Source organism: Carya illinoinensis, chromosome 13 (assembly GCF_018687715.1).
Source record: "Carya illinoinensis cultivar Pawnee chromosome 13, C.illinoinensisPawnee_v1, whole genome shotgun sequence".
Classification (NCBI taxonomy): domain Eukaryota; kingdom Viridiplantae; phylum Streptophyta; class Magnoliopsida; order Fagales; family Juglandaceae; genus Carya; species Carya illinoinensis.
Genome location: NC_056764.1, coordinates 12,010,389 through 12,154,567, shown reverse-complemented (window position 1 = coordinate 12,154,567; position 144,179 = coordinate 12,010,389). Strand labels below are relative to the sequence as shown.

General features: G+C 35.3%; 9 protein-coding genes, 1 long non-coding RNA gene and 1 pseudogene across 16 annotated transcripts; 6 read left to right on the top strand and 5 right to left on the bottom strand.

The window, feature by feature from the left end:
• Positions 1-6,127: 6,127 nt before the first annotated feature.
• On the bottom strand, positions 6,128-9,128 carry LOC122291347 (laccase-17-like). Its single transcript, XM_043099033.1, has 6 exons — positions 8,954-9,128; positions 8,628-8,779; positions 8,227-8,471; positions 7,865-7,993; positions 6,690-7,664; positions 6,128-6,490 (listed from the first exon to the last, which is right to left on the bottom strand). Exons 1-6 carry the CDS (start codon positions 9,074-9,076, stop codon positions 6,360-6,362), a joined length of 1,755 nt encoding a protein of 584 aa, XP_042954967.1. The 5' UTR covers positions 9,077-9,128; the 3' UTR covers positions 6,128-6,359.
• Positions 9,129-15,168: 6,040 nt separating this feature from the next.
• Positions 15,169-18,006, top strand: LOC122292618 (embryo-specific protein ATS3A-like). Its single transcript, XM_043101060.1, has 2 exons — positions 15,169-15,328; positions 17,336-18,006. The coding sequence occupies exons 1-2, from the start codon at positions 15,170-15,172 to the stop codon at positions 17,810-17,812; spliced, it is 636 nt and encodes a 211-aa protein (XP_042956994.1). The 5' UTR covers position 15,169; the 3' UTR covers positions 17,813-18,006.
• A 6,095-nt stretch (positions 18,007-24,101) lies between these two features.
• LOC122290953 (uncharacterized protein At4g02000-like) lies at positions 24,102-24,881 on the bottom strand. The gene has a single exon (XM_043098613.1). It carries the CDS (start codon positions 24,879-24,881, stop codon positions 24,102-24,104), a length of 780 nt encoding a protein of 259 aa, XP_042954547.1.
• A 31,092-nt stretch (positions 24,882-55,973) lies between these two features.
• Positions 55,974-57,860, top strand: LOC122292603 (WUSCHEL-related homeobox 3-like). The gene is made up of 2 exons (XM_043101035.1): positions 55,974-56,669; positions 57,362-57,860. Exons 1-2 carry the CDS (start codon positions 56,295-56,297, stop codon positions 57,599-57,601), a joined length of 615 nt encoding a protein of 204 aa, XP_042956969.1. The 5' UTR covers positions 55,974-56,294; the 3' UTR covers positions 57,602-57,860.
• Positions 57,861-61,444: 3,584 nt separating this feature from the next.
• On the top strand, positions 61,445-62,822 carry LOC122290952 (uncharacterized mitochondrial protein AtMg00810-like). The gene is made up of 2 exons (XM_043098612.1): positions 61,445-61,534; positions 61,875-62,822. The coding sequence occupies exons 1-2, from the start codon at positions 61,445-61,447 to the stop codon at positions 62,820-62,822; spliced, it is 1,038 nt and encodes a 345-aa protein (XP_042954546.1).
• Positions 62,823-64,575: 1,753 nt separating this feature from the next.
• On the bottom strand, positions 64,576-69,095 carry LOC122291302 (putative respiratory burst oxidase homolog protein H). Its single transcript, XM_043098976.1, has 14 exons — positions 68,561-69,095; positions 68,297-68,462; positions 68,165-68,213; positions 67,958-68,071; positions 67,048-67,854; positions 66,375-66,470; positions 66,176-66,291; positions 65,988-66,090; positions 65,702-65,793; positions 65,462-65,621; positions 65,232-65,369; positions 65,018-65,146; positions 64,852-64,930; positions 64,576-64,747 (listed from the first exon to the last, which is right to left on the bottom strand). The coding sequence occupies exons 1-14, from the start codon at positions 68,949-68,951 to the stop codon at positions 64,638-64,640; spliced, it is 2,550 nt and encodes an 849-aa protein (XP_042954910.1). The 5' UTR covers positions 68,952-69,095; the 3' UTR covers positions 64,576-64,637.
• A 2,357-nt stretch (positions 69,096-71,452) lies between these two features.
• Positions 71,453-78,408, top strand: LOC122291300. Of its 2 annotated transcripts, XM_043098975.1 has the most exons (4): positions 71,453-71,875; positions 72,067-76,268; positions 77,498-77,530; positions 78,184-78,408. In XM_043098975.1, exon 2 carries the CDS (start codon positions 72,177-72,179, stop codon positions 76,254-76,256), a length of 4,080 nt encoding a protein of 1,359 aa, XP_042954909.1. In that variant the 5' UTR covers positions 71,453-71,875; positions 72,067-72,176; the 3' UTR covers positions 76,257-76,268; positions 77,498-77,530; positions 78,184-78,408. The 2 variants fall into 2 exon arrangements, with proteins under 2 accessions (XP_042954909.1, XP_042954908.1); XM_043098974.1 differs by lacking the exon at positions 78,184-78,408 and having other exon boundaries at positions 77,498-77,738.
• Positions 78,409-80,744: 2,336 nt separating this feature from the next.
• Positions 80,745-84,036, bottom strand: LOC122291299. 3 transcript variants are annotated; one of them, XR_006236590.1, is made up of 5 exons: positions 83,884-84,036; positions 83,292-83,447; positions 82,546-82,657; positions 81,071-82,016; positions 80,745-80,849 (listed from the first exon to the last, which is right to left on the bottom strand). It is a non-coding gene; the product is annotated as an uncharacterized LOC122291299 (long non-coding RNA). The 3 variants fall into 3 exon arrangements; XR_006236589.1 differs by having other exon boundaries at positions 80,745-81,845; positions 81,915-82,016; XR_006236588.1 differs by having other exon boundaries at positions 80,745-82,016.
• A 294-nt stretch (positions 84,037-84,330) lies between these two features.
• LOC122291298 lies at positions 84,331-90,714 on the top strand. The gene is made up of 3 exons (XM_043098973.1): positions 84,331-84,757; positions 84,955-89,180; positions 90,443-90,714. Exon 2 carries the CDS (start codon positions 85,067-85,069, stop codon positions 89,141-89,143), a length of 4,077 nt encoding a protein of 1,358 aa, XP_042954907.1. The 5' UTR covers positions 84,331-84,757; positions 84,955-85,066; the 3' UTR covers positions 89,144-89,180; positions 90,443-90,714.
• Positions 90,715-91,915: 1,201 nt separating this feature from the next.
• LOC122291297 (kinesin-like protein KIN-5D) lies at positions 91,916-99,781 on the bottom strand. Of its 4 annotated transcripts, XM_043098971.1 has the most exons (24): positions 99,637-99,781; positions 98,884-99,140; positions 98,668-98,797; positions 97,805-97,960; positions 97,243-97,719; positions 96,915-97,012; positions 96,654-96,810; positions 96,479-96,548; positions 96,057-96,133; positions 95,903-95,956; positions 95,705-95,785; positions 95,473-95,584; positions 94,920-95,006; positions 94,647-94,822; positions 94,403-94,564; positions 94,216-94,323; positions 93,970-94,128; positions 93,802-93,885; positions 93,458-93,663; positions 93,263-93,364; positions 93,073-93,182; positions 92,833-92,984; positions 92,231-92,477; positions 91,916-92,028 (listed from the first exon to the last, which is right to left on the bottom strand). In XM_043098971.1, the coding sequence occupies exons 2-23, from the start codon at positions 99,045-99,047 to the stop codon at positions 92,253-92,255; spliced, it is 3,147 nt and encodes a 1,048-aa protein (XP_042954905.1). In that variant the 5' UTR covers positions 99,048-99,140; positions 99,637-99,781; the 3' UTR covers positions 91,916-92,028; positions 92,231-92,252. The 4 variants fall into 4 exon arrangements, with proteins under 4 accessions (XP_042954905.1, XP_042954902.1, XP_042954903.1 ...); XM_043098968.1 differs by having other exon boundaries at positions 91,916-92,477; XM_043098969.1 differs by having other exon boundaries at positions 91,916-92,477; positions 98,884-99,162; positions 99,637-99,779.
• Positions 99,782-130,657: 30,876 nt separating this feature from the next.
• LOC122290950 lies at positions 130,658-132,523 on the top strand (annotated as a pseudogene).
• Positions 132,524-144,179: the final 11,656 nt, after the last annotated feature.

Genomic DNA, 144,179 nt, shown 5'->3' with positions numbered 1-144,179 from the left:
GGAGGAAGATGCTTGAAGCATATGCATTGGATAAAAAACTGAATGGTATGGTGAGTGAAAGAGATATGAAAATCTTGAGAAATTGGAGGAAGATGCAGAGCAGGAAGCTAAAACTAAAAGCATAAAGACAAAAGCTGATTGGCTGGTGGAAGAAATGTCACTATTTTGGCTGTCGAGCTTGGCGTTGCTGGAGTATGGCACGAAGAATTGACACTATCACTCTGGACTTGACTAATAACCATCTGGCTTTGAACTTCACAAGGGGCATACTATCAAGTGTATTTTTTCTGGTGACAAGTCTTTCAAACCTTGTTCTCTCACTTTCATTTACATAAATTTGTTCAGAGCAACTGCTTTATAAATATTTGTGGACTGTTTGCTCTATTACTACAAATTGTTACTATGGTAGTAATCTATAGCATTTCTTGATATGCTGCATTCGGAATTTAGATAAATAATCCATTGACATTATAGGTGGAAGACTTCATGCCATGACCTATGCCTTTTGTTTGTAACCGTTTATTGTATTGGTTTATGCTACCTTAGTACTGTTGCGCCTCTGACCTGTCCAAAATTACATAAAATGATATTTAAGTGGTTCAGCAAATTACCTACGTTCACTGGAGCTTCTTTTATAGAATTTGTACAAGATTTGCAAAAACTCTACAAATTCACTTTCTCTCCCTCACGTACTCTATTCCTCTTTATTTTCCCCACTCCCCGTTTGCTCATCTAAGCTCTCTCTTTTATAAGAGAGAGCAGCTACCATTTACAATTCGGTGCAGTGATTTACAAAAGAAATTGAGGAGTCACTTGCTGCAGACACTGTGGGTGTCTGTGGGTGGTGCCTAATATGCCAAGGAAGAGAACGGTGCACATTGCAGGTGGTTTTTCAACAATCACCCCCTCCACCCAAGTGTGCCATACTAGGCTGCTTGCAAACTGATTCATTCTTCAAATGAATGTACCTCTTTCTTTGACATGAGAGACTTCTGCTATCGAATACGCTTCAATACACCCAAGGGTGCTTAGCAGTGTACAATATTGATCAAGTCCAAACAGTGTTGGAACTTGATCCCTGTGACGACTTTCGTCAACATATCTGCTGGATTATCTTCAGTGCCAATCTTCTGAAGTTTGATGTCCTCTTCTTCTAATATTTCACGTACAAATGAAATCGGACATTTATATGTTTTGTTCGAGAGTGATACACTTGATTCTTGGCCAAATGAATTGCACTTTGACTGTCACAGTAAACGGTAACCTCTTGTTACTTAAAGCCCAAATTTGTTACCAATCATTGTAACCAAATAGCTTCTTTCACGGCTTCTGTTACAGCCATGTATTCAGCCTCAGTTGATGATAGTGTAATTGTCAACTGCAAAGTTGATCGCCAACTAACTGGTCCTTCAGCCATAGTGAACACATATCCAGTTGTTGATCGGTGTTTGTCAAGATCACCTGCATAGTCTGAGTCAACATATCCAGTTACTAGATTATCTTCACTCCTTTTGAATTTCAAACCAACATCTACGGTCCCTAAAATATACCGTAGAATCCACTTAGCCGCATGCCAATGAACCTTTTCAGGATTATGCATATAGCGACTAACTAAGCTAACGATCTGTGAGATATCAGGTCGTGTACACACCATGGCATACATTAAGCTTTCAACAATACTTGCATATGGGACATTCCTCATGTAGTCCCGCTCTTCATTGGTTTTACGAGACTGCAATGCATTGAGCTTGAAATATGGGGCCATAAGAGAACTCATTGGCTTCGTCTTCGAGTCGATGTTGAAGCGTTGCAGTATTCTCTTCAGATACTGCTTTTAAGTAAGGTGAACTGTACCTTTCACCCTATCTCTACTGATTTCCATCCCCAATATTCATCGAGCTTCTTCCAAATCTTTCATTTCAAACTCATGACTTAACTGAGTTTTTAAACGATTTATCTCCCCTTGCTTTTTTATGCAATTAACATATCATCTATATATAAAAGTAAATAAATGAAAGATTCATTTGCAAGTTTTCTGAAATATACACAATGATCGTATTGGCAATGAGTGTATTTCAGATCCATTATAAAGCGGTCAAACCACTTATACCATTGCCGAGGTGACTGCTTCAAGCCATAGAGTGACTTCTTCAAACTGCATACCCAATTTTCTTTTCCAGCTTCTTTGAAACCTTTTGGTTGAGACAGATAAATCTCCTCTTCCAGATCACCATGTAAGAAAGCTGTCTTTACATCAAGCTGTGCTAACTCAAGATCATATTGTGCAACCAAAGCTAGCAATATCCGAATGGATGAATACTTCATAACAGGAGAGAATACTTCACTGTAGTCAATTCCCTTTGTCTGAGCGTAGCCCTTGGCTGCCAACCTAGCTTTGTATTGCACTCCATTTTTAGCTGCTTGATCATCTTTTTTATTAAAGATTCGCTTACAGCCAATTGTCTTCTTTCCTTTTGAAAGCGGCACAAGCTCCCAAGTTTGATTCTGGTGAAGAGATTGCATCTCTTCATTCGTCGCCTTTGTCCATTTAACTTGTTCATTGGACTGTATGGCTTCTCTGTAGGTGGTTGGGATCTCACCCCCTTCAGCTAGTAATGCATATGTCACATAGTCTGCAAAACGTGTCGGTACACGTTTCTCTCGTCTCGGTCTGTTGGTTGCTATTGATTCAGGTTGTATTGGAGGTACTGTGACTGGACTATCAACCTCATCTCATCCATGCTCTCCATTTGTTTGTCCTGAATCATTTTGAGTGGAAAACTCCACCTTTTGCGAATCACCAGGTGTTTCGCTATCATGGCTGTCTTCATTGGAATCTTTATGCTTATGTAACTTAAGTATCTCAGATTCGTTGAATGTAACATCTCTAATGATGATCACGTTTTTAGACTCTATGCACCAGAGTCTATACCCTTTTACACCAGTACTAAAATCCAAGAATTTTGCTTTCTTAGCTCTAGGATTAAGCTTACTTTATTTAGCATGATAATAAGCAGGACATCTGAAAATGTGTATAGAGTTATAATCAGTAGCATGTGTACCTCTCCATATTTCAGTGGGTGTCTTCTTGTCGTTGGCAGCTGCGGGTAGTCGGTTGATGAGGTGGCAGGCATATGTCACAGCTTCAGCCCAAAATTGTTTACTGAATCCAACATTTAGCAACATACATCGCACTTTCTCTAGTAAAGTACGATTCATTCATTCTGCCACACCGTTCTGCTATGGTGTACCTCGTACCGTGAAGTGTCTGACAATTTTCTCTCTCCGGCATACTTCCATGAAGGGGTCTGAAGTGTACTCACCTCCATTATCAGATCTAAGCCGCTTGATCTTTCTGCCGGTCTGAGTCTCAACCATTTTCTTCCAATCAAGGAAGATTTTCAGCACTTCATCTTTATTCTTCATCGTATACACACACACAACGAGAATAATCATTCACAAAAGTTACAAACCAATGCTTACCTCCCAAAGATGCATTTTGGGTAGGTCCCCAAACATCAGAGTGCACATAGTCAAGTATCCCCTGTGTATTGTGTACAGTGGTTCCAAACTTGATCCGCCTCTACTTTCCCAATACACAGTGCTCATAGAAAGACAGTTTACCAGTCTTGGCACCTTTGAGTAAGCCTTGCTTCACCAGTGTTTGCAAAACTTTTTCTCCTGCGTGTCCCATACGCATATGCCAAAGACTGGTGTTGTCGGCATCAGTCTCATCTAACTTCTCACAACATGTGGAAGCTCTTCCATCAACAGTACTTTCTTGCAAGATGTACAAGTTTCCTCACCTCAAACCCTTCATTGCCACCTGAACTCCCATTAGTACTTTGAGAGTTCCATCTTCAATGGTAATTCTAAATCCCTTTGAATCCAAAGATCCTAGTGAGATGAGATTCTTCCGCAAGTCTGGAACGTACCAAACTTCTGTCAGAGTCTTGACACTGCCATCGTGCAGGTTTAACCAAATGCTACCTATTCTCTGAGTCTTACAGGTACTATCATTGCCCATAAGTACTACTCCACCTTCAATCTTTGTGAAGTCAGTAAACCAGTCTCGATTTGGACACATGTGATAGGTACATCTGGAATCTATAATCCATTCATCGGAATGACAAATAGATGATGAACTTATCAAGAAAAAATTTGAATCATCATCTATGTCCACGACATTGACTGTGGTTGGTTGATTCTGCTGTTGTCCCTTCAGCTTGGGACAATCCTTCTTCCAGTGTCCTTTGTTGCGACAAAAGGAATACTCGTCTCTGGCGAGCTTTCTTCCGACTGATGAACCACGTGATGTGGCCTGAGTTTTTGATTGAAAACCTTTCTTCTTTCCAGGATACCTTGACTGTGGTCTCCCTCTTGCTGTTAGCGCTTCACTTGATGTATCTTGTTGTACCTGCTTATCCTTTTTGCGGTACTCATTGCTAATTAAAGAACTAGATACATATTCAAAACTAATATTTTCCTTCCCATATAGTAGAATAGTAATTAAATGCTCATATATATAGGTAAGGAATTTAACAAAACTAAAGCTTTATCTTTATCTTCAATTTCAACATCCAAATTTATCAAATCAGCAAGAATTTGGTTATAACTATTCAGATGTTCGGATATAAAAATACCTTCACGAAATTGGAATCTGAAAAACTTTTTTTTCAAGTGCAAACGGCTCTCAATACTCTTCTTCATGAACTTATCCTCTAATTTTTGCCAAAGTTTCTTAGCATTTGTCTCTCTTATGACAAAATACTTCTGTTTTTTGATAAGGCATAACCTAATTGTACTACAAGCTTGGGTATTAAGTTTCTTCCAATTATGTTTAGTCATATCATCTGGCTTTTCATCCAACGCAATATCCAACTCTTGTTGGATTAAAACGTCAATGACTTCATACTGTCACATGCCGAAGTTGCTTGTTTCATCAAACTTCTCAACTTCAAATTTGGCATTTGATACTGTGGACCGACGCCCAGAGCAACTGGCATTTTCAGAGTTCCTATCTTTTCCAGATCTTTTCATTTGAATTTAGAAAATTTAGATACAAAATTTCAAAATTCTAACCGTACGGATGAGTCCGGAATGATCCAAATAGTTAGAAAGCACTATTTGATTGTTGAAATCAGACTCTAAATGGCTTAGATCAAGCCCAAAATGGATCTGAAAAATGAATGGTCCTGATCGTCTGGCGCGTGAGATGCACGCGTAGAAGCAGTGCGAGTGGAGAGCGTGGGAGCGTGTAGGATACTCGCAGATTCCTCTCTAGGGCGCGTGGGGGCGCGTGAGCGCGTGTAGTTCACGTGTCCTCTGCCTTCTGGGCGCGTGAGGGTGTGTGTCTGCGCATGGAGCGTGAGTGGCACTCGTCTTCAACTTCCAGATGCGCGTGGAGCGCGTGTGTTCACACTCCTAGCTTCTACTGGCGCATGCGACTTCGTCCGACCTCCGTTTTCGATTTCGTTTGCGGCAACGGATTCATCTCAACGCGAGGAACACCCTGGAGTTGTCAAAAGTTGATTTCGAACAACTTAAGTTTTGGACAGCGTTAACCAGAGCTCTGATACCAATTGTTGTGCCTCTAACCTGTCTAAAATCACACAAAATGATATTTAAGTGGTTCAGCAAATTACCTACATTAACTGGAGCCTCTTTTATAGAATTTGTACGAGATTTACAAAAAATCTACAAATTCTCTTTCTCTCCCTCACGTACTCTCTTCCTCTCTATTTTCCCCATTTCCCGTTTGCTCATTTGAGCTCTCTTTTATAGGAGAGAGTAGCTACCATTTACAATTCGGTGCAGTGATTTACGAAAGAAATTAAGGCGTCACTTGCTGCAGACACTGTGGGTATTTGTAGATGGCGCCTAATATGCCAAGGAAGAGAACAGTGCACACCGCAGGTGGTTTTTCAACAAGTACCACTTGAGTCCTCGACAATACTCTGCCTCCCTCCCTCCCTCGTACAGTCGTACTTGCATGTACTGAGGTTCCCCTTTTTAGGTCCTGAATAACCTCCTGAAGCTTGTTGCATGATTGGGAATTAATATAAATTAAGTGAATTCGAGATGTCTGTCATTAAAAACATAACAACGGCAAGATAGTTCCCAATAATGCGACAATAAAAAATATAGTAGAGGCTTTTCGCATTAACATTTGAAACCCGAACGTTACAAATTAACAAGATTGTTCACTATTCTTCTATCCATAGCTCCTCATACAATTTATTGAAGATCAATCTGCCAATGCCAAATCCCGAGTAAGGGTAAGAAAAATTTGAAAAATGGGTTAAAAAAGATACAATTTAGGAGAATTTCTAGTTGCAGTGAATCAAGTGAATCGAAGGTCAACACTTGGGAAGATCTGCCGGAGGAGGAAGCAGCTTCTGGTTTGGGAGTTTTCCATCCAAGACAACCCAACCCATCTTTAAACCCCAGCTCGTGTGGATCTCAAGGTGGCAATGCATGAACCATACACCTGTTGTCACATTTTCATCGTCACCATTCAAACAAGTCAGTAATATAATCCAAAAAGAACAAAAAATTCATCTCTGACTCTCCCACTTATAATAAGCTTTACTTTTTGGATTTGTGTGTTCAAATTTAGTATTACGTATAGAATCCGTGTAATCAACTTTGTTAGTTTGTCAGATTATGTCCTGGTCTTAATTCCTCACCTGGGTTATCTGCTTGGAACCGGATGGCCACCCAACCTCCCGAAGGTACGCCCACAGTGTTTCTTTCAACAGGATCAGCAAGATTGTAGTTTGCTGGGTCCTTATTTGGATCAAAGTTCCCAAAACCTTGCCCAATCACAAAGAAATTAAAGCCATGGAGGTGGAGAGGGTGGCTCTCAGCACCAAGAATGCTTGTATCCTGCATGATAAGCTCCACGCTAGTGTTATAAGGCAGAATCACCATCTTTGTCCCATTGCTCACCATAGTGTTGTTAGGTGGGTTGCCGGTGTAGTTAAAAGGAATTCTTGGACTGCTCGGAAAGTCGGGGCTATAAATTCCATTTGACTGCCCAAAGAAGTGAGCCTGGAGCAGGGCAGTGGTTGGGAGTGAAAAAGAAACGTTATTAACAGAAGCTGCAAACCTGGTCCCGTTAGGACCTTGACAAGTATGGTTTTGCTGATCACAGGGGCTTGTTCCAAGTCCTATTGTGAAGAAAAAACGCTTATCAACTTTATGGGGGACATTAGCGGGGAATTGAAAACTTGCTAAGCTTCGGAGTCTGCTTGTGAAATTTGCAGCAAATGAAGTATCATTGAGAGGCGGAAGAACTGGTTTGTAGAGTGGAAACTTTTTAATGGAGATGGTTGAGAGGGTTTTAGATGGAAATAAGTCATATTGTAAGATCCCAGAGACAGTAGTATTGTCGAAAGTGCCAAGACCAGTAACGTATGGCCTAGCAGTCATGAAGAATGTGGCATTTGGGAAGTGGGATTTGGTCTTCAGAAGAACATTTGTGGTCTGTCCCGGGGCTATAAGAATAGTGTCAGTCTCAAAAGGTTTAACATAAACAGCATCGGCTTCGACGACTGTGAGGGTGTGGTTTGCAATGCTGAAAAAGAGCTCGTCATTGAGTGCTGCGTTGATTAAGCGGAGGAGGTATGTCTTCCCGGGCTTCACCTTCAGTTTGAATGTGTCTGCAAGAACCATATATGCATTTACATATCATACGTAACAGAGTCAAATACATGAAAAGTTGATGCGTTGGTACACTGCTTACATGGAAAGACTTGATTTCCAACACAAATTTATATCTTACAAATCAAATCATATCATATCAGCAGTGTAGAGAGTATGTTTTTTACATTAGTTAAAACGTAGAAGGACTATTTGATACCTCTGGCGGAGCAGTTATACAATGGCCCTGGAAGTCCATTAATAGTATAGGCATCAGAGACATTTGGACCACCTCCTGTTTGCAAGGCTTGGCTAATGACTTCCTCGGGATCTGCATTCCACCACTCCCCTGAAATGTTTTGGTGCCAAATTAAGTTTGCTTTTGTTTGAATATCATTAATGGGTAATGAGAGGAGGGGGGGTAAGAGATCCTCCCCGGACTGAATTGGATGATCCAATATAAAGAGATAGACACGACATTACCCATTTATCTCTTTCCAAAGTTGGAATATCCAATTCACTCACTTAATAGAGAATCTCTGTTGGAGAAGAGACTCAACCATATATGGTTGTCTAGCTTACCGAAGATAAGGGGAACTTCCTTGTAGGGTTTGGCAAATGGGTAAGGGACACCACGCTTGGGAAGAATGATTAGAGGACCATAGACAGTTGACCTTAGCCATGATATGTGGGCATGCCAGAAAAGGGTGCCTCTCTGACCAAAGATGGTGAAGTTGTACAGATAACTCTGGCCAGTTTGTATGGGACATTGAGTCACATATGCTGGCCCATCAGCCCACCCTGTTTGAAGCTGTCGAATCCCATGCCTATTTCAAAAAAATTGCATGCCATAATTACGACATATTAGATCATGGAGTTAGATTTAAGCATGGAACTATATATATTTATAATTATGTTGTTTCCTATTTCTTTAAATGATGGCATGCATGCATGCATTAAAAGATTTAGTAAAGATTCATTACCAATGAATGGAGATGTTGTTCTGGACATGGTTAGCCACTTTTATAAGAAGGTGGTCACCCTCCCTAGCTACAATGCGAGGCCCAGGAAATTGCCCGTTTATTGTAACTATGCTCTTCGTGTGGCACAATCGTGTTACATTTTGTAATTTGACCTATAAAATAATTCTCAAGTACTGTTAAATAATGAAGAAAATAAGAAACAAAAAGTTTAGTAAAATGCAAATTTCTAGACATATATGCAACTACATATATTTGGTTAATTTCATATATATATATATATATATATTATATATAGGCCAGAGCTGAGTTGTACGTGCAGAACTTACATCAAACTTGTAGTGCCTGGTAACGCCTCCTGCAAGTGCAAGCTCAGGAAGGAGACACCATGCAATCAATGAGAAGAGAAACACCCTGGGAATTGCTGGTGAGCAGAGAAGAGAAATACCCATTTTCTGTGTCTCCAAACTGAAACTGCACGTGTTTTCTGTTCTCTGGGTGCTATCAAAGTCTGCGTACCTCAATGCAAATCTTCTAGGTGTTTATATAGGGGTGAAGATAAAAAAGGTTGGTCGAGTAGGTGACAGAAGTTTAGTAGGGCAAAAAGGGTAAGCAGATCGAAGAGAAAATTACCAGAAGAGATAGGTACTTCCATGATTATTTTAATACTAAATTAGGACCAGTTGTTAGAACAACTTTAGAGTGGTGTCGAAGACAATCAATTAAGTTCTTTTGACGCGCGGCCTCCTTTCTGTTCAAGTCAAAACTTTTCCTTTCTATTATCAATGTGTTGTAGTACTGGTTCTTAAACCGAACATAAGTGATTCTTTTAGAAACAACTGTGGAATAAAGAAAAGAAAAATAAAGGATAAAAAAAAGCTCCCTCCAGTACTTGATATTTGAATGCTATCAAGCATGCAAATTAGTGAAAAAGTTATATATATATATATATATAAAAGAACTTCTATAGATATAAAGAGATTACATAAAAGTAAACTTACAAACTGATATGACTTCATGTGATCCGTTAGACCTACTTTATACTAAAAGTAACTTTACATTATTCTAACTTACTACATTAAATCACGTTTGTCTATGGAGTTCCTTTTGTATAATTCATTTGTGACTAACGTATTTTTCATATGTATAACGAACGTACGTACCTAAATATGCAACCACATATTATATGCAAGTGCTGCTATATATATACATGATCTATATATATAAATTCATTACATTTGCAAGGGCATCCAAATCTTCTAACAAACATTAATTAATTGATAATAATAATATATAATTAAATCAATTAAGCAAGTTTAGAAGTTTTTTTAAAACCTCTTTCAATTTCTGTTAGTTTAATTTGATGCTGATTTATTTGTAATGTTTTTTTTTTTTTTTAAATGATCTCTTCCACCAATAATATTGAAGCATTAATCATGCATGGAATGACGGACATTCATGTTAGGATCGATGTAACTTTCTCAACCGTTATTCTTAATTATTACGAAAGCAAAATAGAGTATTTTTATACATGTAGCTAGTACGTAGTAGTCGTTTTAAGAGGCAGACGTATGAAAGAGTTTAAAGATATTCATGAGGCGACAGATGATCGTCGACCAAAAACTGGGAACCTCATCAATTCACGCTATATGTGTATATATATATATATATATCTTCTCAAGCATATATATATACATACACACACACTGTATATATATATATCGAACTAACTGCAAATGCTTTTTATTGAAGGAGATCGAGTAGTACTGCGCAAAAATTGATTAGATTTGGAAAAAGCTCTATTAATCAGATTTGGAAATAACCGGTCATTATTTCATTTTGAAGCTTCTTAAATGATAAACTTTATATCAAACTTGGCTAGACTAATATATATTTGTAGAAAGTCGTATAACTTCGTATTTATTATTATTTTTATGGTAAGAGAATATAGGTTTACAATGCATGTAAACGCTAAATCCTTTAGCATTTACAAAGATAAGAATAAATTATGTAACTAATATGATACATGTTTATATTATTACAAACATAATAAGTAATATACATACATTATATATGAAGCACCACATATATAAAGATATTTACAAAAATCTATAAATATTTTTTTTTTCCTCAACAAGTAGATTTCATTAGATTCATTAGGAACAAACTGATTTTGTTGCAGAAAATTAAAAATACAACTTAGCAAAAATAGGTAAACTCGGTAGGTGAATCCTTTCTACTATGAAATTCCAACAAACATTGTGGAATTCTATTTAGAGGTATGCTACCTAACATATTGTTGGTTGCTGCCCATTGCACAATAAATGAGCACATCTATTTTGAGAACGATGTAATTTTGTTGCATACCTCAAAAATTTGTAGAAGAAATTGTGTATCATGAATAATGCCCTCGATTATCCAGTCAGGGTTTTGTTATGGCTGTTGCAAAGCTATTATGACTTTTTGTGAATTCTCCTCAATGATGATCTTTTTGAGCTATCTCGAGTGCGCTTCTTGCATGCCTATAAATGCTACCATGGCTTCTCCTTGATTTGGATTGCAACTGGTTGAAAATTATGTTATTAAAAACTAGATTGAGCCATTGTTTGCCCTGTATACTGCTATCGAGGTGCTACCATTTGATCTTACTGGTACATCAAAAGAGATTGAGAAGTGTTCTAGTGGTGGGAGGGAGCTTTCAGGTATGTTGTTCAAGGTTTTCCAATCCCAAGTCTTGCAGTGGTCTTTATATGTGTTTAGGACTTGTGTCACAAAATGGTCAAATGAGAGTGTTTTGAGATTCATGCATGAGGTACCTGATGATGGTCTCACAGATGATTAGGTTTGTAACCTTGTGCGAGACCCTTCGGCTCCTCCATATGATGGCAGTAAAGTGATCCAACAGGCCGATTGTAAAGCATTTTTCAAAATGTTTAATCTGATTGTTGGGTATAATATTGATCCAAAAAACCACAAGACTGATTTTGGGATCAAGCAGGCTAGATTTTTGTTACGGTTAGCACAGGGAGCTGATTGATCTGGCATTATATTTCTTCTTCTGCATTCGAACATAGTCACTCTATTTGGGTGGAGGTAGTCTACCATTTGCACTGCTGATATCTAACCTCCTACTCCAATCGGGGGTTGCAGTGACTTCGACTGAGCAGAGGTTGCCACAGATAGGGTCATTTAACAAGATCACATTCAGTAAGAGCAGGGGTCACTTGCCAAAGACTCATGCAGTATAGGATCAGCCTCTACCTACTAATCCAGCTTCTATTGCTGCCCCTGTTGAGAGATAGCCTGCTGGGGCTACTCCAGATGAGGTACTAGCTATATTGGCTGATCACCACCAAATTATATTGAGGGACTTCATTCAGCCTATCATGGAGAAATTTAAGGACCTGGAAGGACGCTTACATACCTTACATGAGGATTTTGATTTATTTAATAAATAGATATTATTAGATATTATTTTAATTTTTTTATATTGTATATATAGAACGTCTAACTCTTTTTGGGATGTAAATAATGTATGGTTTTTATTTTTAGTGTTTGCTAGATTTTCTTTTCGTTATACTTAATGTTCACAATAATTGAAAAAATGACACTATCTTTAAAGTAATATTTATTTAACTAAAATATTTTTAAATTAATTACATAAAATTAATTTATGAATTTGTAAATATTTTAATTCATTGTAAATCATAATATATAATATATAGACATTCTTATTTACTTTGAAAATGATAAAAAATTAATAGAACAAAATATGAATTATTACAATTTTAACAATATATCTTTTCAATTAAATAATACCGTTCAAACAAGGTAATATTCATTCGAACCAATTATATTTTATTCGAATAGATTAATCATCTGTTTGAATTAAATTTTATTAGTTCGAACGGTTTAGATTTTTGGAGACGATCTAATTCGTTCCAGAATCTCCGGTTCAAACTAATATGTATTAGTTCAAACGGATTTATAAGGTTCTCTATGTTTTAAGACGAAATTAAATTTTATCTCTAAAAAGTATTAAATTTCGTCCCTAACAAATTTCGTCTTTAAAAATTAAATTTCTTGTAGTGATGGATGATCCGATTTCTACAAAACAACAAATTGTCCATGGCAATGACTGCAAACAGTTGGAATTTATGGGTATCTTGCAGTGTGATGTGCAGTCTGTTTCCAGGGTCCAAGATTGACAATATCCATGTGGATATGTCATTTGTTCCTGTAGTGGAGATGTCTAAGAGCCATAGTGATTGTCTCCAAATGATTTTAGAGTAAGGACACTTTACGAAGAGATGAGAAGTGGTTTATTCATCTATATTGCAAAGAGGACACATGGTTTGATCTTTATTTAATGTAATGCAAGTCTTGAGCAGTGATCTAGAGGGCAAGATGTTACTTAACACTTTCCACAGGAATAGTTTCGGCTTATCTTGGATTTTCAGGGACCAAAACTTTTTCTAGGTTGTGGGGGAATGCACTAAAGGTGAGATATTAGATTAAATCGTCAGAGCCACATATGTAGATTTGACAAAGAATTCCCCTGTGGAGGGGTGGAGCCACTTGAGCTTATCTCTGATGTTGTTGAATTAATGTTGTGCTAAAGGGATTTTCTCTATCTCAATGATAGTGGTTTGGGAGAAGAGAGTCTAGAAGAGAATTGTGTTCCATCTCTTGGGTTCTTCTAACACTAATTCTGACACTTTCATATGGGGGACCATCCTTATGGTGTTTGATGAAGGCTTTGGGATTTTGTGGGGGGGGGGGGGGTTGAGATCGTGAGTAGCTTCATACCTACTTACATGATGTCTAGCACCCTAATCCCAAGAACAATCTCGAAAAAAACATTGACAGAATGTACATGAGGTTTTGGTCGGGCTTTGACACACAAATTCCATAATTTCATTCCTGAGTCATGGAAATCAATTTGCCAACCAAAATCCATGGGAGGATTAGGGCTAAGACTCACCTCTACTTTCAACAAAGCACTTCTGAGTAAGTTTGGGTGGACTCTACTAAGCAACAACAAAAGTGTGTGGAAAACCCTGTTTTCTTATAAATATGTAAAAGGCTCATCTTGGCTGTCCATCCTGCCAGTTTTCCTTAAATCTTGTCCAACATTCATTGAAAATATCACTATTAGGCCTATCATAGCTCAAGGGAGTCCTAGGTATTTTATTCTAGAAGATGAGATCTTGAAGTTTAAAGTGTTTTTAATAGCTCAGATAGTGAGGCCAGATGAGTTTTTGCTAAACTAAATGGAAAATTTATAAATGTTTTAACAAAACTTTTAACTTGTGATCAATAAATCTGAACTTGTACAATAAATAATAAACCATCATGAACATAAAATATAACTTATTATAAATAAGTTTGAGCTGAACAATTCAATCGTATTCGAACAAAAATATTTAAGCAAACTGCAGAGTACTTTGTGGCCATGTCCATTTGCTGGTTCAAGTTTGGCTCAATTAACCCTAGTGAGACGATGAGATATGACATTAGACTGTTATATGACGATGAGATATAACATTAATTAGTTGATTTATTCATAACCCTAAATTAGTCTTCCCCCTAATAATTATATGTATGGTCTTCTCGTGTCTAAATATTAATGCATTTTCTATTTGCTTGGCATGCATGAAAATAAAACGGAAAGGATAAGCCTTTAACTTCTTCTTTTTTTAATAGTTTTTATCAGTTGATTCTCTTCAGATCGAATATATATATATATTCTTTGTTAATTACGATAGTGATTAAGTTTCTGGACGTACACAAGACCACCTTACATGAAATCTTTTGATAGACATGAATTAATATCATTTCCAGCCCAATAGCTTAATATATATATATATATATATATTTATATATAATTCCATTTTATTATCCTATCTAGCTATATCTAGCTCCATGCATCCCCACGCGTCCCGCCGAAAAGAAAAAGAAGAAGAGAAGATTTAGACACAGGTTAGCTAGCTAGGTATACTGCAAGAAAATTGTTCAGTTGTGGTCAGTTAATTCTTGTAAAAATGACTATTTTATGCCAAAATGAAATTGCTTTAGTTGCAAAGAATTATTCTCATCACGCGTATAGAATTTGTTACAAATGCTCATTTTTCTTGGAAGTGGCCGCATATATATATTGAAAAGATCGAGTATCCTATTTTTATCTCATATATATATATATATATATATATGTGACCCTATAATCAAGCAAGACAAAAAGTTAGAGAATCTAGCTTTAACCATCGTGAAGATAAAACACAAAAAAGGGATCATTAGGATTAACAAAAAGATACTTTGCCCAAATCAAGAGAAAATTAATAAGATAGCCCTAATAAAGCATATATACGAGGATATATAAGTAGTGCGTAAAAGTTAAGGAACCTATCTTGCAATATTATATATACAAATTTGGGTCTAACATATATATAAAGCTTAAGATCATTAAGTACTTTTTGTGAGCATCAAGGAAAGAATGAACTAGACAAGTTTCTTAAATACTTCCAAATTACTATATATATATATGCATGGAAGGTACTGGCCTGCCGGGTCATATGTACGTGTTTTGGCGGCAAACGAGAACGACGAAGATGAAGAATTCCAGGGGATCGTTCTTGTCATACTGCTGCGTGTTATTATTGCTTTCTTTACTTGCCGGAGGTCAAAGTCCGCCACCGGAAACCAAGGTATATATATACATATACATGCATGTGTGTGATCAGAGACGTTGTGCATGTTAACAAGAACAACTAATTGTACGTTCATGGCCGTGCATTGTGTAGAAATTAGAAAAGCAGATGCTTATTTAACTGGGATTCAGGGCCGGCCATGTATTGACAGGCCAGCTTATGTCCCGCGCGCCGTTCTCCAATATATATTACATGCTAGCTATTTGTATCCTTTTATATATATATATATATATATATATATAAAAGATGAGTATTCATAATCCTTTTAAACATTAGTTTTGGGTTTCAGATGATCAATCAAATTTCTTTTATCATTTTCGTTTTTCTACTGGTAATCATTTGATATCATATCGATAGATAATGAAAAGATAATTGTTAAAAGAATGATAAAATATTGTTTTTTTCAGATTTAGATTTTCTTGATTTATTATCCGAATTTTAGGTTCTAAAGTGAGAGAGAAATAGATACATAAATTGAGTCTTACAAATTTTTTTTTTAACAGCATTAGATGCATAATAAATATTGTAGAACTCACTTGCATGTGTGCTTATCTTTCTCATACTCTAAAACTAAGTTTATACATTAACTTCAGAGGATCTAAATCTGCATTTATACGCATGTATAATATATACACACACACACACATACCTTAACTAAAAAGTTAAGGCTTTAAATTTAAGTTAATTTCAATCACGTACTCACTTTCAAAAAACTCAAAAACTAAAATATTCCACAATATATATAAGACTTGGCCACGTAATTAGTTTTTTATGGATGAAATGTTACGCAATCTTTTGATCAATTCAATAGTACCCACCATGCGTAAATGTTACGCGTGTGGCTCTACGTACCCACCATGCATCCCACTGATTTAATTGCATTAATTCACTAAATCCCATGGCCGATTTGATCAAGATCTTGTTGGAAATTGGTATGTTCAAGCAGTATTAAAAGCCTTAGAAAGGTTATAATTTTTGAAAAATACTCTAGTTATATATAAAAGAATTACATAAAATTAATTTAATAAATTGACATAATTTGATATGATTCTTTAGATTGTAAAATTATTTTTATTATAAACTAAATCTAAAGTATTAACTGAAAGTACCACACCAATTTGTATGACTACTTTTATATAATCCATTTTAAACTATAGTAGTGCATGCTATAAATATATATATATATATATATATATATATATATAATGGTAGATAATATACCTCCGTACGTATGGAAAGACAATAATATAGAAAATAGGACTAGAACATGCATGGGATAACATGATACACGATTATAAGATTATCTTATAATGCCTATTGATGTATGCATGCAAACTTTAAAAAAAAAACATTTAAAAGCTGATAAATAGAATTTTTTCCTTTCTATTGTCTATTATTAGGGCTTGTTTAGATTCAGAGATGACATAATACATGATTATAAGATTATCTTATAATGCCTGTTGATGTATGCATGCAAACTTTAAAAAAACATTTAAAAGCTGATAAATAGAAATTTTCCCTTTCTATTGGTTGTTACATGGGCTTGTTTAGATTTAGAGATGAGATTAAATAATTTTAAATAAAAAATGAAAGTTGAATATATAAAATATTGTTAGAATATTATTTTTTAATAATATTATTATTTTAGAATTTAAAAAAGTTGAATTGGGATTTGAAAAAATTGAATTATTTATTATATTTTATGTGAAAATTTGAAAAAATTATAATGAGAAGATGAGATGAGATAAGATAAGATGAGATGAAATATTTTGTGAATCCAAACCGGCCTTAATAAAAACTGAAAGCGAATTAAGATTGCTTGGTATTGACTCAAAGAATCGTATTTTTTATTTTAACTTTTGTATGTCACTTTTTTTTTAATACTTTTGTATGTCGCTTTATGAGTAATGGGCGCGCAGCCGAGAAAAAGAAAAAGAAAAAGTTCCAATATTTTCACGTAATGATATCTCATTATTTCTTCCTAACTAGCTTTTAAAATTGCAGAACAACTGCACCTACGCAGTCACCATAGAGACAACTTGCACAAGGGGAGCCGAAACCTCAAACCATGTGAGCGTAAGATTTGGTGACACAAATTCAAATGACATACTGGTCCGGCACCTCAATTCCAAACACGTAGGGAGGGTTGATCCATTGGAGCCTGATGTCCTCGACGACGTGCCCATAAAGCCATTTCAAGCATGCGTGGTAGACGAATTCCAAGTTAAGAGTCAGTGCGTAAAATCTCCCATTTGCTACCTATACCTGAAGCTCACCGGAGCCGATGATTGGAGACCAGGTTTTGCACAGGTTAGGGTGCTAGAGGGCTCTCATCTCAGCTCGGATTATTTCTATTTTCGTGTATACTTGCCTAGGAATGCATGGCATGGTTTTGATGTGTGCGATAAGGAGGTCACTCTTTTTGGGATCAAGCACAACAGGAAGGTCTTTGTTAAGAAGCCATATCAAGTTCTATATTAACGATTCAACCTAGCTAGAGCTATTGGCCTGGCCGGGAATATTGTTTCTAGCTAGATAGATAATGCCTCTAGGTTTGTATTTGATGTACGTCTTCGGTCTTCTTTCTGTTAATTTGGACCTTGATTATTAACAATATCCAATTTATATTTTGGTTACAACATTTGAATAAAGTTGAAAAAAAAAATAGTTTTATATATTCGGAAGATCTAGCCAAAAGTCTTTTATATCGAATGGCATTTAACATATACTATATATATATGCCTCATCACCCATAAGCATCATGCATGCACACCCCAGGCAATCAGGGATTCAGAAATTATCTTGAATTATCTATATAAATATATATATGTTTCTTTTTATAAAATTATTCTACATAAAACTTATATATATATTATATATAATTTTTTTATTATAATGTAAATTCGACCGTACTGCATGATGCGTCTCGTGACAGTAACTAATTACAATTATAAATCATGATTCTGATGATCACTCTCCTGCAACTCAAATTAAATGTTTGTATTCCAAATTATGATTTTGAAAAAGAGAAATTAGAAAGGGTTGAAGGACTTAGAGATAATGGATAATATATATATATATATATATATATATGTGTGTGTGTGTGTGTGTGTTGTTGGTTTTAGGAAAATACACTATAACAAAATTAAAATTTAGTGTCGCTTTAGAATTAGTGACAGTCCCCAAACTGTCACAAAAAATCGTCACGAAATCTAGATGAGAATTCGTCTAACGTTCGAATGTAGGAAAATTTACGTTCGAACGCTATATGAACGTTCGAACATTAAATATTTTTACGTGCAAACGTAATATTTTTTGGCGCCAACGTTCGAACATCGAACGTTGAGTGATGTTCGAACGTTAATCAGTGACGTTCGAACGTTAGTGGGTGAAGTTCGAACGTTAGATATAATATTTCGTAAATATGACTATAATTTAAAATTTTATGTAGTTTTTAAATAAAATAATGCATCCTTTGTGAACAATTATTATAAATTTAAAGAAATTGAAATTTAAAGCGCAATGATTTAATATTAAAATTGGATAAGTTAACTGTAATATATAATACACTATATTATATACTAGTTAAGTATATAATATATATTATATATATAGTCTAGTGCTATATACTATACTATATATAGTCTAGTATATATTATATAATATATATAGTATATATATACTCATTATATATTATATCTATAGTCATTACATAATAATATATTATATAGTTAATATATATAGTATATATTATAGTATATAGTTAATATTATATATAGTTAATATACTATATATATTATTATATATTATTTATAATAATAGAGTACATTTCTTTCACATGCGTTCGAACGTTAGTGGGTGAAGTTTGAACGTTAGATATAATATTTCGTAAATATGACTGTAATTTAAATTTTATGTAGTTTTTAAATAAAATAATGCATCCTTTGTGAATAATTATTACAAATTTAAAGAGATTGAATTTGAAGCGCAATGATTTAATATTAAAATTGAATAAGTTAACTGTACTATATAATACACTATATTATATACTAGTTTTTTTTTTTTGAAAAGAATACCTCACATTCTCATTTCATTCCTTGATCAACTGGTTACACACATTATCAAGTACAACTTTCTGTATAATATCAGGTGGAACACATTCCATCCAAACTAACTCTTTATCAACAAGTAATCCCTTCCTTGCTAAACTATGTGCAACTGAATTTCCTTCTCTATGTATAAACTGTAATTTCCACTCATTGCAGGCCCCAATAACAGACCTCAAATCCCCAACTAGCTGCCCTTTCCACGAGTCATCCTCTGTGTTAGCCATCACTGCATCCACCAGCAGCTTTGCATCACCCTCAAAGCAGACGTTTATAAACCTTAACTCCCTGCAAAGTTCTACAGCCCTCCATAAAGCATGGTACTCAGCAACAAAAGGTGAAACAACAGCAGATTTATATCCACTCAAAGAGACTAGAACATCCCCGCTGGAATCTCTAATCACCACCCCCATTCCCATCCTTTGAGCTTTTAGGTCCAGGGCAGCATCAAAATTTACTTTAACTTGACCCACCTCTGGTGTCCTCCACTTAGTCTTCTTCTGCCTCTCACAACCTTCTTTTAAATTCACTTCACGGAAACTACTCAAACCAACCAGAGCTCTCTGCACTACACTTGCTGGGCTTAAGAATTTACCTTCAAAGACCATTAAGTTTCTTCTACTCCAAATCGAGTGCAGTATTGCCACCACACATTCGGAATCTGCCTCTTCTAGATTACTCAATAGCCTCCTCCATAGATCTTCAAAGTCATCTATCTCTGAGCTCCATTTCTGCACTGGACTTTTTTCTGCAGTCCAAACATCCGAAACTGCCGGGCAATTCCATAAAGCGTGGATAACAGACTCCTCCTTCTTCAAACATATTGGACACATTGCTTCTTTCACTACTTTTCTCCTCTTTAAATTCTCCCGAGTTGGAAGAATATTGTTTAAAGCCCTCCAAACCATATGCTTCCATGCTCCTGGAACTTTAAGGCCCCACAGCTTCTTCCAATGGTTTTCTTCTTCCTTTATACAAGAGGACTGACCCAGCATTTCTGTTACTTTCTTGTTTTCTGCATGATAAGTCCATTTCACAGAAAATTTCCCATCTCTTGACAGCCCCCAGTATCTTTTGTCTTCTGCCCCAGTTTTACTTAGAGGGATGGTGCATATAATCTCAGCTTCTTCAGGACAAAAAACTTCTTCAATCAATTCTCTCTTCCATTCCCTTTTTTCAGTATCAATTAATTCACTCACACACGATTCTGCACTTAGACCTCTGACAGGAGATTGGACTGAATGTGTTGTGGGGGTTGGCAGCCATTTTGACCCCCAAATTTTAATTTTCTTTCCATCACCAACCCTCCATCTTACCCCGCTGTTAACCATATCTTTTACTGACCATAAACTCCTCCAAATATAAGAAGGCATATATCCCAACTTAGCATCAGTAAATTCTGCACCCTTCAGGTATTTCTCATCATATATCCTTTTTACTAGGGAATTCTTCATAGTCATAAGCCTCCACCCTTGTTTTGCAAGCATGGCTTTATTAAAAATCTCCATATCACGAAAACCAAGGCCCCCCTCCATTATAGCTACCCCCAATCTCCCCCATTTCCACCAATGAATACCAGTCTCTTTTTTCCCCTGCTTCCACCAATACCGAGCCATTAAAGCCTCCAACTCCTCACATAACTTTTTAGGAAGTCTAAACACACTCATTGAGTATGTGGGAATGGCTTGTAAGACAGCCTTGATCATAATCTCCTTCCCAGCTTTTGATAGATAAAGGTTTTTCCAATTCTGAATCTTATTCCACACCCTTTCTTTTATAGATTGGAACGTCATATACTTGCTTCTACCCACTACTGCTGGGAGCCCTAAGTACTTCTCATAGTTATTACAACCTGTAGCTCCAATCTCCTTAGTAATCAATTTCTTCACTCGGCCTTTTGTGTTATTACTGAAAAAAGCAGCAGTTTTCTGCTTATTTATGGTTTGTCCTGATGCTGACTCATAAAGATGTAGAATGCCCTCTATTCTTCTCCATTCTCCTATCTGGGCCCTACAAAACACCACACAGTCATCAGCAAACATGAGGTGATTTACTTTTGTTCCCCCTCTTGCCACAGATACCCCTTTGATCCTCCCCATACCCTCAGCCTTATTTAAAAGTTGACTCAAACCTTCAGCACATATGAGGAATAGATAAGGGGACATAGGATCTCCTTGTCTAATTCCTCTAGATGGGTATACCACTCTACTAGGTTGGCCATTTACAAGAACGGAATAGCTGACAGAACTTACACATTCCATAATCAGACTTGTTATCTTCACCCCAAACCCCAACCTTAACAGCATAGACTTTAGATAAGGCCACTCAACCCTGTCGTAGGCTTTAGCCATATCAAGTTTCACTGCCATACTTCCCACTTCACCCCTCTGGTTTGTCTTCATAGAATGTAGAAGTTCATAAGCTACCATTATGTTATCTGAAATTAGTCTCCCTGGGATAAAAGCACTCTGATGATAAGAGATACACCCATCTAAAGCCTCTTTAATTCTGTTTGCCAACACCTTTGAAATCAGTTTATAGATCACATTACAAAGGCTTATGGGTCTGAAGTCCTTCACTGATTGGGGGTCTTTCACCTTCGGAATTAAAGCTATAAAAGTATGGTTTAACTTTTTGCTTAAACTTCCACCATTTAAGAAGTCCAATACAGCTTCAGAAGCTTCCTTGCCTACCAATCCCCAATGATTCTTATAAAACCCAGCCCCAAACCCGTCTGGACCAGGTGATTTTAAAGCTGACATTTGCTTTAAGGCCCTTTCAATCTCCTCTTGTGTGAAAAACCTCTCCATTCTCCTTTTCTTTTCTTCACTAATCTTTGTCTCTACATTCTGGACACATCTTTCAATCTGTCCCCCATTAGGATTAGCAGACAAAAAAAGCCCCTCAAAATAGTTGCAAAAAGCTTATTCTAGATTTTCCTTACCCGTCACCCATTTTCCTTCAATATCCTGAATTCTTCCAATATCATTTTTCCTCTTCCTTTGATTAGCACAAGAATGAAAATACCTAGTATTTCTGTCCCCTTGGCTTAACCAATGCTTTTTTGCCCTTATTTTCCACCTCAAATTCTCTTGCTCAAGTAGTAATTCCAGCTCTTTGCTTTTCTTTTTAACTTCATCAAAATGCCATAACCCCTCGGTTTCTTGTAAGGCCTTCAATTGTTCAGCTTTTGCTTTTATCTGCAGCTCCCTCTCCCTTACCACATACCTACTCCAGTGGCTTAGAGATCCCCTACATCCTTCTAGCAACACTTGGATATCAACCTGAGGTTTCCCACCCCTTCTACCTTTCCCCCATTCTGTTTGTATCAACTCTTTACACCCCTCCATTTGATCCCAGCTAATATCATACCTAAATTGCCTTCCCTTTCGACACCCCATACTGACATTTTCATCCCTGCAATTCAATAACAAAGGAGAATGGTCTGAGCACACAGCCACCAATACTTCCACTTTAACTGCAGAAAAAGAGCTGACCCATAAATGGTTTGCCACTGCTCTATCAAGCCTCTCCCTTATAACTGATCCATCTTCACTCCCCTTAAACCAAGTGTATTTATTTCCCACCCAGCCTAGATCAGTTAAACTACAACTTTCCAACATTTTCCTGAAATCATCCATTTGTTCTTCTCTTCTAAGTCTTCCCCCTGTTTTCTCACTTTGACACACAATCTCATTGAAATCCCCCACCACACACCAACCCTGGTTACCTTTTGGCTCAAAGGAAGCCAACAACTCCCAAGAACCCCTCCTCTTACTTGATTCGGGGTGCCCATAAAACCCAGTCAGTAACCATTTCTGTCCACTCCTATCATCACTAAACCATGCATTTATATGTCTTTGTGAAAAATTAACCAGCTCCATCATACTTTTCTGTTTCCATAAAAGCATTAGCCCACCACTATACCCCCTTGAATCCACACCCACCATCCCTTCAAAATCCAACTTCCTTAATAAAACCATAGCTCTACTAGCCGACATCTTTGTTTCCATAAGAAATACAACATCTGGCAACTTATCCTTAACAAGTAAGGAAAGAATTTGAACTGTACAGGGGTTGCCAAGCCCCCTACAGTTCCAACTTAAGATTTTCATAACTCTTGGCGGGGCTGTTCAACAGCCTCCGCCAATACAATCTTCTGTTCCTCCCCCAAACAGTCTTCAAATCTCTTTAATTTTTTCTGTTCCATCTGCAAAGTCTCTCCCACTTCTTGATCCTCCTGCCTACCTCTCTTGTAATTCACCAATTCTCGAGAGGCAGATAGTGATCCCCTTTCCCTTGCCCTCCTCTTCCACGTACTCCCTTTTGCCACCACACCCTCTCCTCTCACTTCCAACTCCTTGCTAGCCATTTCTACCCGTGTTTTAGGATCACTCAACACAGCCTCCCTCGTATTCAACACTCCCCCCTTCAACTCTCTCATGTCCAGTGGAACTATCTCCCTTCCCCCTTTATTAAGAATCCCTTCCCCCACCTTATCCTCCTCTTCCCCATTCATCTGCTCTATACCCTCCTCAGAAGTTTCTTTCACCACACTCCCCTCCCCCTTCTCACTCATAGGCACCTCCACTCCTTCTCTCTCCCCCTTCCTCCTACTCCACGAATTATCATATTTTTCATTTCTCTCTTTCCCCCCAGGATTCTCACTCCACTCCCCCTGCACCGCAGGCTTTCTCCTTCCCCATCCTCTCAGCCCGTAACCAAGCCCCAAATTGAGACTTCTCCTCCTTCTCAACACACTTCATCCTACATCCTTTCGAATCATGGATCAACCAACCACAATCAAAGCATAAACGAGGCAACTTCTCATACTTAAATTTAACCCATACCTTGTTGCCTTCCACATTGACAGTACGTCCACGAGCTACAGCTTGCCGAAGAGGCACCTCAATCCGAACCCTGAGTGATCTTCCCCATCCAATTCCATCCTCCGGGACATCAACATCCACTACCCTCCCCACCGAGCTTCCTATTTTCCTTCCACAGTCTTCATTCATTATTCCTAACGGAAGGTTTAGCATCTGGATCCAGAAAACCTCTGATTCGAAATTCACCTCTTGCGGCTTAGACATTCCATCAAACAGCTTGAGGGTGAATAACTGGTTATCGAATAGCCACAGCCGGCCATCCATAACCCTCTCCTTATCTACATGTGTCGCGAAGGAGATTACAAATGAGTTGCTTCCAAGGTCTTTGAAAATCGCAGGTTTGCTCAGCCTCCACACTCTTGCCATTGTCTTCTCCACGATATCCTTCCCAATCTGCCGATCAACCCACACCTTCCCAATCAAACTTCTACTGCCTTCCACTCGTATCTTCGCATCCATTTCTCCCAAATCGATCTCCGAACACTCTTCCTCCGTCAGCTTTAAGTTCTCCCATAGATCCTCGAGCTCCCCCGTATCGCTGCCCTTCTCCTTCATCGGAACCCTAGAACCAAACCGTTCCTCACTCTGTTTTTCTTAACAACTTTTCCCTCCTAGAACTTCACCTCTGACTCGCCACAGAGAGAAGAGTTTTTAGCCCATCCCAACATTGTTCTCACCCATACTCTGTTTACCCATATTATATACTAGTTAAGTATATAATATATATTATATATATAGTCTAGTGCTATATACTATACTATATATAGTCTAGTATATACTATATAATATATATAGTATATATATACTCATTATATATTATATCTATAGTCATTACATATAATATATTATATAGTTAATATATTAATATTATATAGTTAATATATATAGTATATATTATAGTATACAGTTAATATTATATATAGTTAATATACTATATATATTATTATATATTATTTATAATAATAGAGTACATTTCTTTCACATACGTTCGAACATTAGTGGGTGAAGTTCGAACGTTAGATATAATATTTCATAAATATGACTATAATTTAAATTTTATGTAGTTTTTAAATAAAATAATGCATTCTTTGTAAACAATTATTACAAATTTAAAGAGATTGAAATTTGAAGCGCAATGATTTAATATTAAAATTCGATAAGCTAACTATAGTATATTATATACTATATATAATATATAATACACTATATTATATAGTAGTTAAGTATATAATATATATTATATATATAGTCTAGTGCTATATACTATACTATATATAGTCTAGTATATATTATATAATATATATAGTATATATATACTCATTATATATTATATATATAGTCATTACATATAATATATAATATAGTTAATATATTAATATTATATAGTTAATATGTATAGTATATATTATAGTATATAGTTAATATTATATATAGTTAATATATTATATATATTATTATATATTATTTATAATAATAGAGTATATTTCTTTTACATATGTTCGAACGTTAATTTTAACGTTCGAACGTTATTTTTTAAACATTCGAACGTTCGAACGTAAAAAAATGCGAAAAATTTTTCACTCATTTTTAAATAACATTCCAACATTAAAATTTAACATTCGAACGTTACTTTTTAAATGTTCGAACGTATATGCATGTACGTTCGAACGTGAAAAAATGTGAAAAATTTCCCACTCATTTTTAAATAACGTTCGGACGTTAAAATTTAACATTCGAATGTTACTTTTTAAACATTCGAACGTATATGCATGTACGTTCGAATGTGAAAAAATGCGAGAAATTTTCCACTCATTTTTAAATAACGTTCGAACGTTAAAATTTAACATTCGAATGTTACTTTTTAAATGGTCAAACGTTACTTTTTAAACGTTCGAACGTCATATCAAATCAGAGTGATTTTAATGAAGAAACGCACGGGAGGAAGCAGAATCATTTATTCTGCTTCTCCCATGCGTGAAAGAGAGAGTGAGAGTGCGAGAGGGTTGTGGGTTAGAGAGAAAGTGTGTGTGTTAGAGTGAGAGATGGTTAGAAAGAGAGAGTAGAGTGAGAGATGATTAATATTTTTGCTCTCTCCATTGATTTTAGTAAGGAAAAACTCTTTTTTCCTTTAAATGTTTTGCAATTTTATGATATTTATTTCGTGTTTATATATATATATATATGTCTTTAACTAATTAATGTTGTGATTTTTTTGAAGGATTGGTTTTGTGACTTGTTCAAAACTTGTGATTTGTAAGATGATATTGTGAGTGATAGCTAAGTATATTTCTAAACTTTATTAAGATGTTTATATATTTTGTTGTGCTTTTGTTGTGGATAATGATGAATATTTTGATGTGTATAATGTGAGTTGATTGTGGATTTTGAAGGATTAGATATGGTTATAATATTGTGAGTTGAGTAGTGAATTTTAATTGTATATATTGTGAATATGTTTTGAATTGGATATTATTGATGAATTAGAAGGAATTGAATTGTTTATGTTGATGAATTAAAAGCAAATATTTGTGATATGAATTATGTAATATGATGAATTAAAATGAAAAATTGTGTTGTGTGTATGCTTATTCTTAAAATGAAAATATAAATATTTGTGTATATTTATAGATTAAAATGAATATGTTTTACAATTATATATGTGGATTTGAAGCATATGTTGTGGTTATTTTTTTTGGTATTTGTGAATTAGTTATTATTGTGCATATGTATATGTGATTTGTGAATTAGTTTAGTCTATGAGAAATATGTTTATATATTGTGAATTTGTGTATTATATTATTTATTAAAATTGTTGGGAATATGTAAAATATTGTAAATTTAGTTGTGAATATGTTTATATATTGTGGAAATATATGATATCATTTTGAATAAATTTGTGAACTTTTATTGAATATGTTGGGAATAATTTATTAAATTAAGCAACATGTCATTAATTTAATTTTTATTTGTATTTATTTTAAATGTTACTTATTTTGCAGCATTTGTTTTTTATCAAATGAGTATATGAGATCAAGACAACAAGAGTTGAAGTCTCTCTTAGAGGAACAGTCTGATTTAGAGATATGTTTGCAGGAGCAACATATAGACCAAGAGGAAAGAATGTGAAGTGAAGTTTAAGAACAAGTGCAGAGGGAGATGAGAGTCCAGATAGGGCGTGTTATGTCACTACAGTAGAATTGTGGTGGGCGAGGAAAGAAGAAGAAATAAAATCAATTCAGTTTTCTCATTGTATAGAACTTTTAATATCTAATTTTACAACTATATAAAATATTGTTAGTTTATAATTTGATGGTGTCATATGATGATAACATTTGTATATTTTTTAATTTTATGAAAATAGTATTTTTGATCTATATGTTCGAATGTTGGTTCACATTAGAACTAACGTTTGAATGTAATTACACAAAATTATGAAATAACGTTCGAATGTACAATCCAACGTTCGAACATATTCACTCTCAAAATGAACATAACGTTCGAATGTTTAAAGGATTTACGTTCGAACGTTTTGTTTGACATTCCAACATAAATATGATACGTTCGAACTATAACCAACGAACGTCAAATTTTATCATTCGAATGTCAATCAGTTGGGTTAATGTTCGAACTCTCTGTTGGACGTTCGAACGTTACATTTTGTGACAGATTTCAACTGTCACAAAAAATCCCACGTTGGAACGTGACATCAAATGGAAGATCTCCAACCGTTACGTACTAAAAATGTTTTTTGTGACGGTTGAATAGTAAACTGTCACCAATTGTTTTCTGTGACGCACATTAGGTGACGGTACTCGTGACGGTTTCGAACTGTCACCAAATGTCTTTAGTGACATTTTAGTCATTTTTTGTGACGTTTTCTTCTGTCACAAAAGACCAATTGTGTTGTAGTGACATGAGTTAACAATTGAATTCGAGTAATTTGTAAACTGTCAAATTGCATGAGATTCATCTTGGATTGTATGGAGAAAGGTTCCTCGAAAACCTTATTCAATAATCAATAAAGGTATTCTTGGTTTTCTTTTCATTCTTTCTTTCTTAGTTCTCGGTCATTTTTGTTCATTCTTGTTTACTATTTCTAACTTCTTGTTTACTTGTATTCTGAGAGGTATATACCTTACAATATGATCAATTATCAAGTTACATTATCAAGAGTTTTTCAAAGAAATTATGGACTATGATCTATGCTAGTCTTTTCAAAACTACATTCGTTCTCAATTCTCATGATCATGTTCTCTCTGGACAATCTAAAAGCTAGCAATGAATATCATTAAAAACCGGCATGCATGCTTGGAACACAACCTGCATGCAAGTTTGTAACTATAAATCCATATGTACATGTGTTATCCTTGATCATGAAAAGAAGCTGCGAGCGAGTTCAAAGTTTTTTAATTTAAAAAATAGTTGAGTCTATTATTAAAAAAAATTTTGAGTATTGTATTTATTCACTTTTCTAAAAGAATTGCACGGTACTTAATTGAGCATTTTACAACTATAAATATCATTTCTCTTAATTTTATGATCTTTTAGTATTGCTAAAAAGCCCCAATTAAGTAATTAATATATATTAATGGTACAATAATCACTACGACATAATTGGTCTTTTGTGACAAAGGAAACCATCACAAATAATGACCAAAACGTTACTAAAAATATTTGGTGACAATTCGAAACCGTCACAACTATCGTCGCCTAATGTGTGCCACAGAAAACAATTAGTGAAAGGATTTTCGAGAGGATTCGTTACGAGGTGAGTATCGTCTCAAAGAACAACTTCTCATACGAAGTCCTCCTAAGCCGGCTATTATTGGCCCAGAAAGTGCCACTCTTGGCAAAGGAGTGGGTCATAGACTAGATGAGCCCTCCCAATGTCAGCCTGGCCCTGTAATAGATTTTATTCCACAGACCCAATTTGGGCTCAATGTTGGTCCCTAGACTAGGAGTACTGGTCAACAGCTGATGGGTGCATCTGTGGGGGATGTCCGACCAGCTTGGGTTGATGCAGTCATCTCAGAGATGACGACGCATATGGACCTATAGATCGATAGGTAGATTGCACAAATAGAGCAGATTGTCTCACATATTGCCCATCGTGTCGATGTCCTAAATCAGAAGGTCGAGACACTGATAGAGGAGTTTCATACATTTGTGAACAGCACCTTCTAAGTGTTGTTTACAAAATGTTATTATCTTTTGTATTTCAAGATCAAAATATGTATGGTTAATATTGTTTAATGTATCTATTATTTTTAATTTCAATTCTCAATTATATTTCGTGTTAGCTTATTCAATTTTAATATTAAATCATTGCACTTCAAATTTCAATCTTTTTAAATTTGTAATAATTGTTCACAAATGATGCATTATTTTATTTAAAAACTATTTAAAATTTAAATTATAGTCATATTTACCAAATACTCTATCTAAAGTTTGAACTTCACTCACTAATATTCGAATGTCACTGACTAATATTCAAACGTCACTCAATAACGTTTGAACGTTAGCACCAAGAAATATTACGTTCGCACATAAAAATATTTAATGTTCGAACGTCCATGTAACGTTCAAACATAAATTTGCCTATATTCGAACGTCAGACGAATTCTCATCTGGATTTAGTAATGGTTTGTATAAATAGACACAAAAACTAATTTTTTGTGACAGTTTGAGAACTGTCACCAATTCTAAAGCGTCACTAAATCTCAATTTTCTTGTAGTAAAATGAACTCTGCAACTCGATCTATTTATAGACATAAAAACAAATGGTGATAAACAATGTCGTTACTCTACTCGAAGGCTTCCCTTCTTGGCAGTCGAAACGCACTATTCCACTAAAGACAGAAACTCACCGTTCCACTATTCCCTTTCCGTTAATTCTGTTATACTCTATGTGCATGGTTTTACTTAAAGTGTAGCGCACTATTTTATCCCACTATATTTAGCCTTCCTTCCCTTCTCGATATGAACTCTAGAACCCAACTTCCTTCTTCAACTTTAGATCCAAGTTCCCTTACAATCCCAACCCCTTAAGGACCTTGTCCACAATGGTCAAGGCTCATACATTCCCCTCAAGTTAAAGAACCTTGCCCACAAGGCAATTCCCATGAGCTATCCTCAAGTGGTGCCCCAAGCCATTTAATCAACATTTTTGTTTCTGCCTCATTGCCAATCTTCTTTAATCTCCTCTCCAATTTGTCTCAAGCTCAGGTTGAAGTTTGCCTTGTGTATCAACTGGAAGCAGCATTGGTAGTGGAGAGACACCCTAGCCCAATTTTCTTTTTAAGGCAAGACACATGAAAAATAGGATGGATTCTTGAGGAAGTTGGTAAATCCAACTTATAAGCTACTGATACAATCCTCTCAAGCACCTGGAATGGACCATAAAACCTTGATGAAAATTTCAGGTTATGCCTTATAGCCACTGTTTTCTGTCTGTAAGGTTGAAGCCTTAAGAATACCCAATCTCCCACCTTAAAAACTCTCTCAGTCCTCTTCATATCAGCAAAGAATTTCATTCTTTATTGAGCCTTCTGTATATTGTTCTTTAACAACGACAACGGTTCCTTTCTCATCTTCAATTGGATCTTCAATTGATAATCCACAACTACATTAGCAGTTGTTCCAAGAACATATGAAAGCAACTTAGGGGGAACATACCCACAAAGGGCTTCAAAAGGAGACATACCAATTGCTGTGTAAAGAGTGGTGTTATAACACCATTCAACCATAGGCAACCAGGTACTCACATCTCAAATAGGCCTCCATTAATTTGCTCAAAATTTCAGTTTGCGCATTTGATTATGGGTGATAAGTATAAATAAAATGAAGAGAAGTGCCTTGAAGCTTGAACAGTTCCCAACAAAATGAACTTGTGACTACAAAATCTCGATATGAAACTATAGTTCTGGGCATGCCATGCAACTTAAAAAGTCTTGCAAGGAATACTTTAGCCACCTTATTTGCTCTGAAGGGATGAGATAAGGAAAAAAATGAGCAAACTTTGTTAATTCGTCAATAACAGAAAAAATGATAGAAAAAACATTAGATGAAGGCAACTTTGCCACAAAATCCATGGATATGTCCAACCATGGAGAATGGGGAATTGGTAGAGGCAAGAGGCCAGCCTGCTGGGTGCAAATTCTCATGCTTACTGATTTGACATGTAACACACTCTTTGACTAATTTTCTAATGTCACCCCCTATACCTTCCCAAAAGAACTCCCTCTTAGCTCTCTGCGATGTCTTCTTGTAGCCCACATGACCAGCTTAAGGATCACTATAGATGTGCTGCAAGACTTTAGCTTTAAATGGAGAATTAGGAATTAAAACCATTTTGCCCTTCCTTAACCATTGACCATGATGCATACTATAGTGCCTAGGGCCGTCAAAACCTTGTTGCAGTTTAGACACAATGTCATTGACTACAATAGACAGTTGGTAGCTATTTTTTAATTCCTCAATCCATATTGGAGTAAGAAAACTTATCAAAGCCAAAACAACATATTCTTCCTCAGCTTTCCTCAAAAGGCCATCAACAACTACATTTTCTTTGCCCTTATTGTAGTCAATGGTGAATTAGTCCATCAACTTGGACAACCATTTCTGCTGAAATTCTATCCCAATTCTCTGTTCTAAAAGATATTTCAAAGCTTGCTGGTTTATCTTTATTTTGAAATTTTGCCCCAATAGATAAGGCCTCCACTTACTCACTGCAGACACAAGAGCCAAAAGTTCTTTTTCAAATGTGGACAACAAAAGAGCCCTACCCTTCAAGGCTTTGCTGTAGAAGGCAATTGGTTGACCTTCTTGCATAAGGACAGCTCCCAACCCTACACCAGAGGTATTACACTCAATTTTAAAAATCTTGAAAAAATCAAGTAACCTTAATACAAGAGGTTCAGTCACTACTTGCTTCATTTTGTTAAAGGCCTGAGTAGCAAATTCATTCCACAAGAAGGCATTTTTGTTTAAAAGATTAGTCAAAGGTGCTGCTATTGTTCCATAATTCCTTATGAAATTCCTATAATAGCCAGTGAGACCAAGAAATCATTTTAATGCCTTTAAGGAACTAGGTATTGGCCAGTCAAGCATAGCTGATAACTTTGTAGGATCAGCCTTTACACCTTCAGCAGAGATTACATGCCCTAAGTAATCAATTTCTTTCATTCCAAACTTGTACTTGGACCTCTTTGCATACAAAGTGTTCTATTTCAGCACATCTAGAACCACCCTCAAGTCCCTTAAGTGATCAAATAAGTTCCTGATGTACACCAAAACAATTTTTCTCAAAAAATCATTGAATATGTCATTTATCAGCCCCTGAAAAGTTGCAGATGCATTAGTAAGGCCAGATGGCATCACTAAGAACTCATAATAGCTGTCATGAGTTCTGAATGTTATCTTCTCAATATCTCCTTTATTCACTCTTATTTGATGGTAGCTTGATCGAAGGTCCAACTTAGAAAAATACTTAGCACCAAATAATTCATCAAGCGACTAATCAATAATAGGTATGAGAAACTTGTCTGTGATGGTTTCTTGATTCAAAGCACAATAATCAACACACATTCTCTACGTTCCATCAGCCTTTTTCACCAAAAAAAAAAATAGGTGAAGAGAAAGAGCTTTGGCTAGGTCTCACCACTCCTGACTTCACCTAGTCCTTCACAATATTTTCTATCTCGGTCTTTTGGCAGTGTGGATACCTATAGGGACCAATGTTATCCTTCAAAGGAACTTGATGGTCAAAAGACCTTTGAGGAGGCAATCCTATTGGTTCAGCAAAAATGTCAGCAAAATTATCAACCACTACAGTGACTTCCTCAACCTCACTGGTTACTTTTTGTTCAACATCATGTGCCACCAATTGTAAAAACCAAACTTGCTGGTTAACTAGGTTAGACTTCAAGCACCCTTCCCTCTTACTAAATTTCAAATTTGCAGCTTTCAGACTCTGCATCACTACCTCTGATTGCCCCACCATGAAAGTCAGAGCCATAGTTGAAAAATCCCATATAATGGGTCCCAATGTTCTCAACCATCGAACACCGAACACTATATCACAGCACCCAAACTCAGTGCATGAAAATGAATTCTAAACTTAGATCCTTGGATCTTCAAAGTTTCTTCACACTGACCTTGACTCAGCATAGTGTCGCCATTGGCAATCTTCACTTGCAAACTTGCCACTTTTTCAACCCTTAACTTGGCTACTTTGATTATTAGTGGATCTAGAAAATTATGAGTACTTCCAGAATCCACTAGAATTTCTATAAAAGAATCACCAATTCTACCCAATACCTTCATAGAATTATTGTTAATGCATCTTGACAACACTTGAATAGAGACTTCCATGCTCTCCTCTTCCTTGTTCCCCTTATTCCCTACAACAACTTCCTCCTCTTTGTTTTCTTGTACTATAGAATCTTCAGAAATAGAATCTTCCCCATGCAACACATACACCTTATATTGCTTACATACATGTGTTGGGTTCCACTACTCATCATAGTGGTAACACAACTCTCTTTTCCTTTTCTATCTCATCCATTTAGATAGAAAAAAACCTTTTTGATTGGGTCTGCTAGTTTCTGAAACCTATTCATCTCATATGATGTATCGAACTACCCTCTCTCAAAGCTACTTCCCATACCCTTCACTGACCTCCTGGCTGCCCATATATACTCATCTTGGATCTTGGCTAATCTAAATGCTGCATTGAGATTAATGGGATTGAACATTTGGCCTGCAACCGAGTTTTATCCTTTAATCTACTCAAGAAACAGCTCAATTTATGCCTCTCTGACAAACCCTTGAGCTTATTTGATAAAGACTCAAATTGGGCTTTATAATTGTTCATAGAACTGACTTGCTTGAGGTGTGTCAAAGCCTCCATAGGGTCATCATAGGCTTTAGGGCCAAATTTGACTTGTAAAGCCATGATTAATGTATCCCACCCATTAAAGATTCCACCATCTAAAGCATCTTGGTACCAAACCAAGGCCTCCCCCTCCATATATCCTGCCATTGTAAGTCTTTGATTCAAAGGAGTCTAATGAAACTCAAAGAATTGACTAGCTTTAAAAATCCACCTCGAAGGGTCATTTTCATCAAAGTGTGAAAAGTCCAGCCTCACCCCACAAGGCAAAACTGATCTCTCTTCCCCACTACCATTACCACTACCAAGAACCCCATCAATAGGAGGAACAAGTTGTTTACTTTCATCCATAGACTTAAGCCTCACCCCACAAGGCAAAATTGATCTCTCTTCCCCACTACCATTGCCACTACCAAGAACCCCATCAATAGGAGGAACAAGTTGTTTACTTTCATCCATAGACTTAAACATGTTCGCAAGTTGCTCTAACCTGTCTGCAATATTTTGAATTGCCTAATGATGATCATCTAGTTGCCTTTGAACAACTTCTTGTTGCTTCTGTGTTCCTTCTATCTGTGACTTTGGAGCTTCACGTGTACCTTCTGCCATGAGAGGATTGGCCTCTCTAATACCAATTGTAAGGTACCTATGAGAATACTAGTAAACAAGAACCTAGAAATAGTAAACAAGAATGAACAAAAATGACCAAGAACTGAGAAAGAATGAATGAAAGGAAAACCAAGAATCCCTTTATTGATTCTTGAATAAGGTTTTCCAGGAACCTTAAACCTCCATACAATCCAAGATGAATCTCATGCAATTTGACAGTTTACAAATGAAGTTTGCAACTCTATTTATAGATATAAGAACAAATTAATGGTGATAAACGATGTCATTACTCTACTCGAAGGCTTCCCTTCCTAGCAGTTGAAATGCACCATTCCACTAAAGGCATAAACGCATTGTTCCACTTTTCCCTTTCGGTTAATTCTGTTATACTCTATGCGCACCATTTTACTTAAGTGCAGTGCACCGTTTTATCCCACAATATTCAGCCTTCCTTCCCTTTTTTTATATAAACTCGAGAGCTCAACTTCCTTCTTCTACTTCAGAACTAAGTTCGCTTACACATGCATGGGGTACGCATGTCCGGATCATACTTTCCTGTCTCCAACTATTTGGTTACAATGTGATCAGTAATTAATTGAATTCATTTCAATTGCTCACCGCGTACTACATGCATGCATGTGAATTTACACTTTATATGTTTAATTATGAATGTTTTACAATCTGACGTATTATATAAATTTATGTCAATTTATGATTGTAGCATTTCTGATCATGCTCATGAATACATATTTAATTTGGAGTGTATTGTGATTTTGGGTTTGGTTTAATTGGTCATATTTACAATAAGTTGATAATTATGTGTAAATATATTTATCACTTGTTGTGGAGTCCATTATAGTTATAAAAAATAGTTATTATATTCTCAAGTCGGTATATAGAGCAGTACACCACCCACATTATTTAAATGGTAAGATTTAATTTATAAAATTCAAATTTTAAAATTTATCTTTCAAATCAAATTATGTCATGTAAGCATTTTACCATGTGTGTTCTACACATCTGCTTGAGAATAGAGTATTTTTTCTATAAAAAAAAAAAAGGGGGGTTAAGATACGAACCTTTCTTATACAAACCGATGTTGAAAGCTTCCATAAAATATAAGTACTAGTTTATATTTAGTAAATAAATTAACATGAGCAGAATATATAACAGATTGATCATCATTTACATGTTATAATCAAATTCCATAATTTGGAAGTGTGCGTTAGAGATGAGGAAACCATTAACGTACTTTCTTCCTTTAATTTTATGATTGAGCTTAATTAGTATGAAATAATTGATCGAGTGTTTAGATTTGTCACCTTCTGTCAATGAGGAAATCTAATTTTTAGTAATTTATAAAGATTTCTTCTTACAGCAAAGCTTTGGAACAACTATGGTCTTTGTATGAATGCAAGGAATCTTAGAATATTGAAAATACTTCAAAATCGAAACCCTCGAGATCAAAACTCTAAAAACTTACCAAAAAACCTCCATCTTGACAATCTATTATTAACTAATGCAAGTGCTTAGTCAAGCCAAATCTAGTTTGTGCTACCTCCATCAACGAGGACTCAAAAAGTTTTATATATGCATGGGTGCATGGTTATACGGAGACCGAAAGGCCTACCGATAGAATCTACTGATTAGTGCATTGTTTTTTTTTTCCTTAAATATATTTCTTAATATTTAAGAAAAAAATGAATTCAGTCCCTTTTTTAATATTTTAAGAGAACAAAAAAATAAAAATAAAAATAAAAAACCTATCGGTGCAAATGCTCGTTGGACAATCGGTCTACATAGTAGTTTCCTTTATATATATATATTATATATATGCTCCAATTTCTTTTCAGTTTTTGTAGTATGTAATTTGTTAATCCATAAATTGATGATCATGCAATACCTGGCTTATTTTAAATAGGCAATCCATATTTGAATCATGAAAATCTGAACTTTTTTTTTTTTTTCCCAGAAAAACACATCCACATTTATTAACTTAGTAACAAATTAGATGTTACAATTCTTCTTAGACGCTTAGGGACAGACCCTATATGCACAAACTTATACATACAAAGCAAAGCAATTTTAGCAAGTGCATGAGATGTGATTAAAATCCCTTTTTACATAATAGATCTGTCACTTATCTAGATCATTTAGAACTGCTTAATTTCCTTAACAATGTGTCCAAACTTGGAGAAGTTTTCCTCAGTTCTCCTCATAGCATCAACCACTAGTTTGACATCACCTTTAAGTATCACTTGATTAAAACCATCTCACAGCAAAAAAGACTAGCACTCAAAGCAGCTCTGGCCTCTGCTATGGTAGAATCAACACCAAAACTAACACAATCATGCAAAAAATCCAAAGCTTTCCCATTCAAATGCCTTATTATTGCCCCAATGTCTATTCGAGAATGCACTTTGTCAACTGCTACATCCCAATTTGCTTAACCTTGGGTGGTAACCAATCATGCTGTGCAGTTTGTCTATTTTCCATCTTAGCTTTTCGGTATTCTTGCAAATGCTTTCTTGCTTGACAAACCAGAGTTATAGGATGAAGGAATGATCAATCAAATGTCACAGCATTTCTCCTGAGCCACAATTTCCTCAATATCATAACCATTTCACTAAATTCTTGTTTATCTAATAGCTCATACATTTGATTCATTAAAGACAAAAAATCATGACCCCAAAAACTCATCTTTTGTAGCTTAATACATCAAAGGCTCCAAACATCCCTTGCTACCTCACAATTCCACAAGGCATGGGTTACATCTTCATAATATTGGCTACATATTGGACATAAATTTGATGCAAGCACTCTCTTATTCATTAAATTGGCTCTAGTTGGTAGGGCATTATAGCATGCTTTCCAAATAAAGACTTGACATACTTTTGGAATAGGTAGAGCCCATAAATGCTTCAGAACATATCTTGATTCGATCTATTAGAAGGTTCACCAGTGTTTCTAGAAATAACCGTCTTCTGTAAGTGATAAACACTCCATTAAGAAAACTCCAACTTGAGTATACTGCCATATATGCTTATCTTCCTTACACATCATACCCAAAGGGATCTTCAATATAGCTTCAGTATCATCTGCACTAAAATTACTTCTCACCAATGTCTCATTCTAACTCCAATGTTCAATATCCATCAACTCATGAACTTTAGCTGTCATAGGCAACTCAGTGGGAGGAGTTTGAGTTTAAAAAGTCCAAGGTTTAGGAACCCATCTATCTTGACATATGGGCACTAACGTTCCATTACCAATTCTACAAACTAGCCCTTCTTGCAATAGAAATTTAGTCCCCTAAATCGATCTCCAAGCATATGAAGGCTGACATCCCAAGCTAGATTGCGGAAAATCTTTATTTCTATAATACTTTATCTGCATGACTTTTGCTACCAAAGAAGTTGAATTCTGAAGTAATCTTCATCCTTGGTTCGCTAGGAGAGCCTTATTAAAATATTCCAAATCCCTAAAACCCAGCCCTCCAACCCCTTTTGTTTTACTAAGAACCGACCAATTTATCCAGTGAATACTCTTTCCCTGTTGTTTATGGCTCCACCAAAAATTTTGAATCATCTTAGTAATGCCTTGCAAAATACCTCTTGGTAGTCAAAACACAGTCATACAATAGGTAGGGATAGCTTGAACAACAGCCTTTTTAAGCACTTTTTTTGGAACCTGTGACAAACACTTTAGCTTCCAATTACTTACTTTATGACACACTCTATCCAATATGTAGTTAAAGGATCTTGTTTTACCTCTCCCTAGCATAATAGGCAACCCCAAGTACTTTTCATAACTTTTAATTGTTGGCACCCCAATGACATTGCTTAAGTAATTTTTTGCCTCATTATGGTATTCTTACTAAAGAAAAGTGTTGTTTTATCTCTGTTAAGCTTATGTCCTGATGCCAATTCATATTTATTCAATAATGTATGTAAACACTACCATTCCTTCACTGTAGCTCCAAAAAATTAGACTATCATCTGTAAAGAATAGAGGACTTAGTCTAAATCCATCTCTTCCAATAGGAACTCTAGTTAAAACACCATTTTGGCCAATAGAGGTCAAAACACAAATAAGCACCTTAGTACAAAATATGAACAAATAAGGAGAAATAGGATCTTCTTGTCGAAGGCCTCTAGAGGGGAAAAACTTCTAACTTGGCATTCCATTTACTAAGATAGAATATGAAAAAATTTCAAGCAAATCATGACTGCCTTTGATGCCCATCTTGAATAAAATAGCTTCAATAAAAGGTCATTTTATCCTATCATAGGCCTTACTCATATACAGCTCCAAAACCATGTATCCTTCCCTTTCCTTCAATTTAATTGACATAGAATGTAGAGTCTCAGAGGTCGCTACGATATTATTTGAAATAAGTATATTAGCAACAAAAACACTCTAATATGGACTCCTAACATGAGGCAATATCGATTTTTCAGTCTATTTGCAAGTATTTTAGAACATAACTTATATAAGAGATTACACAAACTTATTGGCCTATAGTCTATCACCTTCACATGATTCTTCTTCTTTGGAATCATACATAAAACTGTAGCATAAATACTTTCCTAAGAACCATGCCCATCAAGAAGATTAATAATAGCTGTACTAACCTAGTCTCCCACAATATGCCAGTATTTCTAATAAAAACATGCAGAAAACCCATAAGGAATAGGGGATTTTAGAGGATCCATTTGGAAAAGTGCTTGCTTGACCTCTTCAGTTGTATAATTTTTCTCCAATTCACCTTGAAACACAACCGGTATCCTTTTATTAAAATCTTGAAGAATATCCTGCACACCTACTGGATTAAAAGTTGCATAGACAGATCTTAAGTGCCTCATGGAAGCCTTGGTTATATCTGGCTAAGTAGTATATGAAAAACCCTATCATCCTTCACATAGCCAATATGATTAACCTTCCTTCTCTAATTAGTACATTGATAAAAATACCTTGCATTTTTATTCCCATCCTGTAACCAATATTGTCTTGCTCTTTGCTTCCATGCAATCTCTTCCTATTCTTGCTCTTTGCTTCCATGCAATCTCTTCCTATTCTAAAAGAGTAACTAGATCTTTTTTAGCTTGCTGCATTTCCTCCACACCATAAGCATCACCATTCTCATACTAAGATAACAATAGTTATGTATTCTCCTTAATTCTCTTTCTCATACTTGACCTAGTAGCTATACTTCATCTTTGTAAATGAGACCTACACTGTTGCAAATGATTTTGTACTTGCTGTATGTGGTCCACATTTTGATGCCCAGATACTATCAACAATCTTGTTACATTCCTCAAATAAGACCCAATTGGCTTCAAATCTAAAGGGCTTGTTCTTTCTAGTAGATGTAATCTGAGGATTCAAATTGATCCACAAAGGACAATGATCTGAGCTCTTTGCTGGCAATACATTTACATCCACATTTGGATAAATAGCAAACCAGTTCTTATTAACAACCACCCCATCCAATCTTTCTTTAGTAAAATTGCCATCCTTTCGATTGTTACACCAAGTATACCTTGGCCCTTTATAATCTAGACAACTCAAATCACAAACGTTCAAAACTTTTCGAAAGCCTGCCATCTGTATAGGAGATCTCCATGCTGCTCCATACTTTTCAGCTTGGCATAAATTCTCATTTAAATCACCAAAATATAACCATGGCTCAGGATCACAAGACTTCAAATCTTTGAGTAACCTCCATCCTTGATCTCTTTGTCCAACCTCAGGGTATCCATAAAATCCATTCAATTTTCAATTACAAACAAGATCAATAACTGCAACCTCAGCATTGATATGGTGCAAGGAATAGTTTTGAATGCTTATACCATTGCCATCCTTCCAGAATAAAGCCAAACCACCCTTACTGTCAACACTATCCACAACAAATACATTATCATAACCAAATTTAATCTTTAACTCGACCATTCTATTTTATGGGATTTAGTCTCCATCAAAAATAGAATGTTGGGACTAAACTCCTTCACCAACTAATGAAGATCCCGAACATGTCAAGGAGTCTCGAGTTCTCGACAATTCCAATTTAGAAGATTCATAATGTTTGGCGGGGCTATTTACCAGCCTCCTCCATTGCATTAGAAATAACTTTCTTTCTCAATTTCCAACTTATAGATGGTTCTTCAGTAGAGTAGCTTCTATCCCTGACCATATCCACTGTCTTCCTTTTGAACTAAGTAATAGACCGAGTATTAAGATCAGATTCAGAATTATTTGAGATAAGTCTAGCCCTTCTTTTTCAAGATCTTGTGACTATTGTCCCTATTTCCACAACACCCATAGCACCCACACTTTGTTTTTCTATCTTATCACCATGTTCATTAATAGTAGGCCCCAATTCAAGCATTATTACACCATGTTCATTTAACAAAATCTTACCCTCATCAACATCACTGTGAAGCTTAACATTATGCTCCAGGCTTCTTCCCACTATGTTGAACACTTTTGACAACTTCCTTCAAGTTCCCTCTTGAACTTTCCCCTGGATTAGTTATTGATTGATGACATTCAAATCTTGAATGTTAGTGGAACTGCCAAAAACTATCTCACTTGTCCCCTTTGATTTTAGCGTATCCTTCAGCTTATAACTCTCAATAGCTGTCATACCTGTTATTTCTGATCCCACAACATCCTATAACTGATAATTGCTATTAACTGTCATGCCTATCTCTTCTGGGATCATGTGATCCTTCATTAGAGAACTACCCTAAACTGTCATTCCCCCGGTGTGTAATTGCTCACCACCCACCATCTTTATTCAAACCATATCTTGTTAAGACTGCTCAATCACTCTAGCAATCACATAGTGCAACAACGTAGATTGCACTGCTCTATACACCATATGGCTTAGAAGAACCTAACTTTGAAGAATGTAGTGACTCCATAGGAGCACAAGCATTTGAGCCATAAAGGATTACACCACAAGAAAAATAAAATTTTGGTAGTCTTTCAATTCATACTTGCAAGTTACCTAGAGATTGCTACCACCAATATTAATCATTAGACCCTGTAGTTATGGCTTACTCAGATCCATTAAAATACATACTCTCAGATACTTTTCCCATCCTACACCATGTTCATCAACATCCACCAATGTCGAGATACCAATGGCATATCTCAATCTCTCCCCTACCAATTTGTTTATTCCACGCAAAGGGAGATTATGAAATTGCACCTAGAAAAATTCTATGTCAAACATCATATCCTTTATAGGTTTATAACCATCTAAGTCTTGGAGTATCACCAACAGTCTATCAAACATCCAAGGACAACCAAGTTTAACTTTCCACACATCCTGATCAACTAACTAAAACTTCAAAATAAACATGTTTGCACCCATATCAGAAAATTTTATAGAACCAACTACCTTCTAGATCTTATGCATGGTATTTTCGAAGACATAAAAAGGGACTAGTTTTTTAGATATCACTTTCTCAATCAAACAATGCCTACCCCGCAACAGATCGGTTTCCTCAACTTCACCCACCCCTATCACTACCTTCTCTTGTTCTTTCTTTGTTAACGTCAGATTACCATACTTCAACAACAATTCATCCTCCATGTTAATACCCCACAAACCTCCATTGGTTTCACCCAAGGAGATACCTTACCCGTGGCAAACTCAAACTCTCACCTTTGTCACCCGGCCAAGAAAGCCCAAGAGAGATACTTCCAACAACAACATCACATATTATAGTTGTAAACTGAAAATCTAAACCTTTAGTATATATAATCAAATCTGTAGTATTTGATATATATTTTGTGCAAATGAGTGAGCACTACAACAGATGGCACTTTTCCCGGCGATTATAAATCGCCGGAAAAAGTGGAAAAATCCCCGCCAAATACCTATACCGGCGATTACAAAATCGCTGCATATTCGCCGGTACTATTTAGCCATTTCCTATATACTGCGGCGGAAACTAAAAATCGCCGCTAAAACTAAAGGATTTCCCGGCGATTTTTGAATCGCTGGCAAAGGAATTTAAAAACAGAAAGTCATTTACCAGCGATTAAAAAATCGCTGGGAAATCCTTTGCCAGCGATTAAAAAATCGCTGGTAAAGAAATTTAAAAACAGAAAGTCATTTTCCAGCGATTCAAAAATCGCTGGAAAAGGATTTGGCAGCGATTTTGTAGTCGTTGGCAAATGACTTTCTGTTTTTAAATTCATTTGCCAGCGATTTTTGAATCGCTGGCAAAGGATTTCCCAGCGATTTTTTAATCGCTGGAAAAGACCTTTCGGTTATTAAATTTCTTTGCCAGCGATTCAAAAATCGCTGGCAAAGGATTTACCAGCGATTAAAAACGCGCCGCCATTAAATACCCTTTGCAGTTTTATCAATCTATTCCCCACGAAAAAATATCCTTTTCCGGCGACTTTTAGTCGCCGCAAATAGTATTTTAAAAAATTAAAAAAAAAATTATAATATAGGTGAACCTATATGGCTGTCATAGCTAGGTTATATCTTATAAATTCATCAAAATCTATATTCATTCCCAATTGACAATTGACATGATTCGGCAGGAGAAATTAGGGAACATTCAGACAATTGTGTAAAAGGAAAAAATGATATTCACCCGATTCATCTTGTGTAAAATTGACCACATACAACATGAAAATATGACAAAAACAACCAACGAAACATCAAACAGATCATGGGCACGAGTTTGACCAAAAGTTGAATACTTCTCATATCCAAAGCCCGCAAATCACTTTTCCTGTTTTCCATGTCATATTTATGTCCAACAAGGGTCCCTCCCACATTTTTAAGTGTCCTTTTCACCTAATAAACTTAGGAAGTCAACATGCCTTGTAACCTAGCTGTCTATTAGTACTTAGGTTTATCAATAGCAATCCAAATAAGGAACCAAAGGTGGCTGAAAGAGATTATAAATCTATGGGCGGAAATACATACTTGTGGCAAGCTATCGGCTGTTCTGTTATCACCCATAATGGCCAATGAGTCCCTAATTTGATTAACCTGATAAAAGTCACAGAAAGAGTAAGCTCAGAACTCCAGAGTGGACATACTATACCAAAATTGGCAAGCAGCAATCAGGAAGATATTACCATTTCAATGTTTTTGTCCCCTGCCATTATGACAAGTGCACCACAACCAAAACTTTGATATAAAACTGCAGTGAGGGTACTGTAACAGAACTTATTCAGTGATGAATGCAATCAAGGTTGAAGCTTACCATCATTATTTGGGACATGTCGACAAGCTTCATCCACCATTTCTTGCACAGACTTCCCTTCTGTAAAACACCAACAAAGTTCTTATTTTCTTCCTAAATAAGAGACACATCATGCTAGCATTATCTCCCAAGCTAAAACTTGTCACGATCCAACCTACAATGAAACATAAAAATCTTGAAAGCTAAGGAAAAAGGTAACGAGCACAAATAAAAATCTTGATACCATGGGGCTTCCTTACTTCTTCAATGAAACATATTCTAGGAAAGCATTTTTTTACTTAAATAGAAAATCACGCTGGATAAGCCACAAATGACAATCGCTACTTGTTCAAAGGCAACATCTTGCCCCTATGAAAGTATGCAGCCATTCAAATGCATAAAAAAGTATTAGAAGTAAAATTCAACACAAGAAAAATAACAATAAAAGCGACAACAGATGGGCTAAGAGATTACCTTCACTCTATTCCCCATGTGAGTATTGTTGTAATTCAAACCAAATAAACAAGTTAGTCTAGTATCTAAAAGTAGGGCATCCAAAACTAATTTTCAGCAATACTTCTTTTTTTTTATAGGTAGATTTTCAGCAATACTTTTGACAACATACATCCTATAATGACATAAAATGTTGAATAAGTTGACAAGTGACTTTAATGAGTACTATCTTAGCGATTGTGTTACTTTCTCTGCTCAGCTGTGGAATGAGTAGAGAAAGTTTATATTGCAGGATGCACTTGTGCCGTTTCTTCTACCTTCGATGGAGAAAGAAGCAAGATCTTTGTTGACTAAATGAGTGAAAAAAACAATAAACCTCTCTAATGCACAATATCCCTTGATCTCTGTTGAATATCATTAACTTCAGTATGGGAAAACCAGTGGCAAATCAAGACATATAAATGAATACTTCCCTTCTTGAACATCATTTTGAATTTCAGTTAATTGATCAGACAATGCCTTGTTGTGGCACTTAAATTTGCTAAGGTTGGGCACGAGTAGTCATTTTTTCATAATTTCAAATCTTTTGAGTGACTCAGTAAGTGTTTCATTATCTCGTTGAAGTTTTTCCAAACTGAAGAACATGGTTTTAAAAAAAAAAACCAAAACTGATGCAGTAATCCCAGGGGTGCATAGATAAAAAAATCAAGGAGTTTACCTACTTTCTGCATCTGATTTCTCCTGCCGAGTTTCTTCTTATATAACAGAAGTACTAGGTTGAATCATGTCATGTCAAACCGAGTTTCATTCCCCAATGACCAGCAGCATTGGGGAACATTCAGACAATCATGCCATACTCGAGAAAGCATGGCATGATTGTTGTGGAAGGTGCTTTTTGTGTACGAAAGCTGCAGAATTTGTGGACCATCTTCTTATTCATTGTGATGTGGCTAAAGGGTTATGGGATGGTGTGCTTAGTAGATCGGAACTGTCCTGGGTTATGCCTAATTCAGTAGTAGAAGCACTTGCATGTTGGCCTAGACCTTTTTCCTTGCTCTCAAGTGGCAGCTGCATGGAAGATGATTCCTTTGTGTATTATGTGGTGCATTTGGTTGGAAAGGAATGAGAGGTGTTTTAATAATAGGGAACGCAATGTAGATGAAATCTGGGAATTCTTTATATGTTTTTTGTTTAGTTGGTTTTCAGCTATTGTACTTAATGGTGGGGCAGTACATGAGTTGCTAGTTCTCATAGCTTGAAGGAAGTTGAAAGACATAATTTTTCCATACTCTGGTTTCTAGTTCTCTTATATGTAAACAGTAGCAAGTTTTAAGACTTGAGGATCAACTAGTTTTCTAAAATTTAACAGAATGCGTATAATCATGGTCATGCTTATCCATGGAAATACTAAAAAGAGCAAAAAAATTGTATTTTAATCATCTTTCTTGGCTATTCAATAATAATTCAAACTACAAAGATGTTAGAGAGTCTAACACAAGAATGCATGGCTCTAATAAAATAAGACATCTGAACTTACCAAAAGGGATAAACATGATACATCCCAAAGTCAAATAAATAATTTGTATGGGTATATATTCACACACTAGACGGCGGTATCTTAACTACCTTCCAATCAGTGAAGAATATCTAAGTTCTTACAGTTGCTGGAAGTCCTAGAATTGAGAATTACGATCATATTTTGGAAACCTTAAATATGAAATTAGTTTTCTGAGCAAAAATTAAGTTGTTAAAGTGAGGAAGTCTATATCGACACCAAAATAAAGCATACATAGACCTTAAGCAGGAGTTTCCCAGTGCCCAACACAAAACCTGCATCAGTGTTGCCAATTCCAGTGGCAAATTGGCCAAATGCTCCAATTTTACAAGTGCAAGAGTCTGTACCCAGCAGGACCTGAATGCAATGAATAGGGTTTAACAACATTGGAACTTTAAGGCACAAAAGTGACATGAATTATTTATTGACTTTGCAATGTATTTGATAAAAGAACTTACCTCTCCAGGCCTAGAGTGACCTTCTTGTGCAAGAGCAATATGGCATACACCTTTGTAATCTGGGTTAGCCTGAAAAGTTAGGAAGGAAAATTTAGATATAACCTCTTGAGGATAATGGATTAGCAAAATGGAAAGAGAGCAAATGAGAGAGTAGAGACATACCATAAAATTACCAAGATCTTTAATATCATAAAAGTACTTGATGTTTTGCTCCATGCAGAAATCCCTTAGTATATCCACATTACGGTTTGCACGTTCATCACTCGTGAATATGTAATGGTCTGGTATTATTACAATCTTCTCCCGATCCCAAACCTCAAGGGACCATACCATCCCTAGGACTTAAGCTATTAATCTTGGGGAAAAGTGTTCTCAAAGTACATTCCCATAATACAAACCAGTTTTTATTTATTTTTTTCTGTGATGAGATCAGACAAGACAGATAATACAAACCATTACTAAAACATTAATTCAGTACTTGAGGCACATAAATTAAAGAAGATGCACAGGTAATTCATTGGCCTCCTTATACCAATCACTATCAATATTAGGAAGATTAGCTTTAATAAAACACCAGCTGTGAGATGGAGAAAGAACCATCTTTAATTAATTGGCACAACTTATATTGCATTGATCTTTTTCTTTTGCTCCATAATCAACACAAACTTTTTAACAGGTTGATGATGAGTACCATCACCTCTCTTTTCTTCACCAGCCTACAGTAGTTATATATAATATGATCTCTTTGGTAAATTTAAAATATGATCAGTACTATTCTAAGACCCCATTTCCAATAAGAATCAAGCTGAAACAGCTGTGAACATTTTATTTTGGGGGAAGGATAGGTAGGTTTTAGTTGAGATGGTTTTAATATAATGAAATGGGTAGATTCATGTATATTTCAAGTTTAAGGTCATTCATGAGAATATTTTTATTCATATTCTCCTCCGTGGACTTCCTATATAAGAATATTTTTATTTTTTAATAATGATTAATTAAGGTTTTCAATGAGACTATGCAAGACTTATACACTCTAATATAGTTAAGATATATTTAATATTGATCCTAACTAAAATAACTAGAAATCAACTTTTATGATCTTCTAAAATTAGAAAAATATGAAGAAGTTAGTAGTCTAATAAATCTGAAACAGTATTTAAAATCCATCAATTTGTCAGTTATATGAGCTAGCCCTACCTGAAGTTGGCCTATTTTTTCCTTTTAGGGGTTTAATATACGAAATTCATTCTGGCATAATATGTAAGAGTTGGTTTTTCCCCTTTACCAAATTAATATTTGTTCTTGTAGTTTGGTACATTTTCCTATAGGATTTTAAAGGTGAACTCAAATCTGGACAAATTTTGAACGGTTGTTTTGCAACAGTTCAAAAAACAGTTCGACCTTAAGCTTGCTCTTGATCTAAATCTATATATAAACACTAAATACAGTAGTATTACACAAAGAAAACCAAGCCTTGTTTTCAAAATCGGCACTTAAACTGCAAAAGGCAAACACACAACATTTTGAACCAAACAGAGGAACTAATGCATCAGTTTCACATAAACAAAAATATTGACCAAAAAAAAAAAATACAACTTTTGCAATGCAACCTACGCATGAAGGGGGAAAAACAAATAAATTGGCAACAAGAGATACCTGTTCGGCTTGGAAATATTCCAAGGAGCAGACGACGATTATACTGGACTGCGGCATAAGTTCAACTTGGGAAATAAAATGGAGGCACAGAACCTCAGTTGGAAGGGAAGGAGACGTAGGGACAGCATCGTTACTAGCCGAAACAAAGGGAAATTGATTTTTTCATTTTGGAGGTCGAAAATGGAGAAGCAACGACGGAAGGGAGAAGAGTGTGGGAAAATAGGATAGTGAAAACGAGGTATGGCTGAAGACGGAGGAGGTGACGCTATGCGGAAATGCTGGGAAGGGGCCAAATGCAGGTGCTCGCAATCGAGGGTCCGTCGAAGTGGGTGTTGGGGGGAAATGTGTTTGGTGGGGAGAAAAATGGGGGGTCGGGGGCGGCGGGGGGAAAATTAAAAGTATTAAGAATTGGCGTCCCGTACTAAATCAACGCGTGAAGATAAGATATGTATTTTTTACAGCGATTAACCATCGCTGTAAAAGTTCAAATTAATGAGCCATCAACTGAATCGCTGGATTTTCCTTTAAAAATTACAGCGATTTTTAAATCGCTGCAAAAGAATGGATTTCCCAACAATTTTATTGGCAGCGATTAAAAAATCGCTGGAATAGGTCATATTTCTTGTAGTGGAGGAAGCAAATGAAAAAAATGCAATTAACGTCGTACGTACGTAGACCCACTATGGATGGATCCGACACAAATGTATCCGACATGATCTTTGCTTTTTACAACTGAAAAATGTCTGCAATTTTGAAAAATGAAAAAGGAAAGACTGATCCAACATGAACTTGATCGAGTGACTTGAACCAATCCCGAATGACTCAAATTCGACTGATATAACTATTAGGATTGAGTTAGGGTTAACTCAATAATATTAACAGAATGACCATTTTATCAAAATTCAAAACATTAAACCCAAAGAGCAAAAGAACTAATTAATTAGACTGTTGCAGACTGCATATAAAGGACTATATTTTTTCAAGAGGGTATATACATAAAGAGTAACAGTAAAGAACTAATTGTTACGTCCTTTTTTCAGAACAAGAAGTATGTGCCATATATGGTATTTAATATCAAAGAAGTAAAGAGATTGAGCTTCTTGACGATAGGCTTTAAATGTGATCAACTGGGACAACAAATTAAATTGCGTGACATGAATATGATCCAATACATTAATAATACAAGATCATAAATATAAGAAAAATTATATTTGTAAGTCAGTATGGATAATGCATCCAGTAAAATGCTTATATGTTAACGTTATAATTTGATTTAAAAAATTATACGTTATAATTTAATTTAAAAAATAAATTTTAAATCTTATAAATCAAACATTATCATTTAAATAATATGAATAATGTGCTATATATATACCGATTTAAAAATAAAATAACTAAAATTAAGATATATATATCATGTTCAATTGCCATGGCAAAAAAGAGTACTATTCCTTTATCTTTGGATAGAATAATACAGATTCTGAGCCCTATACAAAAATATGATATGGTAAATGAAATCTATAAATTCTGAAGAGCTCGGTGTGTCTCGGCCTACACGTCCGTGACACTGAAATGGTCCATGCATGCATGCAGGACGTCAGACTTAATTAAGGACGCATGCATGCATGTACATATATGGACCATTTTATCTTACTGTCCAGCTCATGACTTGCCTTCTCAACGTCTGAAAAGTGGGGTTTTGTATACGTTTGGGTAGTAATTAAGACATCGCATATCTTTGAGAACATCTTTTATATATATACATATATATATATGTCTGTCGATCGGTAGCCGAACTACCTTCTTGTCTTGCTGATGTGAAGACAAACCCAGTACTTTCCAGTACTACTACTGCTTATTTTCTTGTGTTTAATATATAATTAACAATGATATAGGCACAATTTTTGTTACGATTATATTTATAATCAAGTTTTAAAATAAAGATAATTAAGTGATCATGTTATTTTTATAAATTATTTTTTAAGTTTTATTACGTACAAACGAATTTAGGTACCAATTTGTGTGTTAATACTATTTTTTTAATATTTAAAATTTAAATTTATATTATTTTTATTAAAATCTGACGTTCTGATCAATCACAATAAATAAGTATACATAAAATGACTTATAATCAGAATTTTTCTTTTTTTTTTATTTAAAATATAATTATATAAAAAATTAGAAAAATAATTACGTGCATGGCTGTCATTTTTCTTAATACATAGGCATCAAAGGCAACGGCCAATATACATGCATGTCAATCTCTTTGCGTAAAAAAATAAAAAATAAAAAATAAATAAAATAAATAAAAAATGCTTGGAAGTCGATAAGGTTGACCAATCATTATTGCCTAATTAATTTGCCAGAGTTTTAAATGCATTAGATGGGAGTAAATGAGATTAATGTTAAGAAGTACAAGTACTTGTGTGAGATGACCTAATACTGATTCACAAAAGTACACAGGGATCAGTCAAATCAGCATCCTTCACCCCCGGCCCTGGTTCGTATGAGCATGCAAGACAGAGATTTTAGATCAGCATGCAGCAGCATCAGTCTTGAGTTGACAATCTAATCGTCCTTTTTGTCGGGCGATGGAAATTATCTCTTTAAATTGGTTTGGGTACATGAATGTGACTAGACAAAATAAGTTGGCTAGCTGCACGCTCATTATGGAATCATCTTTAGCACTCCCGGTGCAAGTGTTCCCCCTCAACCTTAATTCCGATATCTATAAATTTTCCTCGATTTCTACCCTTCACAGTAGTTGAAATTCTTTTACTGTGTTTTTGCCGTGAAAGTTAAGAAGGAATTTTTAGAATATAGATGATTTAATGGGAGTAACATTTACTTGAATTTTGAGATTACTGAATAATTTCTCCAGCTTCAAAGTGGATCAGATGATTCCAATGAAGGCAATTTCATAAACGTGGGACGTTGCCAATTCATAGACAAAAATGCTGCTAGTTCCCTACATGAACCATTAATGTTTATTGACAAAAATTAAATTATAATTATTAGAATACTTTTTTTTTTTTTTTGGCATAATTGTGCTTTATGATAGATATTGACGGCTGTTAGGATAGTCAGATAAGATCATGATATGATTTTTAATAAAAATTTAATAAAATATAATTTTTTTAATATTATTATTATCTTAAAATTTGAAAAAATTGAATTAGAATTTAAAAAAGTTAAATTATTTATTATATTTTATATAACAATTTAAAAAAATTATAATAATAAAATGAGATGAAATAATTTCTGAATCAAACAATTTCTAAATATCACATCCATCAAAATAATTTCGGGTCATTATGATTCATCAAACTCTTAAACTGTCTTGTTGGTGGAGTTCAAGTGGTTAAGATATTTTTCCTTTTTCATTTTTAACATGATTTCAGATTGAGACTAGACACTTTAATTGCAAAACATTGCTCAAAGTTAGAAATTGATACAAAGTTAAAAATTTGCAATTACTATTAGGTATAACAATATAAGATTGACATTTGATATTAGTATATGTCAGTCTGTGATATTCATTTCACATATGTTTCTCTCTCATACTCTAGACTTTAAAATTTGGATAAAAAGTTTAAGGAATCTAAATATAAAAGAACATGTACATGTGAGTATCATTATCTAAAAATTTATACTATTAATTTAAAAGTTAGTATATAATTACATTATTTATTGTAGAACTTATCACAATTATAAAAAAATTAAAACATATATAAATATTGTTTTATGCTAACTCATGCACGTGAGGAGCTTTCATATATCTATAATGTCTTTAATATGTTAATCATGATCATGATCGAACTTGAGAATTAATCTTTTCTTACCCTAATATATATCATGTAGAGAGAGAGAGAGAGAGAGAGAGAGAGAGAGAGAGAGAGAGAGAGAACTTTCTATGGATATTGTCTACTTCCGTTGTGCTTCCGGCAAATCAAAGCTGCCATTATAGAAAAAGGAATCTTTAGTTCTTCAGGAGCTGGAAAATACACAGTAATTGATAGTTTTGGTAGTGATAAAATATATATAATAAATATGTCATGTTGGGAATGTTGACATGACAGAGTCACAAAAGACAGGCATGTACCGATCGGATCTCCTTATATGCAGCATTTATGACTTTTGAAAGGTCTGCATATCCAAAAGCTTACGTTTCTTGCAGCAGTTAGTCATGAACTGAATATATGTGTGTGAGAGGGAATGGATGAGGCCGACAGATATAATTAAGGTTTTGGGTTTTGTTCCGCATCATTTTCCACCACATATGATTTTATATATATATTTTTAAATTTTTTTTATTAAATTAATTAAATTTTTATACTCTTCATCTATATTCTACATATTTAATAAAATAATAAAAATATATATATAATGAAGTATAAAAGTAATGTGTAAATTTTTAAAAAAAATTTACGTTCTCATGAACCTAAATCGCCAAACACAAATCTATGCAGTGTGCACGCGCTTCAACTATCGTGTGTGTATAATATATATTTACATATATATATATATATATATATATATCGCTAAATCAATCCTAATGCATGTCAGCGGAAATGTATGGTGTGCAGCTCTTGAAGTGTCAATTAATGCATGGGATCAGGGCAAATTTTAGGGATAAACAATATGAGAAATGTTACTCTCACTGCTCAAATTTACCGTTCAGTATTATCGATCCAATTATATTATATGTCTAAGGATAAGTTTGGGGTAAAAGAATCGGACTTTGCTAGATGCAGTCGGTAAATACAGTCGACATGCAAACGGCTGTACAAAATGAATAAAAAAAATTATAATTTTTTTTTTTCATGGTTGTACGGAATGAATAAAAAAAAATTATAAAAATAATTTTTTTTTCATACAGGTTCCATATTAATTTATTTTTTTCAAAGTGACTGCACGCCGACTACATTTGCCGACTGCAAAAATCATTTCTCAAAAGAATCTCATCTCTAACTTAAAATTTTTATCTTAGTATTATAATTTTCTTAAATTTTTATACAAAATATAATAAACAATTTAACTTTTTCAAATCTCAATACGACTTTTTCAAATCTCAAAATAATAAAAATATTAAAAATAATATTTTAAACTCTCATCTCAAATTTAAAATTCTCATCTCTAACCCAAACCTCTCCTAAGAATTTGGAACAAGATGGCTAGACATTGAAAAAATACTATGTATTGAAGAAGATAAATTCTATCTATAGTACTTTTGATCCGTGGGAGATTGCGTGTACAATCTTATTAATGAATGGGGTAACAAAAAAAATATTATTTTAAAAAAGATATTATTGTAATTTAAAATTTTTTTAAACATAATTATATGAACGAATATAAGCAGTCCTCCTATTTGGAGACTAGCACGTAAACTAACTCATTCAAGAATGATTGCTCCTCTGCTAGTACGTTTGTTCAGCGAAAATTGCATACTTCCCTAGCTATCTTCTTAAGTTCTTGTAATCAAAATATGCAGGATTTTAAAATTATAATATGTTATATTAAATTAATATTTTTATTATAAATTTAATTTTTAGAAAAAATCTTTTTACCATCGCAACTCTCAGTATACAATATTAATATATATATATATATTTCATAACAGTACTTTTAAAAATGAAAAATATGGTATACAACTTTATATCTTGCTTTACTTTTATCTGTTCTATTATTGATATGACACTAGTAGATTTTCTTATATTGCTTGTTCAGAAACCAGGCTATGTTTTGATTCACATATCATCATTGGTTTGCTACCTTTGCTACTATCGATTTAAAGTTACCTTTTATAGTTGACAAAACTCTAAAATACTTTCACATTGTTTGGTTTGTTATTATATTAACAATTAGTATTTTTTCTCGATAGTTCTCATTCTTAATGATTAGTTCTAATTGATATGAATTGTAAAGATTATATTTTCCTACATAAAAAATTGGGCAACACCTTCACTGGATATACATGCATTGCACAGCACAGTCCGACCAACACATTGCCCAATAATTGTTTGAAGACCAGTCCGACTAACACATTGCTTGAAGATTGACATGTTGCTTGGTAAGTCTGAGCATCGTAAGAAAATAAATATTGTTTGGGATCGCCGAACAAGGCCATTTCAACAGAAAAATTGCTCGATAATTCCAGCATTGCAAGAAAATAACTCTTGCTTAAGATCACTGAACAAGTCCAATTCAACAGACACATTGGTCGGTAAAACCGAGTAGGGTAATTAAGAATTTAACCTATGTGAGATTACCGATTAAGGCAAATTTGACTGATACATTGCTCGAGAATTTCGAATTTCGAATATTGCAAGAAAATATGTAGGACTATTTTAAATTGAAAGCTCTAGCATGAGGTTTTTCTTATTTCGAAAAGGGGGAAATGCAATCTAACATGCTATTATATTACAGTTTTGATCCACTAGTATAATTAGTTTTACTACATACCGTTATGTTTTATGTATTCTTTGCACACGATTTATTGATGTAATTAGCCAAAATAATTATTTTATATTTTAAAAAAATGACATAGCCAATCATATTAATGAAGTATAAAAAGAACGTATAAAGATGATTACATATAAAATTTTTATAATTTATAATATCTTACGTACGGATCTTGGGTTTAAAAAAAAAAAACTAATACATGTACAGTACTGTCATGCAGTAAACATACTCTCTTGTTAGGAATTAATTTTTTAGTAGAGAAGAGAAGTGACAGGTTTACATAAAAATTTTATAAAATTCTATTTATAAGTTTGTTTTTAAAAATATTTCTATATTAAGGCCAAACATTTTCCACAATTTTGTCAAGGCGTCAAAGCATAGGCCTGTGCAAGAAGACCGATGACCCGCTCAACCCGAATGGGCAAACTCAACAAAAGTTGGTTTCATAGGTTCAAAATTAAATTGCGGGTTGTAATATTGGCACTAAATGTTTTTCAGTTGAAACCATGAAACCGATTAACCCATTGAGTTGCAGGTCTCTAGATTCCAGAAGAAAGAATGCGAGTATGACGTGTCCAGATCAAGGACGAACTGGACGGTGGTAGATCATAACTTATTGGTGTGGACTGCAAGATTATTGCGAACAGCGGCTGCCATAGGTTGGTGTGCTGCAGCTACGGTCGAAACCGATCACTAATAGGCAAAATCTCTCTTCTCCTTAAATCGATTATCCTTTCTCTCCCTTCCGGACTATCTCCATTCGCCGTCTGAAGGACCTTCAGTTGTTGCTCCCTTTGTTGCTTCTCCACCTTGCATGGCACCAGATCTGCACACTCTCAAAATGGGACACGAAACACGAACATCCCCCTATCACTAAATTACCCCTAGAGGGGGATAGGGCTAAGCGGAGCGAAAAGGGTTTTTCATGAGATGGGAAATGAAAACGATTAGCCCCACACGAGATTTGTGAATAAGTGATTGTCTGATAGCATGCGTTTCTTGTTTCTAAAGTCAGGTCATACGGGTTCAAACCGATTTGGTTTCATTCATGTCGAGTCATCTCGGATCAGCATTTAAAATGATATCTTGCGGGTTGAGTTGGGTACAAAACCGGTCTTATCAGGCCGGATTGGAGGCCTATCAAAGCATTAGCAGGATATATATTATGTGAGGCGCGCGTGTGGTTACGCGCTTCAACGGCAAGTATCATATTCTAACATTTAAGAAGACTTTCGTCTGAATCCGACTTTCTTTCTGCTGAGTGCTGAGAAAAAAACCCTACTAATCTCGTCTTATTCATTCTGTTGACAAAGTAAATAATAACAAGGTGATGATGACAGAATCATTCAAGCATTCTAGATTCACTGATCATCATGAGTTTTCCCTAGCTGGCTTAGGGAAACATCCATCAGCATGCAGTACTAGCAGTACTACTGCCACCTTTTCCTCTCATTTAACTTCTCTTTACATTATTTATCCATGATCATCATCTGCCCTTCTCTATGATCTAGATCTACCACCCTTTTGTCTCTCCCCTGGCTCCTATTCTACTGTGCCCTTCTATCTCTGCCATCTATTTATTCTTCACTTTCAACCCTCCCCCAGGACTACCCCTGGCCTTCCCAATTAGAAATTAACACCATTCAAGAGCAGGAAATTAAGATGTCCTCAGTAGCTTCGTCAAGATGGTGCCCAACCTCAGAGCAACTCATGATCTTGGAAGAGATGTATAGGAGTGGGATTAGAACTCCCAATGCTTCTCAGATACAAAAGATCACAGCCAACCTCTCTTTCTATGGCAAGATTGAAGGCAAGAATGTCTTCTACTGGTTTCAGAACCACAAGGCAAGGGATAGACAGAAGCTCAGAAGGAAAGTCAGTAGGCAATTGCAACTACAGCAGCAACAGCAACTCCATTATTATTACCAGATGAATCAGTCAAATGATCGATTTCCAGCTGGCTACTATGAGTCTCCTAGTTCTTCTGCTCTTCAACAACTTTTCTTCTTTGACAGCTCTGTTAGCTTTCTTCCTCAGGTATTAATCTTCATTTATTGTTCTTAAGTTCAACTTTCAGTTGCTAAGTTAGCTACACATTTTGATCATCTTGTATGAAGGTCGGTAAAGTAATATATTTCTCATTCGATTGCCTTTACGGACCTTGAAACAAGTCAAAATAAACTACTGCAAGGGATAATGTGGAAAGGGTAAACTTTTCCTTCAAATTGTTTTGAGAGTACTGGCGTTTGTCAGTCTGACTCCATCCAAATAATGAATTGGGTTCGAAATGCGAGCAGAGTCTTTTGCATGCTCTTCCTGTGGGCCGTAGGCATGCAAGAACACTCTGTACTTGAGTGCTTTTTATGTTGATTCTCTTTTCAGAAGGCCTTTTCTTTAATCTTTTCATAGAAAATCCATGGGAACAACTCGAGAACATCAATAAAATCTTCTGCTGCTCATTCCGATTAATTATGCATGATCTTTTCATCAATACCCCTATACCCACATGATGGCCACAAGAAGTATGTTTAGATACTTGTAAAATGGTGTTTCATGTTTATTTTCTCGCAGTAGTGCATACACCATTTCCTTTTTATCTCTTATGATTTTTTTAATATTAAAGATTTATTACAATGACCGAAAGAAGAAATTCGCATAGAAAGGCAAAGAACATGTGATTGCGTTCCTTTTCCCATGAACTCTTTTTTATGCTTTATATTTTGAAATAGGGAGGAGTTACAGGTGCATCGACACAAGCGATGAATCATACATGGAAGGTAGACATGATCCCTCAGAGGGCCGAATCCACGATGACAACGTACGGCTATGATGGGAATGCTACGGTACTGGAGATGGGTCCAATATCCAACTGTTGCACTAGACCCCTCCAGACCCTTGAACTCTTCCCTGTTACAGCCACCAATCTCAAAGAAGAGTGCAGTGCCACATCCAAGCAATATTGTCTCTAGTATTAAAATTTCTTGGTCATTATCCTCCTGCATCTCTCTCTCTCTCTCTCTCTCTGACTTTTATTTATATGTCTTGGTTTCCGTAATGCTTCTCTTCTAGGCGCTAGCTAGAGTGAGAAAGATCTCTTCCCATCTAACGAGTAAATTAGTAATGGGTTACTTGTCCCACAGCCCCACCTATTTGCACTGTGTATTTTCAGAAGTTGAAATCTGCATTAATGGGCTTGATAATGGCGTTTCGTTTTTGTTTTTTGTCCTATATGTTGATTTTCAGCTTGCCTCGTGCATCTTAAAGTTGCCATATATATTGTAAACTGGCACTTAAGACATGGTCAGGATCAGCTTTTTGTTGGTCTTCGGCCTTTTTTAGGACAAGTCAATGGCCCAATGCATTACTGGTTACTGCAATACGGTATAACTACGGACAGTACTAGTACTTATACTCAAACCCGATTTCAAAAAATTAAAATTCAAAAGGAAAATGTATATACTAAAATTTAGTTGACGCCATTAAATCAACGTTTATCTTAACAGTTATTAAACCATATTTTGTTTCAAAAGTTTAAACGAATAGGAAGAGATAATTTTAATTATTTAATTTATTAATTCCAATAACGATAAATCAGTACTAGACTAAAACTCGATTGTGATTATGCAGAATGAAATGCACTCTTATCAATTAAGGTCTACAAGAAAAGGTCGTGGGAAAGGGAGAATTAATGGAGAGATATATACTGATCAATCGACTATCGAGTAGTCTCACACATCGCCACCTTTAGGTTACGTTTGGGTAGTGAGGTGATCTCAGATGAGTTGTGAATAAAATAAAAAAAAATCGGTGAAAAAGTAATGATAAAATATTAAATAGTAGTAATATTAATAGTAAAAAGTAATGATAAAATATTGAAACACAACCTTAAATAGATCATACACTTCAATATCATTCTAGATGATCTCTACATTGCTCTCGGCTGCCACAACCAACATTAATACGGCTTGTAGTAGTACTTTCAATAACGCCTATATACTGTGTTACCTACTTCCTATTGATAGCATATTTCCATACTTAGAGCACAAAATCAGCATTTACTTGATTCTTGTAATTATCCCGTAATTTTTGTAATTAGTATATCATTTCCTTACATGCACAGTTTCCATAAATAGTCTAGCATAGTGTAGCTATATATATGTAACAATCCTCAGTGTAAAAAGTCAGATTTCTTGAATCAAAAGTTTGAATATTTTCTAAATTTGACGTGGTATCAGCCTAACTGAACCTCTCTCCATTACCTCCATGGCTTCCCTCTCCAACCCTCCTCTCTCTCTCCTTACCTTCTTCACCCTTCAGATTCCCTTAGCCTTATTCTAGTCTCTGGTCTCTTTACAGGAGATAACTTTTCCAAATGGTAAAAAGCCATGACCCGAGCTCTAAACGCCAAAAAAAACCTCAACTTTGTTGATGGCTCTCTTTCTCCACCCGACCCCACCTCAACCAACTATACCCAATGGAATCAAACCAAGGACATGGTCCTTACCTGACTTCTAAATTCCATTAGCCCAGCTATAGCCAATTCCCTTGAATTTCACATCGATCCTCGCGAGGTATGGCTCGACCTTCAATCCCGTTTCTGTCATGGGAACAATGCCTGTATATACCATATCAAACGTGAACTCTCATCCCTACACCAAAACACTTATTCTATTCATGAGCATTACAACCAAATTAAACAAATTTGGGATGAACTCAACCATTTACAAATGAACGGGTCTACCAGTTCTTACTTGGCCTCAACGACTCCCTCTCCCAACTGAGAACACAAATTTTGGCCATGGAGCCCCTTCCTCCTATCACCAAAATTTTTTCTATTTTATTTCAGGAAGAGCAGCAGCGCATACTGCAGATTCGGCCACCACCAGAACTTCCAGCTTTCGCTGCTCACTCCACCAAACCTCCCCTTCGTTGCTCGGAGTGCGGCAAACTAGAACACTTGCATGACTGCTGCTGGCGGATTGTGGGATACCCACCAGGTCATGATGCACGAAACCAACCCAGGCCCTCTCTCTTTGGTAAAGTTCCCTCTTCTTCCTCACTGGTGGTCAATCAAGCGTCCCTCTCCTCCTCCTCCTCACCAGTGCCTAGCTTGTCTCCAGATATGTACTAGAAACTTCTTGATTTGCTAAGTCCGAAACCCTCCTCAGCCAACTTTGTGGGTAACATTTCTACCTCTCCTTCTTTTGATAACCATCACGCGTGGGTTGTGGACAGTGGTGCCAGTGACCACATGTGCCACAACTGAAGCTTCTTTACCGAGTTGGTGCCTCCCTCCCATGAGCAACTCGTGATATTACCCACTGGCCATATTTTTCCCATTGAAGGTGTCAGCACCTGTTATTTGACCGAGTCTCTTCTATTGCACAAAGTCTATTTTGTCCCTCAGTTCCAATTTAATCTTCTCTTTGTCCCTCAGCTTACTACTAATAATTCTTGTATTGTCTCTTTTTCTTCAACCAATTATTTTTTTTAGGACCCACACTCGAAGAGGCTGATTGGAGCGGGTGAGCTTTGCAATGGGCTTGATGTGTATTAGCCCCAACCCATCATGGCACTCTCCGCACAAACTGCTGCTAATAAAGTCTTATGGCACCAATGCCTAGGTCATCCTTCCCGCTTAAATATTTCTAATCTTTTCAATAATCTTTGTATTCTTTCTGATTGTGATGTTTGTGCTCGTTCTAAGCACACTAGACTCCCTTTTTCTTCTCCAGTTAATCAAAGTACTTTTGCCTTTAATCGTATTTTTTGCGATATATGGGATGAATATCATACTTCTTCACTTTGTGGTGCTCATTATTTTCTTACAATAGTTGATGATTTTTCATGCACTACTTAGATCTATCTCATGCGATATAAATCTGAAGCTTACACTCATCTCATGCATTTTTTTGCACTTATCCAAAATCAGTTCAACACTATGATTAAAATAATTAGAATTGATAATGGTCAAGAATTCCTTTCCCACAAATTTCAAAACTACCTCCATGATCACGGCATCATTCATGAACGTATTTGTGTTGAAACTCTACAACAAAATAGAGTTGCGAAACGTAAACACCGACACCTTCTGAATGTTGCTCATAGTCTCCGTTTTTAAGCTCACTTGCTTTTGATATTTTGGGGTGAATGTGTCCTCACCGCTACCTATCTTATCAATCGTACCCCAATTCGTATTCTTGAAAATAAATCCCCCTTTGAAATTCTCTTCAAAATTTCACCCACCTATGATCATGTTTGAGAATTTTGTTGTCTCTGTTATGCTCAAACCCTCCATGCTTCCCGTGACAAATTTTCTTCTCGCGCCTCTAAATGTGTTTTTCTTGGCTACCCTAGCAATCATAAAGCATACAAACTTTATAATCTCGACACACAAGTCACCTTCTATTCTCGAGATGCTACCTTTCGTGAACAACAATTTCCATTTCAAGACATTCCTGACCTTACTCATAACTCCCCACTTGTCGTACCTCTTCCTGTCCCTAAGCCTATCTTACCATCCACTCCCCACACTCCTTCTATTACTTCCGACCCACGTCCCCCTCTTCCTTCTCTTCGTCCTTGTCACACCATTACTCGACCCGCATACTTTCAAGATTATGTCTGCCCAACTATACACATAGAGCCCACGGCATCCTCACCTGCTTTACAGACCTCAGGTACTGCTCATCCCTTATCTGCTTTTCTTTCTTATTCTCGTTTCTCACCTTAATTTTTTAACTGCTCTCACTACTTCTGTTGAACCTTCTTGTTATTCCGCTGCACTTCGCCATTCCTACTGGCGTGACGCTATGTCTGCTGAACTTAGTGCCCTCGAGGCTAATTCCACCTGGACCCTTGAGCCACTACCTCATTGTAAAAAACCCATTGGCTACAAATGGGTATTTAAAATCAAGCTTAAGGTTGATAGTTCCGTTGAAAGATACAAAACCTGACTAGTCACAAAAGGCTATACTTAAGTTGAAGGACTTGACTATCATGAGACATTTGCTCTCGTTGCCAAAATGACTACTATGCAGTGCTTATTGGCTGTTGCTGCTACTTAACAATGGATCATCCATCAACTTGACGTCAACAATCCATTCTTGCATGGTGATCTTGATGAGGAAGTTTACATGACACCACTTCCGCAAATCCCTTTACGGCCTCAAACAAGCCTCTTGCAACTGGTTTTTGAAACTAACTGCTGTACTTCTTGATGCACGTTTTTCCTAATCTCAGGCCGATCATTCTTTATTCACCTTGGTCACTTCCACTAGTATTACTATTGTTCTCGTCTATGTTGATGACATTCTGGTTGCTAGAAATAATATCTCTCATATTCAGCTCTTCAAAGATATTCTCTCTTCACATTTCAAAACCAAAGATCTCGGTCCTCTCAAATATTTTCTTGGTCTTGAAGTTGTTCGATCACCTAAAGGCATCTTTCTCAATCAACGAAAATATGCCCTTAATATTCTCTCTGATAGTGGACAACTTGGTGCCTGTAGCGCTCCCTTTCCCATGGAACAAAATTTGAAGCTCACCAATTACGATAGAACTCTTCTTTCTGATCCTTGTATCTATCGACGACTCGTTGGACATCTCATCTACTTGACTATAACCCTTCTTGATATTATTTTTGCACTGAATATTCTCAATCAATTTATGCATGCTTCTCAAGCTCCTCACATGCAAGCCGCCACTTGTGTTCTTCGTTATATTAAAAGCAATCCAGGTCAAGGTATTTTTTTCTCTTCCTCCAACGGTTTGCATATTACTGCTTATACTGATTCAGATTGGGCCAGCTGTCCCATCACTCGCCGCTCCACCACAGGCTACTTCATCCAGCTAGGTTCAAGCCCTATTTCCTGGCGTACAAAGAAACAGAAAACAGTGGCCCATTCTTCTGCTGAAGCTGAATATTGCGCTAGGGTCGTTACCACTTGCGAACTCACCTGGCTAAAACAGCTCCTCACTGATCTTGGTATTTCTCACCCGAGCCTTTCAGCTTATATTGTGACAATCAATCGACTCTACACATCACTCATAATCCTGTGTTTCATGAACGTACCAAACATATTGAGATTGATTGTCACCTCGTTCGTAACAAAATCAAATTTGGTCTCCTCACCACCGTTCATACTTCCTTTCATGAGCAAGTTTCCGACATCTTCACCCAAGCCTTAGGCCGGGACCTCTTCTACCATTTTCTCCGCAAGTTGGACATTACGGATCTCCATGCACCAACTTGAGGGGGCATATTGATAGCCTATTTCCATACTTAGAGCACAACATCAACAATTACTTGATTCTTGTAATTGTCTCGTAATTTTTGTAATTAGTATATCATTTCCTTACATGCACAGTTTCCATAAATAGTCTAGCATAGTGTAGCTATATATATGTAACGATCCTTAGTGTAAAAAGTCAGATTTCTTGAATCAAAAGTTTGAATATTTTCTAAATTTGACACTTCCCTTACTAATATTGTTGCCTTCGATCCATCCATATATAACTTTCACTCTTGTCCACGCCAACATTATTTGCATGTGCCAGCGTTGCTAGAGAAAAACCCTTGTATTGGCAACATAGGCACTTTCAACGTACTTTGATTAATGTTGATTTGTAGGTGGAGATCATTTGTTCAGATAGAGCTAGCAAATATAGATTGACTAGAAAAACGATCCGAGCCTTTATATAAAATGAGAAAAAAATTGTCAAGTACTTTAAGAGTAACTAATAATGATTGTAAAAATAAGTCTTGAATTGATCTAGCAAAGGGCAAAAAGTGAAGTGGAACCTAGTCAAAGTGAGTGGAATAATGATAGATATAGTCATAAATTGTATAAGCATCATGTACTCATTTTAATAAAAAGTGAGATCTATTATTAAAAATTAAATTTTTTTTTATATAAATATTATATTTATTTACTCTTTTTAAAAGAGAGTGCGTGTGCATTCTATGATTAATGTAAATTTCATTTCTCAATGGGTCACATGCAACAATTTGGATCAATCAATGACTCAATGGCACGGGGAGTCGGGCCAATTTTGGTCAAGTTTTATTAATTCAAAGTGAGTTGAGAACAAGTAAGGCTAGCAGAGGAAAGGTTCTTTTGCTTTGGGCTGGATCTGAAGACTTTGGGTAGTCGGTTCTGTTCTGGTTCATGTAGGATCATGAAGGAAGGTTTATTTTAGTTTATTTTTTATTAAGTTTTAAGCTTGAAGGAACGAGCTTCTTTCTTTTCTTTTTCGTTTTTTTAAGAAAAAGGGAAGCAAGGGCAACCAATATAGCAATCTTTTTTGGACGTGACCATAAGAGCCCCCCTCAGCTGCGTAATGTTTGGTTTGAGCTATAGCTACTACTAAAAGGGGAGCCCATTACCACAACATCTCTGAAATATCCAGCTAATCTAAAACTCATCTCATGACCCAAAAGTCAAGCTTTACTATCACAAGTAGTTTTAACTTATGTCTTGATTTGAACTTTTGACCTTAAAATCATGAAATACCAGCTTGTACCAACTGGGCTACCATCTTGGTGGTGAAGGAATGAGTTGAATATGAATATCTTTGATGTAATAATGCCTTGAATAGTTGTGCAGTAAAAACTACATATTTATAGGACTAACAAACTACTCTTGCGCATGGTGTTGCACAAGATTGTGGCCCGCTGTTGTTCTGTATGAACCATGATTTGCAAAAGAGAGATTCATAAACCTTTCTTCCCAGTTAGAAGCTCAAAGGATATCCCAGGAGTTTTGTGGCCCCATAGTTTTATCCCATAGAATATTAAAGGGCCATGAATGTGAGCTTGGCAGCAGAAGCAAACACAAAGCTAAACTATATAGATAATTCTAATCAAAATTTTTCTCTGCTTTGTACACATCTAGTTTGTCGAATATTGTCAAGTAGTAATAACAAGAGGAGGAACATCTTTAACTAAATTGAAAAAAAAAAAATCCTGTTTGCTAAACGTTTTGCAGCGTGGAAATTGCTAAACTAGAAGTTCTCCTTGTGGAAATTGAAGCGAGTTGACGAGTTTAGGCTAAATTCTTGGCAAAGTTTCTTTATTGGTTTTGTAAGCGTGGGACTTCCACAGTAGAACACACCTGAAACAATACCAACCATTAAGTAACCGACTATGAGTATCTTATAACTGAGGCTCCAGGGAAATCTTTATAGATTCTTCTTAAACCGTCCGAAAAATACTTACCTATTCGAGAAGATTGGTGCGCGTTTGCCAAGTCAGAAAAGACTTTCTTCCAGTTGGGTCTTGCAAAATGCGTTCGTATCTGTGGCAATGGCATGTTAAAAAACATGGATGAAATTTACTGCAAGTGAATGACATTGACATGACAGTTTGTTTACTGAGTTAATACCCGACTTTCAGAGAGAACATCAACTCCATTCTTAGCATGCTGTAGTTGCTGCACCATGGAAATAAGCGCAGATCTTGCATCTCCTTCTTCATAGACGCTAGTCAGGTAGTTGTGCATTTCTATTACATGCTGCAACATACACAAAGGTTCCAGTCAATTGATTAATGTAAATGGAGGAAATATGAACCGGAGCTGTTCTATGTTGGAAACATACATTGTGATCGTACTCTGCAATATCATCCATGACACCTTTAAACCACTCAAAGGAGCCTTGTTCCCTCGTTACCCAATAAAAATATGCTCTTTCAGGACACTTTTTATTTGCTCCCAAAGAATTGCTGTGCATTGAATCCTGCAATAGTTTAGTCTCTTTTTCAATGTCAATACCATATACGTTCACACACCTTGAATCAATATATATACCGGATTTTTATTTCTACTTACATCTTCAAAGTCATTTGGCTTAATGTGATTTAAGAGATCTTTTATAATGCTGATGAATGGAGTAGCCCCGATACCTAGACCTATGAGCAAAAGGATGTCATACTTCTTGTAATTCTGAGCTGGCGCTCCATATGGTCCCTTGATGAGGATCCTTGGATATCTGTGACAGAACAGAGGAAGTTTGAGCTATGATACCACACCAAGAATTGTGAAACGTTTTGTCTAGGATTCTCTGCTCACCCTGCTTGTGAATGCTCGTAGTTTGGATGTGCTTTAGTTTCCATTCTCATGAGACTTCCTCTTCTTGCTTGGGTACTTTGGGGCTCACAGACCTGCATTTTTATTTTATTTTATTTAGTATGCATTAGAGGATAAAGAATTTGGAGTAGGGGCTGAATGGAATGTTTGAAAAGGTGAAGAAATCAGGCACAAGGAATCACTGGAATCCTATGATTATGATTCAAATTACATCTCAGGAAATATAACTTGGTATTGCGGTTTAGGAATGATAATATACACAAATCACCTGTGCAAATCTGTTTTTGAGCTCTTTAGTCCAGTCTCCCAAGGTCCGTATATGGACACTCAAGTAGTCATCTCCTGGAGCTGAAGTGATGGAGAAAGGATGCCTGTAACAAATGAGAACTAGAGTGAGTTAAAGAGTTATTGCAGCATGTTTAATTTCACTACATATATATAAATCTTATTTATTACCATTCAAAGCTTGATATATTAGGACATTTGACAAAAAGGTACATTCCACTTTTGTACTTAAATCCTGGAGGCTTGCTAATGTATAGTGCTAAAACATTTCCTGTGTATATAATGGCCTACAATGTGCAAGAAACAGGATCAGTACGATGTATTTTTCTCAGTTAGTGGAGAACTTTGTCGTGATGTTGATGGTACTTACCTTAATGACGTTGACTCGGTGATTGATTTCGTTAATTATTGTAGAAGCTCTCTCACTAGCATAGAATAGTACAGGTACAACAAGATACATCCATGTCTGCAGAAAAAAGAAATGATCATACGCATGTTTTCAGCACACTTTTCAGCTATGGCCTGCAATCAGGCATAAGTATCAAACTAGATAGTTAGTGGTTCTTGGGGATAGTTTAGAATATGGATTGTAAGTAAGAAACAACGTTTTGTGAGATCTAAAAGGAGTTTTGGAGACATTAAGACAGAGAAGTGGTTAGGAGAACATGAAGGCTGAAATGTTGCAAAAGCTGGTATACTTGCAAGCCGGTGTCAAGGGCATGCTCTCCACACCGACAACATGGTAGAAGTTGATTTGTCAGATAAATTTCAAATTAACACTAGAAAAGGATTAGGGGAACAACAATGTCTATTTACAAGTCAAATGTAAAAACATGCCCCCTACATCGATAACATGACATGCTTTGATTTGTAAGAGAAATTTAAATAGGCAAATCAAATCTTAGCATTTCATCGGAATAGAGGATTGTCCTCTGTACTTCATAAAAAAAAAAGACCATTTCGTGATTGATCAGTTGGAGCATGCTCAATGTAAAAGTGCTAGAATATACCAAGATATATCTAGTACTGAAAACCTTACTTACCGTCTTATGGTGCCAATCCTTTGTGAGGAAGAGGAAATAGCCGTGTATGACAAAGAGGATATAGGCCAGAACCAGCAGATGATGTGCATACCAGAAGGAATTGAACCCCGCCAAATGGTGGAATGGCCATGGTAACTTGATGACATTTTTCCTAAACGAATGCAGTGCCAGCGTGAAGGAGAAAGTCATTATAACGATCATTAGAATGCCGGATAGACCTGGGATACTTTTCACCAAATCTACATAAGTTGGCTGCTTGTAATTGAATTCGGACCCAAGAATTATCATAAATTTCCCTTGTGGGCATGAAACCAATCTTGGAAAATCACAACTCACATGCATTATTATGTGAACAAAGGTTCCAATTGCTATTGCTAGAGCGACCAGCTTATGGAAGTTTATACTATCGTCGAAGGGAAATAAGCTACTGAGAAAAGTTGACCTAAGCTTAGTAAGGGTTTTCCTGCAAACAGGAAGGAGGATGAGAGCCATATTGAACTTTAGGGTCTCTGCAGCACCCTTGGCAATGCATACACAAGAACCCATGACTTGGAATGCCCCTTTGTGCCTGTATTGGTTGAACTTCCAGACAAAAAGGACCAAGTTAACCGTCAACCACAATGTTATAACCCATATTCTCCTCCAGTTTTCATGGATAAGCTCTGTAGTTTCGGATACGAATCTGCTAACAGGAGTTCTGTATTTCTTGGGGATCATGGCTCTTGTTAGAGTTTGTGTTTTCTTGGAAAGCTGTTTGTTTTCTTCGGAGCTCACCATTCCCCTTAGTAGAGTTTCTAGCTGCCACATCTGTTTATACCAAATATTTAGGAGAAATTCTTTTACTCTACACACCAAGATCGCTAATAACAAGAAGAACATGAAGAAAAAGAGCTCTAGTAGAATTGAATACCTCTATATACCCTTGATGGTCAGGGTCAAGCTCTTCCATTATTAAAGCTGCATATTCTGCCGCTTGCTTTTTAAGATTTGCTAGTTTGTTTGCTGAGGCGCTCAAAACTATAACCTTTTCCATAAGGACTTTTAGCGATCAAACACAGAGAACATTGGAAGAGTGAAAATAAATATATAAAGAACTTCATATGGCGCATTTACTCACCTCCTTCACCTCATCCTCCGACAGCTTCCCATCTCCATTCTTGTCACACCTGAAAAACCCCATAAACATTAAAATCCTTCTGTTTTGTATGTCTTAATTGTGTCCGTGTCAAAAAAAGGAAGTTCCTTTTACATGTCAAAGAATATCTGAAGCCGGGAATCGATGTCGTGATTAGTCATGTCTTCCCAATAGATCCTCAATTCTTCCAGAGTAATCCCGTTAGCTGCACTAATCCTCCGACGCCTAGCCAAGGCATCGTATAACTCCCCAGCAAAGTCCTTTGATTCTACTCCCATTCCTGCAAAACAGAAAGTCGTGAAAGTCCCACCTTGTGCTCGCTTCCAAGAACAAAGAAGAAGATACCAAACGTGCACATCATGTTTCTGATGAACTTACCTATGCAGGTTGCAAATTTGTCTCTAGAGAGCCTCCCATCAACTGCATGCTGTTTGAAGCGCCTCTCAATGGATTTCCATGCATCGGTTTCCTTCCCTGTTATTGTCCTGTCAAGGAAACGTAAGCTCTTAAGCCCTCTTGCAGCCCTTGATGCCATCCTTCCCATCCTAGGAACACTGCCCTGGACTCCATTCCTCTTCCTTTCACTGCGGTTGCTTCTCTTCAAGAGTATTTCATTGGAAGATTTCGACATTATGCTCTCCGTCTCGTCGTCGTTGTCGTTGTCGTCGTCTATGGGAACATCCACCATTCGATCAATCTCAATGCTTTGAAGAACCCATTCCGATGAGTTCTCACCGACCACCATTTCTGAGATGTTCATGAACACCATGAAGAAACAAAATATATGAATGTGTTTGTCTCTTCGGCTTCGCTTGGTGAGAGGATTGACAACTTGGATCAATGAAGAAGAAGAAGAAGACGAAGATAGAGAAAGGAGGACGTTGCAATTGGAATGTCAATTTGAGAAGGAGAGAGAGACAGACAATGGGTGGGGCAGCTGAAATTGGTGAGGAAGGAATGAGAAGTAATCAAAGGTTTCAAGTTAGCTGTACGTCTAATAATAGATACGAGACAATTTGGAACTTTTATTATGTTCTGTTTTCTTTTGTGTTCCGAAATAAGACCCTTGCATGTTGCCTTAACATAGACCTTCCAACTCTCTGCATTCTTTGAACCAATTTAATTATGTGTGTGGGAAATTATGTATTCTGGTCAACCAAACAAAAAAGTAGAAAGAACAAACAGACACTGAAAAGACAGTACAAGTTCGAATGTTGGAGAATGTGAGTTGTGAGCACGTCTTTGTTAAGGTTCCCCCCGCATCCCTGAAACTAATATACTTTTTGTATGAGTTACGAAATGAACGTGCTGTTATCAACAACGTCTTTGCACGTTCTGCATACCGACATTAATGGTGCATATTACATAATGTTTAAGACGTGTTAGATGGAGTTTGGCATTCGTGATCACTTGGGAATCTCCTTCAACTGCAATCTTTTTAAGGTTATTTTTATTTTTTGTTTCTTGTTCGATTACAATTATTACTGTTGTAGCTCTTCAAAGATTCAGATTTGAGGTACCAAACAACGGTGGTTTTAACAGAAGTTGATGCTTTGCCCTTTTTCTTGACCTTTAACAATTGTCGTGCTGCCTGAAGTTCCAACTTCCTACTCCCACATCATAAAACAAAGAATATAAATCTGTTGGAGGAGGGTTCCATACATCGTCTTCTTGGCTTTTAATCACTCTGGGTTAATTGGCAGTGTTTTCACTATATTTTCTCAACTTTTCAGAGGTAAGTAGTTCAAGATGGAGCCATATATATTATTATGTACTACTTGATTTCTCAAAAACCAAATACAATCAATTACCATTATTGGGAACATTTAAAATTAATGACATTCATATGTTATAGTACTAAGATGGAAAGCTGGATCCCAAATTTTTCTCAACCAATTGGAGAAGAGAATTAGAGATAAATGATAAGTTAGGGAGGCATTAGAGAATGAGAGATGAGTGATAAGTTATGTAGTTTAGGGTTAAGAGGGTATATATAATTGTAATTTTAAAATAGAATTTAAACGGGTTATTATGGGTTGATTCAGATTAAGTGAGTTGATTCGTTTATTAATCGTGTATTAATAAATCAATTCGTTTTGACTTGAATTCATTTATATCAGACTCAAATCTATTAATTTTATATTATATTTGTATTGAGTTGACGAATTATATCGCATATGGTCATCCCTATTCATAAGCATGTAATTGGTCCAACAAGCTAACTGAATGGGAAAGTATGAGGAGACTTTGGACCTAGTTTGGCTAAGGATTCATTAAGCTTATCGAGGGTTTGGATATATTTGACCAAAGGGTAATGCTAGTGTGCCACCCAACTATGACGGCTAGGCATGCCCACTAGTATAAATTTATTTTTATTTATTTTTCTTTTCTTTTCATATTTTTTTAATATTTTTAAAAAATAAAAATATATATCAATGTACTAAAAATCACTTCCCTAATTATTAAATAAAGAAAAAAATTAAATATATGAGTGGTCAAAATGAAGAGGCAAACTCAGACGGCATATTAGCATTTTCCTATGACCAAAACATTTTTTTTAGTGTCGCTGCAACTACCAAGAATTTCACTAAGGGATTCTTCCGACAAAGCACTTTTGACTTTTTATTTTTTGAATTTTTACATACATTTTTTAAAATTCTTAAATATTTTTTTTTAAAAAAGTGCAACTTTAATATAAAAAAAAATGCTTACTTAATCACTAAATAATTTAAAACCAAAAAAAAAAAAAAAAGCTGTTGGGAAGAATACTCGGGACGCATTATTGGCATCCCGAGTATTTCTCTTCTTTATTTTCTTTGTTTGAAGCTCTGCGAATGTTTTATTTGTATAACAAAATATATTTTTGTTTGAGCTTGAGAACAAGTACCTTTATTTACACAACTTAAACGATGAATGAATCTTTGTCCATGAGCCAAGATTATCGTTCCTTACGTTTTGGTGTTGGCTGTAAATTTCTAATTTGTTTAATGAATTATGTTTTTAATGAAAACACTAATAGAAACAATTGAATTGTGGAATTTTTCATAATATTACATCAAAACTCTGTTGGAAAATACACAAAAATATAAATAAATAAAATATTATAAATTTGTGAAAGGAAGAAAAAAGGAGGCGGAGATGAGGACGGAAATTGGGCCGGGTTTAGGGCCAATACAATATGGGTGGGAAGCCCATGAAAATGAAGGCCCGTTTTACAATTTACAACTTACAACGGTCTCTTTTTTATAAAAAAAAAAAAAGGCACTTGCTGCCTTCCCTCTCTCCCTCTTTCACTCAGACTCTTTACCTCTGCGCACCCGCCTTCTCTCTCTCTCTCTCTCTCTCTCTAGTCTCTCTTTCTGTGTCTCTCTTCTTCTTCCCTTTCTCCTTTCTCTATTAAACCTCTCCCCCAAACACGCCTCTTTTCTGCCCCTTTTCGCCCTTTTCCTCGTCTTTTTCTGCCTCCTAATCAGACGGCTCGCATCCCTCCATGTCACCCTCGTCTTCTCCATCCCCTGCGACCCCCCTCCCTCTCTCTCTCTCTATATATATATATATAGGTATACTTGTCTCGTCCCTACTTTCCTAGGGTTTCGCTGATTCTCCCATACTCAGTTTCGTTTTCTCTCTGCCTTCGATGCCTGGGACTTCGTGCTCGGTTTCTCCATACAATATCTTCGGGCCGACGATGAGGTACTATTCGGTTATATCCCTAATTTTCAAGAATTCTTTTTCCTTCTTATTTTCTCCCCTCGTGGAATTGTTGCCAATTCGACTTTTCGCTGTCTTTCTTCAGATTTTTCCTGCATTGTTTTGTATAATTAGTCACAATTGTTAGGACTTGGATTTGATAGAAGTTCTTAATTTTGATATTTTCTCTTTAGGGTTTTGAGTTGGCTCTGTCCACTAAGGCTGTGAATATGTGAAACTGTTTAATTGGAGCGGTAATTCTGGTTTATTGTAGCTGGGGTTGGTTTCCATTTTTGGATGTTTCATGGCGATTGAAAAGAATAGCTTTAAGATGTCGAGGTTTGATACGGAGTTTTCGCCTAGTAGTGGGGAGACTCTGTCCAGCGATGAGGATGAGCTTCAACGGCATAGCTCGGCGGTTGAAACGGGTGACGATGATGACTTTGATGATGCAGATTCTGGGGCAGGGTCCGACGACTTTGATTTGTTGGAATTGGGAGAAACCGAGGCAGAGTTTTGCCAAGTTGGGAGTCAGACTTGTAGTATTCCATTAGAGCTCTGTGATCTTCCTGGTCTGGAGGATATATTGTCGGTGGATGTGTGGAATGAATCCTTGACTGACGAGGAGAGGTTAAGTCTCACCAAGTTTCTCCCGGACATGGACCAAGAGACGTATATGATTACTCTCAAAGAGATTTTTATGGGTTGCAATTTGCACTTTGGGAGCCCAATTAAGAAATTATTTGACACCTTGAAGGGAGGTTTGTGTGAGCCAAGGGTAGCTCTTTACCGGGAAGGTTTGAATTTCTGTCAGAAGCGGCAACACTACCATCTTTTGAGGAATTATCAGAACAATATTGTTAGTAACCTTTGTCATATACGGGATGCTTGGCTTAATTGTAGGGGATACAGTATTGAAAAGCGGCTCCGTATTTTGAATATTATGAAAAGCGAGAAGAGTTTGATGTATGAGAAGGTGGAGGATTTTGAGTCTGACTCATCAGAAAGAGTGTCAGGTGAACGTTTGTGGAGCAGAAACATCAAGGACAAGAAAGTTGCAGAGAAAATGTGTCGCCATTCTGCTCCTGGAGTGGGCAGAAATATGGACATTCCTCCACGAAGACAGTCAATGACTTTGGAGCCAGAAAAAAAAGGAAAGCCAAATGCAAAAGATAAATCAAAGTTGGCTGGGTTGAAGCCATCATCAGCTAAGGATTTAACAGGCTGCAATCCTTCTGTTTACCATGGCTTAGATATAAATTCTGGGCCATATGGTTCGGTAGCTGCTCTTCCTCGGCAAAATAAGGCTGTGGGATATGATTTGGCAATGGCATTCAGGCCAAGGGATCAGATGAGAATCAGTGATGATTCTGAAGAAATGACATATGGAATGGCTCTCTTACTGGATCAAAATGTCCCACGTGGAAGTGTGATGGAGAAATCTGGGATTTTGAAAGTTGGAAACAAGCGTGGGCTTTTAAGAAATGATGACAGTTTTGTGGCTGTGCCTTTGTCTTCAAAAAGTGATTCAGTTGCCTATAGTAGGAACAGGAATTCAAGTCAATTGTCAGAGGTAAAGGCATTGACTGCAAAGCCTCCTAATATCAAAACCTCCTATGACTTTGTTAAGAATTCCAGGTATACCGATAATGTTCAGCAATTCTCAGTTGGGGCTTCATCTAAAGGCCGGGATGTGAAAGCAAATAGAGTTGACTCATCAGATTGTGCCGAACCATTATTGCATAAGAAAACTCAGGGGGCGGCTTTTGCTATGGATTCCTCATTTAGAGCAGATGATTGGGATGCTAAAAGTAAAAGATGGAAGACAAAGCGGGAGTCTCCTGATCTGAATTACAAATCACTTAGAACTTCTTTACCACAGATGAATGAAAGATATTCACCGTCTGAGTTGAGAGCAGAACCATCAAAAGAGAAGATTAAAGGTAATTTTGTGCAGAATGGGAAGGGTAATAGAATGTTGATGAAAAGTTCAGACTCAGAATCAGACTCATCCGAACAATTTGACGATGATGAGGATACCAATCCTTTATTAAGAAGCAAGTTAGCATTCCCAGTTGGTGTTATAGAAGGTTCTCGGTTTAAGTCGTTGCAGTCTGGCCTAGATGCTAAAAGGCCCATATTTGGGAAGAAAAACATGAAGGAGAATGTACGGGATCTTGGAGGGACCACGCGTCCTTCAAAACAAACTGGTGGCTTTAGCAATCATGGGCATGTGCCAGGAGTAAAAAACGACACTTTGAAGCGGAAGGGTAAGATGCGGGATATCAGTCCCTTGTACGATTCTGCCACTAAGCCTTTTAGAGACAGCTACATTTCCAGCTTGGTTAATTTTAATGATGATAGCAGTAGGAAACAAGCACACAAATTTGGAAAGAATGGTAAGGTACGTGGGGAACATGTTGAAAGGTTACACATGTCCTCATTGAAGACTTACCCTGCTGAGCGGAAGCTGAAAAGAGATGTTAGACATGATTATTTCCATGATGATGTTGCTGAGGATGATCCACTCGATAAAAAATTGTTGGCAGATGAAAAAGGGAGGGGCAGATTTGGGAAGAAAGGTCAGGGTAAAGAAGCACGTTTAAATGATCAAAGGGGAAGATCTGAGGCTCCATTAACAGGTTGCAATTCAGTGACTAAGAAGCGGAAAGGAAAGGAGGATATGACAGAGATGCATGAAAGAGATGAAGATGGTGATATACAGTCTGATTCTCCATGGCAAGTTGATGATTCCATTCCTCTGAAGAAGAAAACGAAAAGGAAACTAGACCAAGACCCTGATAGTTCAGACATGGAAAACTCTGAGCCACATGTTGCAGAAATGGGAGCTGTGGAAACCAAACTACAGAAAAAACAATTTACCCTCATTACACCTACAGTTCATACGGGCTTCTCGTTTTCTATTATACATCTTCTTTCTGCAGTTCGCTTGGCAATGATTACTCCACTTCCAGAAGATATAGAGGTTGGCAAAACCCTAGAGGAGCAGAACAAAAATCACAAAGACAGTGTTGATGGGATTCCTTCTCATGAGAAGGTGGATGCCAATGTCTCGGAGCATGGCAGGCAAGGGAATCTCACTGTTCAGGAGATTGTTAACCATGTCAGGTCGAACCCTGGAGATCCTTGTATACTTGAGACTCAAGAGCCACTTCAGGATTTAGTGAGGGGAGTTCTGAAGATATTTTCATCGAAAACAGCACCTTTAGGAGTGAAAGGTTGGAAGGCACTTGCATCCTATGAAAAGTCTACAAAATGTTGGTCCTGGATTGGTCCAGATTCTCATAGTTCATCAGATCATGACATTATTGAGGAGGTGACATCTCCTGAGGCTTGGAGTCTTCCTCACAAAATGCTGGTGAAGTTAGTTGATTCTTTTGCTAACTGGCTGAAAAGTGGTCAGGAGACACTTCAACAAATAGGGAGTCTCCCTGAACCGCCTCTGGTACTGATGCAGATCAACATGGATGAGAAAGAAAGGTTCAGGGACCTGAGAGCTCAAAAGAGTCTTAACACCATTAGCCCAAGCTCTGAAGAAGTCCGTTCCTATTTTCGCATGGAGGAAGTTCTTAGGTATTCAGTTCCTGACAGGGCCTTCTCTTACACGGCAGCTGATGGTAGAAAATCCATTGTTGCTCCCTTGAGAAGGTGTGGTGGGAAGCCTACTTCGAAAGCTCGAGACCATTTTATGCTGAAACGTAATCGGCCACCGCATGTTACCATTCTTTGTCTTGTGAGAGATGCTGCTGCTAGATTGCCTGGAAGCATTGGTACCAGAGCAGATGTTTGTACGTTGATAAGAGATTCTCAATATATTGTGGAAGACGTGTCTGATGCACAAGTTAATCAAGTTGTTAGTGGGGCCCTGGACCGTTTGCATTATGAACGTGACCCTTGCGTGCAATTTGATGGGGAAAGGAAATTATGGGTTTATTTACATCGGGAAAGAGAAGAAGAAGATTTTGAAAATGATGGTACTTCATCTACGAAGAAATGGAAAAGGCAGAAGAAAGATACTGCTGAGCAGTCTGACCAGGGGGCAGTGACCGTTGCATATCATGGTACTGGGGATCAAACTGGATATGAGTTCTTCTCTGATCTCAATGTAGAGCCATCTTGTATTGATGGTGATAAGGGAATGGAACTTGTCGTGAGACAAAATGTGGAGGATAATGTTGATATGAATCATGGATCTGAGCACAGTGACACTCATCAAGGTCATATGCTTTGTGATGATATTGGCTTAAATTCTACACGAGACAAGAAATTGATCTGTCAAGAAAATTCCATAAATGATGATTTTGATGACGAAATATTTGGGAGAGAAAGGCCAGATGAACTCCTTCGTGCAAGCTTATTGTGAGGAGTTATTCAGGTAGTTTCAGTATTGCTATTCTTTCTGAATGCTGTTGCACTCTTGTTTGTGTCACTACTTGGAATGTGTGTATATTTTTTTATATCAAATGATTTGTTTCTCGAAGACTATTTTTTTTTCTGTTTTGAGCTCTCTCTTAAATCTGTCATCTAGTTCTGTATGGAATGAAATGGTTGCATAATAATGGGTTACAGGACTTGGGTCTCCGTTTATTACATAGTGGAAAGTTATTTCAGTCCAGACACTGTCACAATGACTCTACATACGGTGCCTCTTTGAGAGATCGCATTTTCATTGCTCATAATTCACCATAAGCCAAAAAGAGGTTCACTACCAGGCCTTGGATTTAGTGTCTTTTGGCTCCATTGTCTTCTGGCCAGCAAAAGGCGCCACAAATTAAATTTTAATTACCAGTTTAATTTGATTGGCATCATTCATGTGGAAATAAAACTTATGGTCGGATCTGTTGTTAGGTTATGTGCCAATGTTAATTATTCTGTTGCTGGTGTTTTAGGTTGTAGCCTTGTATTACACAGATAGGATTAATGAGTTGTGCAGCCTTTTGACTTCTCCGTAAGGAACAATGGGGTCCTATGTACGTACATATATATATACTGTTTATCAAAGTGTATCATATAATTTTGTGTACTTTTTTTTTTCTAAGCATATAATTTTGTGTACCTGCTTGTATGTAGAGTGAAATAGAATTGGGAAACCTTAGTTGGACTGTTTAAATTGGTCTCTCAATTATGAGTGCAACACCACGACTTATAATAACCTAAAGAGCTACTAAACAAGAACATGTGTGCCAAGTATAGCATAGTGAATTGTTACCAAAGATTCTGCATGGCAGTATATTTTGAAGGGGCAAAGTATTGAAAAAACCTGTCGTTTCTTAAAGGCACACTGATATCCCCTGATGTGTTTGAAATGACAGCATCCTCTTACTTTGTGTGACCAAAATTAGTTGTTAGTTTTTCTTTTAGTTGGTAGGTGAAGACAGCATTAAGCTCATGGGAAGACTTAAATCCATCTGAGAGTATTCAGATTAAGCATCAGGAAATTTGAAAGAGTGAGTTTTTAAGTAGAAAAGATTTTGAAAACCACCATAGCTATTTGAATTTTGTACATGTTTGCCTATTATGACTTGAAAGTAATTTAGAATCTTAATAATTTGTTCTTAGTATACTTGCTATCTGATTTCAATGCTGTAATTTCTTTTTTTGCAGGTCATCAACTTGCATTTGTAATCCCCAGCCAAGGTGCGTGGTTATACATTGAAGGTTGTTAAATGTACATTTATGTCAGAGGAAATGTAGAATAGAAACTTGATCTTCTTTGAGGCCATTGAATATAGAGTCTTGCTATATACAAGCGAATTCGCATACCAATCTGCGTATCAATGTTGTTGCTTTCATATTCAAAATTTAAATTGGCACAATTTTCATTAAAGTTTGACTTTCTGACCAATCACGTTGGATGGATGCACGTATTGGTGCATAGAATTGCTTATAACCAAATTTTTCCTTGAATATATCCCTTACAGATAGATATCAATATGTTTCTACCTCCAAATATTGCATTTTTGGCTAAATGTCTAGATCATTTACAGTATATAGGTTCATTTTGTATATCAAGTTGAGCAAGCTGGTGAATTCGGTATTTGTGTGGTTTGACATCACAATACTTTTTCCTGTCTTTTGAAATGGTTTATATGAGATTGAATAAGTAAATTTGTCTTCACCAGTTCACTCGAACCCTTTAAAAAGGGAAGAGAAAGGAAGAAAACGGTAGCTTTTTTTTTTTTTTTAAATAATAATAAAATAAAATAAAGCTCAATTGGTACTCGTGGAGTTCGTAAACAAGGTTGGAGGAATTTCATCCTGAGAAAATTTTGTCCTTTTACAATTCACAGGGAATTTTGCACATTCAATCTGTTAAACTGGCACACAGAATTGAGGACAGAACATACTGTTGCGCAAGGATTTATGGGGTTCTGCCATCTAATCAGTATAAGGGGTTGAGGTTGAGGTTGTGTGTAATTTTTGGGTATTTTGGATAGTTTTGGGATTAGTATATTGAGTTGTTTTTGGGTCATTAGGACGCTTTATTATGGGTTAGGTGTTTTTTTGTATACGTTAGTCTACTTGGTTACTCCTTTTTATATATAAAATATTTTTATTTAAAAAAAATCGATGTTATTAAAAAGAAGAAGAAGAAGAAGAGAGAGAGTGTGTGTTTCTTTCTTGTTACATCTGGATATGCGACATTTGGATCGAACGGTGGTGCAGTAGCTGTAGTTTAGTAAGCAGCTTGTAGATCTTTGACTTCGTTAATTCGTTTGTGGGCTCTAGCCTTTTTTGCAATGTTTATTTCGGTTGACCGTGATTTTTACTATGTTTTTTTCGGTTGACCTTAATTTCACGGCATTCTTTGATTTACGTTTCTTAAACGAAGTCGAGAATTGTCAATGAATTTGAGCCGATTGTATGTTGGATTGTTTTTGTCTTGGCTCTAAGTTGGAGAAATTATTTTATTTTTATGGTTAAAAGAATTTTTATTAAACAAGTAATTGGGCATAGCCAATGCAAAGGCAGTATAAAAGAGAGAATACCTCATTATAAAACTAGGAACTAGAAAAGACAAGAAGGAAATCAGTGCAAACAAGCCCCCATCAAGTAGTAGATGCCCAAAGAAATAATAAATGGAAGAAAAAAAAAAAAATCTCAACTCTCTCCCAACGAGTGCTTTCTATCTTCAAAATTAATGCAGTTCCTCTCATGCTAAGCATACCATATATAGAGGAATAATCTTCCAAATGGCAATAATTTGGTGGCTACCCTGGATACCTCTCCAACAAGTCAGAAAATCCACTATCCTCCTAGGCATCACCCAAGTAATAACAATCATATTAAAGATCTCATCCCAAAGAACCTTTGCCACCTCACAATGGAGTAGTAAGGACTACACAAATTCTCAATTCCTTTGCACATAAAACACCAATCCATAAGAGTGAAACGTTTTCTTAAATTATCTATCGTCAAGATATTTTCAAGAGAAACCAACCATGAGAGGCATCTTGCTCTTCTAAATGCACTTCCTAAGGAAAAGAGTTAGGGATTGGCAAGGCATAGCCTTATACAAGGATTTGATTGAAAATCTCTTGTTCTCTAATGATTCCAAGGCAACCCATCCTCCAACTAGTATCAATGTTTGAAGCATACAACATACTGAAAAAAATCTAAGATATCATCCAATCATGAGCAACTCCTAATCTTACATTCAACTTTAGGGAACCATTTGAGTTATCCATATAATCTGTCAAAGAAACATCATGAGTGAAAACAATATTAAAAAGAGAAGAAAAAATATTCAAGGGTTGTATTCCCACAATAAATATCACGTCAAAATCTGATTCAAGACCCCCCCCCCCCTCCTCCCATAAATCTAAAGTGATTAACAAAAACAAAATCTCTAATCATTTTTTTAATAAATTTCCACAATCCTATGCCATACATGACATATTTCCACAACCCCCCTCCCTCCCCTCTTAAGCCAACAATTATATTCTTTCACACGTGTATTTTAGATCTCAAGACTTTCAACTGTTTTCTGATATTGTGATCCCAAACATAATTTTGAATTCCGTTCCGTTTTGTTATGACCAGATCGGTCGAAATTTCCCATTTTGGTGTAGCACCTAATACACTATGTATTCTTGTTCCATTTTGTTCCAAATTCCATCCCGTTTTGATCAATTTTGGTTTGTTCCAACCAATTCTTAACTACATTTCATTTTATATTGTTTTAACGGATATTTTTTAATTTTCTTAAGTTTGGATAATATTTTTATAAATTTTAAATCTAGATGTATTCATTAAAATTTAAAAGGGATTTATATAATTTAATTTTTTTTAACTTTAAATATGTCCTCCTTTTTTTAATCTCATTATTTTTAATTATTTTTGGGCTTTTTTCTTTTTTTTCCTTTTTTTTTTTTTTTTAATCTCGACTCAAGTTTATGAATTTTTTAATATTATCTTTTGATACCAATATATCTACCTTTTTTGAAAATGTTATCAACATATATTTATTTTAGAAATCTATTAATTCTTCCATTTATATGTATATAGCTAATCCCAAAACGGTATACTGGAATGTGCTGGTACCAAGTATTCTATTCCAATATTTAAATCGAAATGTGATAACTAAAACAAAATTTAAAGCATCCAACTCACAAGGGGATCTAATATTACGTTGTTGGAAAATTAAGGTAATATCATTTGATGCAAGATTCCAAAAGTGGAGAAGGAACACCTCAATGGGGTTTGGTTTCATCGTGTTATATGCCTTACCCTATTTTATATAGGCTAATTTATTACTAGGAATTTTTATTTTATTTTTTAATAGTGAAACATTGTTTCATTCATTCATTAAACGGACAATTACAACTTATGACCTGAAAAATACAAGATAAATTCTAACATTTTCTCGCTCTTGAACCCATAAATTTCTTTGCAGCTGATAGGGTCTTGTCCAATGCCTCCAAACTAACCGTTGAGTGACAGGCCTCCAAACTAACTGTATGAAAGATAAAACTCTGTCTTAAACTACCGTCTAAGATAGCCCACACAACTCCCCTTCTTTGGAGTGGAGTACAAACTTTATGGACCCTCGATCCTAAAGACAATGTTTCCTAATACTATCTAAAACAAACTAAATAAATAAAAATACATGAAAACCACTCAGAAAAACACATAATACACAGCAAAAACTAAAGACACATGGACTGAGAAAAATACCTTGGGCCCAACCCAAACAAAAGAAGTCCAGCCTATTCACAAATGGGAAAGCCCATTAGGGTTTCATCTCTATCATTTTCGCCACCCCCTTCCTCTTTTTTCTTTGTTCTTTTTTCTTTCTTTTCCTGCTGGTCCCTCTCTGTACGGCGCCCTCCCTCCAAGAAAGTGGAGAGAATGCCAAGTGCAGGTTACGCACTTCTCCTCCATAGCTCACGCCAGAATTCAAGCACCGCCCAGAGCAGCCCAGGTGCACTTCTCCTTCCTCCCATGGGTTGAAAAGCATGAATTGTACTCTCATGGCTCCAAGCTCCTCCACACCATTTGGAAAACACCGAATGCATGCATGCTCTCCAACGGTCCTCCACGGGCCACAGAGAAAGATGCTATACTCTCTGGTATCCGAAACAGAGAACGTCGCCTCTACCTTGGCGATGCTTGCACTACGGCTTCAGGGCAACCTCCTCTTCATTCCATCTCCATGCACTTCTCTGGCATTTCATCTTCGTTCTAACCAGCTTGTACACCATGAGCCACCTCGTCTTCATTCCATCTGCACCATCCGAACTTCTTTGGTATTCGAACAAATCGGTTTGTGTGCCAATTCTTTGAGGTCGGTTTTTTATGGTTTTCAATGGCCGAGTCGACACTTGTCAACCATAATTGTCCTCCCAACTGAACATATATCGTTTTAGGCAATCATCATACATCTCCCGGAGCAGTTGACAAAGCAGAAGAAAACTGGGCACGTTGGACTTGATTGGCTTCCATTGTCATCCTGATTGAGATAGAATGAACATTGAACAATCTTGAATAAAAGTCAACCTTTGTTTTGGGAAATACAAACCTAACAATGTAGTCTACATAAGCAAAATTGCTATTTTCTAGGATGAGCAAGGATTCTTGAGCATTCTTCCATCGCGGTGCGCCCAAATTTACTTTCTTCAAACTGCACAATTTTAAAATGCATTAAAAAAAAAAAAAAAACTATAAGTAGAAGAGACCATTCCCAAACCAACTATCATCTAATACTAAAAGTAGCCTATACCAATTCTGAAGAGCCTCATCTAGGTCTTTGTTTCCACACTACGGTAGAAATATCCTCAACATGGTGGCATTCTGTTTTTCCCATTCGAACTGCAGTTTGCTAGTTCAACTAGTTGCTCTCTACCGAAGATCATTTACTAGAAGAGACCATTCCCAAACCAAATATCATCTAATACTAAAACAGAATTCGGTCCCAGTTGCAGGACCCAAAAAATAAAGCTATTAATCAGAGCTCCATTTTGTCATCCTCAATTGATATCCAACCTCTATGTTCCTTGCAGGGTACAGATGAACAACTTGATTGTGCAGACTAAATAATTATCAAGCAGGAAGTAAATCTCACTGTTCGATGCAGACTAAGATCAATCTTGTTTGTTTTTGTTTTTGTTTTTAATTCTAGAGCACAATAACATCACTTAACGTTCACTGACCAGGTTTGAGGAGATTGGATATAAGAAATTCATTTTCTTTGATCGTTGCATTGGCTGTCTGTGTTTTCCCTCGAGATCAAAGTAATGCATGTTCAGTTTCTTCGAGCTTTTTCTGAAGTTGCAAACAACAAAGAGAAATGAGTTCTTGCACGAGACGAGAGAAGTACAGAAAGTTGAACTGAAAAATATATAAGGTCTGTACTAGACATCCAATGGTAATTTTTTATTTTTTTTTAAGTAAGTAATTCGAAATTACATAAAAAAAATAAAAAATAAAAAAAATTTTAATTTTTTAATAATACACGCCAGCTTTTTAAAAAAAATGCATGAGATTTGCATATTTTAAAACTACTTCTAACATTACTCTTTTATAAAAACACCTCCCATATTGCAGTTAAATTTGAACCTCCCTTTAGGTTTTTTTTTTTTCTAATTTTGAACTTACTTTTATTGGCTCATCTAAGAGCGTTTTAGGAGATAGTTACATCAAAACGCATCACATTTATAAACTTCCATATATTATATTATTGATGATATAGTACAACCTTTTTATAATCCTTTTTTATTCAGTCATGTTTTAAATTGAATGGTATTTTTGTAAAATAATGTTTTTAATACCTCTCATTTAAAAGAAGGTTGCTAAAAAATTGTATCTGTATAATTTTCCATTATAAAATAAGCAAGGAGTCCACAATCACAGTAGAGGCTGAGCAAACTTAGTTCATATCTCCACAAAAAATGTATACCTGGGCACTCAACATATTCTGGTAAAAGATCTCTGGCCATTTTCCGATTGATGAGTGTGGAGAGCTTTTCTTTTGGTACCGAGGCATAGCACCAGCACTTTACTCTCCCAACAGCCAGTCTATTGTCTAACCCATTTCATTAGCTGCATTTTTGGCCTTTTCACAATAACAAATGGAAATCAATATAGTTTGAATCGACGGCTGTTGTTAGTTTCATTTGAACGAATACCCGAACGGCACTCCATGCAGACGATACATTTCTAAAAAAAGACTTAGAATGAACGGATGTGGTCAATTTCATCTGAACGGAGACCTTCCTAGATCAAATTATGAGTATATCGATGTGGTCAGTCTCGTTCCAACGGAGAGCAATACAGGATGCCATCCAAACAAGTTACTCTTACCTAAAGTTCTGAATCATTGAATGCATTGTGAATAATACATCCTACTCTTGAATAATTTGGGATTCAAATCCTATATTAAAACAACGACTGTCTAAATTGAGCTATACACAATTTTCTTAGAGAGAGAGAGAGAGAGAGAGAGAGAGAGAGAGAGAGAGAGAGAGAGAGAGAGATGGCCGTTGGAATACCTGGTTGGCGATGGAGATGACGGAGCGGTTGCGAATTCAAATTGTGTACGGTGGCAGGGAGCTGCGATATTGGCGCAAGACAATTTTGGGGGAAAATGCCTTGCGTTGAATATGATTGGCAGCTTTGTCTGACGTCGTCGTTTAACCACATCAGATTATTGAAAATTTATAAATTGGTTATAAGAAGTTGGTCAATTCCAGACGTTTATATTCTAAAATATAAAATATTTATATATAAAATTAAAATTATTTTTATTAAAATGATACAATTATTATTAGTTTTTTATAATATGAGATATAAAATAATTATAAAATAAAATTATTTATAATTAAAATGGCACAATTATTATTAATTAGTTATAAAATGAGATATAAAATAATTATAAAATAAAATCTACTTCTATATTACCCTTTGAAAAAATAAATACAAAAAAAAATACTCGCTGCCTTGTATCTCTCTCTCCCTCTCACTCTCTGTCTCTTTAGCTCTGCACACCCGCCTTCCCTCTCTCTCTCTCTCTTCTTCCCTTTCTCCTTTCTCTGTTAAACCACTCCCTCAAACACACCTCCTCCTGCCCTTTTTCGTCTTTTTCCTCGTCTTCTTCGGCCCCCTAATCAGACGGCTCACCTCCCTCCACGCCACCAACGTCTTCTTCATCCCCTGCGACCCCCTCCCTCTCTATCTCTCTCTATATATACACATACACACTTGCCTCGTCCTCTAGGGTTTCGCAGATTCAACCATACACAGTTTCGTTCTCTCTCCCTCTCTATCTGCGTACCGCGACTTCTCGTACTTCTTCGGCCTTCGATGCCAGGGACTTCGTGCTCGGTTCACTAATTTCACCACAGAATTTCTTCGGGTCCCGATGAGGTACTCTTCGATCATATCCCTGATTTTCAAGAATTCTTTTTCCTTCTCTGTTTTCATTCCTTGTGGAATTATTGTTAATTTGCATTTTCTGCTTCTTCTTCCAAATCTTCCTGCTTCGATTTGTATAATTAGTCGCAAATGTTAGGACTTGGACTTGGACTTAATTTAAGGTCTTAATTTTAATATTTTCTTTTTAGGTTTTTGAGTTGGCTATGACCAATAACGGCTGCGAATTTTTGAAATTTGGTTAATTGAAGCGGTTAGTTTGCGTTTCTTGTGGCCGTGGTTGATTTTATTTTTGGATGTTATATGGCGATTGAAAAGAATAGCTTTAAAGTGTCAAGGTTTGATCCGGAGTTTTCACCTGGTAGTGGGGAGACTATGTCCAGTGATGAGGATGAGCTTCAACGGCGTGGCTCGGTGGTTGAATCAGATGACGATGATGAATTTGATGATGCAGATTCTGGGGCAGGGTCCGACGACTTTGATTTGTTGGAATTGGGAGAGACCGGAGCCGAGTTTTGCCAAGTTGGGAATCAGACTTGTAGCATTCCATTGGAGCTCTATGATCTTCCTGGTCTGGAGGATATATTGTCCGTGGATGTGTGGAATGAGCTTTTGACTGATGAGGAGAGGTTAAGTCTCACCAAGTTTCTCCCGGACATGGACCAAGAGACGTATATGATTACTCTCAAAGAGATTTTTACGGGTTGCAATTTGCACTTTGGGAGCCCCATTAAGAAATTGTTTGACACCTTGAAGGGAGGTTTGTGTGAGCCAAGGGTAGCTCTTTACCGGGAAGGTTTGAATTTCTTTCAGAAGCGGCAACACTACCATCTTTTGAGGAATTATCAGAATAATATTATCAGTAACCTTTGTCAGATAAGGGATGCTTGGCTTAATTGTAGGGGATACAGTATTGAAGAGCGGCTCCGTGTTTTGAATATTATGAAAAGTGAGAAGAGTTTGATGTATGAGAAGATGGAAGATTTTGAGTCTGACTCATCAGAAAGAGTGTCAGATGAACGTCTGTGGAGCAGAAACATCAAGGAAAGGAAAGTTGCAGATAAAGTGGGCCGTCATTCTGCTTCTGGAGTGGGCCCAAATCTGGACATACCTTCACGAGGACGGTTGATGACTTTGGAGCGAGAAAAATATGGAAAGCCAAATGCAAAAGGTAAATTGAAGTTGGCTGGGTCGAAGCCACCATCAGCTAAGGATTTGGCAGGCCGCAATTCTTCTGTTTACCATGGTTTAGATACAAATTCTGGGCCATACGGTTCAATAACTGCTCTTCCTCGGCATAATAAGGCTGCGGTATATGATTCGGCAACGGCATTCCGGACAAGGGATCAGATGAGAATCAGTGATGATTCTGAAGAAATGACATATGGAATGGGTCTCCGACAGGATCAAAATGTCCCACGTGGCACTGTGATGGAGAAATCTGGGATTTTGAAAGTGGGAAAGAAACGTGGCCTTTTAAGAGGCGATGATTTAGCCACTGAGAGTTTTATAGGTCTGCCTTTGTCTTCAAAAGGTGATTCAGTTGCCTATGGTAGGAACAGGAATTCAAGTCAGTTGTCAGAGGTGAAGGCATTCACTTCAAAGCCACCTAATATGAAAACCTCCCATGACTTTGTTAAAAATTCTAAGTATCCCGAGAATGTTCAGCAATTCTCAGTTGGGGTTTCATCTAAAGGCCGGGAAGTGAAAGCAAATAGAGTTGACTCATCAGATTGTGCCGAACCATTTTGGCATAAGAAGGCTCCGGGGGAGGCTTTTGCTGTTGATTCCTCATTTAGACCAGATGATTGGGATGCTAAAAGTAAAAAGTGGAAGACGGGGAGGGAGTCTCCTGATCTGCATTACAGATCACTTAGGACTTCATCACCGCAGATGAATGAAAGATATTCACTGTCTGAGTTGAGAGCAGAAACATCGCAAGAGAAGATTAAAGGTAATTTTGTGCAGAATGGAATGAAAGGTAATAGAATGTTGATGAAAAGTGAAGACACAGAATCAGACTCATCAGAACAATTTGATGATGATGAGGATACCAATCCTTTGTTGAGAAGCAGGTTGGCTTTCCCAATTGGTGTTATGGAAGGTTCTCGATCTAAGTCGTTGCAGTCTGGCCTAGAGGCTAAAAGGCCCAAATTTGGGAAGAAAAATATGAAGGAGATTGCACGGGATCTTGATGGGACCATGCACCCTTCCAAGAAAATTGGTGGCTTTAGCAATCACGGGCATGTGCCAGAAGTAGAAAACTACTCTTTGATGCAGAAGGGCAAGATGCTGGATACAAGTCCCTTGCACGATTCTGCCTCTAGGGCTTTGGGAGACAGCTATATGTCAGGCGTGGGTAAATTTAATGATGATAGTTATACGAAACAAGTACACAAAATGGGGAGGAATGGTAAGTTACATATGTCCTCATCAAAGACCCGCCCTGCTGAGAGGAAGCAGAAAAGAGGCGTTAGCCGTGATTATTTGCATGATGATGTTGCTGTTGTGGAGGATGATCCACTTGATAAACAATCGATTGCCAATGATAAAGGGAGGAGTAGATTTGTGAAGAAAGGTCAGGGTAAAGAAGCACGTTTAAGTGATCGAAATGGAAGATCTGAGGCTCCATTATTAGTTTGCAATTCAGGGATAAAGAAGCGGAAAGGAAAGGAGGATATAACAGATATGGATGATATAGATGAAGATGGTGATCTACAGCCTGATGGTCCATGGCAGGTTGATGATTCTACTCCTTTGAAGAAGAAAGCAAAAAGGAAACTGGACCAAGACCCTGGTAGTTCAGACATGGAAAACTCTGAGCCACGTGTTACAGAAATGGGAGCAGTGGAGATGGAGCTGGAAACCAAACCACAGAAAAAACAATTTACCCTCATTACACCTACGGTTCATACGGGCTTCTCTTTTTCTATTATACATCTTCTTTCTGCAGTTCGCTTGGCAATGATTACTCCACTTCCAGAAGATATAGAGGTTGGCAAACCCCTAGAGGAGCAGAACAAAAATCATGACAGTGTTGATGGGATTCCTTCTCTTGAGAAGGTGGGTGTCAATGTCTCAGAGAATGGTGGGCAAGGGAATGTACCTTCTCTTACTGTTCAGGAGATTGTTAACCGTGTCAGGTCGAACCCTGGAGATCCTTGTATACTTGAGACTCAAGAGCCCCTTCAGGATTTAGTGAGAGGAGTTCTGAAGATATTTTCATCGAAAACAGCACCTTTGGGAGCAAAAGGTTGGAAGGCACTTGCATCCTATGAAAAGTCAACAAAAAGTTGGTCCTGGATTGGTCCAGTTTCTCATAGTTCATCAGATCATGACACTATTGAGGAGGTGACATCTCCTGAGGCTTGGAGTCTTCCTCACAAAATGCTGGTGAAGTTAGTTGATTCTTTTGCTAACTGGCTGAAAAGTGGTCAGGAGACACTTCGACAAATAGGGAGTCTCCCTGAACCACCTCTGGCACTGATGCAGATCAACCTGGATGAGAAAGAAAGGTTCAGGGACCTGAGAGCTCAAAAGAGTCTTAACACCATTAGCCCAAGCTCTGAAGAAGTCCGTTCCTATTTTCGCATGGAGGAAGTTCTTAGGTATTCAGTTCCTGACAGGGCCTTCTCTTACACGGCAGCTGATGGTAGAAAATCCATTGTTGCTCCCTTGAGAAGGTGTGGTGGGAAGCCTACTTCGAAAGCTCGAGACCATTTTATGCTGAAACGTAATCGGCCACCGCATGTTACCATTCTTTGTCTTGTGAGAGATGCTGCTGCTAGATTGCCTGGAAGCATTGGTACCAGAGCAGATGTTTGTACGTTGATAAGAGATTCTCAATATATTGTGGAAGACGTGTCTGATGCACAAGTTAATCAAGTTGTTAGTGGGGCACTGGACCGTTTGCATTATGAACGTGACCCTTGCGTGCAGTTTGACGGGGAAAGGAAATTATGGGTTTATTTACATCGGGAAAGAGAAGAAGAAGATTTTGAAGATGATGGTACTTCATCTACGAAGAAATGGAAGAGGCAGAAGAAAGATGCTGCCGAGCAATCTGACCAGGGTACTGTGACGGTTGCATATCATGGGACTGGGGATCAGACTGGATATGATTTGTGCTCTGATCTCAATGTAGAGCCATCTCGTATTGATGACGAGAAGGGAATGGAACTTGTGGAAAATGATGAGAGACAAAATCTGGAGGATAATGTTGATATGAATCATGGATCTGAGCACAGTGAGACTCATCAGGGTCATCCGATTTGGGATGATATTGGCTTAAATTCTATGCGAGAAGACAAATTGATCTGTCAAGAAAATTCCACAAATGATGATTTTGATGACGAAACATTTGGGAGAGAGGCCGGTTGAACTCTTAAGTGCCATCTTATTGAGAGGAATTCTTCAGGTAGTTTAATTGTTCTATTCTTCCTGAATGCTGTTGCACTCTTGTTTGTGTCATTACTTGAAAAGTGTGTACATGTTTTAGATCAAATGATTTGTTTCTCAAAGACTGTATTTACTTCTGTTTTGTGCTATCTTTTAAAGCTGTCATTTAGTACTGTATGGAATGAAATTGTTGCTTGATAATGGGTCACGGGGCTTGGGACTCAGTATGTGACATAGTGGATAGTAATTTGGGTCTCAACACCCTCACAATGTCAACTCTACATGTGGCGCTTTGTTAAGATATTGCATTGTCCTCATGCATAAGTGACCATATGTTGTTAAGCCAAAAAGAGATTCACTACCCAGTCTAGGATTTAGTGTCTTTTGACTCCATTGTCGGGCTGGCTGGCATACGGGCAACCCATTACTTGCTTTCACTTTGTAGTTTAAGTTAATGGGCATCCTTCATGTGGAAATAAATCTTATGGTTGGAGCTGTTGTTAGTTTATGTGCCAAAGTTAATTATTCTGTTGCTGGTGTTATTGGTTGTATGCATGTGTTACACAGACGTGATAAATGAGGTGTGTGTGGCCTTTCATCTTCTCTGTAAGGAGCAATGGAGTCCTATATACTTACATATATACAATTTATCCCAAGTGTAGCATATAATTTTCTGTCCTTGCTTGTATGTAGAGTGAAATAGAATCGGGAAACCCCAGTTGGACTGTTTAAATAGGTATCTCCCAACCGTGACTACAACACAACTTCCCCTGATGTGTTTAAAATGATACCATCCTCCTACTTTGGGTGACCAAAATTAGCTGTTGGCTTGCTTTTAGTTGGAAGGTGAAGACAATATCAAGTGGAAGACTGAAATCCATCTATCGATATTTTGATTAAGCATCGGGCAATTTGGAAAAGAGTTATTCTATTTGTAAGTCAGTGTATACAGCACACCATCCACATAACTTAAATAGTAAAATTTGATTCATAAGATTTAAATTTTAAAATTTATCTTTTGAATCAAATTATGCATGCAAACACTTTAGATGGTGTGCTCTACACACAAGCTTGAGAATATCATTTTTCTTTGAAAAGAGAGGGGGTTTTTTGTTAGAAAATATTTTTTAAATAACCATAACTATTTATATATTGTGCATGTTTGCCTATTATGACATGAAAGATGATTTAGAATCAGAGTTTGCAGTTCACCCGACTCTTAATGTGTTCTTGGTGTACTTGCTATCCGATTTAATTGTTGTAATTTTTCTTTTTTTGCAGGCTGGTCGTCAGTTTACATTAGATTGCATGGCCATTCGCATCCAAGGTGCGTGTTATACATTGAAGGTTGTTAGATGTACATTTATGTCAGCGGGAAATATAGAATAGAAACTTGATGTTGTTCGAGGCCATTGAAATATGTCCAGTACCGATGGATATCTATATATGCTTCTGCATCCTATAAATAATGCATTTTTGTCTGAATATCTAGATCATTTAAGGTACATAGGTTCATTTTGTATATCAATTTGAGCAAGCTGGTGATTTCAGTATTTGAGTGGTGACATCCCAATATTTTGTCCTGTCTGTCAATATGGTTTAGATGAGATGAGTAATACTACTCTTAATCCCAATTCTTATCATCTCATCATCCCATAATATGGCATTAGATGATTGAAGATTATTTATTATAAACCTATCATCTAATACCACATCATGGGATGATAAGAAAATTGATAATGAATAGATTTCTTTTCTTTAAAAAAGGCAGCATGTGTCACGATCAATCAGCACTTATTGAATTTATAGACCGGGCTGGTGTCATGTTGAATCTGTTAAAACTGAGGAGACTATTAATTTGAGACCAAAACATATTGTTGTACAGGAATTTATGGAATTATGCCTTCTAATCAGTATGAAAATAGATGTTAGGTAAAAATTTAAATAAATAAATAAATAAGAGAGAGAGAGAGAAGAAAAAAAAAACGGTGACATTTGTGACATTTGGATCTCGGTTTGTGAATCAGTATGAAAACATTTGAATCTCGGTTTGTGACATTTGAATCAAAGGGTGCAGCAGAAGCTGTAGTTTATTAAGCTTTGTATATCTTTGACTTTGTTAATTCATTTGTAATGGACTACAAAGGTTTACAGCTACCATACGTTGTTGGAAAAATAGCGTTTTATTTTTCGAAGTAAGATTCCAAAGGTTGAATGAAAACTAGCTCCTCAATGGTGCTTGTGCATGGTACAAAATGAAGAATCCAAAACAGGCAGTTGTATAGTTTGGTTTCACAAACCATTCAAATAATCTTTTTTTATCTCATTTCAACATTCAAATACTATTTAAATATGATTATTTTGCAATTTCAAATTTTCAAATATTCAATTATTTATTTAATCATATTACATATTTTCCAAACTTCTAAACAAAATGTAAAAAATAATTTAATTTTTTCAAATCTTAAAAACATAAAATAATATTAAAAAATTATATTATAACCTTCTATTAATTTTATAATTAATTTATTTAACTTTTCTCTCTCATTTTCTAGAACTTTACTTTATAAAAACATTAACTCAAATAATTTTATTACTATTAATAAATTATTTTATCATTATTTACAAATTTCTATCTCATCTGTAGTATAACAAACGAGGCCGAAAGCTCCATATCTTTCCTCCGAGTTAACTATCTCTTATACGAGGGTTCTCACATCTGCATAGAGACGAAAATTATTGAACAATAGAACGTTTAATACAAGCATCCTGAAAAATCTTTACTCCATACTCCAGTCGCAGTAGTAGCAGTTATATAAGCAGGGAGCTTCAATGAACTGAATCTCCCAAATACCACCATCCCTCCCCTAAAAACAAGAAGAATGAGAACAAAAGATAATAATAAAAATAAAAAATAAAAAGATCTACCATATATATTCTCCTGCCTAGAGTGATTTTCCTTTTCTGGGCAACAAATAACGAATATAGAGAGAGAGAGGTGAGAGTCGGACAATATTGGCACCACATGGGTTGTTTATGTACACAATTTGTTGTTACCACTACACTCACCCTTCTTTCTGTTCCACTCTCCTTAATTAATAGCAGTGAGAGGAACTCTGGAGTCTCTTACGGACTGAGCAGACTCGTACACCACACCAATTTGTTTTACATCTCCATTTGCTTGCTTCGCAGATCTCGCATCCCAAAATGTCTTCAATAGTTCCTCAAAAGCAGGGGTTCTGAGTTCTTCAATGGATGCCACGCTTGGTAGATTAAACGACCTCTTTCTCGGTGTTGAACAAGATGGTTCGTCCACCTGTTTGTGATTTGAGTGGTTATAGAAGAAACTACAAAGTATATATTAATACATGGGGGCACCCCTAGTGGAGAAAATGGGATTCCAGATGAACGTTCTCTGTTCACATGCATCACATTTCCGGGAGAAGAAAAATGGAAAATAAAAGAAAAGAAAGAAAAATATTCTCTCACTATAGATGTGGTGTTTTTTTATGCATTTGGGCTGCCATGGGAACATCCGTTCTTTTTTCTCCACTAATAACTGTCAGATGGTGTCTTAGTAGTGTTTTCTACCATATTTCTCTCGTGGACATGTGGTGTGAAGAACTACTAAATAGCCCCCAAAGTGTGCTAAAAAGATTTCCAACTCTTACCGTGTATTCATATAGAAGACATTTCCCTGCATTTTCAGTTATCTCCACGATCTTGTGGTAATGGCCACCCTTTAATTCTCTCAAATCTCCGCAACAAGGAACTATCATTGAATTGAGATTCCCACATGCATCGTGGTCAAGTTGCAGTGAATCTGCATGGTTTTTATTCATAGTTTGAGCAGGATTTTTCAAGAGACAAAATGAACGAGCAATAATGTGCATGTATAATTAGATACTGACGGTCAATGGATGAAAACAGATCCTTGTTAGCAGTGTCTACATCTTCCAGAGCAGTTGACAAAGCAGAAGAAAACTGAGCACGCAGGACTTGATTGGCTTCCATTCCCGTCCTGATTGAGGAAGCAAAACTTAATGAGCATTGAACAATCTTGAATAAAAGTCAGCGACCTTTGTATTGGGAAATACAAACCTAACAATGGAGTCAACAGAAGCAACATTGCTATTTTCTAGGATGAGCAAGGATTCTTGAGCATTCTTCCATTGTTGTGCACCCAAATTTGCCTTCTTTAAACTGCACAATTTTAAGTTCAGTTTATATACACTAGAAAAGAACTAAGACCATTCCACCAGACCAACTATCATCTAATACTAAAAGTAGCAATACCAATTCTGAAGAGCCTCTTCTAGGTCTTTCTTTCCACACTCTACGGCAGAAATATCCTCATCATGGTGGCATTCTGTTTTTTCCATGTGAACTGTCCACTCAGCTTTAACAGTGGAAGTGGAATCTTGCATGGTTGACATTTCCTGCTGCAGTTTGCTTGTTCTACTGGTTGCACTCTCCCGAAGATCATTTACTGCTACTTGGACCTAAAAAGAATGAAAATATAAAGCCACTAATCAAAGCTCCATTTTGTCATCATCAATTGATATACACCTTTATGTTCCAGGGTACAGATGAACACCTAGATTAATGTGCATAAAGGAGAAAATGCAGATGAGAGGTACCAGTTTTTTCTTCCTAGCATTTGAACTTGCAAGCAGCTCCGCAACTTTTTCTAATAATTGCCTTTCTTCATTAGCAGCGCACTCCTACATGATTAAAAAGAAAATTAATGCAATAGAATAAGACCCTATATCCTGATCCATGCAGTTTAAATAGAGTACTCCAACCACCTCAAACTTCTTTTCAAGTTCCGACAATTTCTGATCATTGACAGTTTGTGCCTCTTCCACAATATGGCTCAGCTTGGATGCATGCGCATCTAGAGTCTCAAAGAAGTTGACTGTTATTTTGGAAACTGACCTTGCAGTTTCGACTGCCCTTGCATGTGCCTGTATCATGCATGTATCAGAGAAAAGCAGTTCAAGAAGTTAAATAATAATACGAACCCTGGTTAAGATACACGACCAGTTACAAACCTCACGCTGTTGTTGTGCATAAGCAGATAGCTTCTCCTCTTGCTTGTGAAGACTGCTTTGAAGATCATTCAGCAGGGCATCAGCTTCTGAAGCAATTCCTTTGAATAGCTGAATTGCATAAATTAAGTCAGAGACAGCTAGAAAGGAGAAGGAAGGTTAGGAAAGAGTAGTAAATAAAGTAACTTACGTCCTCAAGGGCTGATGAATGCTTAGAAACTTCAGAATTCAGGTCACTAAAAGTTGACTCAGAATTTACTTCAAGCTCCTTGGTTATGTCATCCAAAGCTTTAACACCAGAACCATACATGGTTTTCAACTTTCCCAGCCTTCCTCGAAGTTCCTCAGTAGCCTTCAAGGATAACAAGAGATAAAATTGACTGGATTGACATCGAATCTGAAGAATTCAAAGAATTATCAAGTGTAGATTCTACCTCTGCTTTCATTGATACAAAGGACTGCATATCTTCCTCCATGTCTTTCAGTTGCTGCTCTTGTTGAGTGACAGAAGCAGCCACAGTCTTATGCAAGATTTCTAGCTGTTGAGTTAATTGGGACTGGAACTTCTGGATAAGTATTCTATTTCCATCTTCAATTTTATCTTTGCGCTCTGAAAGATCAACCATGGTCAGCAATAAATCATCCACTCTGGTATTGATGGACAACACCCAAAATAAGTTTAACTTCCCAGACTATATAATACAAACCGATTTTGGCAAATAAACTAGACACATCTGAAGCAGCATTCTCTAGCTCTGCTCGAACCTCGAATGCTCGCTCGATAAGTGCCTTCTCTGTTCAATTAACAGTGGAAGTTTAAATTGCTATCTTCAATCATTGAAAATAAAATTTTAAGAACTAGAATTTCAAGCTATTTAAAGCAAACAGTTGTAAGAAGGAAGACCCTAATAAAGCCATCTGATTCATAAATTCTTGTTGAGATATAGTCTACTGGATTACAAAGGATGAGACTTTAAAATGCCAAACCCAGAAATAGAAAATCAAAATGTAGGACATTCTGTCAAATGCCTTCTCAAATATGTTTGAATCCATAAACTGCATAAAACAAAACCAACTTGACCAGAACAGCACGAGGGAAGTATAAAATCTAATTTGGATTGATAACTCAAAATTTTTTGCCCCATTCAATTTCCAACAAAATAACTAAAAGCAGGTGTAAAGGGGAGACTGTTCTATGCAGACTGCGATTTTTTATTTTTTATTTTTTTGTCTAGAGCACAAGAACGGCACTTCACTGACCAGATTTGAGGAGATTGGATATGAGAAATTCCTTTTCTTTGATTGTTGCATTTGCCTGTCTGTGTTTTCCCTCGAGATCAAATAATGCATGTTCAGTTTCTTCAAGCTTTTTCTGAAGTTGCAAACAACAGAAACAAATGAGTTCTTGCGCAAGATGAGAGTGAGAAGCAGGACAGAAAGTTGCACTGAAAATTGTAGGGAGACTGTACTTGACCACCGAAGCATACTATACCTCAGTTTTCTCAAGTCTATCGCTTAGTTCTGCAGTCAAAAGTTGCTGGGAATTGTAGAGTTCTTGAAGTTCCATAAGTTGCTGTTAATAAGTCACAATGTGATTATTTTTTTGATAAGTAGTCGCAACATAATTATTTTCAATTACGTTTACCGGACTGAACAGAATTTTGGATAAAATGATCTCAACTAAACATACCTTGTCCTTAGATTCTGAATCCAGTTCCATGCGTTCTATCTTTTCAGCCATGGCCTAGGATAAATAGAGAGATCAATAAAAGCTAGCAATACCACAAATGTACAGTAAAATAAGAAAATTATGGCATAATCCAACTTTATGCAGATAACTGAACCTTCTTCTCAGATTCTTCGTGTAGATAACGGTCTCGTGGTATGTAGATCCCATTCTTTTCTCTTGCAGCATAAACCTCTATTTGAACATATACAAAACATGCATAGAATTTACTCATCAGCACCCAAACATCCAAGAGTTACTTAAAATAAAAATATATATTTCACCAATGTCAAAAGTTACTTCCTCAGTCTTATAATATATGAAAGATCCCCAAAATATATCCAAACAAAAACAACAATTTTCCATAACAAAGCACGTAATCTTGAGAGTTGACATTTGGGCATAAACAACTCTCACATTTACAGCAAACTCTTACTGCAACCCAAAAAGGAAAAGGACATTATCTACTATGGGATAGGGGGAGTAGAGAGAGAGAGAGAGAGAGAGAGAGAGAGAGAGAGAGATCTAAGAGCAGTGAACCTTGCTTAAGCCGGTCAATTTCAGAGTATAAATCCTTGATCATTGCAGATTTCATCATCTTCTGATTGATCTGAAATGGTGATCAAATGCAACAGTTACAAAGAAATGAAAAATTAACTCAAAAAAAAAGTGCACTAAAAGAGGATTGATGACACACAATGTACCACTTACTAACCTCAGGTTTATTCTTGATATTTTTGGCACGGTGTGCATAATCAAGGGTGCTGAGTGTTTCTTCCAAACAATGAATGGAGGGTGAAACTGTAGCAATAATGCACGTCTTTGTTTTTCCCCCCAACGAATCCCTCAATAACCTTGTTAGTTTACTATCCCTGATATTTCAAGCATCTTAACAATTAGCTTATTTTCCAGGCTTACAAAAACAGCCAAGAGACCAGAGAGAATCTGTTAACTATTTATATTGCATAATTTGTACCTATATGGAATATGACCAGAGTGTTCAACTAGTGCATTAATAACACGACCCAGGGTAAGCAAGCTTTTATTAATCTCCCCAGCTTCCCTTGCTCTGCCCTGCAAGTTACAATTTCTTTGCTGTCATATAGTGGAAGTCAAGAGATATAATTAAGAAAAAAAGGGAAGGAAAAAATGAAAACAAAGCTGAAAACACAATTTCTCTACTAGGAAAAAATGTATGCCACTTCAGTCAGCATAAACACAAGAAATACACACAATATGATGCATGCAGTTACATTATTTTATGTACTAAAGTTGAAAATGGTATAGTTCTATTCATGCCATACCTCTCGGGCACCGGAGCGTGAAATATTCTCGGAACCTGCAAGGTCAACAAGGTTCAGCTTCCCACATTTAATCATCTCTTCCCCTTCTGGTGTGCACTCTTTTATGTGAATTGTGATAGAGAATATTGAGTGAGAGCGACTGCTTTGTTTGTTAAGAAGAGTTTCGGCTGTACGCCTTTTTGCAGAACCTTTCTCTAATATTTTGTAAATTTCATTAGCAGTACATACTATCTCTTCTTCCAAGCCTCTGACAAATACACCCCCTCTTCCATCCTCCATGAGAGCTATGGGTTTCTTTGATTTGTCATCTATGAATTTAGAACACTCCTCTGGGGCCAAAAGATCTGAAATCTCCTCATTGTACAACTCCAAAAACGTAACTTTCATGCTATATTCAGCATTCTGAGCTTCTAATATATCAAAAATCTCCTTAACAGCTCTTGGGATAACACCCGCATCATTAGGAAATTCCCCATTCTACAAAAAGCAGCAAATGGTAACTGATCAGCACGTAGATGAGAATGAAACATATAAAGTTGATCTGTTTAAGAGAAAAGCAGACCTTTTTTCTTGCTCCTCCTTCCATTGTATATGTTTTCCCTGTTCCCGTTTGACCATAAGCAAAGATGGTACAGTTATAGCCCTCAAGCACTTCATTTACAATAGGAGACACAGCCTGATCATACAATTCCTTTTGTTGGGAGGTTGGACCAAAGACCTAAACCAAATTTCCAAAATTACAAACATTTCCAGGGACTAAAAGCAAAGATAAAAAAAAATCACCCTATCAACTCCAATTGTCAGTTTCCAAACAAGCCCAGGAAGTGACATAATAGAGAATACGATCAACTTTCATACAGACATAATATAGGACAACAAAAGAAACAAAACCCACAAGGTCCTTTTTTATAAAAGTTTAGTTAAACCATTCTCTCATTTGAGATCAGTTGTAGCCCTCAAGTACTTCATTCACAATAGGAGACACAGCCTGATCATACAATTCCTTTTGTTTGGAGGTTGGACCAAAGACCTAAATCGAATTTGCCAATATTACAAACATTTCAACCGGGTAAGGCAAAGTCATATAACACAAAATCACCCTATCAACCCCGATTGTCAGTTTCCAAACAAGTCCAGGAAGTGAAAATAAAAAGAGAATGTGGTCAACTTTCATATTTACATCATCTGCGACGCCTAAAAAAGCAAAAGCCGCAAGATCCTATTGTGTAACAGGCCTAGTTCAACCATTCTCCTCATTTGAGATCAGTTCCTAGGATTCGAGCAGCAAGAACACATGCAGCTCAGAGAACTTAAATCTCACAATCTTGCGTTCGCCTAACATTTCCTCGAGAACCCAAAAAAAAAAAAAAAACAAAGGATTTATGAACAGCAAAAAGAAATTACAAATAATTGGGCTCAGCAAACCTTGTCGAAGGCAAATGTTCTATCAATCTGCTTGTTGGCTATACTCTGAACTGCCGAAACTTCTCTTCTACTCTCATTACAAGAAATCACCACCGGCGTATGGATTTTCAACTCTTCCTCACTCAATGGCCTACAAATGAAATCCAACCACTGGATCATGAATCCGAAAGAAGCCACATCAACTAAACGACATGCTGAGTTCAGATTGGAACTGACCTGCAACGCACAAGAACCTGCACATTGACACCTTTGTCTCTGTCATTCTTGGTGCTGGAATTCGAATCCCCAGATCGCAGTTCCCGCACCAACTTGTCGCTCGAACGTGGTGTCTGCGATGGCGATAGCGATACGAGTCCACCTCTTCTCTGCGTGGAATCCATTGCTTTTTATTTTATTGTGTGAGTCTGAAACCTTTCCCGAATCGGAAAAACTCAGAGTCGATCCGAATCAATGAGAGTCCTTCTGAATTCTCCCTAAATTAGTACGAATAAGAACCTTTCACCCAACAATCAGAGGAGAACGAAGGTAACAAAATGAGGTGACAGTAAAATAAAATTGCAAAAGATAGGAAAATTGTTGGTAAGAAAAAAAAAAGAAAAAGGTGCTCGAGAGCTACACTGTTCTTGAATCTAAGATTGAAATCGACTCGGCACCAAGAAGTGATAACTCGACGAGTGAACTCAGCTCCGGTAACCCAACCCTCCCCCCCGGTCTTCTAGGAACTCTATTCCGATGATCAAACACTCTCACAACCCACTCGATCACACATTGATTTCCCAACGAAGATTTTAAAAAAAAAAAGAGTGAAAAAGTACAGCGTAAATTTTTCTTTAAATTTTAACGAAATTTCAAAAAGTAGAAAACAAGGAATTAAATCCCGGAGATGCACACATTGATGAATCCGAGTCGGATCGAAAATGACCGATCGAATCTGAAAGAGAACAAAAAATTAAAAAAAAAAATACTCACAGAAAGTTCTCAACGTAATGGCCGGCCGTAGAAGAACTTGAAGTCAGCTCCCCAAGTACGGCAAAGATTCTCGGAGAGAGAGAGAGAGAGAGAGAGCGTTTCTCTGTGCTTGAGCAGATAGAGTGAGAGAGTGAGAGAGAGAGAGAGAGAGAGAGAGAGAATATATAATAAGATCAAAAATTTTCAAAGAAGTTACGAGGCGTTTGAACGTTAAGAGGACGGCAGGGTGATAACGTCGTCAAGCGAGCGAGATCCGTCTTATGAGAATTTTCCGACCGTTATAAAAGGACAAAAGGATAATTAAAACGCTCTTTGAAAACAATTCTTTTTTTTTTTTTTTTTTTTGTGAAACGAATACGCGTCGAAAATTAGCCCCTTTCTTTCTTAGATATTACGAGATTAGCCCATTGCTTGGAAGGCGATGAATTATTCATTAGCTATTTAATAATTTAATTTGATAGATCAAAAGAGTTGAGATAAGGGTTTTTTTTTTTTTTTTTTTTTTCGAATTTTGAGTTTAATTTATTTTAAACTTGGGACATTTAAGCTCCATTGAGAGAGTGCCAAGTGCAGCTTTCCTGTTAATGAGGAAAAGTGGGCCCCACTTGGTTGCAACCCAATGGACCCCATCACAAAGATTTCAATTCATATATATATATATAAAAGAAAAATAAAATTCAAGGATTTTTTTTTTTTAAATGATGAGATATTTGAAATTGGGAAACAGCTAATCTTCTATTTCAAATTTAAAAATAGGTAAAGAAGATAGCTTGCAAGAACACCCATGGAGAGAGAGAGAGAGAGAGAGAGAGTGAGTGAGTGATTATTATCTATTAATAATTAACAGCTTAAACATGATGAATTGAAAATTGATTAATATCCAACCATCCAATCTAAGTTTTTTTTTTTAATTTTTTTTATTAGGGTTAGTTGCAATGTATTTCAATTCGTCTTTCATAATACTAAATAGTAAGAAAAATATAAAGTTGGTGTGGATAACAATAAAATGTAATTCGATTCACATGAGAGATTTTAAAATTTAAATTTTATAAATTAAATTTTATTATTTAAATGATACATATGGCAAACTTTATTTATAGTCATAATAACAATTGCTAATATGAAGGTTGAAAAAAGAGAGTGCAATAAATATTTCATAAGAGATCAATCGAGAAATTGATCCAAATAGGTTGGACTAGTTCCAGTTTTTTGGCATGACGGTAAGAAAATGTTACCACATTGGTGTTACATAGGACGGCTCGATATAAATTGAAGCTTAAGACGAAATTTAATATAATAAAATAATAAATTATTATATAGAATATTTTTAAAATTTTTAATAAAAAATATTTTATTTAAAATCTTTAAATAAAGTTTTTTTAAATTTATATTAAATACTACAACTTAAAATAAGGTCTCAATGCAAATTTAGTTACTCAATTTAGTAAGATCTTAAAAAATTATTTAAAATATAAATAATTTATTGTATTAAATATTTAATTTAGTATTATGGGGCCTTACACATATTGAAAAATATAAAAGTTACTTAAAATTTTATACAATGAAATGGTTTTTATTTTTATTTTTTTTAAAATTAAAAAAAATATTTTATTTTTAATTTTAGAAGCCTTACATAAAGTGAGAGCCTTAGGCAATGGCCTAACTGGCCTTACCATTAAGCCGGCCTTAGGTGTTACACGCATCGATAAAAATAAATGTTGGCTAAGGGGAATGGCAGATTGGGACATTAGTAGCCCTCTAGAGGGGGCTTGTGGGAGGCAAACGATGATGGATTGTCATAATAGAAATTTAATTTATCATTTTTATGCTATATATTAATATGTGATTTATTTTTTTTATTTAAATATACAGATTAATATAAGGAATGATAAGTATAATTTTTCATTGTCTCAAATCTAAAACTTCAAAATTCTTAAAAATCATAAAATCAAGCAAAAAAATGCATTAAGGCAAATAAACATAGGAAAAAGGATCGAGGAAAAATGACAGGGACAGAGGAAGATAATAGAATGTTTCTCGAAAATGTTAGGTTGCTGTTTTGCTCCCCGTTCATGTATTTTAATTTTTTTAATATTTAAAAAAGTAACTACTAATAAATTTGTATTTTTTTAATGTTTAAAGATGTTTAAAAAATATTTAAAAAAAAAATGTAATTGCACTAAGAGCACCCTAAGTGTCCTTTCTCGGAAGAGATTGCAGCAGTCTTGAAAAATGAGATATTTCGTAAAGTTTTAAAAAATGAAAAAATAAAAGTTGAATAAAAATATTTTAAAATTAAAATATTATTAGAATATATTTTTTAAATTATTTTTTATTTAAAATTTAAGAAAATTGAATTATCTTTTTTATTTGCTTGACAGTTTGAAAAAATTATAATGTTAAGGTAATAATTAAATAAAAAAGTTATGATTTGAAATTAAAAAATATTTATATTTAAATGTTGAAATGATATAAGATAAGATTATCTTAACATCCAAACGGTTCCTAAAGATTTGTCTTTTTCGGTTTTGGGTTACAGTACTAGTTGAGCAACTTGTATACTTATTTGCTTATATACAATAACAATAAAAAGAGAGAAATTACTCGTTTTGTATTCTCATTCTAATACAAAAGGCAAAATCCCGATTAATCAAGCACTTATCCTTTCATTTTAGGCCAAAAGATGAAAGATAAAAGCTCTAACATCATATGAACATTGGCACTCATCAGAACATGTAAGGATTGGTGCACAAACTAATTTTCAGTGACAAAACAAGCTCTTTAATTACTTCTTTTTTTAAATTCATTTTCGGGTTGCGATTAATCCCAATCTATAAGTATTTATACCATTTTAAATTTTGAACTCAAATATCATTTCTAATTGTTTGACTAAATTTAATTATCTAATTATTGAGAGAGATAGACACATCATGTGGACAATACAGTATTTAACGCTAACTTATAAAATTTGTGAACGATATGATCTGATATTATATCTATCTCTCGACCCTGTATTGATCATCCAATTCGGTCAAATACCTTATTTATTTAGGGGGGGAAGAAATTAAAATACTCGATTATTTCAAATGAAAAATCGGACTAGTTAAGTGCAAAGGGTAATAAAAATGGGAGAGGATTCTTGAAGAAAACGTGAAAAGATTAGGACATAGAAGGGAAAAGAAGGTTGACGATAATTAAAAAGCAAGACAAAGTGGGGTTTGTATGTGGTGGCAAAGGTACCCCACGTGATAAAGAGTGATGTGTGCAGGCACATGCTGCTGGTGCCTGACTTAGGCTGATTTATTATAAAAAAAAATCGGAAAAAAAAAATTAAAAAAAATAAAAAATAAAAAATAAAAAATAAAAAACCTTTCGTTGCCTTACTCACCTAAAGAACTATTCCTGCCCTCACCTACCTTCTACCCATATATAGCTTACCTTCTTGTACGTAGTGCTCTTTCTCAAGCTTTCATGGGAAACAAACATCCACTTAAGGGCTATGTACGAACCCATGTCATTCTCTACGTGATGGATATATAGCTTTAATGTCACTCTAAAGAATTAATATTCCATTGATTTTTCATCAACCTGGCGATTCTGCCACGTGTACATTTTACACCAATATTGCTTCAAGTACCTTTCTCATTTAAAAATTCTAGTTATTTAAACTGTTTTCGATGTATCAAAATTGTTCAAATGAAAGGACGAAAATGATGTACGTTGTGAACAAGGAAAGTGAAGTTTTAGAAAGATTGTAAGAAACCCCATTTATGTCAGGCTAGGCACATCCATGATTGCTATTAAAGATGAAGGTAAGAAACATTTTACTTGTGTAATTTCCTTTAAAAATATTTACGAATCAAATTTTAGTATTTAAGTGACGTAGATGGTGGATTCTATACAATGACTTTAGAATAAAATAACCCATATGTAATACTTAAGTGTCAGCATAGACACGACGCAATGCAACTTAAATTCTTGATGTAATTTTCTAACAAATTTATTTTCCTAAGCCAGCTGCTTCCTTCACGTGTGATACTTCCTTCCTTCACAATTTGTTCACCTAATCAACCAGAATTAATTAATATTGATTGCTCCCTTGCTTCTCACAAGTAGAAAATGGAGATATCATTGACTCCTACTTCGAGCAATAATCCAATTTCAACATACTCGAGCACACGTGACTTTCATGGTAGTCGGATTGGCAATTCTTGGTCAACAATACATAATTAATGAAAAATGTTTGGTATACATAGAGATTAATAAATTTTGATGTGGTATGTTAAATTATAAAATTCATCATTTTGTAAATTTATATTTGTAGGATCAATGTGCATATCTAGATCTTCTCTTTGATTAATATACAGGATTTTATCTAGTTTTTTTTTTTTTTTTTCATTCAGTGAGGTGGAAGTGAGACTGTTTCTTGGAACATACTCTATTTAAATGCTGCGTATGGTTTACTACACTACTTGCTTTTCACTGACATTTACACTGAAAGTGAAAGAGGTCTCTCCATTCTGAAACTATGCTCTTAGGCTTTAGCTCCAATTCCCAACATGTCCCTCTAGCTAAAGTTCTTTAAAACGTACAGTATTCTGTTAGGGAGTGTTGCTGATACTCATACCCGTAACGTTTAGTCCCACTGTCTGCTAGTTTGGTTGGTGGGGGGCATTCTGAAGTCGACACACCTTAGTGAACTTAATTGTCACCATTAAAATTTTCATATCAAATAGCATAAAAAGATATTAAATTGACGTTATGTTTGGAAGATGGAACAATTGACGTTTACGAGGTTGCCGAGATCAAACAAATAACGCGATAAAAGGAGAGATAAAGCATCGAAGATATTGTAAATGGGGGTGGCAATGTGTCAGCTCTTGGCCTACTCGAGGTCAAGATGGGGCATTAAAATGTCACCCTGCATATATAAACCATTTTTCAACCAAGAGCCCGAGACATGCCTCCTCAAGAATGCCAAGCGGTCACTTCCATCAAGATTGAGATGCATATGGAGCAAAGTTAGAAGATTGTGGTCCTTTCTTTATTGTCAAAAGCGAAATTGATGCAGAGGTTGTGTGCATGCAAAAAGTTCCAGTTTTATGCGTCTGAAACAGAGAGACAAGTGAGAAAGCAATCAAAATTAGCTGAAGTAGGGTAGCTCTAGTTTTGCTTTAGGAGAAGATTAATGCACTGAGAAGTTTGCTTTGTAATTGCTTGGAAGGAAAATAAAAAGAATAGAGATAAAAGTCGCAATATGGTTCAAGAAATTAATCATCTCATCCCCAAGCTTTTGGACAGCGCACAGCAGGCAATCATGGTATCCCATGTTACTTGGTTAAATTGTCTAACATCCTGGCGGGTCCTCAAACTAAAGAAAGCATGACAACCCAACATGAAATATCAGTGAATGTGAAGGACAGTCTACATAGGAAAGAAACAAGTAGAAAATTGTCCTATTGATACGTAGTTTTTTAACCTATTTTGCCCCGACCCTTACAATCATAACTTGCAATAGAGATATAGCTCAGGCCAACATTATTTTTCTAAGATATGCTTTTAGTAGTACCACAAAGGTGGCAAATAGGGGGCAATAAAAGTGTCCTTGAAAAGGACAGCATTTTTGTTGGAAAAGAAACAGCCAAAATTAAACGCCTCGTTTTATTCTTTGCATTTCTCGTTTAGATATCTAAACAAAAGAAAGCCCAAGATGCTTTTTCTTTTTTCCAACGAATTGAAGTATAAAATGTGAACCCAAAAAAGAAGTTTATAAAAAAAAAAATTCCAAATCCTTCGAGTAGTACTTTGGTCGATCTTAATATATAATAAGCTGCTGTCTCCGGCAATCAAGTTCTTGGGATATTCCCTGGGATGAGGGGGCACCCCACCATGTTTATTTGTAGTGGAGAATGGTACAAGAACTTGTCTTTTGGAGTTCTTTAGTTTCTTTTCTTTCTTTTTTTTCTTATTTTTTTTTTTTTAAATAACGGGTTCTTTAGTTTCTAATGATGTTTGTAAGTAGATTTTTTCCCTTGGGCCAAAGGCCCAGAATGTGGGCCCAAATGCAAGGAGCCTAGACTGGCTGGATGGTCCATCAGCTCATTCAGGCTCTTGGCCACAAAGCTGAGGCGGCCTATGGCTGAAATCGCACAAGAAGTTCCAAAATGCAATGAGAGAAAGGACACGTTGGCCTCGGCCTCCCTCTACGATGCCTAATCTAGGAGAATCTATGCAGGCAGACAGGCAAGAAACGCGAGGAGCACTTGATCTTCTGACGACAAATGAAAATTAAGAAGTATGATCGAGTGCATCTGCAGTACAGCCAAAGCGACATGATGCCACGCCACATTAATTGCACCACCCCAGAAGTTTTGTCGTATTAAAGGAATCTAACTAAAGGAAATGTTGAGAGGACATATCCCTCTGACACAAGGTATGAGCAATTGACTCCCAAAAACTTAGTATAAAAACCGATCTATAGGTATGAAGAATTCTCTCTAAACTCTCTACTCACTTGCACAATTTACTAAAGTGACATTAACTTAGACATCAGAAACTCCCCAACCTTCACAAGGCCCTTGATTCTTGGTGTTTTCTTTGAGTGTACATGCCCAAGATCGAATATTAGAGTCACTAGAGCCTGACCCAAAAATGTGTGAAACTATTGGGGTCCTAGGCAATCCTCCTAAGGGTTGTGACAAAAACACGACGTTAACAATGACCATATTTCTATAATTTGCTTAGCTCCTAGAATTAAATTAAAATCAACCTGAATTTATTGAAATTTCTTCAGCTTTAAATGTGTGCTGGATGTATGCGAGACGATGGATGTACTAGCCGTTAGGAAAATATTAATGAAGAGCTCAATACTTCACATGAATTTTCTTTTTCCAATTTAAAATTTGGCTTTTAGCTAGCTAGGGTGTTCGATCTTCTTGGTTTCCAGACGTTGTTTCATTCAGTGGACATCAAAGGTCCTTCATTTATTGTCATAAATTAGACTTGTCTCCATCGCTATAATATGTTATACATGAACACCATTTTATTAAAAATAAATGTCTGGTACTGCACGAAGATCGAGAATTAGAAAAATATTCTAATGTTAGACGATCATAGGTTTAGAATATTTTGTTACCTTGTTTTTCATAAAACAGTATGGTATGTTACAATAATATGGCAGTATTGGCCGTATCATTTGTTATGCCATGTTACAAGTAAATTGCTCATGTTTTATTTTTTTAGTAACATTTGTTTGTCATGTGACCACAAATTAATCACTCTACTCCTGTTTTACGTAATCGATTACAAACCAGAGTCGAAAAAGAGCTCCAGGTTTTGTTCGGTTTATTAGGACTTGCCACAGCCATGTAAGAATGCATTTACCCAAAGTTAGCATTTGTAAAGTTATGCACCACAAAACCATTCCAATTTCCTAAGTGTACGTTTGGATGTTAAGAATATCTCATATCGATCATTTATTAATAAACTAATAAAATAGTTTATAAATAATAATTAATAATTTATAAATAATAATAAAATAATATAAAATAATTTTCGCAACTAAAATTTGTTGCTTTTCAAGAATGTAACTTGCACCGTAAACTTCTGCAGAGTAGATTCAATTAACTAAATTGTTTACTTTTTCTAAAGAATATTATTTAAAAAAAAAAAGTTGATGCACAATAAAAAATAAAATAAAAACGAGGTATAAGATCTCTTAAACAATCCTGCCCCATTCTTACCAAGGGGAAGCCACCATTTACGATATTTTTGTAGTCAATCTTGTAGACAGGCAATGCCACGGACAAAAGCTATGAGGGGACTGGGTGTAATTGTAATTTTAAGGATATGATCACCAAACGATACACTTCTTGGAATGACACATTCTCCGGAGTAATGGTTTACATGGAGAGTGATGGTTGAGGAAGTCTCAAAAGACATAATCTTTTGATTTAGTCAAAAGGTTAAGTAACTTTTTAATAATTGTGTTATTTGCTAACTATTGTATTACCAATAGTTGTGGCCCTTGCCAACCAATATCTCATGACCTATAAATAAGGGTTATTGGTACACAATGAAAGTATTTAATTCCCTTTATCCATAACCAACTTGTGAGACAAATACCCTTACAGGAGTGTCACCGTATTGTCAATTTTCCTTTCGATTTTTGTCTATTTTTGTTCTCTATTTTTCTACAGTGATATCAAGAGTATGGTCATGACAGAGAGGTTAATTTCATGCATTGAGAAAACGATCAATAGGCAAGTGCTTGGTTTGGCAACCACACTTGCATATTACAATCATCTTCAGAGACTTTTGAATTTGAGAGAAGTTTTTTCCAACTACAGTGGAAGGCCTAGAGTATACTTGGAACTTTCAAAATCTTATAAGTTATTATTATTTTGAAGAAAGTTATTGGTTGTTGCCCAGATGACTAACACAAGAGGGGGAATGAATTGAGTTGTATTAAAAAAATAACAATTATAAAGCAAATATATAATATAAAATATAAACAAAATATGAAATAACAATAAATATAAAGAGTAAGGGTAAGAGAGAAGCAAACTCAGTATGTTAACGAGGTTCGGCCCACTGCCTACGTCCTCGCCTCAAGCTACCCCTTGAGGATTTCCAAATTCATTATTCAACCTCTTTCATGTGGAGATAGAAACCTATTACACCTTTGAACAACACCGCTACAAAGGATCCGTGTAAAACACCCTCTACACTTGCAATCACCTTACACGTGGTGATTCAACTATTCCCCGTGTAGAATACTTTCTATACGCACAAGGGTTATACACACTCTTTTTCTGATACAAGAGCTGATAGTGGGTAAGTTATTAGAAAACACTCCTCAATGAGTGAAATAAGAACAATACAGCACAAGCTATATCTCTCAAAATGAACAAGGATTAAGGCTCAATGTTTAGAGAAGAGAGAATGAAAGATTTGAATGAATGTTGTATACTTTTGGTGTTGTGAATGTGAAGCTCTCAAATGATCTATTTATAGGCATATGAGACTTCATATTCAAATTAAAAAAGATTCACATGTCAAAAACAACATCATTCACTTTTTCAAAACAATTCAAATAAAATGTTCTTCTTTTTCAATTGTCAAAGACAACATTATTCACTTTTTCAAAAAAATCAAACCTAATATTTTACTTTTGACATATGACAAAAGGAGCACACTTTCCTTTTCAAAAAATTCAAACCTAATCTTTTACTTTTTGCATATGACAAAAGGAGCACACTTTCCTTTTCAAAAAATTCAAACCTAATCTTTTACTTTTTGTATATGACAAAAGGAGCACACTTTACTTTTTAAATTTTTCAAACAAAATCATCTACCTTTTGTATAAGTCTAAAAAAGCATAAATCACTTTTGAAAATATTCAAATAAAACATACACATGTGAAAGACGACAATCAATCATTTTTAATATTTTCAAAGCTTAACCCTTTAATCAAGGCATGCACATGTAAAAGATGACAATCAATCATCTTTAATATTTTCAAAATTCAACCCTTTAATCAAGGCATGCACATGTAAAAGATAACAATCAATCATCTTTCAAAATTTTCAAATTTAATTTTCAAAAATATTCATGGACATGTGGAAAATGTATTTTAATGCTTTATGATAAAATATTAATTTTGAGCATTAATCCTAATTTCGAATTTTAAGAGATTTATAACATTACTCTATGACTTTAATGTGAACTTGTTTCCTTCTTACTCATGCTTGGTTCTTTGATGTGCTTGACTCCATTGTGTGGACAACTTGAGCTTGAAACTCCTTTATTCTTTGAATTCATTTGTTATCATCAAAATCCATGTGTAGATTTATAATCACATGAAACTTGAAACCTTGGGTTCAACATTGGTACTTTTTATACAAAGAAACAATGTAGTGTCCAACAAATTTACACACATTGTCATTGTTTCAACCTTTCACCGAAGTCCCTCATCGCCGCCGGGATTCGAGAGTGTTGGGGACATGTCGAAACCTTGGTCACTATCATCAATCTCGTCGAAGGGTAGCATTAATCAGTCATTTATAGAAACAGGTTTCAATTTGCTCAAGGAAGAAGAAGGCAACCTTTTTGGACTCGCCCAATGGTTTTCTATGTTGTTCAGCCAAGTGAGGAGGCAAACGACATTGTTGTTTTGGACACTGCTGAGAAACCGGTTTCCATAGTGAACGATGTCGTTTTGGAGCAAAGAGTGAAACGACGCCATTCCAAGAACATTGGAAGTAGCTCGTAAGAAACAACATGACGTCGTTTCGGCCAAATTGAATGATGTCGTTTCATCTAGAACGAGCTCGCTCAAAATGGCTCAAATACGGGCCAAGCCTCCAACCCATTTTGTAGAAGCCCGTGGGCTCATAAAAAACTAGACCCAAGCCCAAGCCCAAGCTCAAGCCCAAGTCACCAGCCCACAAGCCAACCCACCTTCTGCAGACTCAAGCCAAGCTGCAAGCTAATCTCTGAGCCGAGCTGCGTCCAGAGAGAAGGAACAGGCTGTTGACCATGTTGCTAACCACCGGTTTTCTTCTCCTTAACTTGATTGAACTAGCTAAACAAGTTAACTCGATTTTCTAGATTGGTTCAAACCAGATTTGATATTTTGGGTCATTCGGGGTCATTTCAAACTTGATTTGGTCCGTTCGAAAGCCATTGTGCTTCAAATTTCATGTCAAATCATTACGAGTACCTCTTGGTCGAGATTATCAACAAAAACTTTTTGATAAAGGAGAAACATTAAGGAAAGTTCGTGAGAATATTCGATTGGGACATCACTTCCCGTATTCTCCTTATTTAAAATATAATAAGGAATTTTGAAGCTGCCACCTTGGATTAAATCTAAGAATTATTATTACTAATGAGTTTGTAATAATTTTAACTTTTTTTATAGTTAAACTATTGTATTTGATTTTTTTACAATATAAAATATTTATTATTTCTACAGTTTTTTTGTTAATTTTGAAGATTTAATATTTATGGCACTAAAGAAAAATATTGATCCCTTGAGGATAGAAAATTTGAGTAGAAGAAATTTTCGGGCCTGGAAAAGGAAAATAACTTTTCTTCTAACCCATGAAAGGATCTTATATATATATATATATATATTGATAGTACCAAAGCCATCAGAAAGTGTAGAAAATTGGAATGAAAGTAACATACAGAACAAAGATAAGTGGGAAGAGAATAATGCATGAACAAAAGTTTTAACTTTGTATTGTATGAATGATCACATTATTCCTCCTCTATTTGAAGTTGTTGCCCAAATGACTAACACAAGAGGGGGGGTGAATTGAGTTGTATTAAAAAAATAACAATTATAAATCAAATATATAACATAAAATATAAATAAAATATGAAATAACAATAAATATAAAGAGTAAGGGTAAAAGAGAAAAAAACTCAGTATGTTAACGAGGTTCGGCCCCACTGCCTACGTCCTCGCCTCAAGCTACCCCTTGAGGATTCCCAAATTCACTATTCAACCTCCTTCAGGTGGAGATAGAAACCTATTATACCTTTAAACAACACCGCTACAAAGGATCCGTGTAGAACACCCTCTACACTTGTAATCACCTTACACGTGGTGATTCAACTATTCCCCGTGTAGAATACTTTCTACACACACAAGGGTCATACACACCATTTTTCTGATACAAAAGTTGATAGTTGGTAGGTTATCAGAAAACACTCCTCAATGAGTGAAATAAGAACAATACAGCGCAAACTATATTTCTCAAAATGAACAAGGATTAAGGCTCAATGTTTAGAGAAGAGAGAATGAAAGTTTTGAATGAATGTTGTGTGCTCTGGATGTTGTAAATGTGAATCTCTCAAATGATCTATTTATAGGCATATGAGACTTCATATTCAAATTTAAAAAGATTCACATGTCAAAGACAACATCATTCACTTTTTCAAAAAAATCAAACCTAATCTTTTACTTTTGGCATATGACAAAATGAGCACACTTTCCTTTTCAAAAAATTCAAACCTAATCTTTTACTTTTTGTATATGACAAAATGATCACACTTTACTTTTCAAATTTTTCAAACAAAATCATCTACCTTTTGTATAAGTCTAAAAAAAGCATCAATCACTTTTGAAAATATTCAAATAAAACATGCACAAGTGAAAGATGACAATCAATCATCTTTAATATTTTCAAAATTCAACCCTTTAATCAAGGCATGCACATGCAAAAGATGACAATCAATCATCTTTCAAAATTTTCAAATTTAATTTTCAAAAATATTCATGCACATGTGGAAAATGTATTTTAATGCTTTATGATAAAATATTAATTTTGAGCATTAATCCTAATTTTAAATTTTAAGAGATTTACAACATTACTCTATGACTTTAATGTGAACTTGTTTCCTTCTTGCTCATGCTTGGTTCTTTGATGTGCTTGATTCCATTGTGTGGACAACTTGAGCTTGAAACTCCTTTATTCTTTGAATTCATTTGTTATCATCAAAATTCATGTGTAGATTTATAATCACATGAAACTTGAAACCTTGGGTTCAACAATCTCCTCCTTTTTGATGATGACGAATACTTGATAGAACTTGAAACCTGTATTAATATTTAAGCTCCCCCTGAAAATATGCATTAGTTTTTCAAGCAAAAGTATAAATATAATTCCAAACATATATAACAAGTTTAGTAATTTAAACAATGTTAATGTTCTAGTCTAAAACTTCTCCCCCTTTTGGCATCATTAAAAAGGATCGGCAACAAGTAAATAGACTGAAGAAAACAATGCGTTTAATAGTCACTGTAGATAGTTGAAAAAAGGAGCCATCCGTGACCCGACAAATGCTGCAAAGTCTCGAGGCCTAACTCTATGAATTTAGTGCGGTTGGAGATTTAAACAATCGCCTGATGTTGTTGACAAACGTGATTGAAGGCTCTGAGTTGCTATAAAAAAATGATCATTTTCATCTATCGGATGCCAAAAAAATAATCGCTTCTTGACCTGAGTTCTGTTTTTCCACAACGATAGAATGGCTGAGCAATTCTCTTCCACTAATGTTCCAGACTTGAATCAGGAACCCTTGACGCATGAATCATCAATCTTCTCTCCTGAGGCCGTCAATACCATGATAGGAGCAGTGAACCGTTTTTCTAGTAAGGCTGATTCTGATATTATTGCAGAATCAATAATGCTCAGTAATCAATATGCTGCCTCTGTTACGATCATGTCTCAGAGGTTAATGGTGAGGGTGAGTGTGATTGATCATCTTAACATGCAAATATTTGAGTTACGACAGAAGCTTGCTAATAACGATAGTGAGAATAAAAGGCTAAAGCAAGAAAACCAAGAGTTGAAAAAATTTACAGATTGGTATGCTCATGATCTGCAACCACAAATAGAGGAGCTGGAACGAGAAAGGGTTCAGATACAATGTCAACATCGGCAGATAACAGCAGAGGTTCATCGTTTACTAGAAAAATGGAGACAATCTACTGTTAATGTCACTAGCTTAGTAAGAGAACTTTTGACAATGTGTGTCCAGCATATCTTGTATTTTTTTTGACTAAATAAGATTTGAAGAGACAATAGTTTGTCTTATTCTTTATACTATCTCTATAAAATCAATCCTGAAGTTCATCCAATCTGCATCAAGTTTTCATCTCATCTCTATAACTCATCTGCATTCTTTCAACATTTTCGTTTTAAGTCTTCTATTCTTTTCTCAATGGCTCATTCTTCTAACATTTCTCTAGATCCATCCATGAGGCATTCTGCATCTGAGCCTCCTGTCCTTTCTGCAGCTGCCATTGGTGCCATGTTACAGCAAGAAAATAATAATCTGACTAATAAGTCAGATTCTGATGCTATTTATGACTTGGTGAGTCTTGGGACTCGCTACTCTTCCTCTATTGTTGCTTTTTCTCAGCGGCTACAAGCCAAAAATCACGAAGTTGAAAAGTTCAAAGAACAAATTGTTGTATTTCAATGAATTGTTCAACAGTCTCACACAAGGGAAGGAATCATTCGGCAGAAGAATAAACAGTTGAAATCTTTATTAAATTCTTCATTCCGCTTGCCGGTTCCTATGGATAAGAATGACATGATATTATATGAAGAGAATGAGCGTCTCAAACATGAGGTTAAGAATCTCAAGTTTATGTAAAAGTATTTAAAAAATCTATCTCTATTTTTATTGATTCTGGTCTATCTTTTAAAAGATATTCATAGCATGCATCATACCTATTTCTCTTCTGATCATACATAATGTATCTTCTGGTAAAGGTTTTGTGAAAATATCTGCTAACTGATCGTGTGTGTTTGTGAACTCTAATATTATATCGCCTTTCTGCACATGATTTCGAAAAAAATGATACCTTATTTCAATATGCTTAGTTTTAGAATGTTGTATTGGGTTCTTTGAAATATTTATAGCACTTGTATTATCACATTTGATTGGAATGTGATTATACATGAGTTTAAAATTTTCAAGTTGTTGCTTCATGTAGAGAACTTGAGCACAACAATTACCCGCAACAATATATTCTGCCTTAGTAGTAGATAGTGCAACAGAATTTTATTTTTTACTAAACTAGGAAACTAGTGCATGACCTAAGAAATGACTCGCTCCACTAGTGCTTTTTCAATCTATTTTACAACCAGCATAATCTGCATCTGTGTAGCTGATTAGATCGAAAGATGTGTGCTTAGGGTACCATAACTCTAGGTTAATTGTACCACTAAGATATCTAAGAATGCGCTTAACTGCAATTAAATGTGATTCTTTTGGAGATGATTGAAAGCGTGCACATAAACACACACTAAACATAATATCTGGTCTACTGGCTGTTAAATATAATAAGCTACCAATCATACCTCGATATATCTTCGAGTCAACTGGCTTACCGGATTCATCTTTATCAAGTTTAGTTGATGGGCTCATTGGTGTTCCAATTTCCTTAGCATTTTCCATCCCAAACTTCTTCAGTAATTCCTTAATATATTTTGATTGATTGATGAATGTCCCACTTTTTGCTTGCTTAATTTGCAATCCGAGAAAGAATGTAAGTTCTCCCATCATGCTCATCTCAAATTCTTCCTGCATAGTCTTAGCAAACTTTTGACACATATTTTCATTAGTAGCACCGAATATTATATCATCAACATAAATCTGAATTAAAAGAATATCATCATTTTCATATTTAATGAAAAGAGTTGTGTCGATTTTTCCTCTTGAAAAATATTTTTCAATCAAGAAACTACTGAGTCTCTCGTACCAAGCTCTAGGAGCTTGTTTAAGTCCATATAGTGCTTTTGTGAGTTTGAAAACATGATTTGGGGAAATATGATTTTCAAAACCTAGAGGTTGCTCAACATATACCTCTTCATTTATAAAACCATTTAAGAAAGCACTTTTAACATCCATTTGAAAAAGTTTAAAATCTTTATAACAAGCATATGCAAGTAGCATTCGAATAGCTTCTAATCTTACGACAGGTGCATATGTCTCATCATAATTGATTCCTTCTTCTTGATTAAAACCTTGGGCTATAAGTCGAGCCTTATTTTTAGTAATGACTCCGGACTTATCTTTCTTATTTCTAAAATCCCATTTTGTTCCAATAATAGTATGATTTTTGGGTCTAGGAACAAATGTCCAAATATCATTTCTTTCAAATTGATTCAACTCTTCTTGTATAGCTAGAATCCAAGATTCATCAAAAAGTGCGTCATCAATATTTTTGGGTTCAATTTGAGATAGAAAAGCAGTATGATTGCAAATATTTCTAACAGATGATCGAATACTTACACCTTGTGAAGGTTCTCCCAAAATTTGTTCTACTGGATGATCTTTCACAAATTTCCACTGTTTGGTTGCATCTTGTATCAAATTTTGAAGATCTTTCCTGATGGCTCCATGTTGAACTTCCTCTATTGTTTTCTTTTTGTTGAGATTGAGACTTTCCGTGTTATTTATACCTCATGTTTCTTCATCAATAGATTTCTTGGAGAGTGGAGAATTAGATTCATCCAATACTACATGTATAGATTCTTGTACAGTCAAAGTCCTTTTATTGAATACTTTATAAGCTTTACTATTAGTAGAATACCCAAGAAAGATACCTTCATCAGATTTTGCATCAAACTTGCCTAAATTATCCCTGTCATTCAAAATAAAACATTTGCATCCAAATAAATGAAAGTAACCAATGTTGGGCTTTTTCTCATTCCAAAGCTCATAGGGGGTTTTATCTAACTTAGACCTTAGCATAACTCTATTTATAACATAACATGCAGTACTTACCGCTTCGGCCCAAAAATAACTAGGCAAGTTGTTCTCATTGAGCATTGTTCTTGCCATCTCTTGAAGAGATCTATTTTTCCTCTCTACTACCCCATTTTGTTGTGGAGTTCGAGGAGTAGAGAAATTATGCACAAAACCATTTTCATCACAAAATGTTTCAATATTTTTATTAACAAACTCTTTTCCCCTGTCACTTCGGATACTTGAAATAGTATAGTCCTTTTCATTTTGAATTCTCTTGCATAACTTGGTAAAAGCATTATGTGCCTCATCTTTATGAGCAAGAAAGATGACCCTAGTATATCTAGAGAAATCATTAACAATAACAAATGCATAATATTTTCCTCCTAGACTTGCAACTCTATTTGGTCCAAAAAGATCCATGTGTATCAGTTGCAATGGTCTAGTAGTGGAAATATGTTTCTTAGTTTTAAAAGAAGTTTTTGTTTGTTTACCAAATTGACATGCATCACAAATTTTGTCTTTAAGAAAATTTGTTTTTGGTAAACCTCTCACAAGATCATTTTTTGAAAGTTTGGAAATAAGTTCCATAGTGGCATGACCTAATCTTCTATGCCATAGCCAACTAGTTTCATTTTGAACTGAAAAGCAAATAGTATCTTGTGAGGTAATTTCTTCAAAATCGATTGTATAAACATTATTGTTTCTAAAAGTAATAAAATAAATATTACAATCATAATCATTCAAAATAATGCATTTATCTATTTTGAAAGTAAGTGTAAATCCTTTATCACATAATTGACTTATGCTCAAAAGATTATGTTTTAAATCTTCAACAAGTAGAACATCTTCAATTATAAGAGAAGATTCATTACCAATTTTACTTATTCCCATGATCTTCCCTTTCGAGTTGTCTCCAAATGTCACGTGTCCTTCTTCTTTAGATCTAAGATCAAAGAACTTAGTCTTATCTCCCGTCATGCGTCTTGAACATTCACTATCTAAAAACCATTTGTTTTTGCTTGTGAAAGACTTCATGCATACCTATAAAAACAATTAAAATGATTTTTCTTGGTATCCAAGTTTTTTGGGTCCTTTATTTATTAGTATTAGAAGAAACAAGATTTTTAGGTACCCATATAGCCCTAATAGTCATTGTATGATTTCTTCTAATAGGACAAGTATGATAATTATGACCATTTCTATTACAAAAATTACAAATAGCATGTGACATATATGAAAAACTTGAATGATTATAATAATATCCTTTTTTTGACAAAATTATTTTTATGAAAAAAAATTTTGAATATTAGTCTTTGATGTAGAATGATTATCAAAGAAATTTTTATAAGATTTGTATTTTTGTTTTGGCATATATCCCAAACCTGCATTGTCAAAAACACATCTTTGACTACCAAGAAGTTTTTCAAAATTTTTTTTCCATTCGTAAAGTTTTCAACAATATTTTCTAAATCAGTTTTCTTCTTATTCAATTCAAGATTTTCATCTTTCAAAATGATACTTTCTTTTCTTAAAATTTAAATTTCGTTTGTTAAAGAAGAATTTTTCTTTTTCAAAGCAGTATACTTGATACCCAATTTTTCAAATTCCTCATATACCTCTTCTAAAATATTTTGCAATTCTTCATATGAAGAATCTTCAATATTATCAAGATTTGTTACCTCAATGTCATCTTTAGCCATAAGACAAAGATTTGTTGATTCTCCATTGCTTGCTTCACTATCTGAACTACTTGAATTATCATCCCATATAACTTTCATTGCTTTCTTGCCCTTATTTCGATCTTTTTTTAGCAGAGGACAATCTGGTTTGATATGACCAGGTTTATTGCATTTATAACAAATTAAAGTGTCATTTTTACCTGAATCTTTCTTGGAAAACTTTTTGAAAGATTTCCTTGGAGGAGTTCTATTTTTCTTCAAGAACCTCTGAATTCTTCTTGTTATCATCGCAATTTCTTCATCTTTATCTTCATTTTCCTCATCTTTATCACTTTCACTTCCATGAGGAACAGTTTTAAGTGCTAAGCTCTTCTTTGGCTTTCCTTCTTCTTCTCCTCTTTTCAATGTGTACTCATGGGTGATAAGTGACCCGATGAGTTCATTGATTTCGAGCTTCTTGAGGTCTCTAGCTTCAAGAATCGCTGTAACTTTTGATTCCCAACATTTTGGTAAAGAGTTGAGAATTTTTCTTACTATCTCTACCTTAGAATAAACTTTGCTAAGAGCTGTTAAGCTGTTTATGATGTTAGTAAAACGAGTGTGCATACTAGAAATAGATTCATCATCATTCATCTTAAACATTTCATATTCATATGTAAGAATATAAATTTTTGATTCCTTGACTTGCGAAGTTTCTTCGTAAGTTACTTCCAAGTTATCTCAAATTTCATTTGCTGTAGCGCAATTCATTATTCTATTAAACTCATTTCCATTAAGAGCATTATATAATAAATTCATAGAAGTTAAATTTAAAGTATAAAGTCTATCGTCTTCGTGATCAAACTCTTCTTCTTCCTTTTTGACCTTTACTCCATCAACCACTTTTGTTGGAATATAAGGTCCATGTACAATACATTTCCAGATTTCTCTACCTTGAGCCTGAAGAAAGATTCTCATTCTAACTTTCCAAAATGAGTAATTATCTCCACAAAAGAGTGGAGGCCGACTGCTAGATTGACTTTCACCAAATGAAACTGCAATGTTAGCCATACGATCTAAACTCAAAAGATAGTTAATCTTATAATAGAGCTCTTAGTTCTGATACCAATTGTTGCCCAGATAACTAACACAAGAGGGGGAGTGAATTGAGTTGTATTAAAAAAATAACAATTATAAATCAAATATATAATATAAAATATAAACAAAATATGAAATAACAATAAATATAAAGAGTAAGGGTAAGAGAGAAGCAAACTCAGTATGTTAACGAGGTTCGGCCCCACTGCCTACGTCCTCGCCTCAAGCTACCCTTTGAGGATTCCCAAATTCACTATTCAACCTCCTTCAGGTGGAGATAGAAACCTATTATACCTTTGAACAACACCGCTGTGATGACCCGCTTTGGAGTGTATTTTCGCTGAAATAATTGTTTTTATTTTAATAAATATATTAGTTTATTATTTTATTTTATTTGCGTTTTAAAATTGTTTTTAATTTATCTGATGTTGTGTTTATTTCTTTTAGTTGTTTTGTGGGTTTTAATCTCTTTTGGCGGTTTAGTTTTGTTTCTCGGAATGAGGATTAGACCACATCTTTTCCCTACATCTCTTTTCCTTTTTCTCTTCTTTTTCCTTTTTCTTTTTTCTTTTTCCTTCTTTCTTTTTTCCTTTCTTTTCTTTTTTTTCTTTCTTTTCTTCTCCCCCGCGTCGACCCTTCCCCCCCCGATCTCTCTCTCTCTTCTCTCTCCTCACCCACGGCCGGAGCTGTCTTCAGCCCAGACCGCTGCCGCCGACCGGCGTGGCCGACACAGCCACCGGCGTTCGGTTCGTCCACCTCCGGCGCACCACCCCACTGAAGCCCACCCCCATTCGGCTGGCCGTTTGGCCGGAAAACCCTCTTAAAGCCTCCACGGTTTTTCCTCCGATCCGCCGCCGTCGCTCCACCTCCGGCCACCATTTCTTCACCACTTCATCACCGGTCCCTTGCCGTCCTAACCCACCTATTTCCGGCCTCCAACGACCACCAGAACAGCTCCTACGAGCTAGCTTTCCTTTTTGGGAAATTCGGCCTATTTCCGGCGATTCCGCCGCCACCCACGGCCAACCACCACTTCCAATAGCTTCACAACCATCCCTAGACCATTCCCTATCAATCCCAAGCCCTAGTTTGTCCCCGTTCAAAAGTGGGTTTTTCACAACCCACGGCCACAGTGAATTTCCACTGTGACGTTGCTTTTTCGCCGCCGTTTGCAACGCCTCGTGTTTTCTAAAATTGTCATATAGCGCTGTAAGTATTTTCCAAACCCTATTTTCAGATTTAAATATATATTGCTCTTTCAATTAATTAATCTGCTGGTTGGTTGATTCCGGACTGAGTCCGAGGAGTTCGGAGGTCGGACGGATGGAGGACGGAGTTGCTTGTTTTATTGTTTTATGTTGTTGGATTATTTTATTATGCATTGTTATGGCATTACATGGTGCATGCACGTGTGTTTTTGTTTATGTGTGAAAAGCCTGTATATTGGCGTAAGTGGTCTTACGGGTGCGTATGTATCACGACCCCAAGCCGGGATGGGGTATTATCCCGGTGGAGCTCCTCTGGTCACTCGGGAGCGGAATAAACTGAGTGATGTCCCCTGAGTTGTCGCTAGACGACGGGAGCGGGGGCTAGGGGTTGCTTGGCTACGAACGCGCCGGGCGCGGAACCGAGCATCGCTCTACGCACCGACTCCGTGGCCCTTCGCTGGTGAGGGCTAGAGGATGCTTGGCTACGAACGTGCGGGGCACGGAACTGGGCATCGCTCGTTAGGTGTCACATGCGTGGTGGTACTCTGCGGTGTGACACTGGAGCCAGGGTGTGCGGATGACCCTTAGGGGAGGTCATGGTGCATACGGATAAAATGTGACTTTGGCGTGTTTTTCGGAAAGGATGTGTTTTTGGGCCAAATGGGTTTTTAGCGTGTGTGGAAAACTGTGTCTTTGGGTTTTGTGCATTGGGCATGTCTTATGCATATTGTTTGAGTTCTATGTGTTTTTATCTGGTAGTGTTTGGGTTTTACTTACCTACGGTACCATTTTTGGTTCCGTAGCTTTTGGTGCAGAGTTAGAGGACGAGGAGGAGGAGGCTGAGCCCGAGGATGCGGCTCCGCCGGGTTGCTGATGCTTTGATTCATATTTGTTTAAAACTGTATTTGTGTTTTTGTAATATTTTATCTATGTACGTTTTAAACAGCTTGTATTACGTTAAGAAAAATTCTGGTACTTAGTTATGACTTTCGTTATCCGCTACGTGTTTCTTCGTGTACATATGTTGCTTTTGCACACACTTGGCACCCGTCGATAGGATGGTGACCCGGGTTGTCACCATCCGGACGTCTCGATTTTCCCGTGTTCGGGCGTGGGGATTTGGGGGCGTCACAACCGCTACAAAGGATCCGTGTAGAACACCCTCTACACTTGCAATCACCTTACACGTGGTGATTCAACTATTCTCCGTGTAGAATACTTTCTACACAGACAAGGGTTATACACACCATTTTTCTGATACAAGAGCTGATAGTGGGTAGGTTATCAGAAAACACTCCTCAATGAAGAAATAAGAACAATACAGCGCAAACTATATCTCTCAAAATGAACAAGGATTAAGGCTCAATGTTTAGAGAAGAGAGAATAAAAGTTTTGAATGAATGTTGCGTGCTCTGGATGTTGTAAATGTGAAGCTCTCAAATGATCTATTTATAGGCATATAAGACTTCATATTCAAATTTAAAAAGATTCACATGTCAAAGACAACATCATTCACTTTTTTAAAAAATTTAAATAAAAGGTTTTTTTTTTTCAATTGTCAAAGACAATATCATTCACTTTTTCAAAAAAATCAAACCTAATCTTTTACTTTTGGCATATGACAAAATGAGCACACTTTCCTTTTCAAAAAATTAAAACGTAATCTTTTACTTTTTGTATATGACAAAATGAGCACACTTTACTTTTCAAATTTTTCAAACAAAATCATCTACCTTTTGTATAAGTCTAAAAAAAACATCAATCACTTTTGAAAATATTCAAATAAAACATGCACATGTGAAAGATGACAATCAATCATCTTTAATATTTTCAAAGTTCAACCCTTTAATCAAGGCATGCACATGCAAAAGATGACAATCAATCATCTTTCAAAATTTTCAAATTTAATTTTCAAAACTATTCATGCACATGTGGAAAATGTATTTTAATGCTTTATGATAAAATATTAATTTTGAGTATTAATCCTAATTTCGAATTTTAAGAGATTTACAACATTACTCTATGACTTTAATGTGAACTTGTTTCCTTCTTGCTCATGCTTGGTTCTTTGATGTGCTTGATTCCATTGTGTGGACAACTTGAGCTTGAAACTCCTTTATTCTTTGAATTCATTTGTTATCATCAAAATCCATGTATAGATTTATAATCACATGAAACTTGAAACCTTGGGTTCAACAGAAGTGTATAAAACTGCTAAAAAAATTATGGATGTAGTTGATGCAAAATATAGTTTAAGATCAAATACTTATGTACAGTTATTATTGGATAAGTATAACCAAACTTGTATGAAAGAAAATGATGACTTTGGCGATCATGTACTTCAAATGGCGTTGATTGCAAAAGAATTATATGATGCTAGTCATCCTCTCACTAATAAAATGCAAGTTACAACCATACTAAATAGTCTTCCTTCTTCTTGGAATCACATTATTACTTCTTTAACATATGTTAAAAATGAAATAATAATAACATCGCTTCCAATACTTTTTGTACTTGAAGGAGAAATGATCAAGATAAGAAATAGAGATGGAGAATCATCCAATTTATTAACGGCTCAGGATAAGCGTTCTACATAGAACAAGATGAAGCCAAAACAGTTAAGGAAAAGAAATTGTTGAAAAAGAAACAAAATAAACCATTTACTAAAAACTATTTCAGGTGTGAGAAGAATGGGCATTACAAATTACAATGTCCTAATAAGTGAAAAACACAAGAAAGTAAGGAAATTATAATGACGGTCTCAGTAGTAATGCTCATGGAACCAGAGTTAGATTTATGATGGGTTGACTTTGTAACAACAAGACATATATGCAGGAACAAAGATATGATTGTCAAACTTGAAGATAAACAAACAGGAGAGGACAGAGTGTATATGGGAAACAACACATATTGCGATGTCTTCGAGTAAAGTGCATGTAAATTTAAAATGAATGGTTCCGTTATTTTACTTAGTGATGCATTATATATACCTAGTATTTGTAAGAATTTAGTATTAGTGCCTGTATTAGATCAGAAAAACTACATAGTTGAGTTTAAGTCTAGAACTATTGTAATAAATAAGGGTAATATATCAGTGAAAGGCGTGAAAGATCATGATATGTATGTACTGAATGTTGATATAAATAAAGTATTTATTTCTAATATTTGAATGTGTTTACTGATTGTAAATATTTATAGCATTTAAAATTAGGTCATATAAATAAAAATAAGATGATCAGAATGTGTAAGAGTAGATTAATACCATAAATAAACTTAAATAATTTTGATATATGTGAACCATGTATCAAAGAAAAAGTAAGTAGTAAATCTTTTGCAAAAAGTTGGAAATCCACATATTTACTTGAAATTATATATTATGATGTTTGTGGATCTTTTAAAACTAAAACTCATAGAGGAATGGACTACTTTATTACTTCATTGATGATTATTCAAGATATGGGCATATCTTTTTACTCAAGCATAAATATGAGGCAATTGAGAAATTTAAAAAATATAAATTAGAAATAGAAACCTCTCAATTGGGTAAGCCCATTAAATGTTTGAATAGTGATAAAGAATGTGAATTTAAAGTTTTGGATGATTTCTACAAACTAAATGGTATAAGACACATTTATACTATGTCATATACACCTCAATAAAATGGCAAAAATGGCATTGCAAAAAGAAAAAATAAAACTCTATTGGATATGACGAGATCAATGATGGCATATGCTAATCTACCAACACATTTTTGGGGTGAAACATTATCGACTGCAACATATATATTAAATAGAGTTGAAACCAAAGCAAAACCTCTTACAACTTACGAGATATGAACGAAACATAAGCCAAACGTAAGTAAACTCAAAGCGTGGGGTTGTAAGGCACAAGTGCTTATCCCAAAACCACTAGGGGATAAATTGAAAAGTAAAACCTGGGAATGCAAGTTTATTGGGTACATAGAAAACGGAAGTGACTACAGATTTTATCATTCTTAAAAATGATTGATAGAAAATATAGATGCCCTTTTTTTAAAAAAAAATACAAATTACTCCGGTTGATCATATAGATTTATTAAATGATTTAGAGAATCAACAGATTTTCACAGAGTCTAACAATGATAATTCTGATTTTATTCAGATATAGAATAATAAGAATAAAAAAAAAGTCAGATGAAAATAAATCTTCAGGTATTGATGTTGGAGACATTGAGAGTAAGAGAACCAAACAACCATTGATATTATTTTAAGATTATTATGCACTAAATACCAATTTGGAAAATTTAGAAAATAATTCTAACAATTTTTCTAAGGCAATCAATAGTATGGATTCAAATAAATGGCTTGAGGGCATGAAAGATGAAATAGAATCGATAAACCAAAATAATGTTAACAGATCTTCCAAAAGATAGAAAAGCTATTAGTTGTAAATGAGTTCTTAAAAGAAAATTTAAAGTTGATGGTAATTTGGAAAGATAGAAAGTAAGGTTAGTGGCCAAGGGATATACCTAACAACCAAGTGTAGATTTTGTAAATACATATTTGCTTGTGTTGAAGTTCACATATGTAAGAATTATCACATCTATTGTTGCCAAAATGAATTTGAAATTACATCAGTTAGATGTAAAGACAACTTTTCTTAATAGTGAATTAAAAGAGGATATCTTTATAATTTAGCTAAAAGAATTCCAAATTAAAGGATATGAAGAAAAAGTATACAAGTTGAAGAAGTCACTGTATAGACTTAAGTAATCTTCAAGACAGTGTTACTTGAAATTTCACCAAGCTATTTTAGAAATGGGATATGAAATGAGTTCATTACATCATTGTGTATAAATATGAAAAAATGATAATAATTAACATTAGTGTCATTGTATGTTGATGATATATTAATTGCAAGTAATTGTCTAGATATGATGAATGAAACAAAAGAACTCTTGAAATCTAAATTTCAAATGAAAGACATGGGTGAAGCTACCTATGTTCTTGGTATAAGAATTTCTAGAAATTGAAATTCAAAGATGTTCTATTTAAATAAAAAAAAATATCTAAAAAAATTACTTAAAAGATTTGGTATGAAAAATTGTAAATCCTAAAGTACATTTGATTGCAAAGGTCATGCTTTAAATAAAAGTATATACCTAAAAGATAAGAAGAAAATAAATAAAATGCTTAAAATTCTCTATGCTCAAGTTGTGGGAGACCTCACTTATGCAATGACAAGTACAAGGCCAAATATTTATCATGCAGTAGGATTGGTAAGCATATATCAATCCAATCCAGGTAAGGAACATTGGTAAGCATTGAAGCATATATTAAGTTATTTACCAAAAATTTAAAATTGTGCTTTGGGATTAGTGATCTAGAATTAGGCTATAGTGATACTGGTTTTGGAACTGATGTAGATGATAGAAAATCTACATTTGAACATATATTTCTATTTGGTGGAACAATAATTTCTTAGTTGAGTAAGAAACAAGGTTGTGTTGCTAAGTCTAATATGGAAGCAGAATATATTGCTTGTAGTATTATAGTGAGAAATGTGGTGTGGGTGAAATAGTTATTAAAAATTTAAATTTTGGTACATCCACAGAACCAATCAATGTATTTTCTGATAATCAATCTGTCATCTCATTAATAAACAGTGAAACACAGAGTTCTAAGGGAAAACACATTGATATGCATTATCACTATATTTTAGATATAGTAGAAAGAGGTGGAGTAAAGGTTAATTTTATTTCCTTGACCGAGATGATAACAGATCCAATGACCAAATGATTATCTCTAGAGAAATTCAAAGAACATATGACTAAAATGGGGTTAAGAGAAACTTAGGTAAAGCAACCTCATGGTCGAAATGCATAACTCAGAAAATTCTAGGGACACCTAGAAAATTGGAGTTATGGTGATATCCAAATGAAAATTTTAGTCATTTGTAAAGTCACCAATAAAATGATTAAGGAAAATCTCGTGAATGGCATTAGGGTGAGTACTTAATAAAATTTTAGTGCAGGTTGATTAACCAAATAATTGGTTGATCATTTGTAAAAATGTTGATAAGGTGATTAGGGAAAGCCTCGGGAATAGCCTTGAGAGGAAGTACCTAACGAAAACTCAACATTGGTCGATACATGTGTTATATATTTGGCTAAAGTCATCAATTATGACAAGGATATTGATAATTAATCCGATCTAGTGACAGAGAATTGATAACGTTTACTAAAGTTTTAGTGAAATGAAGTCACCATTTATATGTGGTGAGTGGGAGCACATATAGTGGAGGGTATGGTCATATAAGGTAATAACAAAAGCGTGCGTACGTAGAGGCTTGTCATGTTCTGATGTCAATCTGCAAGAGTATGCATATGAGAGTGAGTAGTGAAAAGCTTATATTGATACCGAGGTAAAATACTCAACTGGATCATCACCGTTTTGTATGATCAAGTGGGAGATGTAATTCTAAAAAGTGTGATCACCAACGGTATACCCCTTGGAATGACACCCTCTTCACGGTGATGGCTTCCATGGAAAGTGATGGTTGAGGAAGTGTCAAGAGATGCAACTTTTTGATTTAGTCAAAATGTTATATCACTTGTTAATAGTTATGTCATTTGCCAACCATTGTATTACCAATGATTGTGTCTCTTGCCAACCAGTGTCTCATGACTTATACATAGTGGTCATTGGTGCACAATGAAGGCACTTAATTTCCTTTATTTATCACCAACTTATGAGACAAATACCCTTACAGGAGTATCAACATATTGTCGATTTTCAAACCGATTTTCATTCATTTTTGTTCTCCATTTTTCTGCAGTGTTGAATCTTGCTATTTTAAAGTGCTAGCTAGCAATCCTCTATCTATAAGAATCTACTTCTTAATTTGATGACAAGATTAGGGGAAGCGAAAATATGAATAAATAAAATGATACGGAAGGATCGAGTTGCCGGTAACGAGGAAGCGAGAACACTCCAGGGAGGCTATTCTAGCGCATGGGGACCACGCTTAGACTTGAAAGATCCCACCCCCATTAAGTGCATATTTGGGATTACGGTGAAAAATATAACTTATAACTTATAATTTAAGTAATAAGTTTTACTATTAAAAAGTTATTTACTGTTTGGTAACCATATGTTTAAAGTATTTTCAAATATATTACGTTTGTTTAGAAACAAATTAAAAAAATACTTTTTGAGGTAGAAATAACGATTATTTGAATTTTTAAAGATTATGATCATATCCTTGAAAGTTTGAAAGTTGTAGTTATTTTAAAATTGTATAGATATTTTCATCCATTAACAACCTTTTTAAAATTCAAATTACGTTCTGCATTATCTGGAAAAGCACGTTTGAGAAAAATCATCAAAATGATATTTTTCCTTAAACGTACTTTTTAGCTTATTTAAAATTAAAAATGTTTTAATATGTAATACCCAAACGACCTAATTTTTTCATTAAAGAATTTTTAAGAATATTTAAATACTTTTTAAAACTTCTAACGCAGCCCAAACACGCCCTAAGCCTTTTGGAGCCATGTGTGTAGGAGGAAGACACGGCAAGACACTGCAACATGGTAGTGCGTAAATCTCACACACTGATTGTTTGGCTACGTGCACTTCTCCAAACCTCTGAATGATTCTCTAAAGGGGTGGCTCGTGTAGAGGTTTGAATACTGGAAGGCATTAAATTGGGCAATTTCCAAGCATTGGAAGAAAAGGCAAAAAAATACTGAAAAATAAAAAGCAACCAGCGGTATGGACTAGGAGTGGAGGTGGAGGGCCCTCCTTCCCCCTGGCCAATCGTCGATGGTGGTTTAAGATTGGGGTTTGAGGCTGATGTTTTCGTTGGGGGCCCTGAGAGTGTTTTCGTGACATATAATCATTATTGTTGAAATTAGATTAGAAATAACATTCTTGATTAATTGGATCCCCAAGCTAAATCATGGTAGGACACAGGTTTTGGTTAAAACGTCATTGGAGCTACCTCCTTAATTTATGCTTCATCTTCTTGAATCTTGACGTTGTTAGATGGGTTGGTTACTCTATACAAAGAAGTACAATTCCCTGCATCCTAACAGGAAAATATCTAACAGAGATAATTGTATTGAATAGTTTGTGAATAGTAATGAATAATTTGTAAATATTAATAAAATAATTTTAGAATATTTAAGAACAATTTTATTTTCAAACGTACCATAAATCTTTAATAGCAGGTTGTATAGGCAGCAGGTTCTTAGATTAATTAATTAGGCGTAACCATACACACACACACACAAAGCCATACTAAAAAACTCATCTTGTACTTGGATTTTGCAAATTGTACAAAAACACAAGCAATCAACTGATTAGGCAGTGTCTTATTTTATCTGTATTTTTTGGTTAATGATGCTTGGAAATATATATTGTTGCTTATTGAACAATTTATGGGATTCATTTGGAAATAGGCCGAGTAATAAATATATATATATATATATATATATATATATATAAGTGCTACAATTATAAAGATATTTTATAAAAATAAACTAATAAATTGATGTGACTTCACATAATATATTAAATTTACTTTATAATAAAAATAATTTTAAAATTTAACATATCACATCAAGTCACACTATTTTATAACTAAAATATTTCTAGGAAATGGTTATTCTGATTCCTAGCATTTATGTGTATTACAGCATTTCAATGGGCTTCAAATATCTATCATTGTGGAGAATCTTAGCATGCTTTTTGTAAACGAGGACATTAGGCCCAATGCAAATCCTACAGAATTGTTAGGCCCTGATATTTGAATATTTCTATCAAGTTTTGGAGCTCCTTACGGGGAATAATGCCTTAGAGCATCCTCATCCGATTTTTCATTTTCATTTCTATAATTTAATTCAAAATTATATTTCTTTAAATTTATCCCTAAATTTTATTCATCTTCTAAAAACTTCCTACATCTCATTCCCCATCCCTATCTCTATTCTATTAAATAATATTTCTCTATTTTTTTATTACTTTTTTCTCTCTCTTTCATTTACAATCCTAACTACTAACTCTTTTATCTTATTATCTTTTTTTCAAATATCACTTTCTACTAAATATTATTTTTTCAAATAATATGATTCTGTGAAGAGATTACTGGAAAAAAGCCAACAGAAAGCACCGAACTTCACGTCCCCCTTCCATTGAGGTTAAGCCATGGAAGAAAGCCAACATAATCACAGAGTCTCGGTAACACAGAGAGAGAGAGCAATGGACAAAATCATTGACGCAAATCATCAAATGGTTTGCCCCCAACACCATCATCATACGAATGAGAAGAGATGCAAGAAATAAAAACCCCAGCATTACGGTAAATGTCATCAATAAAAACAAGTCGTGCTTCAATTACCCAGATTCTTTCATCATCAACTCATGGCAAACAAAAATTGTCCCACATACCTTCCCGAATTTGGAGGTCTCACAGAGAGATCATGGCGTCGGGGGGAAGAAAACCGGGAAGAGAGAAACAAAGAAGGAGAGAGAGGGGGGAAGAGGAAAATAGAAACTCAAATCGGGGAAGCCAAACAACCAGAGAAGATAAAAAATTATCTATAATCACTTACCGAAATCGTATTGGCAATCGATCTGAAAATGTGGGAGGGAGGAAGCAAACGGGTTACCTAGCGAGAGAGAAGAACACGCGGGACGGAGGGCATCGAAACAGGAGCCAAATACACGATGCGGATGTACAGTGAATCAACAAAGATGGAAATTTACTGTACAGGCCGGATACTCAAGCCGCAAAATGGGGATCGGGATGGGGGGTTTTTTTTGCAAAACCCTAATTTCATCCCTAAATTATAGGGAAAATGACAATATGTAGACCCGGTTGGGGATGCTCTTACAAAGCCTTTTAAGCACCTTTGGACGGATTATGGGGCCATTGTTATATTTCTTGAACATCCTTCTGCTATATTCTTTCCATCTCTGTGTTCTCTCTCTAATTAGTCATTACTGACTCTGCTTTGAGCAGATTCTCTTTTATTCCAATACTCAATTTCGAAACTTCAGTATAAATTGCTGCGTGCTTGTTTCTAGTTCCCTCTTCTGGTTGTGGTTTTTCAACCCTGGCTCAAAGGACAAAATACAAATGAATACAGCAGTTAAAGAGAAGCCATGTTTCTCGAAACATCAGAAGTCAATGTTGTCGTGTAATTAGGAACTTCTTCCCAATCACCTGCAGATCTCACGTTTGTTTTTTTGTTAGAAAAACTCGTATCGGCCATTATCTCACCGTCATCATCCTAGTATGTGGCATTCATTGATTTGATGATAATTAATGAACGATAAATAGTTTTCCAATCCTTTAATCCTACAATTAGCTGAGGTGGACTGATGTACGGACATTAAAAAAACACATAAAAAAAAGAATATGACCGTCGACACTAGAAAGTAGAAAACCAAGATTGCCATGCCATCTTGTGAATATCTTGTTTATCCTCTGAAAAATCTATGGTTGACATACTGTCGTATACATGAATTGGTTTGTTCACTTTCACGGTTAATGGCCGCCTAAGTTGTTGAGATTGATTTGCCGGCATATGGGACAATATGATCTTTTGTACAACCACAGAATCTCCCGTCGTATAGGATCTGCATTTGGTGTGGCTTGATTCTTCAAAGCGATTATAGCAAGATCAGCCGAATGCCACTATAAATTCGTAGCTAGGAGGAGTGAAGCAGTACTACTTGATATATTATTCAGCTAACTCAAGACTACTTGATGATCTTATTTAACAAAGTAGACATGAAGTTCTACGATGGCGGCCTCCTTGTGATCATCATCTTCCTGTTCGTCCTCTTTTTGACCACATGCAATGGTAAGTACTGCAAGAATATTGAAACGCAACATTATTTCATTAATTCACTTGTTAAAAGCACTGCTTGTTTGGTTCTTTTTATTCATATCACAATTATCATGAAAAGATTTATCTCAAATTCGAAAAATTATTAGCTACTCCTTAAGTAGGATGATGTAGTACTTTCATTATATCGTTAAGGCTTTGAATTTTTATTTTTATTTTTATGATAACCATTTTTTCTTTTATTATTTTATTTTAAAAAATTAAATTAAAATAAAATATTTATACTATTTTTTTTTTCTTTTAAAGCTTGTAATTATTTGGGTGAAACATATTATTGATCACTAGATTGTTAGCTACTGTTATATATTATTCAGTTAAATACAAAACTTGGTCTATAGTTTACACATTTTTTATATAATTCTCGTATAGATCGCTTCCGTAGTTCAACCTCACCTTTTAATTATAATATATGAAAAGTTTAGATGTAAAATTAATAGTATTCATGGAAAAAAAAAAATTTAAAATTTGCTTGTTTCTTTCTTATGTTTTACACATTTTTTAACACTTCATTAAAATATTTCTAAAACCTTTTAACTCAACTATCTATTCCAAACCTAAAAGTACTCAAACCCCGGCCCTCCGAACCTATAATCCTGGTGTCGTCCCCATGCGTTATGTGTCGTGTAATTAAAATTACTTATCTAAATACCAATGGTAATTGAAATGGTATCCTATGATAGAACGAGAGATCTAGATCTTTTAAGATTCTTGAGATTTAAATGCATGAATTCGATCCTACAACGTTTATCGAACATCTATTGCTACCTAAGCAACATTCACTTGGCCGGGTAACCATAAATGTTATAACATCTACTTTGATATTAATCTCTCATATTTGAGCTAGAGAATAATACAAGAAATGGTAATTGCGTTATAATTAACTTCGTTGACTTGGTTGTTTCGAGTAGCTGCCAACTCCAAACTCTTTCGGGAGTACATTGGTGCGGTGTCTGATTCAATCAAGTTATCAGACGTACCCGTTAATCCAGATGTTGAATTCCACTTCATCCTTGCCTTTGCAATCGACTATACAGACCTCAAAATTAACCCATCACCCACCAATGGAAAATTCAACCCTTTCTGGGCAACCAAACATATCAATCCTACTGAGATTTCCCGAATGAAAGCCACGCATTCAAATCTCAAAATCGCAGTCAGCTTGGGTGGTGCCACCGTAGGCAAGTACATTTTGCCCCACATTCCATAGATTCATGGGTTCAGAAAGCCATTTCTTCACTAACCAGCATGATTAAAGAATACAACTTAGATGGAATTGATATTGACTATGAGCAGTTCAGCACGGATCCCAACACATTCGCAGAATGCATCGGACGGCTGGTAATGAATCTAAAAAAAAGTGGGACAATCTCGTTTGCTTCGATTTCTCCCTATGATGATGAAGGGTCGGTCCAAAAGCACTACACGGCACTGTGGCGGAAATATGGGTGTTTCATTGACTACGCGAATTTCCAGTTCCATGCGTAGTACAAAATCAGCGTGTCTCAGTTTCTAAGGCATTATGACAGACAGCAAATCAGCAATCTCGCTATGGAGGGGCACAGATTTTGGCTAGTTTTATCAGCGATGGTGGGCAAGGTTTGGGCCCTGAAGATGGGTTTTTTGAGGCTTGTGAAGAACTCATTCGGAGACAGAAGCTTGGGGGCATTTTTGTGCGGTCCGCTGATGATTCCTTTAAACATGGATTTCGATATGAAAAGATATCTCAGACCTTGTTGGCGTCCGCTTGATATTTCCTCTCTCTCTCTAAACATATATATATGTATATATATATATCGGTCAGCTACTGTATATATAGTTTTACATGTCAATAACTATAGAGAATTCAATACTTTATGATTATATAAAAATAATCTCACAAATTGATGTGGCTTGACGTAATTTGTCAGATTGTGAAGTTATTTTTATTATAAAGTAAATCTGACAAATTACATAAAATCACGTCAATTTATAAAATTACTTTTCCATAACTATATACAAATTGACATGGTATATCTCTACATCTTTCGTATTATTAGCCTGCCTTGACGTGGCAAAATATATAATCTTTTATATTTCATTGTTCTTTATTGCAAATTCAATCGATTTTGCTTAATTTTATTGTTAATCCTCTTACTTGATCACTAGTTTGGATGTGTATTTACTCCTAATTAGTCCTTAATTTTCAAGAATTACCAAAGCAACGGAAGAGTTGACACTAATCATGATCATCGTACCCATAGAAGAAAAAGCATATATACAGACAAGAAAATATATGGCACCCACCACCAAAACTGTTAGCTAGCTAGCACACGCTAATCATTTCAAAACGCGAGCATTTTCCTCTCTCTCTCTCTCAAAATAATTTATATATACAGTAAGAATCGTGATGTAAATTACACTATGCACCGACCCTGAAGATGCTTGTCCGCCCTGAAACGATGGTACTTCATGAGTGGATCAGGATAATGACTGCTAACTACCTGCATTCAGAGTTAACAAGAAATTATTACCACTAGCATTTTCCAATAGAAATGGAGAGAGACTTTGAGATTATAACATGGGCAATGCCAGACACTTCAGTACTTCCAATATTGGCAGCGCTCGACACTCTTGGGTTAGATCAACATGCACTAGTTTCTATTTTTTTTTTAATCGATTTAATTGAAGTAATAAAAGTCCAAATACACTTTATTCATAAAGAAAAATATTTTAACTACAAAAAAAATTAATCTCACAAATAATAAATATTACTTATTTTTCTCATGAGGGACTGGGGGCAAAAAGCCTCAATTATATATAAATTAACTTTTTATATTATATAAAATATTATATATATAATTTATATATATAATTATATATAAAATAATTTTATATTACAATTTATAACATAAAATTTTAATTATAAATATGAACATTTGTTTAATCATATGTTATTAATATAAAATATATATTAATTATATTTTATAGCCTAATAAATTCTCAACATATTCCTTTTGATAAATACATAATATATTAGTAATACTAATATTTATTAGTATATTAATTAAATTTTACTTTAATTAATTAGTATACATTATAAAATTACATTTTTTTAATAATATTAGCACTTGATTAAAACCAAAAAATCTGATTGAACTAGACTAGAATCGGTAGAACTGGAAGTATCAATTTATGAGGGTGGCCAATCTAGAATATTGATTCTTGAAAATGTAAAACCGGTGTATACCGATTCAGTCCCAAAGTTTGTACAAAATCAGACCAATTATACCACTAATAATCTGTGCCAAAAAGACCCTACATTGGGTTAGGCATATCTAAAATAATTTAGACTTCAGTTACAATGCTTGACCAAAGATAGAAAACTACAGTTGGTTAATTAAATATTAAAATACTAATTTCTCACACAAGTAAATATTAAAATACTAATTTCTAACTCAAAGCAAAAATACTATTTAGTTAGTAATTAAGAAATTTAGATAGATTTTTAGATGAGTTTAATCATATATTTTTTGTTATTATATGACATTTGAAAATATGATTTTTTAATATTAATTTTATTAGAATATAATTATTTTTAATATTTAATTGGTTGAACTATAAAATGTGATAAAATTAAATTAAATAAAAAAATTATTAAATTAATAATATTTTATTATATATAGAAAGTAAATGGATAATTCAATATTGTGATTGAATTTATATGGAATATGTAAATATAAAGAAGTGTGATGTTGACTAAATTTTGAAGATATATTTGATCAAATCAATGAAAATGTTCTTAAACAGAAAATAATGGAAAAAATATTTCTGATAAAATAATTTGGTGGCAAATAATATTTTTAACAAACTGTTTCGTCGAAAATATTTATTTACGAAGAACTCTTGCTGCGGGAAATAATCACTTCCAGCAAAAAATATTGTCAGGACCCAGGGGACCCAACTCTCGATGAGTTTAGCCTTTTCCTTTTCTCCAATTAACCGTGCATGTAGCTGAAATATATATATATTTATATATGGGATCTGCTTTCAATTACCGCAACTAATGAAAAATGCACAAAAACAAATCCATATCAATCAAAACTTAAAAATTTTACTTCAATGAAATTATTATTTTTTAAAGTAAAACACTTCAACGGAAAAATACTGAGAGGCCAAGTGCTGAAATCACTTGATATAAATAAATTATAATTACATGTGAAACCTAAAGAGATCGAGATCAACTGCGGCTAGGTCGCCCTAACACTTATTTGAAAACAACTGCAGCTATATCATTAATCTGAAAAGAAAAATCATTTCATCAGAAAATAAATGTTAGTAGTCTGTGAAATCAAGAAAAAGATGCAGGACACATATAAACATGTCATGAACGGCCTTAAGGCTAGCTATCAAGTTGATTTTTTTTTCCACGAATGTGGTTTGTAACATCAAGTATTTTCCACTAGCATATGTCTTGGAAAAAAAAAACTTGTGGGAAATGGATCGACAAATTTGTTATAGCGAAATAATGTGATTTGATATGATTTGTCAAATTGTAAAATTATTTTTATTATAAAATAAATCTAACAAATTATATAAAATCACGTTATTTAATTTGTAAGATTATTTTCGTATAATATTTCCTTTGTAGTAGTTGTAGCAGTTTTCATTCCTAAATTGCCACCGCTCCAAAATTTTCTGGTACTGTAAATTACCTCAACGGGCCCCTTAGCATCCAAATCTTCATTGTAAGTAGCATTTCAGAGTAGCTGATCATGACTTTCTAAACCATAATTTTACCCTTAACATCCGGGGCTAGTTTGGATTTAAAAATAAGATGAGATGGTTTTAGATAAAAGATGAAAGTTGAATAAAATATTATTATTATTGTTTTGAGATTTGAAAAAGTTAAATTGTTTATTATATTTTGTGTAGAAATTTGAAAAAATTATAATGATAAAATGAAACGTTTTCCAAATCCAAACGAGAATTAGTTGCGTTTGGATAGTAAGAAGTGTTATGAATAGTAGTGAAAAAATACATAAAAAGTAATAATAGAATATTGAATGGTAGTAAAAAATAAGTAAAAAATAATAATAGAATAATAAATAGTAGTGGAGTATGCTGAGAATACCTGAGTTACTTTTAATACCCAATCACAGTTGCACTGCTATATATATAAGCTAGCACTAAATATTATATGGTTCCTTCACAACAAAATGGATCATAGAAAATATATATAATATTGATCGAGACCTCAATTGACAGGTTAAAGCACATGTAGTAGTAGTTCTGATCACATGATGGACAATATATATAATTCTTGGAAGGAAACTCTGCCGGAAGTACTCATCGGTGATATTCACTATTCAGTACAAGTACATGATCACAACTAGTTGGGCCGCAGCTTCTCGTGACGTACATTTCCGAAGGTATTCCCATAATTACAAGAGTTCCTCATGATAATTATGTACTCTCCCCCTACCATTTGACCCTCCCTAAACTACTGCAGCTTTCTTGTTATGATCCATTGCTAATTTAAAAGAAAGAAGAAAAACCAATACTAGATGAGTGGTTTGATCAGTCACATATGTAGGCAGTAGGCATATATAGATCAGATGTACAGAGACGTGTAACTACTGCAATTGTGCTTGTAATCCAAGCAAAACCTGCCTGCCAATGCCCATGCAGCTGGTCTTTTTCATGGACATATTGAAAAAGCATAATAATATTCTTCTTCAACATTCTACAGTGGCTCTCCATGAGCAGAAAGTATATAGAAACCTAACCAACTCTTAGATAACTTATAATTTAACTGGAGATTGAAGTTGACCTCTATGCAGCTCTTCTTAGGCCAGACAGACCTTGAGTTTCCATCCCAAAAGTTGACTACTCGGAGAGAAACATAATTCCTTCTTTTTATCTTTTTACGTGAAACGTCTCCACACACGAAAAGACTTAAAGCTTGTGTGCTTTATTATCCTAAAGCGAGCTAGGGCTTTTCCCACTTCTTTCTCTGTCATTATTTTGTCAACTTCCCACCAAACTATGAAGTCCGCGGTGATCATCTGAATTTTGTTAATTGGAAATGACCATTCATGATGTCGAGGTTCTATGGGAGACTTAGACATTACAGTCCCAGTTGGAGACTCAGATACATTGCAATTATAATAACATTGCGCTTTAAACTTTATGTCGGAATTAAGAGATTTAAGAGATAAACACATGAAGAATCATATATTATTTATTGTACATTTAATATTATCCAAAAAATCAAGAAGATCGGACATGCAACTTACGGGCCACCATTGGCTAACTATAAAGTAAGGGAAATATTAGCAAGGCCATTCAACACAACTGAAATTTACCGGTAATAGTGTTAATGTCAAATATCGCACAACTGGAAGAAGAGAAAGAGTCAATTCCAACCCACTATAATGATATGGGCCCTAATCGGTGTGGTTTGGAGCTCCCCGTATGGTCCAATGCGGTTGTACGTATGTCCATGACAATGAATGGAAAATAAATACTAAAAATATAAAAGATAAAAAGACACACATGTACACGGTTCGATATAAAGCCTACATCTACAGGGGTTTTGAAGAGGGAATATCCACCACTATAATAAGCTTATTTATAATCTCTTATCGCCTCTCATTTCTCACTATACAATAGAGATCCTGAATATATTTACTGGAGAACATGTTCTCACTAACCCTCAATTTCGAGAGGTTGAAAAAGTTGAAGAAGTCGAAGTCCCTTGGAATCATTTCACCATTTTCTTTTATCTATCTTTTTTTTTCGCGTATCTCTTAGGAGTGGTGAGCATTGGCCGCATTTCCCTTGCTTGTCTAACGTCTTCCTTTCCTTTCTGCCTTTTTCATTTCCCTCTTATCCTTTCCTTGACATCCTCCCTCTCATTAATGTACCCTTCTTGACCCCATTCTCTCTCTCTCTCTCTCTCTCTCTCTCTCTCTCTCTCTCTCTCTCTCTCTCTCTCTCTCTCTCTCTCTCTCTCTCTCTCTCTCTGTGTGTGTGGCCTAATGGTGGCCTTTAGGTGGACTGGGCTGGTTTTGGACTTGAATATTTTATCCCCTTCAAAGAGAAAGACAGTACTAAGCACATTCTTTCTGTTGAGCAACACGTATATTTATTAAACATTTGATCTTATCTGAAAAATCAATGGGACAACATACTGGCCACCATTAGCTAACTATAAAGTAAGGGAAATATAGAGCACTCCTAATGGCTCTTCTAAAATATATTTTTCTTTGAAATATAAATAATGATGGCCAAAAGTCCATTTCAATATATCATCTATTCTATTTCTATTTTACATTTAGCTACAGCAAATCCTCTACATGTAGAGATTACTGTTCATTCCTCTAAACAATTTATTATTATTTCTCTCTCCTTTGTCTCCCACAATAGTTTCTCTCTCCTTGTATTTTTTTTCTCCAACAAACTATTAAATAATATAACATTTAAATGATATAGAGAAAAAATATATAAGCTGATAGATGACATATTGTAAAAGTCAGTATACAAAATAGAAAAAGTGAGTTTTGATGATGTATTTTAAAGAATATGATACATAAACTACTGGAAGTGCTCTAAGCACTAGCATTGGTTTCTCTATATGCATATTTAAAATCACATCTTTTAAAAATTGATTTTTCATATTAAAAAAAAAAAAAACTCTCACATTGAATTATGCATCTTTGAATCAAATAATAATAAAATATTTTTATTTTTTATTTTTTTTCTTAAAATTATTATTTTTATATATCTGACAATTAGCACAATGTGCTTAAAAATACCAATTTTCTGTAAACTATTGAAAAGAGAAAAGGAAATTCAAAGAGAGAAAATGAGAGAGAGAGGTTTTCTCATTATTGATACTCACGAACCTAAAAATATCCACATATATATATATGGGTACAAAAGTCTTAATTGACAACTAATACTTAGTCAATTATGACGGTTAAATGTGGTCATACAATACAAGTTGGTTTATAACACTTCTCATTTGGATAACCATATTTAAAAAATATGCATTGCTAAAACATTACCAAGAAAAAACCCTATGGAAAAAAATCAATAACAAAAGAAAAAGAGTACAGTATTCATGTGTACCGTCTAGTACTTTAGGATTGCCTCATTAAAACCTTGCAAAAGAAAATCTAATAGGATAAAACCTTAGCGAAGAAAAAAGAGTACAATCAACACAAATCTTCAAAACATTACTTCCCCTGAAAAGTGCATGATAATAGGTCTTCAAGTTTCTGCATTCCAATGTTATGCACAATCTTTTTAAATGTTGCAGTTGGTAATGCTTTAGTGAAGAAATCTGCCAAATTATTACTTAACCGTATCTTCTTGACATCAATTTCACATTTCTTCTCATGAATTGCAATAATCTTCTTGTGTGGATCTGAAAGATAACCCGCATCCGTATATCCAACTAATTGTAAACTTGATCTATGTTGATAAAATAATCACATATTCAGGGTTTCAATTGAATTGGAGATAAAGTACTTCAGAATCAAGAATTTCTTCATCTTCTTCAAAAGGGTGAAATAGATCTTTCTACTCATCAAATGATCAATCAACCATTGGAGCACTCAGGGATGAGCTTTGTCCATATAAAAGTACTTCAAGACTTTATAGTGAAAGGTCTTTGCGTTGATGCATCACAATATTGTGTACCAACTCTGCAGTTGATAATGTTTTGGTAAACAAATTCACTATATTGACTCAAGATCATTAAATTCACTACTCTTCTGGAGTTGTGCTCTTCTAGAGTTCTTGTAAATAACATAGTTAGTGGAGAATTCATCAAAATTAAGCCGCTAACCTCCTTTTTCAACAAAAACGATGGCCAGCTTTTTAGACCAGACAAGTACCACAGGATTTTTCAGCTCTTCTGTAGCTGTCAGACGCTGCAGAGCTATAATGCTACATCTCTTGTCTCTTATAAAGAGATGCTTCACGAGATCTCTCGTGAAGCAATAGAGATATTTTGTCATAATTTTTTCTATAAAAGATATATTTAGCTCATCTTCTTCATTTTTCTATAATTATTCTGCATTCATACTCTGTAATCTCTTTCTGCATTCTCACTCTACAATCTCTTTCTACATTCTCACTCTACAATCTCTTTCTGCATTCTTACTTTGCAATGACTCAGCAATCTTCTCATGATTAAAATATGAGGTATTCTGCATCTCGTTCATCAGTTGTTTCTACTTCTATCGTAAGTGCTATAATGCAATACAATAATGGTCTGACTAATAAGTTAGATAATGAAGCTATCTACAAGCTTGTGAGTCTCGATACCCGATACTCATCATCCATTGTCGCATTTTCTCAGCGACTACAATCCAAAACTTGTGAGGTTGACAAACTCCACGAGAATATTTCTATCCTTCAGCGACTTCTTCTGGAGTCCAACATGAAGATAGGAGCAATAAGTCAAGAGAATAGAAATTTAAAATCCTTACTTAAATCTTCTTTTCGATTGCCTACTCTTTTAGATAAGAATGCCATACAGATTCTTTAAGAATAAGAGCGTTTAAAGAATAAGGTGAAGAGCCTTAAATTTCTGTAATTTTGTTTCGAGATAATAAAATAATATTTCTCAGATATTCATATTTGTGTTTCTATCTTCTGATGATGTTCTGTGTGCTCTATTTTATTTCTCCTTTAATAATGCACACATCTTACAAAATCGTAATATGAATCTGAAATACTAATTGCATTTAAGAGATGGTATTTCAGAACTAATAACTCATTTATCTCCCCCTTGAAGCCGCAAAGGTTTCAGATTTATATTTCAAATATGTGCAGTTTTCATGAGTTTTCTGGAGCCTCAATGACATTTAAATCATCTATATAAACTACAATAATAGCTTGTTCCACGTACGTTTGGATTGTTTTAGATCATATAAGGATTTTTGAAACTTGATAGAATAAGTACTTCAAGACTATATGCTTCATGCATTTCATATCTAGTAATCCATATAAATATGCAGTTAATCATACATATCCAAACTCTAAGTAACTTTTAAGCTAATAATAAAAAAAAATTCAATATATTTTCATCTACTTCAAAAGTATATCGATATTATTTCTACAAGAAACCGACTTGTGATTTATATATTACATTTTCAGATTAGAAACTTTAGGCATTTTATATCATTTATATAAATATCTATTGATATTCAACAAGCATCACCTCTTTAAGTGTTTGGATTACGAGTTTATATATATCATATTTTACTCGTGATATCAATTCTATAGGAATTGTCTGCAAGAAACTGACTCATGATTTATATATCGCATTTTCATTTCATTTATATAAATACCTACTGATATTCAACAAGTATCACATATTTACGTGTTTAGACTACAAGTCCCTATGCATCATATTTTACTAGTGATATCAATTATGCAGGAATTGTTTCTTTCAAATTTGGTCAATATTTTTACGTCGGTATTCTTCGATGGTTTTTTATTCACTTTTTTCATTACTTCTGGTAATGTCAATTGCCATCTTATATGAAAATATGTTGTCGACAATGGTTTTATTTCTATCCAAAATTTCTTCAATATTCATGGAATGTATCGAAATCTCATTATTTTCAGGTACCTGTCCCTATTCAAATGAAGACATTTCATAAAAAATCTCTTCAGGATGCACTTTTCAGGAGGTTTATACTCTTCAAGAGCTTATATGGAAGAATTTTATACAGAAAATTCGGATGGATCTTATTGCTTGTTTTGTGAGTACGACCTCTTTAGGAGCACCAAATTATTTGTGCTTTTCTCTTTCGAGATGCTTTATCTTTTGTATCAATATGTCTCACATGCTTTTAGACATGTCTTATGTTCATTAGACTGCTAAATTTCTTAATTGTCCTACAGGGACTTCAATTCTCGTTGGAATTTTAGCAGATAGAATATGAGATATTTTTATCTTATTGCATCTATAATTTAATTATCATCTGAACTTCTAGTTCACCTATGATAATTAAGATAACGTCAAATTATTTCATTTTATTTGCTTCTAACAAATTTTTCTTTCCACTTCTGGTGGTAAGGTTTTATAGTAAAAGAATCTTCTGGTTCTTTTATGGATGTTCATATGAAAATTTATTTGACTTATTGTAATTGATTTTGGACGATCAAGATAATCATGAAAACATACAAATATTTTGAATCATCACTTTTGATGCATCATAATATTTGATTCAATAATTATATAATATGATCTCAAAGAGAAAGCTAGTATTTTTTTTCAATACGAGCTTCTGACCCGAAATCATAAAAGTATTATAAAGATATTCATTATCACGTCTAATCTCTTAGTTTTTTTGAATAAAATGTATCATTCTCTTCACTTTAGGAAATAAAATGATATAAATCTAATATCATTCACTTCAAGGAATGATGTGGAACTATTAGGACGTGACTAATGATTTCTTATCAAAAGTTTATTATTTTGCTTAGCCACTAGAAGATCAGATATAAATTTAGAATATATTGTGAACATTTGCATTCGATATTGCTACTTTGGGAGCACACTCGATATTGCTACTTCAGGAGTACATTCGAGACATTCATTTTGGACTGTCCCAGGTAATCGATGCCTTTGACTCTTTGATCCATCTCCATCATTTCTTCACGACATGAATCAACCCATAAAGAAATTCAGATCTGCAAGGCCATCTGTTCAACGAGAAGAGGAGGATGTAGTCTATGTGGTCCGAGATCCACCAGAGAATAATTCTAATCATTCTTTTGCTCGCTTCTGGTCCCCATCATTCCAAATATGTAAAGGATGTTCGTGCCCAGATCCAGAAGATTTCCCTCTTCATTTGAGAGGGTGAGACCAATCTGGATTAGATTCAAATGGTCGACGTTGGCCTTAAGGACCATGTAATGACGAGCGGGCTGATGACAAGAGAACCCATAATCCCGAGAACGGACCGTCCATTCAAGACAAGCTGCATCTGACGGAGTGCGAGCTGCATCTGTCGGATCTGGTGATTGAGTCGCCGAAGGAGATGAGGCACAGGGTTCATTTCCTCCGCCAGAGGCAATAGAGGCAGGTTTGGGAAAAAGGCCAGATGGTGCCTCTACATGACTTTCCAGGTCGAGGTGCATGGGCACATGAAGAAGGTTTCCGAGGAGGTGATCGAGTCGATCAAGAAGAACAAGATTTGCCTAAAGGGTAGGTTGGCCACGCCCATGGGAGGTGGCATGAACTCACTCAACAGTCGAAGCTTCAAGTGAGAATAATGAAAAAGAACTAGGTTTTTTTGGCCGAAGCTCCAGGATTTCGACAAGCATGTGGCCGAACTCTCTGATTCGAACTTTGTCGTACATGAAAGTTAGGCCTTTCCAACCATCTATCCCATGAGAGAGAAACTCGAGAACTATGCGGCAGAAGGAAAATTTTTCACGCATCGTGATAATAACGTGTTGTAAACTATTGAAAAGAGAGAAGGAAATTCAGAGAGAGAGAGAGAGAGAGAGAGAGAGAGAGAGAGAGGTTTTCTCATTATTAATACTCATGAACCTAGAAATATCCCTATATATATATGAGGATACAAAAGTCTTAATTGACGAAAACTAAGACCTGGTCAATTATGACGATTAAATGTGATCATACAATACAAGTTGGTTTATAACACAATTTTATATATTTAAATATTATCAATTTTATATATCAAAATGACCACTTTTATCAATAAATATTAATATATACTAAAAAAACACTTTGTATCATCAACTTAATATGAATTTAATATATCAAAATTATCTTAATACAAATTTCACAAAATTGATTTTAATGGATAAGAGAGAGAAAAAATAGTAAAATAATATTTGAAAAGTGAATTGTATTTCTTTAAACTTGAATAAGTACTATTTATAGTTATGTAAAATTTTGTAAATGTATAATCTAATGTAGATTAATTTAAAAAGATATTATGTAAATATAAAGATGAATATGGAAATATATAAGCCATTATCAATGTTCAACTAGCAAAAGCGTTCAACAGTACTGCTGAAATTTACCAATAACAGAAATACAGCAACAGGTACATTCTTTCTGCTAATTTGTTCAGAATCTAAGCAATGTATTGCCTATTTCACATCTGAGGCTTGAGTTGAGGCCGCTGAGAACACATATAATCACCCATTTTGTAGTGGGGAAACTGTTGTGGCTGTTGAACCCATATGACAAACACACAAGCCTATATAGGTTGTTGGGTCCCTACCGATCTTTTATATATTGGGACTGGTTCAACTTTTTCATCTAGAAGAAACCGCACCTTCGTTTTCCATGTTCTGCAAGAAAAGAGGGCATCATTGCTTAGTAGGATATGTAGGCAGGCATTATTTCTTCATAGCCTAGGATAA

Bases quoted from the DNA above. Each gene is read 5' to 3' on its own strand.
- LOC122290953 (XM_043098613.1), bottom strand. From the start codon at position 24,881: ATGAAGGAGAAGGGCAGCGATACGGGGGAGCTCGAGGATCTATGGGAG.
- LOC122291302 (XM_043098976.1), bottom strand. From the start codon at position 68,951: ATGGTGTTCATGAACATCTCAGAAATGGTGGTCGGTGAGAACTCATCG. The intron at 67,855-67,957 runs GTATTCAATTCT...TGGTATAAACAG, and splicing joins ACCATCAAGGGTATATAGAG to ATGTGGCAGCTAGAAACTCT. The intron at 66,471-67,047 runs GTAAGTAAGGTT...TTTTTTCTGCAG, and splicing joins AGGATTGGCACCATAAGACG to ACATGGATGTATCTTGTTGT.
- LOC122291297 (XM_043098968.1), bottom strand. From the start codon at position 99,047: ATGGATTCCACGCAGAGAAGAGGTGGACTCGTATCGCTATCGCCATCG. The intron at 97,013-97,242 runs GTATGGCATGAA...TGTAACTTGCAG, and splicing joins CACGCTCCGGTGCCCGAGAG to GGCAGAGCAAGGGAAGCTGG. The intron at 95,585-95,704 runs GTATAGTATGCT...TTGCAACTTCAG, and splicing joins ATAGACTTGAGAAAACTGAG to AAAAAGCTTGAAGAAACTGA.
- LOC122292603 (XM_043101035.1), top strand. From the start codon at position 56,295: ATGTCCTCAGTAGCTTCGTCAAGATGGTGCCCAACCTCAGAGCAACTC. The intron at 56,670-57,361 runs GTATTAATCTTC...ATTTTGAAATAG, and splicing joins CTGTTAGCTTTCTTCCTCAG to GGAGGAGTTACAGGTGCATC.
- LOC122291300 (XM_043098975.1), top strand. From the start codon at position 72,177: ATGGCGATTGAAAAGAATAGCTTTAAGATGTCGAGGTTTGATACGGAG.
- LOC122292618 (XM_043101060.1), top strand. From the start codon at position 15,170: ATGGAAGGTACTGGCCTGCCGGGTCATATGTACGTGTTTTGGCGGCAA. The intron at 15,329-17,335 runs GTATATATATAC...TTAAAATTGCAG, and splicing joins GTCCGCCACCGGAAACCAAG to AACAACTGCACCTACGCAGT.
- LOC122291347 (XM_043099033.1), bottom strand. From the start codon at position 9,076: ATGGGTATTTCTCTTCTCTGCTCACCAGCAATTCCCAGGGTGTTTCTC. The intron at 7,994-8,226 runs GTAAGCTAGACA...AAAACATTTCAG, and splicing joins GGAAGTTCCCCTTATCTTCG to GGGAGTGGTGGAATGCAGAT. The intron at 6,491-6,689 runs GTGAGGAATTAA...ATGTGACAACAG, and splicing joins GTTCCAAGCAGATAACCCAG to GTGTATGGTTCATGCATTGC.
- LOC122290952 (XM_043098612.1), top strand. From the start codon at position 61,445: ATGTCTGCTGAACTTAGTGCCCTCGAGGCTAATTCCACCTGGACCCTT. The intron at 61,535-61,874 runs GTATTTAAAATC...TCCTAATCTCAG, and splicing joins AACCCATTGGCTACAAATGG to GCCGATCATTCTTTATTCAC.
- LOC122291298 (XM_043098973.1), top strand. From the start codon at position 85,067: ATGGCGATTGAAAAGAATAGCTTTAAAGTGTCAAGGTTTGATCCGGAG.